At 45.2% G+C, this 144,179-nt stretch overlaps 3 protein-coding genes and 2 long non-coding RNA genes across 14 annotated transcripts in view; 2 read left to right on the top strand and 3 right to left on the bottom strand.

The window, feature by feature from the left end:
* Positions 1-26,261: 26,261 nt before the first annotated feature.
* On the bottom strand, positions 26,262-35,173 carry Rnf7 (ring finger protein 7). Of its 2 annotated transcripts, none has more exon segments than NM_001106848.1 (3): positions 26,262-27,253; positions 29,430-29,477; positions 34,956-35,173. In NM_001106848.1, coding segments are annotated over 3 exon segments (342 nt in total). In that variant the 5' UTR covers positions 35,131-35,173; the 3' UTR covers positions 26,262-27,134.
* A 1,229-nt stretch (positions 35,174-36,402) lies between these two features.
* Positions 36,403-85,036, bottom strand: Lrrc78 (leucine rich repeat containing 78). 7 transcript variants are annotated; one of them, XR_015626325.1, is made up of 12 exons: positions 84,727-84,921; positions 80,168-80,377; positions 78,094-78,246; positions 72,413-72,561; positions 67,119-67,259; positions 65,510-65,655; positions 61,132-61,227; positions 52,494-52,626; positions 51,753-51,859; positions 48,963-49,075; positions 41,409-42,795; positions 36,403-36,989 (listed from the first exon to the last, which is right to left on the bottom strand). XR_015626325.1 is itself a non-coding variant. In XM_087560064.1 (12 exons), exons 3-12 carry the CDS (start codon positions 80,345-80,347, stop codon positions 42,784-42,786), a joined length of 1,230 nt encoding a protein of 409 aa, XP_087416190.1. In that variant the 5' UTR covers positions 80,348-80,377; positions 84,607-84,652; positions 84,727-85,036; the 3' UTR covers positions 41,370-42,783.
* Positions 56,230-61,194, top strand: LOC120094236 (uncharacterized). 2 transcript variants are annotated; one of them, XR_015627956.1, is made up of 2 exons: positions 56,230-56,425; positions 59,918-61,194. It is a non-coding gene; the product is annotated as an uncharacterized LOC120094236 (long non-coding RNA). The 2 variants fall into 2 exon arrangements; XR_015627957.1 differs by lacking the exon at positions 56,230-56,425 and adding an exon at positions 57,811-59,056 and having other exon boundaries at positions 59,918-61,029.
* On the top strand, positions 83,914-87,615 carry LOC120094237 (uncharacterized). The gene is made up of 5 exons (XR_015627955.1): positions 83,914-84,003; positions 84,501-84,684; positions 84,841-84,949; positions 85,142-85,260; positions 86,536-87,615. It is a non-coding gene; the product is annotated as an uncharacterized LOC120094237 (long non-coding RNA).
* An 18,415-nt stretch (positions 87,616-106,030) lies between these two features.
* The window catches only part of Rasa2 (RAS p21 protein activator 2), a 119,031-nt gene continuing 80,882 nt past the window's right edge, over positions 106,031-144,179 (bottom strand). Inside the window, exons 16-24 of one of the 2 annotated variants that reach the window (XM_087560558.1) lie at positions 143,599-143,682; positions 140,122-140,199; positions 135,816-135,889; positions 134,999-135,105; positions 116,417-116,499; positions 115,774-115,982; positions 114,956-115,059; positions 114,332-114,518; positions 106,031-109,159 (exon numbers count right to left, since the gene is read on the bottom strand). In XM_087560558.1, the coding sequence (XP_087416684.1) occupies positions 109,129-109,159; positions 114,332-114,518; positions 114,956-115,059; positions 115,774-115,982; positions 116,417-116,499; positions 134,999-135,105; positions 135,816-135,889; positions 140,122-140,199; positions 143,599-143,682 (957 nt within the window). In that variant the 3' untranslated portion in view covers positions 106,031-109,128. 2 annotated transcript variants of the gene reach the window in all.

Here is a 144,179-nt window from a genome sequence, read left to right on the forward strand (position 1 = left end):
GTGGCCAAGCGGTCTTAGCTGGGGCCAGGCAAGGCGGACAGCGTTGCCATCAAGCGGCAGGTCGAGCCAGAAGCCGCCCGCGATACCTCTTCCCCCAGCTCTTCACAAAGCAGACCCAGTCTGCAGCGCAATCCAAACACCGGAGGGAATCAGTACGCACGGCTTTTGTTTGCCGTGGCAGGAGAACTGTTGAGCAGAGGAAAAAACAAGCTGAGCTTAGCGCTATCAGCTGCTTCCTGGGGCTCGCTCTTTCCTTCCTCCGAGGGGGGTCTGGCCGCTTTGTTCTCGTTCCCAGCTGCACTTCTGCGCCTTTAAGCAGTGGCCTCTGCAGACCTCGGAGGAATGCAGCCCTCGGACCCCAGGGGACTTGGCTCCGGGCTCCGCCCTATAACGGCCCCAGGCTCCCAACCCTGGTGCTCCTGCCCTTGCTAGGCATCAGTCTTTCTGCCAGCCACTTCCTGGCTTGTGGGGGAGGGGTAAGCCTCCCCAAAGGGGCTTCCTGTTTTCTTTGACAACCCTGGGAGGACTTGGTTTCATAGAATCCCACGAAGAGTCCACAAAAGGGTGTCCGTAGTAGTACTTCGATTGTCTGGGATAGAATGTGTCCCTCCTGGCATCCGTTTGCCCTGGTTCAGATACTAGCTCTAGCGGTTTCTAGCCAGTCACACCCCCGGCCAGCTGCTCAACGTCGCTAAGGCTGAATAGCGAACCTAGGGAAGATTAAAGCGCTAACAGAGATTTGGATGCCTTCCCAAATCTTGGCCCACAGGGGGCCCTCAACAGGTGTTAGCTAATTGTCACTATGCCTAGGTTTTGATTACTTCAGTGACGGAAGAAAACCAAACAGAACCCTTTAAGGCTTATCATTTTGAAGGAGAGGGTGTGGCAAAGAGCTAGGCAGCTGGGCTTTCACTGGAGAGCGTTCTTCAGAGTTTTCGTGATCTGTGGATCAACCCTCCTCCCTCCCTCTCTATTCCTCCACCCCACCCCCATACCACTAGGCTGTTACAGATTTCCGACTGTGCGTCTAATTCAGCTGAGCAAAACTGCAAGTGGGACCCCATGTGCTTGCATTTCCTGGCTGAGGGGAGGCAAGACAATGGGCAGGTGCCCGGGTTCAGCCAAAACATAAGGCAAACTGCTTCCACTCCGTTCAGGCATTGAGGACCTGGAAGTTCTCCGTCCCTCTCAGAGTTGCATCTGCAGAGACCACTGATCAGAAGAGCAGTGGGGACTGTGGCCAAGGGGCTGGCACTGACTGCTTCTTATTTTTGTTTGTTTGTTTTGAGACCTTGTTTCTGGTAGCCCAGAATTGCTTCAAATCTAAAAGTGTAGCCAAGGATGATCTTGAACTTCCGGTATTCCTGCCTCTTACTTCCCAAGAGCTGGGATCACGGCTGTGCCCTCCATACCCAGATCATCAAGTCTGGGATAGAATCCAAGGCCTTGTACATCCACTCTTCCAAAGAGCAATGCTTCCTTCCCCTTCCGGTTGAAACAGGAGCTCACTGAGTAGCCTAGGCTGGCCTGGAACTTGTAATTCTCCAACCTCAGCCTCCCAAATGCTAGGATTATACACTTAACACCTCACTTGGGCCCTCTTCCTTCATTCTTTTGTTGGTTTTGTTTTGTTTTGATGAGACAGGGTTTCTCTGTGTAGTCCTGGCTGTCCTAGAACTTGCTCTATAGACCTGGAACTCAGAGATCCACCTGACTCTGCCTCCTGAGTGCTGGGATTGAAGGTGTGTGTCACCATGCCTCGATACAGTCCTTGTTTCCTAATCATCTATCTCATCAGCCTGACTAGACAGATGGGCTTTATTGACCAGGCTTAGAGAAGATGTCTAAACTGCCCAGGGCCACTGCAGGGCTGTGATCATCCTGTGTGTCACATCTGTGCCAATAGGAAGACCCTCTGACGGGTCTTGACTGGGGAGACAGGCTGATGTCAGCCCATTCCCTGTCCCATAGCCTGGCATCCCCCCTCATGAGGAGTCAGCTTACCTACTCACATGCAGCAGCCAGGGGACAGGACCAGGATTCGCCCACCCAAGAAGGATCTACTCCTCCATCTTGCTCCTGGACCACATTTCACTTACCAGGCCTGATCAAAGAGAATGCAACCTGTGTCTTTATGAGATTAGAAGCCATCACCTAGACTGTTATGTCCCATGCCAGCTCTCTCCTGTCATTCTCTGCAAGCCTCTCCACTCAATCTACTACTACATCCTTGTCCATCCCGGTTGGTTCCCCAGACTTCAAAGTCTCTCTCTCCTTCTCTTCTTAGTCCCATCCCAACTGGCTCTTACTGATTCTCCCTTGAGGATGATTTTGTTACCTCTGGGCTTTTTCTTTTCTCCTCACTTCCTGGTTCAAAACTTTCTGGAAAAGAAAGTGACAGAGGCCAGACGCACGCGCGCGCGCGCGCACACACACACACACACACACACACACACACACACACAAACACGTGTTCCCTCCCTCTCCCCCCTCTACCTTTCCTGATAGTAGGTGATAGGATCGGACCCCATCCACAGAGGAGGGAACACTGGAGGAAGAACCTGCATAGACAGGCCTCATGGCTCTCCCATCCCTTCTGTCAGCATTAGATCACCGCTTTGTCCAATTAGATTCCCACTCATTGTCTATGCTTCGGTAAACTCTCTATAAAGCCCAGGGACAGAGTCCAGAGCTTCCTTCCAGCTAGCTGAATCCATGCAGGCTCATGGAGGTGGCAGGGCATGAGAAACGTGGGAGTTTCTCGGTGCCCTCATACCTCCTTCTTTGCCCCGGGCGGCTCTCAGTCTGTAGCTTTTATTCTGTCTTTCCTAATAACTAGTACGTATGCGTCCCAGCCTCTGAGGCCCTAGAGCACTTTAATCAACACCAACGAGGGGTGGTGGGAACTGAACTTTCAACAGGCATATCAGGAACACAGATAAAACAACTTGATGGGGTGGGGACAGTGGCCCAGCTTGCTCACTGTGCAAGTGAGAGGCTCTGAGTTCAAATCCTAGCAGTGTAATAAGTTGGGCATGGCTATGCGTATTTGTAACAGTGCCGTGGCGGTCCCTCTCTGGTCTCCCTGTGGAGGGTGCAAAGGATCACACGCATGCACACACTCACACACACAGAGTCACATGCAAACACTCAAATATACTAAGTGCACATACAACACCCACACTCACAACACATCAAAGAGGCAAACCAAGGCTTGTGATTGGCGTCCGAAAATGGGAGTAGGGAGGGAGAAGTCCTGGATGACTGTGCCCTCAGTCTGCGGGATCTGATGCTGTCTCCAGGAACAGAGTCAGAATGGGGTCAGGGGTTAAATAAGGGCCAGGTGTGGTGGAGCATGCCTGAAATACCAGCCCTCTGGAGGCTGAAGCAGGAGAATCGAGTTCAAGGTCATTCTCGATACAGGCAGAATTCAAGGCCGGCCTGAGCTAGATGAGACCCCCCCCCCCCCCCGCCTCAAAATGAGAGAGCACGTACCAAGGGAAACAGTTCTGAGTCCAGGCCTGGGGGTTGCTGGTTTCCCATTTCATTGCTTAGAAGCCTTCATTACTGCCTCTGCATCAGGCCAAACACTTCCGTCCAAGGGTCAGCCCTTTAAGGCCTGGCTCTCTGATTAAATCTCTGTCGCCCCTTCATACCTGGGACTCCACGTTCTAGGCAGGTGCAGAACTCTGTGTCCTGTGGCGGCGCTGCAGGCCTCACAGGCCAGCCCTTGTCCACTGTGGGCTGGCTTATTTGTGTCACTAGGGCTGGGCTGCTCTACCCACCCACCCCACCCCCATCCAGTAGATGCCGATCAGAGATTCCCAGGAATGCTGTCTCCAGACATTGCCCAACACCTTCTGGAGCTTTGGCCCTACCGCGGCAGCACATTGCTCACCTACGCCCTCTTTTGCTTGTCCAGCTACCTCGTGCCCTTCGCATTTCTATTTGGTTGCCACTCATTCTCTCCTGTAAGGCCCTCCAGATCACATGACCCCCGTGTCCCCGCGGGGGGTTGGGAGACTCCCCGTGTTCTCAACTCAGACATTTCTGTTCAGTAAACAGAAACGGAATGGTCACTGCCCTTTCCTGAGGCTTCATGAAACCACACAGACGTGCTCCCTGGTTCTCTCATGTATGCTCAGGGCCAGTGAGGCAGCCAGACAAGGGCAACAGACTGTCCTAGTACCCGCCTCTCCCTCAACCCCACAACCATCCAGTTAATCCCCAAAGGTACCCAGTGTGATCTGCTTACACAGTGGATTTCAAATGACACCCATCCCTAAGTCCCTCTAATCAGTTCTCCCTTCGCGGGGATAACCTTTGCGAGGCAAACTGCTAAGTGGATCCGCCCCTGGCTAAATCTTTTTAAAGGCTTTACATGAATGCGAGGCTGTAAGAGCAGACATCCTTTTCAGAGCTTTCGATGCCAGGCTCAGCGCAGCCCTCCACTCGCTGACTTCATTCAATCCAGATGCTTTCATGGACACCTTTCTCTGCCTTTCCTCATTTCCCAGGAGCAGAGGGACCTCCTCTGGCTGCTCCCATCACACAAGATCCCACTGTAATGGATGCTGGACCCACACAACCTTCACTCTGGATCCTTCCCCAAGTGGCTGGCCCAGAATGGCTTCTGTGGATCTAGTAGACTCTGAGCTAACCACATTCCTACACTGACGCTTCATGCTGCTTGCTGTGTGGCCGTTGTTGGCATCTGTAATAAGTTTTCTTTGAATTTATGGTGTTTTAAGTGAAATCCAGTGAGGTGTGAAGCAGAAGGCCGGGACTTGGAGCCTCAACACATATGGTTCTGTCCACTACCTTATCTTTGGCTCCCATTGGTACATTCTTGGCTATTTCCCTTTCTTCCTTCCTTAAATCAGTTTTGGCATTAGAGTAGTGTATGGTGAGTAGAGTTGGAGGCAGTGATCTGGGTGCCCATGAGAGTTTCTTTCATCTATTTGGTTGGGAATTCCAGCGCCTGAGGGGGTAAATCATTAAATAACAAATAAACCAAGCCTGGGATAAAGAATTATAATCCCAGGAATGGCGAGGCTGAAGCTGGAAGGTTCAGTGAAACCCTATCTTTAAGAGAGAGAGAGAGAGAGAGAGAGAGAGAGAGAGAGACTGACTATGGTGGGGTGGTAACTGGAGTTTGGATATTTTCTTGACATAGGGGTACCATATTTTCTTCTCGTACTGAGCCCTGTACGTTATGTTGAGGTGGCTAATTACCCATGGTTCACTTCTACACCTGTGCTATGAATGGCCTCTGTAGAGGGAAACTCCCTTTGTTAGGGTGTTGTCTTTAAGTTGATTACAAATGTTTTGCCTACATGTACACATGTGCACTAAGGGGGCCACTGTTGCTCACGAAGGTCAGAAGAGAGGCATCATATGGGAGTTACAGATGGTTCTGAGCCACCATGTGGGAACTGGGACTTGAACTCAGAACCTCTGGAAAGGCAGTCGGTGCTCTTAACCGCTGAGCCATCTCTCCAGCCCCCGTTTTGTCTCTTCCATCAGATGGAAACACCATAGGCATCCGTGGGTCGAGGTTTTTGTTTTAGCGTCCTGCTTAGCATTGTGCACAGTCCTGATGGTCAGGAGATGCTACAAGCTCGATGTGTGAGCGAATGAATCAATGGATGCCTCTTGAACGAAGGGGCATTGAGACCAGTCCTGGGGGCTGGGTTTAGCTTAAGGTAGCATGCTTACCCAGCAAGTTTAAGGCACTGGGTCTGAGCCCAGCAACTGCAACACTGTACTCGCAATAGTGGTAAATTCTTTGTTCTGTTTTTCTTGAACCAGATTCTCATGTAGCCCAGGCTGGCCTCCAACTTTCTATGTAACTAAGGATGACCCTGGATTCCTGATCCCCCATTCTTTAACACCCATACATCTGGATGGGAGTGGATGTTTCAAAGGGATCATTCGATATCTCTTACAAGCATTCATTCAGTAATACCTTCAGCACTGTGCCCTGTTTTTAACAGGACAAACAGAATGGCCAGCCTCTGGCTTCCATGGTCCCTCTGAACATAAGAAGCCAATTCTCTGCTTCAGGCAAGCTGCTAAGTTCCTGCTCCAACTTCACTCCCATTCCTGACAAAATATCAAGTTTTAATGACTCATGTTGCATAAAATCTGAAGGTCACCGTTCTCTAAATAGAATGCTGAGTTTGAAAAGTTCCAGTGTATACTCTCTGGTGTCCACTCCTCTGATTACATTTCTCCAGAGTCACTGAAGACTAGTATGTGCCAGTTTCACCGTGCGCATGCCCATGCCAGCCAGGCACAGGCAGTGGCACTGCAAAGATAGGAGGAATGAGTGTCATCTGGGCGTGGTGGCCCCTGCCTGTGGTCAGAGCACGGAGGAGAATCAGGAGGAGAATCACTGCCCAGCCTGAGCCACAGAGTAAGACCCTGTCTCAAACAAAACAAAACAAAACAAAACAGCACAGCATAAAGGAGAAACGAAGAGTGAGTGTCAGGAGGGCCATGGCCACGTTTAATTGTGTCTAGCCTGTGTATGGGAGGCTATCTCTGAGGCCTCATCACCATGATTCCCTGTGTGGTGCTGGTGGAGGGAAGGGCTCCACTGCTTGGAGGGTCAGTTAAGCTTTTGGTTGGTGTTTATATCAAACCAGACTGGCACAATATTCTAGTCTTATAATACACTTAACCTGAGTGTTGTTTGTTTGTTTTAAGATTTATTCATTTATTTTATGTACATGAGTACATTGTCACTGTCTTCAGAAACACCAGAAGAGGGCATCGGACCTCATTACAGATGGTTGTGAGCCACCATGTGGTTGCTGGGAATTGAACTCAGGACCTCTGGAAGAGCAGTCAGTGCTCTTAATCGCTGAGCCATCTATCTAGCCCTTGTGTGTTTGTTTTAATAATCTATTTTTATTTATGTGCATTGGTATTTTTGCCTGCATTCGTGTCTGTGTGAGGGCGTCAGATCCCCTGGAACTCCAGTTACAGTTGTGAGCTGCCATGTGGGGGTTGGGAGTTGAACCCAGATCCTCTGGAAGAGTGCTGTTAACTGCTGAACCATCTCTCCATCACTGAGGTTGTCCTGGAACTCTTGACCTGCCTCCTAAGTGCATTGCATGCATATGCCACTCTATCTTTCCTTTTTGCTAATTAAGGGAGTAGAAGCAGCCAAGGTAGAAGGATCTCAAATTCAAAATCATCCCGTACTACATAGTTAAGCATTATGGAGAGAGGGGGAGAGGAAGGGAGAGGGAACGAGATGACTTATATACACTGCATACTCAGCCAACCAGGGACAGAGAATTAAGAGAGAGAGGATAAGCCAGCTGGGAGTGTTTTGGTGAGAGCATGGTGGCTCGCTGGGACGTGGTCTCATCAGTCAGGTGGTAGGCCAAGTTCTAGGTCGAGCAAGAGGCCAGCTTTGCACAGAAGCACACAGCCCGAGGACTTGTGCCAATGTTCCCACCGCCTGCATTCCTGTCGCAGCTCCTCTGTGGGTGCACACACAAGCAAGTGACTTGGACCTCGGCCACCTCTTTTTCTCTTCTTGTGGTACAGCCCACACATGCCTGCCTCCTCCACTTGCCTTTCTTCTGGGCAGAGGGAGCCTTTTGAGTTTGTCTTGATTTGTGTGTGTGTGTGTGTGTGTGTGTGTGTGTGTGTGTGTGTGTGTGTGTGTGTCTGTGTATGTGTGTGTGTTAAGGGTGCTGAATATGTGCCCATCAGAGTACAGTTTGAAACCAGACTGGTCTACATCGAGAATTCTAGGATAACCACAATTACATTGAGGGACCCTGTCTCAAAAAACAAAGTAAAACAGAAGGCATCATGGTGAGTATGTTAGGGTTTCTACTGCTGTGATGAAACACCATGACCAAAGCAACTCGGGGAGGAAAGGGTTGATTTTGCTCACAGTTCCATATAAGAGTTCATCATCAAAAGCAGTGAGGGCAGGAACTCACACAGGGCAGGAGCCTGGAGGCAGGAGCTGATGCAGAGGCCATGGAGGGGCGCTGCTTTCTGTCTTGCTCTCCATGGCTTGCTCGGTCTGCTCAGGAGCGACACCACCCACACAGCGAGTGCTCTTGCTGGGGGTCCTGGGGTTGCCTACTTGTGAACCCCACCCAGAGTGATGCCTCCCCACACAGCAGTCCACACTGCCTGCCTACTGCTCAGGAGCCTTTCCTCTCCTCTGACTCCCTCCCAGAGGTCACGTGCTGGCTAGTTTTATGTCAGCTTGAGACAAGCTGAAGTCATCTGAGAGGAGGGAGCCTCAACTGAGAAAATACCCTCTATAAGATGAGGATTATAGGCAAACCTGTAGAACATTTTCTTATTTAATGACAGATTCAGGAGGGCCCAGCCTTATCGTGGGTGTTTCCGGAAGCAGGCAAACCAAACAGGGGTGGGGGTTGGGAAGGCAAGCCAGTAAGGAGCATTTCTCCATGGTTTCTGCATCAGCTCCTGCCTCCAGGTTCCAGCCCTGACTTCCTTTGATGAAGAACAGAGATATGGAATTGTGAGCTGAATAAACTCTTTCCTTCCCAACTTGCCATTTGGTCATAGCGTTTCAGCAATAGAAACCTACCTAAGGGCTTGCAGGACTGCAGAGATCTGTGCGGTTCCGCTAATTCCATGGCCCATGTCTTAGGGTTTCTACTGCTGCAATAAACGCCGTAGGCAGAAGCAACCTGGGAAGGAAAGAGTTTGTTGCAGTTCACAGCTCCATAGCCCATCATCAAAGGAATTCAGGGCAGGAACTTGGAGGCGGACACTGGAACGGGAGCCATGGAGAGGTGCTACTCACCAGCTTGCTCCCCACGGTTTGCTCAGCCTGCTTTCTTGTAATATCCAAGTTCACAAGCCCAGAGGTGGCCACACCCACACTGAGCTGGGCCCTCCCATATCCACCATAAATCAAGAAAATTCATTATAGGCTTACCCACAGGCCAGCTAGTGGAGGCATTTTCTCATTCAAGGAAATCAGCGTGTATGGCTACTCTTGTTCTAGCTTGTGCACTTTCAGGTCAGGGTACAGGACATCGAGGCCTTAGAAGTGCAGCTCACAACTCATGTCACTGAAGATGGGGAACTTCAGGTCTCTGTGTTCATCAGGGTCATGACCAGGCTGAGATGGGACTTGCTCTGAAAGGCAAAGGCCACTGTGATGATGAAGGCTGCTCACATCGCTAAGGCAGCCGTCTTCTCATTTTTCTTCTTCAGCCACTTCTTGTCCAGTTTCCCTTCCCTTCCTCCTTCTCTCTCATCCTTCCTGTTCCTTGTCTGTTTTTTAATGGTCATTTATCTTACCAGTATTTCTCACATAGACCCAAAGACCTAAAAGGAAAAAAAGAAATTGAGAGGAAGAAGTAAAACCAGGGGCTGGGGCTGGAGAGATGGCTCAGTGGTTAAGAGCACCGACTGCTCTTTCAGAGGTCCTGAGTTCAATTCCCAGCAACCACATGGTGGCTCACAACCATCTGTAATGGGATCTGATGTCCCCTTCTGGTGTGTCTGAAGACAGCAACAGTGTACTCACATACATGAAATAAATAAATCGTAAAAAAAGAAGTAAAAGTAGATGGCACAAGAGAGAAGAAGAGGAAGAGGAAGAAAAGTGCGGAAATCAGTTCAGAAAAACAACTGCTTGCTTGCCGTAGTTGGAAAAGAAAAGGAAAGCTCTGGGGTGGAGAGCTTGCCTTGATCTAGGTTGGATGGAGAGCACCGCATGCCCCGACCCAAAACAACTCAAAACGGAAAATGCCAACAGTTGGCAAAGACACGAAATGTTTGTGGAAACAGAAATGTGGAAGAGGGTTCATAGGTCCCTCAAAGGTTAAGAATTTCCATCTGACTCAAAGTTTCCCCACTCCCCCACTAAGCACATGCTTAAGAAAATGAAAGTAATTCTTGGAAAGGCACCTGCCGTGAATATTCATAGTACACCCCACAGCCCAGAGGGGGACAACCCAGTACCCACAGGTGAATGGATAAATGACACACAGCATACTCAGACATTCAGATGCAAACAGCCACACATTGGAGGAAAATCCACATTCTGATTTGGATCTGAACTGTTCCCTCCCTGATGGCTCGTGTGGTAAAGACATGGCTGCCAGCCGGTGGACTTTAAGGGAGAGACTGGATCATGAGGGCTCTAATATAATCAAGAGGTCAGTCCCTTGGCGACTTATAACTTAAAGGCTTTATTAGGAAGTGATGGGACTAGGAACTGGGCCAGCTCAGAGGAGTGAGAGGATGAAGGACGCTGCTGGTACTTAGCTACTGTCTTCTCCCCTTCCCCCTTCCATCTCCCTTCCCCCTTCTTCCAAGCCCCACCCCCACTCCTTTCCTCACTTCCTGTTCTCTTTGAGCAGCTCTGTGATGCTCTTGCCTCATGCAAGAGCAAGACTGCTCTTCAAGATTTTCTTAGAGAGGTGTCCTTCTCACATCACCCCTGAGACAATTAGCCAGAAAAGAGTTCCATCCCATTCTGTGACATCCCATGAAGTGTCAAGGACACGTGGCAAGAGTTTAGATAAAGTCCACATTTTGTCTCTTGTGCCATCCTTGGAAACAATAGTTATGTGAGCAGCTTTCTTTTGGGGCTTGGTGGTTTCTCCTCCAGTTACCTGTCCACAGCTACCTTTCCTCAGCGCACGGAATTGGGTGAGGTACTGTGTAACTCAGACCATGTCCAAAGAGTTTCCACTGCAGACCCTTGTCATGGAAGCGATTGGCCAAGAAGTCTTGGAACCATGGCGTGGACCTTGACCAGGCCATCAAGTCCTGCTCCTCTTCCTGGGGCTACCTGTCCACAGCCTGCGCAATGCAGCTCTAGGCTCTGCAGGCCAGCAGAGTGGAGGACAGCATGTCCAGGTTCTTGTGTCTCCCGTGACTGTGCACCAACTGGCCCACATGCTGCCTGAGTCTAACCAACATGCAGGGACTGACCATGGGGCAGCTGCTCTGTGGCTGAGACCGTCAAGGCAGACAAAGAGGTCCCCAGGAAGAGCCTGACTGTGGATAGATAGTCAGGCAGCGCTGCATCTCTACTACACAAGTTGCATCCCGGTAGCATGCAGACACCCTAAAGCTATCTACAGCTGGGTTGGGCCTGAGGACACAGTGACCTGGTACACCTTCCATTAAAATGAAACACAGAGGGTCATCCTGACCCTAAACATTAAGTGATGTAAACTGAGAAGGCTGAATTCCTTAAACCGATGGACGAGGGAGAGAGCTTGGAGTGTGGGCTCTGAATGACGCAGGAATTTTCCATGACTCCAAAGACAGGAAGCAGGCCACCCTAAGGCACGTGGTCTGGCTGTTCCAAGCACACAATCTAACAAATGGACTGTGGGTGCCAAGGAGTCTGTGGGACACCAGAGTGGTGACGTTCCAGGGGGCTGGTCCACAGAAGCAAGGCTGGAGGACAGGGATGACTCTCTCGCCTGAGCACACAGGGCTGGAGAACTCACAAAAGGCAGAAATTGTTTTAGATCAGGCTAAGCACCTCTGCTCCAAAAATAACATCTGTGTCCTGAGGCCAAGAGCATCCAAGCCTTTACATATCAAGGCTAAAGCATCTTAAAACAAAGCCATTCAGTGTGAAGGAACTTTGGAGGGAAAAAGAGTATTTTTTTCCCTAAACAAACAACCTCTCTCACACTGTCAAAACACTGTTGTGATTGCCTGTCAGCCCCTGACTGTTTCCCAGAGCAGAGATGGCTCGGAAAATTCTGTAATGAACTTGTGGCAACCCTTTGGCTTAACCCACTGAGCTTCAGACAATCACCTGTGTCACAGAGACGGATAGCTCAGCTCCCTGCCACCAGCTCTCATACCCACAGGAGGAATGGAAGTTGTTGTTTTCTTTCTTTTTAAAATAGGGTTCTAGCCGGGTGGTGGTGGCACATAGCTTTAATCCCAGCACTAGGGAGGCAGAGGCAGACAGATCCCTATGAGTTTAAGACAGCTTGGTCTACAGAGCGAGTTCAGAACAGCTAGTGCTACACAGAGAGATCTTGTCTTGAAAAACAAAAGTAAATAAATAAATAAATAATAAAATAGTGTTTTCAAAGAATATATGCGTGTGTGTGTGTGTGTGTGTATGTGTGTGTGTTTGTGTGTGTATGGGTGTGTAGATGTGTGTGTGTGTAAGTGCGTAGATGTGGGGGGTGCATAGATGTGTGTGTGTATGTGTGTGTGTGTAGATGTGTGGGTGGGGGAGGTGGTGAGTATGTAGATGTGCATGTGTGTGTATGTGTGTGTGTAGATGTGTGTGTGTAGGTGTGTAGGGGTGTATGCGTGTGTGTGTGTAGATGTGTGTGTATGTGTGTGTATAGATGTGTGTGTGTATATAGATGTGTGTGTGTGTAGGTGTGTATAGGTGTGTATATGTGTGTGTAGGTGTCACAGGGTACAGAAGAGGGATCCCATGGAGCTGGAGTTATGGGGTGCTGGGAAGTGAACCTGGGTCCTTTGGATGAGCAGCAAGTGCGCTTTTGACCACTTTCCAGCTCTCTTTTGTTATTACTGTATTATCCCAGATCCGTTATTTCTGAGTAGTGAAAAATCAGTTTGAGAATGTAATCCTCTGAGGAAATGCCCTATCCCATGATTCTTAGGAATGCAACAGCAACCCATAGGACAGAACTTTGAGAAAAAGTAGCTTCGTCAACACTCATGTATCAGTGGAAAAGTACCTCATTGATGGTGGTTTGTGCTGTGAGCTCCTCTGGATCCTTTTAAAATCTGAGTCATTTAATTCAGCACTGTCCTTTGATGGCATAATAGTTTTCTCTGATTAAAATCTTCTATCTTGGAGGGAAATTTAAGATAAAGGATATGTAAAGGGGAAGTAAACCAACAGGGAAGTATTTTAGGACAGGGTATTTACAAGGAAGTGAGAAGAAGAGATTAAAATACTCCATATTGCAGAGAGGAAGTTCATAAATGACTCAAAGTAGTTTCAGGAAGTCCCTGAGTCTGACCAGATTCACTTGGTCCCTCCCACCACAAAAGTACATAGGCAATAAAGACTTTGGTTCTTTTTTTTTTCCGGAGCTGGGGACCGAACCCAGGGCCTTGTGCTTCCTAGGCAAGCGCTCTACCACTGAGCTAAATCCCCAACCCTGGCAATAAAGACTTTGGTGAGTCACTCTCAGACAAGATGAGCTGCTTCTAGAGGCTCAGACTGAGAGCCTGGAAGAGGCCAAGCCAAGCCAACTGAAACCACTCGAATGGCCAGGAAGAGACGAAGACTAACCAAGTTGCCTAGAAGAGGCTCAGAGCAACTGAGCCGCTGGAAAGGGACACTCTCCAGCCCCTTGAGCTGCCTGCAGGCTGTGCAGTGGGCTCCAGGTTCCCAACTTCTGTGGGCCGTCACCCATGCTGGGGGCCTCTGGTGATGCAGCTGTCCTTGAGGAATGTGGGAGAGTGTGCACATGCCACAGAGAGTGTTTGGAGGTCAGAGGTCTGTCAGTTGTTTCTCTCTTTCCATTTTTGTACAGGTTCCAGGGATCAGACTCAGTTATTGGGCTTGCATGGTGAGTGCCTTTATACACTCAGACATTTCACCTGCTCTGGAATATCTTAAGATTTAAAAAAAAAAGTGTGTGTGTGTGTGTGTGTGTGTGTGTGTGTGTGTGTGTGCGCGCGCGCACGCGCGCGCGCGCATTTTCGTGAGAAATATTTATTTTCATGACATATTTTCTTTCTTTTTTAAAAAGATTTATTTATTTATTTATTTATTTATTTATTTATTTATTTATTTATTTATGTACACAGCATTCTGCCTCCATATATGCCTGAATGCCAGAAGAGGGCATCAGACTTTATTACAGAAGTTTGTGAGCCACCATGTGGTTTCTGGGAATTGAACTCAGGACCTCTGGAAGAGCAGTCAGTGCTATCAACCTCTGAGCCATCTCTCCAGCCCTCATGACACATTTTCACGTATCCCTCTCCCACCCCCATCCCCCCTGAAAACCAAATGCACTAAAATCTTAATGCCAAGTACTTGAGGATATGACCTTGTTTAGCAGTGGGGTCTCTGCAAATATAATAAAATCTAATTGATGTCATTCTGGTGTTGAGTAATTCTTAACTCCAAGAAATGGCGTTTCTATAACACAAAAGGGAGAACTGAAACAGACACAGAGGAAACAAGAAAAAAGCTGCACAAATGAGAGGCCAGCTTGAGGGCGATGCTTTGACAAGCCAGAGAACTTCCCAGTAGCTGGCAGCCCCCAGCGGTGGGGCAGGGCACGTGGAGACCTCCCTCAGGTTCCTCAGAAGGAGCCAGCCCTACAGCTGGGTTTTAGAGTGTTGACGCCAAACCATGTCAGATCAGTTTCTGTGGTTCTGTGTCACTCAGTCAGTGCTAATTCATCACAGCAACTACAAGAACACAGGCAGCTGGAGAAGCAGAAATATCATCGGAGGAGAGGCCGCATCTGCCAGAGACCTCCCTCATGAGGGATGGAGTCGGGCATCTGTCTCCAGTGGCAAATTCTGTTCAGCAGTTGGGGATGGGTAGAGTTGGGCTGGGAAATGGAGTTTCAAGATTGCATGAGGTAAGCCCTGTCAGAAAAATACCGGGAGTAAATAGGATTGTGGCCAGCACAAATTTCCAGGCCATTATCCATGGAGGGTTGATCTGTTGCCTGAGAACAACCAGAGGCCACTGGAGTTTAGCTCAGCACCTTATGTTTGTGTTTCAGTTGACCCTAGTGTTGGGAGAATGTGGGGTAAATATATTCATATTTAAGTGTGTGTGTATGTGTGTGTATGTGTGTGTGAATTCTCAAAAAAAAAAAAAATCCTGGCTAGTACAGTGTAGAGGGGCTACTATTCCAGCACCTAGAACTCAAGGCAGAAGAGTCATAAGTTCAAGACCAGCCTGGGCAGACAAACAGAAATCAAGATTCTTAAGTTACTCTGAAGACAAAATGGACAGGATCTGTCAGCATAAGGACAATGGCAATGAAGGGAGATTCCAGGGGTTTTGGCTTGGCTATGTCATTTGCCAAGACAGGAAAATCCTGGTAAAAGGTTTGGTTTGTGTTCAGGTTGGGGCTGCCTGTGAGGAACCCAGACGGGGTAGCCTAATAGGGAGTTGGCCAGGAGGGTCTAGAATTCTGAGGAGAGACTTGGGTGATAAACAGTATCCGGTCTCAGCCGTGTGACGTAACGCTGTAGGTAGTGAAGAATCCATCCAAGGAGAAACTCTGAGAGACACAAAGTCAGACAAGAGCTGAGCCTTGAAGATCATTCACATTTAGCAATCAGGGAGAGGGGGATCAGCCAGTAAAGGAATGGCCAGAGAGGCCAGGAAAACACCAGACTACAAAAGCTAGGGCGTGCTGGCCAGCCCCTGGAATACTCAGAGGTTGGAAAGCAAAGGATAGAGGAATTTCAGCAATGTGGTGGGATCCTGGAATACAACTCTTTTTCCCTCTTCTTTGATACAGTGTCTCACCATGTAGCCCTGGTTGTCTAGAACTTTCTATGCAGACCAGCTTGACATTGAACTCACAGAGATCTCCCTGCCTCAGTCTCTGAAGCGCTGGGATCAAAGGCCTGCACTACTATACCCAGCTTGGAAAGCAAGGCTTTCAGGGACAGGGACAGGAAGAGAGGAAAGCCGCAGGGTCAGTAGACACTTGCTGTTGGTGAAGGAGGCAGAGGAGATGTGGAGGAGAGGGAAAGCATGCGGTGGTTTCTAATGCAAGCAGAAGCCGGTATTGGATAAGGGGAACAAGGCTGAAATAGAAGGAAAAGGACTCAAGGATCCTGGGAAGGTGGTGGTGGGCCTTGGAAGCCCAGGAGGGCTCCTCTGAAGTCACATGGAGAGAAGAGGGGGAGTCTGCTTATAAAGGTTTGATGACTGGGAACTCAATTATGTAAAAACCATGATACAGTGCACTTAAACGCTATTATCCAACTGCAATGAGAGGGAGAGCAATTAACGCTCCAGTCTGCAGGGAATGTCAGTTTAAAGCCAAGCGTTTTCCCGTTAGCTGCAAGCATTGACTGACGATTCTCACGCTTGCTTGTTAAATGCCTCGTAACCCTGGCATGGAGGAAGTCTGAGTGATTTGTTACTTCATGTGACAAAAACTGACACCAGAAAAAAAAATTTTTTTTTTTTAGCGAGACTAGGAACTCAGCCTCTCACTTTTCAATCCAGGCTCATCTCGAGGTGCACCCTCCCTGGCAGAGAGGAGCTTGGGATAACCGAGTCCAGTCTGATATCACGAAAAGAGCTGCGCTGCGTTCACAAGTGATACAACGTGCGGCCATGGAAGCAGCAGAGCTTTCGTTGGTGGCCTCAGGGTACGATGGTACTGTGGTACAGAGCTGAGGCCCTGGCTCCTCCAGTGACAGTCTCTGTGCTTCTAAAGAAAAAGCCCTTTCTGCAGGAAGCCTGACCACAATTCATACAGGAACAGAGAATAAGAGACCGAGCTCTTTAAAAGCTCCTATGTGGGGTAGGAGAGATGGCTCAGCCATTAAGAGCACCGACTGCTCTTCCAGAGGTCCTGAGTTCAATTCTCAGTAAACCATATGGTGACCACAACCATGTGTAATGGGGCCCGATGCCCTCTTCTGGTGCATCTGAGGACAGCTATAGTGTACTCATACATAAAATAAATTTTTAAAAAAGCTCACATGTACTCCGAAGCAATAGTGAATCTGTAGCTCTGTTCAACGTTTCTTATTTCTACCATAAATTACATTTATAACTAAATGCTGACCTTTAGAATCTATAATCCATCATAACATTATCATTGTCCTTTCTGAATGAAGTTCTAATAATTTTAACTGTGACCATGCATTCCTCCATAACAAGGAGTGTGCTCGATGACGACGACGATGACGTTATTAATATTTTTTTTTGAGACAAGACCAGGCCGATCTTGAACTTACAGGGATCAGCCAGCCTAGTGCTGGGTATGAACGATAACGCCAGCCAGGCGTGTGATTCCTAACAAAACCCCACAAAAGCTGAGGGAAACTGGGCGTGGTGATGCACACCTTGATCTCGGGCACTTGGGAGGCAGAGGCAGTTGGACCTCTGTGAGTTCGAGGCCAGTTACAGCTACTACTGGAGGCCCTGTATAAAGAATTAAAAGTAAAAATAAAAGCTGAGCGAGCGATTGGCATGTTGGAAGGAGATGACACACGGACCCTGACGGAGAGCCATCTGAGGAGGAAGCCATGGGAAGTATGGAATCTAAAATGAGTCATGTATGTTCACAGAGCTGGGCTTCAGAGTTCTGTGGCAGCTCAGGAAAGGAAACGATTAGAAGAAACATTAAACACTGCCATGTTAGCAAATGACATCCAAAAAATACCATGGCTTCAGGGTTACTTTCCAAAAGGACCAAGGCAGGGGCTCTGCCTGTGTCCCAGGGTCTGCTAGGCTCTGGACCATCACAACTTTGGCATGTTCTCTTGGTGAGGACAAAACTATCTTAGAAATATAAGAGTAGCTTCAAAACATTGTAGCCACATTGCAGATAATAAGTCCTGAGAGGAAAAGGAAGCAAGGCAGGGAGATGCTGCGTTCGTTCATTCATTCATTCATTCATTCATTCATTCATTCATTCATTCATTCATTCATTCACCTATGTATTTAAGACAGTGTCTCACTGTGTGACTTAACAATGGGGTACGGTGGATTTGGGAGGACCCCAGCACTCCTGGGCCTTATCGGGATGACTGTGTACAATCCCATGACCTTCACTATGAATCCACAGAAACCCAGCACTATAGCCTCAGGGCCAGCAAGGGCTGTTAAGTACAAAATATAGGAAAGAAGGTGGAGACAGGGATTGTGCTATGGGTAATTTCCATCGCTAACCAGACTCGATATCTAGGACATACCTCCGAGAATCTCCGTGAAGGGGTTTGTAAGCAGCCCTAACTGAGGAGGGGAAACTCAAGCTGATGTGAGTGGCTCCATCCCACAGATTAGGGCTCCAAACTGAATAAAAAGAGAACTTGAGCTGGGTAGCAACAGTAGACATCTGATTCCTACTGGTGGAAGTGATGTGACCAGCTGTATCATGTGACCAGCTGCCTCATGCTCTCGTTTGCCACACCACCTTGTCATGCTTGTCACTGTGCCTTCAGGCTGTGAGCTCAAACCCACTCTTTTTCTTTTTTTGGGGGGGGGTAGAGGGTTGATTTTTTTTGGGGGGGGGAGACAGGTTTTCTCTGTGTAGCCCTGGCTGTGCCAGAACTCACTCTGCAGACCAGGTTGGCCTTGAATTCACAGAGATCCACCTGACTCTGCCTCCCTAGTGCTAAGATTAAAGGTGGGCACCATCACTGCCCCCGCCCCCCCCCACTTTTCCTTTCTTAAAACCAACCAACAAATACAAAGAGAACCTAAGGGTGGAGGCTATGGCTGAGTGCTAGAGAGCTTACCAACTTCCATGAGACTTTGGCTAGACTCCAGCACTCACTGGGGCGGGGGTGGGGGGTGGGGAGAGGAGGGAGGGAAGAAAGAGAGAGAGAGAGAGAGAGAGAGAGAGAGAGAGAGAGAGAGAGAGAGAGAGATTGAGCACTAGCTATGCATGTTGGCTCACACCTATAAGCCCAGCACTTGGGAGGCTGACAAGAGGACAAACAGCCTGAGACAGACTCCCTGAGAGTGAGACTCTGTCCAAATAAATAAATAAACCTAAAACCCAAAAGGTCAAAGGTGCTCTAAGCCTATTATTAGAGACACCAGAGTGCAGGGGGAAAACTTCAGGCCACACCAACACTTGTCTTGCCTAAGTCCCTGAGACACATTCCCAAAGTCATATGGCATGAATAAAATATTTTCCCCCAAGAAATACCTCTTCCATCTCTCCTTTCTTGTCCATTTTGATAAGTCTGTGCAAGCGCAGAGCGTCTAATGAGCCCCGTGGAGCTTTCTCAGATTGCCTCCACAGGGGACCAGAACAGGAACACAATTACTCGGATTCAAGTGCTTCCTTGAAGAGTTCAGCATTAAGGCAAATGGAACGCCATTAACAGTTTCCCACACTCGCCACTCAGCAAACTTAAAAGTGTGTTTGCTGATGACAGTCTTAAGTAAGCCACTTCTAAGTTTAAAAGCATTCTGGTTTATGACCCGCCCCCCCTGTTGTGAGGAATTGAACCTATGTGCTTGCTAGACAAGTGCTCTGTCGCCGACCTCCTCAAGTATATTTTCTCTAGAGAAAAAAAAATGCCTAGACTTTAAGTGTATGGGACACTGTGTTACTGTCTCTTGTTACATGACGGACGCTTCCCTTGTTCTGTTGTCTTTTGTGTTAGCTGTTGATCGCTCATTCCATCCCTAGATTTACCTATAGTTTATGCTGTTCTTTGTCTGTCATGTGTGCTGTTTCTAGTTTGAGGCTTGTTCTTGTTGACAGTCTGAACTAACTAGGGCTGGCCTGTTATTACTTTTATAAACATGAAGTGACGGCTTTGAGTGTCCACTTGAGAGCCTTTCTGTGGTTACACTTTTTCACTGCCTTCTGGCAGACGCCTGTGGATAGACTTGCTGGGTCACAGAGTATACACACGTACCGAATTACATGCATATGTGTCGGTTCCTGCCAAGGCACACATGTGAGGTTAGAGGACAGGTAATGAGAGCTGCCTCAATTCTCATTGTGTGGGTCCTGGGGATCGAACTCAGGAAGTCAGGTCTGGCAGCAAATGTCCTTTCCTGCCATGCTATCTCACCAATCCCTATGTCAACCTTTTCAAAAATATTGCCCCTCTGTTTTTAAAGTGACTACTACACATTCCTTGCATGTTTTCCAAGTCTCTTTCACTGATCAGAATTGGGAAGGAACCTAGAGATCATTTTTCTTGTTTATCCACTTGTGTGTGGATAGACAGGGGCAAATTGTGATTTTAAAGATTTATTTGTTTGATTTTATGACTTATTTTTAAGTGTTTGCCTGTATGTATGTATGTATGTATGAATGTATGTATGTATGTATGTATGTATGTATGTATGTATGTATATATGTATGTGCACCATGTGCATGCAGTGCCCATGGTGGCCAGAAGAGGGCATCCGATTCCTTCAGAACTGGAGTTACACCATGTAGCTTCAAGAACCTGAACGGGTTGCTCTGTGAGTGAGTACCTCAGTCATTGAGCCAAACCTTCATAGTTTCAGTTTGATCTTCTGATGAGAAATCTGTACACCTTTCCATGTCTCCTGTCCTTTTGTGGGGAGGGGGGTGGCAGGGGAGGGGGTAGATCTCAGTGTGTATCCCTGGAGATCTCAGTACATACACCAGGCTGGCCCTGGACTCTTATTCACCTGCCTCTGCTGGGATTAAAGGCCTGTGCCACAATGCCCAGTTACACGTTCCTTTCCTATGGAGTTGTTTTCAGGAGTGACATTTTATTCAAGGGTTATTATCCAAGTTCATATAGTAAAACACAGTCTAAAGGTCTACTAATGTTTTTTTCTTTTACAAGCCAGTATATTCAGAGCATAAAGATGCTATTGAAAAATGATCTCTAGGTTCCTTCCCGATTCTGATCAGTGAAAACAGTCCACAGGCAACACCAGCGAAGCATTAGTAATTGGTTTTGATTCTTGTCCTGTGTATTGGGAAGCTCACTCAGGGCTTCCATAGCCACCTGTCCAGTCCATAACCCACAGCTTAACTGTTAGTGCTAATTATGGTGGTTAAGCCAGTTGATTGATCCAGCATCCATTCCTCGTTGCTCTCCCTTTCTATCCCCACTTCACCCCCAACCCCTCTGTGGTTTCCCCTGTTGAGGGAACTGGAAAACCAAAACCAAACCAAAACAACGCCATCTCTGGAGCAGGAAGTAGTTGTGGACATCTATAATCTCAACATTTGGGAAGACAGGAGGATCCAGAGTTCAAGGTCATCATTGAGGACATAGTTCCAGGCCATCCTGGATTTCAAGAAACACAGTCTCAAACAAAACGTGCACCAAACACCACCACCACCACCACCACCACCACCACCAGAAACCCAAAAAGCACAGGGCTAAGGGCTCAGCAGATAGAAGCACTTCCACCAAAGCTCTGCCTGACAACCTAGAACCTGGGTCAGGTGGAGGCATCTAAAATCCTGGCACTCCTAGGGCGAGAGGACAGACAGGGACAAGGAGCAGCCTGGAGCAGCCAGCATGGCAGAAGCAAGAGTAATAAAATGGAAACTGAAAACCAGCTCCAGGAAGATGTCCTTGGGCCTGTGCGCGCTCTCTGTGGAACACTCATGTTCAATCTCACTCACACAAAACCAATAATTAGAAGACGTGTATATGCATATATAGTGTGGGTGTTTGTGTGTGTGCATGTGCACATAGCTATGTGTGTCTGGTACATGTGCCTGTAGAGGCCAGAAGGGTTAGATTCTCCCTGGAGCTAGGGCTGTGGGTGGTTGTGAACCACTTGATGTGTGGGTGCCTGGAATTGAACTCAGGTCCTCTAGAAGAGCAATAAATGATCTTAACTAGTGAAATACGTCTCCAGCTCTCCCCCCAAACTTATTATTATTATTACTATTATTTTGAGAGATGGTCTCTCTATGTAGTTCTGGCTGTCATGGAACTACATACATAGACCAGGCTGGCCTTGACCTCACAGAGATGCTCCTGCTTCTGCCCCACAAGTGATAGAATTAAAGGTGTACACCATCATCCCTGGCTAAAAATTGATATTAACAAAAGGGCTGGAGGGATGGCTCAGTGGTTAAGAGCACTGATTGCTCTTCCAGAGGTCCTGAGTTAAGTTCCCAGCAATCACATGGTGGCTCCCAACCATCTGTAATGGGATTTGATGCCCTCTTCTGGTGTGTCTGAAGACAGCGACAGTGTGCTCATATATAATAAATCTTTAAAAACAAAACAAAACAAAACAAAACAAAAACCTCCATTTCTGGCTCTCCTTTACATCCCAAAGCAGCAGTGTGACATTTTCTAGCCAAGCAGGTAGACTCGAGATGCTACAGGCTTCCATCTACCCCACCCAAGTCAAAGTCTGAGCAAGGAAAAACAGTCCTTGTGCCCCTCCCCACCCCACCTCACCCCCCCCCCCCCCCCCCCCGTTTTCCCCGAGACAGAGAACAAAGGACTGTTCAGGAACAGTATCACCTCAGGCCCGGAAAGAGGACCCCGAGAATAAGGCCTCATGTTGACCATGCCAGCCAGGAAACTGGGAGCCTGGTTCAGGATGACACTGCTGACCTGCTGGACCCACTCAGACTTCCCATGCCGGACTCCTCATTGTGCGGGACAATAAAGCCGAGTCTGTGGTGATGGAGGTCGTTTTCTGAGATTTGCTGCCAAGTGTGTGTCAGCTGATTACCTCGGGTTTGAATGATGCCACGAAGTCAGCTGCTTAGATCACACGCGGCCACCCTCGTTATTCAGCCCCTTTTATCAAGGACACACTGACTTTGAAGGAACTCTTGGGACGATCACACTTTAACACCGGCAGAGTGAAAGACCTTTCAGTGAGTTTGCTTCAGAACCAAATTAAAAAGAGTGAGGCTAGGATTACCTGATTTGTTAGTATTTTAGCATTTATGAAAATGTAGCAAATATTTTAGTGTAACTAATTAGCTGTGAGGCAGGGCCTTGTTATGTAACCTGACTGGCCTGGTATGTAGACGAAACTGGCCTTGAATTTCTGGCAATCCTCCTGCCTCAGTCCTGGCCCCTTAGTTCCCCGGGTCATGTTACTAGGAGGTACCACCTACCTTCAGGAGATAGGGCCTTCTGGAAGTTTCTTAGTGTACTAGAGACCTGGTTCCTTTTGGTCTTTTGATTACTGCCTCTGTGCCACTGCCATCTGGGGCCCTGACCAGAAATCCAAAGCTAAGTGATTGTCCACTCTTAGCACTGCGAGCTAAGTAACATCCCCCGGTGTGTATTTGAGATCAGATAGCAACCTGCAAGTCTGCTCTCCTGTCACTCTGTAGGAGGGTGGGGGGGTGGGCAGGGGAGACAAATGAACTCAGGCTATCAGCCGAGCCATCCTGCTGGCTTGCATTTTCCTCCTTTTACGTGAACCATCTCCTCTACTTTCTCACAACACAAAGCTGATTGGTACATCTGGCATTGAACACATGGAAGCTATGGGTAGCAGCTGCTGGAAAACATGATCGATAGCCCTAAGACTACACCCAGGAATGGAGTCTGTGGGGGTTGTTTGCTGTTTGGCTTCCTATGCTCCCTACATCTCAAGTTCCCGCTGCCTCAGCTTTACAGACTAAACCGAACTATCCTGAACAAACTTTGGTGGGGTTACTCTGAGGGAACACATTCAGTGTTCAGTGAAGGCCTCCGTGAGGCACTGCAGGCCAGTGGAGAGGTGCAAATGTCCTAAAGCCAGACTGCCTACACACACACACACACACACACACACACACACACACCCCTGCCCTCCACGGTCTGAGGTGAGGTTGGCCACCTTGGGCTGCTATGTTATAGCAAATGCCCAACAGGACGATTACCTTCTCACCGTTCTGGAGACAGGCAAGTCTGAAGTCAGTGTACGGCAGGAGGGTCTCTGGTGAGGAACTGCTCCATTGACCACAACAAGCTGCTTCTCAGCTACCTCAGGTGGCTTTCTGGCATGGGTACACAGGCAAAAATTTTCCCTCTTCTTGAGACTCTGATCTCTCCCAGTTCTTACCACCCTGGGTTAGAGCTCGTTGTGTGAATCCATCCATCCATATTCCAACTGTCTGAAACGGTCGGGCCTTCCTCTGTCATTGTTTAGTTCATTTTAGTTGTGTGTGGCTGGGACAAACATGGAGACCAGAGTACACCTGCAGGAGTCATGGCTCTCTCTTCTCCATGTGGGTCCCTGCCGGGGGCCAGCTCTGGTGAGGATCTTCTTGTTGGTTCTTAAGGCAGTGGAGGGGGAAGAGCATTGGCGGAAGGGAAGACTTTGTCTTGCAAGATATTTAGGGTTGCTGTATAATAAAAAGTTTACCTATCTAAGTTACTATGCCACGGCAGCTGACCTGCCTTCTGTGTTCCTCCGAAGCCAGAAACTGCAGCCTCTGGCACTTAGCACCTCACCCTAAAACAGCAGGAGGTTAAGTAAAGGATTAATTGCTATAGTCTTTTCCCTTTTGTTCAGATGCCTCTTGCTTGTGGGCTAAAGGGAAGCTTGGAGCAATAAACTCCTATTGAACCAAGAGAAGAGAATAATACCTGCAGAGGGAAAAACTTTTACATAGGGAAATATGCACAAACTCACTTAAGTTCATATACAGATTCACGCATGTGCATTTATGCATTTCTATCCAAACAGTGGGATTTAGCTTGCCTACATTCTCACAATTACACACACACACACACACACACACACACACACACACACACACACACACACGTTGTTAAGACTGTATATAAAGCAAATGTGGTATCTCAGTTCTCAGACTGGATCTCAGCAAACCTTACACTGTGTTTCAAAGTGAAACTCCATAACATACCCTGTGCCCTCTGAAGATAACTTTTTAATATTCTATTAGTATGGCACAGCCTTACATGTGGTATATGCAATAAATAACATATTACTATGAGTATAAGTGTAGAAAAGGCAGAGTTAATGTCAGCACAGGAAAATCACAGCAGATCCAAGATTCACCAAAAGAAGCTAAGTCTCGGGCCAATGAGATGCTCAGTGCACAAGTGTGCCTGTGACTCTCCCAGGGGACCTGAGTTTGGATCCCAGCACCCACACCCTTGGCATCTGACACCCTCTTGTGGCCTCTGCGGACACCTGCACTCAGGTGTACATATCCATCCAGAGACAAACATGGCTACACACACACACACACACACACACACACACACACACACACACACACACACGGTTTGCCTCAATAAATTTGCATAGCTGTAGACAGCTCTATGGACAGAGAAAGAGAGCACATTCTCCCTACTGCAACCAGCAGGAACTAAGCCATGTTAGAATTTGGTAAACAGCAAACTATTAATGTTAAACTAAGTTCCTTAAGATCTTACTGTCAACACCCCTCATGCTCATTTTCCTGTAGGCAGCCTGGATGGTAGGGCAGTTTGACTCTGTAAGGAGCTGATTCTGTTGCTGCACTGACTGGCCTTGAACAAAGGATTGGTAGTCAAGGACCAGCTGGTCTACCCGTTTGCCAGTGTGATGGCTGTTCTGGGTCAACTTGACTACATCTGGAATGAACTACAGTCAGCAAACCTTACACTGCGTTTCAAAGTGAAAACCTGCTCAGTGGTTTTGGAACCTACAACTAAACTGCCTCTGCATGTTTTTTCGGAACTCTGGGATGGCTGTGCAGATGAGGGGGGTTGTGCCAATGGGGAATGGGGTCAGAAGCTTTTGTCTCACCCCTTCATCCTCCTCTCGTGTGTAGCATAGTAGGGCTTTGTTAGCGTTTCGCTGGGTGGAGCACTGGCTCATTACTGCTATCCAGAATCCACTTATGAACTGTCAAAGCCACCTGATGTACATGACGGGAGACTTCCACCTTCACAGCAAAGCCAAGCACCTGTTTACTCTCTGACTACCTTTATATATAAAAAAGTCTATAGACTCATTCAAACATACTTTTAGTACCTAGAAAATTTAGAAACTATTTACCCATATTTTTAGTGGGTCTGACAGAAGCGAGTTTCAGAGAAACCAGACTAACAAGTAAGATCGTAGCTTATGAGGCTTGTGGTGTGAACGCCTGCAACAGTCGTGCTTGGGAGGCAGAGCCCGGGCCAGCTCCGTTCACTTTCAGTCCAGCGAGGGCTACAGTGCAACCCGGTCTCAAACCCTCCATAATTCTGAATTCATTGTGATTCTAAACACATTTAGAAAATCATTTTTAGAGCATCTAAGAGTGTTTGTCTGTATGTATGTGTGTGTACCTCCATGTTTACATGGGCACTGTGTACATGTAATACTCACAGAAGCCAAGAAGAGGATAATGGATTCCTTGGAACTGGAGTTACATAGCTAAGGGTCAACAAGGGTGCTAGAAATCAATCTGGGTCCTTTGCAAGAGAAGCAAGTGCTTTTAAATGACTAGGCCATCTTCCCTGTCCTTAAGGTTTTTCCATGAGTCCTTGGGACCGGAAGTCTGTTCCTCTGACTCACACAGCATTTCACACACTGAGACATATTTTCCTACTGGAACAGTTTGATAAAATGTTTGTTTGTGTGTTTCCAAGTAATTTTTACTACCAAATAAAGAGTATAAAGTATTTACTGAATTATTTTAATGAATTTAAGAGTAGAGATCAAACTTTAATAACTCAAAGCACAATATTTCATTTATTAAAGCATTGCATAATGAACTCCGGTGCCATACTGCTAAGCATTTTCCCACTAATATTTTGACTAAAACATACAATACAACCTTCCCAGAAACAGAAAATACTTCTTTAACCCTAAGCGGTTGAACAGTGAAACAGTAGTTTCCTTGACTTCTGGTTTCTTTTTTTTTTTTTTTTTTTTGGTTCTTTTTTTCGGAGCTGGGGACCGAACCCAGGGCCTTGCGCTTCCTAGGTAAGCGCTCTACCACTGAGCTAAATCCCCAGCCCGACTTCTGGTTTCTTAACAGTTACACTGTATTTACCCTCTTCACTCAGTACAAGTTAACCCTCATTTATAGAAAAGAAGATACCATGGGTTGCCTCACTCCCAACAACAAAGGGTATTAGGAGCAAAGGGTAGGAGTTGGCTTCTCAATGCATTTTATTTTTTAGTGTAACATTCTTTTATTTATTTTTTTAGCCACCAAGCATAAACACAAAATGTTCTTCTGTGAACGCAATGCTCTCCCAGCCCTTGTGTACTGACAGATAAACAACAAAGATCCTTCAATTGCTGGTGTTCAAAGCAGTACATATCACACACACCACAGAGGTAGGAAAGGCTATTTTAATAAATTATCTTAATTGTAGACAATTTCCCAAAATTAAACAGACAAAATGATAAACCATGCCTTGGATGAGTCCCAGAGGCCGCACACCATTCCCTCTATCTGAAGGTGAATCCCTGGAGTGTCAAGTCTGTCCAGTGACTTGGTGACAAGGTTGTCCAGGGTCACCCACCGCACCAGGAGAGCCTCTGCCGGCTCTCACTTGCCGATTCTTTGGACCACCCAGTCCTGCTGGCACAGAGGGCAGCGGTTGTTCTGCTTCACCCACAGGGACATGCAGCAGTTGTGGAAGGAGTGGTTACATTCTCCCCAGACCACTGCAGGAGAGAGAGAGAGCAGCTGCACTAGGCCACTTGCTACATCACAAGATCTGTATCAAGACCAGACAATGAAACAAATGGACAAACAAATCCGCTGATAGGACACAGGTCAACTTAAATAGCTAAGCTCAGGGGTACAGGAAGTTAGGAAGGGACACACAGAGGGGGACGTCAGGAGAGCGCTAGGGGCAAACAGGGGGTGGGTAAAATCAACATACATTATATGCTTATATAAAATTATCAAAACAAAAATTGTAAATATTCTAAAAATTTAAATTGCTAAGTTCAAAATTATAGTTTAAAAACCAAGAAAAGTCATGACTCATAATCCTAAAAAATGTTGAACAAGTGATCAAAACATGTTTTTTTCTATTTACAAAAATATTTACATTTAAGAAATGTGCCACTGTGTTTTTGGGGTGAAGCCACAACCCTAGCTCCTAAGTAGCTCCATTAGTTGTCTTAAGTTAGGACAGTGGGATTCCCCAGACCTCCTCAGTCACGGGGCAACCTTGGGGATCTTCTGTGGTTTGCTTTATTGAAAAAACATCCTTCTGGTTTTTATTTACCAAAATACAAATGTTTTACAGGCTCAACCTATAGCTGGCTGTTATAAACAGATGGTGGGCATGGAACATCAGCAGCTGTACACTGAGGCAGCTGTTTTTCTAAAGGGGTTAATTATGCTAAACCATCCAGCTGGGTGTGGTCACACCCTACAGTCCCAGAATTTGGAAGGCAGTGGGATCCCAGAGAATCATAAAAGACCACCTTGTCTACATAACAAGCTCCAAGTGAGACCAAAACCCAAAGTTAATTATACCAAAACTTACCATGACAGCAAGTGGTACAGCACTTCATCTGACAATTAGATAGGCAGAGTGGCTGAAGAGAGCCATCTCTCTGAGCAGAGTTCTTTGCTGAGACACAGCCTTGCTATAATATATAGCCCAGGCTCCCTAGAACTCACTACGTAGGCCACAGTAATTGCCCAGTCTGAGCCTTGCAGGGTACTTGGGTTACAGATGCAAGCCACCAAGCTCAGGTCTTGAAATGTTTCTTCTTTCCCTCCCTTCTGTCCTCCTACTTCCTCCTTTTCACTGTGTTTTTGAGACAGGGTCTCACTGCACAGCTGACTGGCTGGAATTTGCTGATAGACCAGGCCGGTGTCCAACTTGTAGTGGCTCCTACCTCTGCTGGGGGTACAGGTGTGTTTACCAGTCTTGGCTTAGCAGTTTTCTTTTCTTTTTTTTTTTTTTTGGTTCTTTTTTTCGGAGCTGGGGACCGAACCCAGGGCCTTGCGCTTCCTAGGTAAGCGCTCTACCACTGAGCTAAATCCCCAACCCCAGCAGTTTTCTTAATAGGAGATATTATTTCTTTCTGCTTAGCAAAACATTTATCATGACCATGAATAGAGTATATAACCAAGTCTTAAAAGAATTTGCAAATTTATTTTATTAAGGTCTTTTGAGAACTAAAACATTTTATTATTTATTAAAAAGATGTTTTACGGGGCTGGGGATTTAGCTCAGTGGTAGAGCGCTTACCTAGGAAGCGCAAGGCCCTGGGTTCGGTCCCCAGCTCCGAAAAAAAGAACCAAAAAAAAAAAAAAAAGATGTTTTACTATGAAGTCTTCTGTCAGAATTCTTTCCCTTTTAGTTTTAGTCCTAATTTTGCTTGTTTTAAAAACTATTTTTATCTATAATTGTGTGTATATGACGGGGTGGGGGTGCTCACCTCAGTTTCATGTGGAGGAGGTCAAAGACCTTTGGGGAGTCAGCCCTCTTTCTATCTTTAAAGGGGTTCCAGAGATCACGTTTAGCTCATTAGGTTTGAGATGCGAGTTCCTTTACCTACTGAGCCATCTCACCAGTCCCTAACTGCCCTAAGCATTTTATAGTCATAATTAATCACTGCTTTATGGTTTATTTTTATGTACTGACCAGGACATTTCTCTCTCTTTCAGGTTTTTTTTTGTTTGTTTGTTTTTTTTTTGAAAACAGGTCTCACTACATAGCAAAAGCTGGCCTCAACTGCTCTACTTCTGGATTTACAGGCCTGGGTAACCTCAGCCAGTTTAATAAAGTCAATTTTAATTGCAAATTCAAACATTCCCACAGAGACAGAAGAAAAACCTTTAATTGGAAAGGCAGGAGAAAGAATTACCACATACCAACACAGTCCTCTTGTTTGTTTTCAGCTTGACATCTAAGACAGGCATCTGAAAGTAAACAGAGCGAATCTCATCTGGAGTTCAGGAGGCAACACTGGAAACCCAGACCTTCAAAGTCAAACAAAAAAGCCCCAAGGATCAGAGATGAAGAGAAGTCTTATATTATTAATTTCTCTCCTAAAAACAACTATTAAAGAGAAATACAACATGTGGCATTCTGCTAACTCCCCAATGTGATTTTACAAGCTCGCATGACAAGACAGCTTGGTGACCACACTACAGGAAGTCACTCTAGATAGAAATGCCAAAAAGTTATTGTAGACCCCCAGGTTGCTCGTGCACATGGACCAACTTTAGAGGTATTTACTTCAAGACACCATTGTAAATAACCCATAGCCATGTATTGATTATTTGATTATATACACATAAGGATCTAGAAGGATACTAGGGAACTAATAAAGGTTTTGTTTTAGGAGTTCACGTAGCCCCAGCTATCCACTAACCTGAACTGCCACACCAAATCATCACCTTAAAATCCTGCCTCTACCTTCTACCTCCAAGTTTTGGAATCACAGGCACGTGCCCCCAGCTCTCCCAATAATGAAGTTTCCACATCTACTCCCTTACTTTTAAACTATGTGACTATACAACCTGCTTGAAAGTTAAAGGCTTTTTCTAATCGTTTCATAAGCAAAATTCCTTTCCTTTGTTTTTGAGACTGGGCTTCATGTTGCTCAAACTGACGTAGATGATTTGAACCCCTAATCCTCAATGCATTCACAGTATTGACAAAGTACTTGAATAAATTACTTAGGAGTAAATACTAAGAAGAGGAACCTAAGAAGTTCTAAATTTAGTCGTTTCTAAAATCCGATCAGTACTAGACTTGAGGAGCTAATAAAACGGAGTCATTCTTTAACTGTATTAGTAGTCCAAATTAGGTAAAAGAAAGCTCAAATCAACAGAAAAGTCTTTGTTTTTAATTATTTTATGGGTCTAAATGTGGAGATGTATGTATGTATGTGTGTATGTATGTATGTATGTATGTACATATGTATATGTGCATGCAGGTGCCCTTGAAGGTCAGAGGTGCTGGGTACTCCTGGAATTGGAGTCACAGATTGTGAGGTGCTCACCATTGGTGGAAGATTTTGATTACAGGTCCTCTGCAAGAGTAGTATGTTCCCTTAACCACAGAGCCATGTCTCCAGACCCAGAAAGAGAAAAAGAGGTCCAGAAAAAGAAAATATGAGTGTGGCGACTCATGCCTGTCATCAGCGAGCTAAGGAAGCTGAGGCAGTAGGACTTCGGTGATTCCAGACTAGCTCCCCCCTTTACATTCTTTATGTACATTGGTGTTCTGACTGCAAGTGAGTCTGTGTGAGGGTGTCAGAGTCCCTGGAACTAGAATTATAGAGTTGTGAGCTGCCATGTGGACGTTAGAAATTGAACTTGGGTCCTTTGGAACCCAAGGTCCTCTTAACCTCTGAGTTATCTCTCCAGCCCCAGAACTAGCGCCCCCTACCCCCCACCATGTTGCTAGCTAGAATGATTTGTCCAAAAGGAAAAATAGCATGAAGGGTGCTTCCTGCCTCTTCTTACTCTTGGCTCAAGTACAGGCATTTGCTTCTTTCACTGTTACCCTCAACAAACAGAAAATCCACAGCCATCCAGGCCTCTTCTATAGACTGCCTCCACAGGCTTTATCCATAGTTACTAAACATCTCATCTTCTGGGATTTATGCCCTGGAATGACAACCAAGGCTGTCCCTCATGGAGCTCACTAAGAAATGGAGGACTGAGGTGAGCAAACCACCAGGTATGCTGATCATTTGTGCCTGCTTAGCTCTGGTGGTCAAGCCAGCCACTTTTTTGGTAAGGTAGGACATCAAGGCTCCAAACAGCTGGTGAGAAATCTCTAAGTTATCACAATCAGGCACTCTACTCTGGCTGTATGGGGGAACAGATCTCCTCCTTACAGGGTCTAAGTGGGACCCAAGGGAGAGATTACCCATATTGCAACTGGGTGACAGGCCAACTTTCGAGTAAGAAGGCAAATAAATAACTTTAAGATTATTGAAAGCCAGGGCTAGAGACATGGCTCAGTGTAGAGCTCTCAAACAGAATGCAAGTTTAATGCCAATGCCCATCTCAGGGAGCTCACAATTGCCTGGAACTCCAGCTCCAGAGGGATCCAAAGGCACCTAAACACATATGTACACACCTCTATACATGTACATTAATCAAACATAATATGTAAAAATGTTGGGGGTGGGGTGGGTTGAGACAGGGTTTCTATGTAGAAACCTTAGAGCTCATTAAGTAGACCAGGATGGCCTTGAAACCAGAGATCTACCTGCTTCTGCCTTTCAAGTGCTGGGATTAAAAGGTGTGTGCCACCATGCCCAGAATAAAAAATAAGTGAAAAAAAGCCTTAAATATATATTTAAAAGCCAATCTCTGGCCAGCTAGACTGCTCAGGTTAGGGCACAGGCCTGAGTTCAAGCCTTAGGACCCACACGGCAGAAGGAAAGAACCAACTCCCCAGTACTGTTCTTCTAAGTCTCCACACGCTCTGCACACACATAATAAATACATTTTGCTGTTTTTATTCATGATAGGGTTTCTCTGTGTAGCCCTGGCTGTCCTGGAACTCACTCTGTAGATCAGGCTGGCCTGGAACTCGAGAGATCCACCTGCCTATGGCTCCCAAGTGCTGGGATTAAAGTATGACTCATTAACAACAGGGTAATAAATATAATTGTATAAATATGGAGAGACGGCTGCTCCTCCAGAGGTCCTGAGTTCAATTCCCAACAACAACATGGTATCTCACAAGTATCTACAGTGGAATCTGAGGCCCTCTTCTGTCATGCAGACACATGTGCAAATAGTATTCATATAAATAAACCTTCAAAAACCTGCCTCTCAAAACAATCTCCAAGTAAAATGTTTCTAAGTCTCTTTTTAAGTCTTTTCCCCCCTTTTGTTTTATCTTGCCTGGCCTGGATTTTCTACAGACAAGGCTGCTCTTGAATTAACATGCTGAGATGCTCTTGCCTCTGTCTCAAGTTAGAGATTTGCCACACTTTGATCAAAGAAATAGTTCTGTGAATGATGTTCCTAATCTGAGACAGTATTTCTACAGCATACAACAATAACCTTTCAAACAATGCCAGGGATTAGGACTACCAAGTCTTAATTTAATTCCCTGTGGTCACCTGACCACTGAGTGGCACTAAGCTCTCACAGCCCACGAACATGACCAGGAGTTATCTATAACCCAAACTTGGGCCTACGTTAAGCACCTGTCTGTGCTGTAACATTTCATTGGTTACTTTAGGATCTACATCTCTTACTATTTAGATTTGTGGAAAAAATAGCCCTTCCAAGGAAAAAAATCCTTTTAAAACTTCCCTTTGGGTGCTCGCTTCGGCAGCACATATACTAAAACTTCCCTTTGGAAAGATTCATCCTAAACTAAGAAAGAGCTAAAAGAAAGTCTCTCTTGGGCTGGAGAGATAGCTCAATGATCAAGAGCACTGACTGTTCTTCCAGAGGTCCGGAGTTCAATTCTCAGCAACCACATGGTGGCTCACAACCATCTGTAATGGGATCTGATGCGCTCTTTTGGTGTGTCTGAAGACAGCTACTGTGTACTTATAGATAATAAATCTTTCTTCTTCTTCTTTTTTTAAAAAAGTCTCTCTTTTTAAATTAAAGATATTTAAGGTTTATTCATTATTTATTTGTTTGTAAGATAGGGTCCCCCTACTTAGCCTCAGCTGTGTCGACCAGGCTGGCCTCTAACACAGAGATCTGCTTATCTTTGCCTGTCAAGTGCTGAGATGAAAGATACCATTACACCTGGTAGGAATAAAATTTCTAAGCAAAGCTTGTGTTGAAAAAGAACAAAAGTAATGCCCCTGCCTCAGCCTCCTGAGTGCCGGTATTTGCCGGTATTTCAGACATGAGTCACCACACTCAACTCTGAAATGGAAATTATGGCCCAGTTCCTAAGCAAGGGAGAAGGGTGGAACAGCTGTATTTTAGTGTTTTAGTCAAATCGGATATTTAGAAACTAGTGTTTACACAGTAAACAAGTAAAGTTTGGAACCGTGTTGAAAACTTCCTGAAAAGTGAGTACAAAGACTTCAGAATCTCTTGATTGCACATTTGCAAACTACAGAAATCTATTTCAATCAACACCCCCATCACCTTGTAAAGCATTCTCACAGTAATCTAAAATTACGTTTATGCTACCTGCATCTGTGTTTGCATACCAAATGTGCCTAATGCCCTCAAGGGTCATAACGGGGTGCTGGAGTTATTGGAACAGGAGTTAGAGGGTGATGAGCTGCCAGGTGGGTGTGGAACATCAAACTGTGGTTGTGGTGCTCCTAACTGTGGAAACATCTCTCCAGTTCCTCCCTGGCTTTGGTTTTGTTCGAGCCTGATCTCAAATGCACTGCTGTCCCTCCAGCTTCAGCCTTCAGAGTGTTGTTATTACAGGTACAACCAACACACTGGAAGACAGGCTGGTTATGCAGCTCAGTTGGTAGTGTACCGAGATGAAGCTCAAACCCCAGCATGCCTTAGGCCTGCTGGTTCATTTCTGTAAATTGTAGCACTTGGGAGGAGGACGCATCAGGAGACACCCTGGCTACACAAGATAGACCCTTTCTAAAAAAGAGGAAGAGTCTGGCAATGGTGGCACACACTTTTAAACCCAGCACTAAGGAGACAAAGGCAGGTGCATCCCAGCCTGGTCTACAGAGTTCCAGAATAGCCAGGGCTACACAAATAAACCCTGTCTGGAAAAAAAGACAGAGACAGGGTTCTTTTCAAGGTGGACTGAGCTCTTAACTGTGCAAAACTCAACTGGATTGTCTTGATACGTTTCATTTTGGTCTGATATTTTCGTTCAAAATACTAAAACAGACGACTATGAAAGGAAGTTCTTCGAAAAGGCACAAAATAGCAGGGTAGTGTTTTCTCTACGAAATGGTGTCTTAGGATGGGAAGGGTGCAAGATGAAGTTTCTGAATCAAGCAAACCTTGGCCCTCGCTTCAACACAGGAAAGTTCTGATCCGTCTTGTCAAAATAAAATTTAAAAGCCAGCCAAGTAGCACCACCGAATGCATCCGGAAGCAAACAGACTGAGCATCATTTCGGTTATGACAGAATCCAGATAGTGGCGTAGGCTCGCAATTTCCAGAATTTGGGAGGTGCAGGCAGGAGCCTCAAGGGTTCAAAGTCAACCTCGGATAAATAGGCAAGCTCTAATCCAGCCTGAGGAACGTGAGAGCATCTCAAAAACATTAAACATCCCAACCCTCAGATCCACGAGAGGGATCCGCTGTGGGATTTGCTGGCCGCTAGGCTGCCCAGGAAAACCCCGAGGTTCCTCTCCCGGAACCCGGTCACGCCCACTTCCTGCAGGAACTATCCGGTGTCTGGAGGCCCGGTCCAGCATTCGCCGGCCAGGCCCGCCCAGCGGTCCCGACTTCGCGTGCATCGCTTACCCATCACCTGGACCCTGCAGATGGCGCAGGTATCGCACTCAACGTCCCAGCTCCACATGGCTACCGCGTTCCACTTCTTGAGGGAGAACATCTTGTCGCCTCCCGACTTGGAGCCTGCGCTCCCAGAATGCGAGGAAAGGACGCAGGGTTCCTCGCCGTCCTCCACGTCGGCCATGGCGGCGGCGCAGAACGGCGACGCGGACGTTGGGCGCGGAGGCGGGGAGGTATGGTGGCTCAGCAGGGTCACAACACAAGCCACAGACCCTCATCAAGGAACAGTCGCTCAGCCGGAGCCAGGCGAGGCTGATTGGCTGGCGCGGGACAGTGACGTCATGAGGGGCTGGGCGAGGCCTGTACCAGCTCTTGTAGTGGACACAGGCCAGTTACTGCATGACAGGCAAGGAACAGTGAGCGAGCAGTCTGGAGTCCTATTGTATTAAACTCGGAGCTTTCAAAAAATCACCTTGTCCCTGCCTCCATTTGTCTCTTTTTTTCCCAAATGTGCACTATCTGAGTAGGGACAGAAATCTCTTTACTGTAACCTCTGTATCTTACAAAATGGCTGCTTGGTACAAAATGGTTGGCCTTGAATTCAGAGATTTTTTTTTTTTAATATTTTAACTTTATTTTATGTGCATTGCTGTGAGGTGTCAGATTCCTTGGAACTGGAATTACAGACAGTTGTAATCTGTTATGTGGGTGCTGGGAACTGAACCCTGATCTTTGAGAAAAACAGACTGTTCTCTTAACCACTGAGCGGTCTCTCCAGACATTACATCTTGGGTTTCTTTAAGCTTAAAATGTATTAGGACCTTAACCTTTTTTGTTGTTATTTTTCGTTTTGTTTTGTTTTTGGTTTGGTTTTTTGAGGCAGGATTTCCTTGTGGAACCTTGGCTGTTCTGAAATTAGCTCTGGTCTCAGCCTGGCCTACCCCATGCCCGTGCCTCCCCAGTGGCGAGATTAAAGGTATGCGCCACCACACTCTGCTTCTGGTTGTGGTTCTGAGACGGGTTCTCACTGTGTAGCCCCAACTGGCTTGGAACTCATTATGTAGACTAGGCTGGCTTTGGATCACAGAGGTCTGCCTGCCTCTGCTTCTGGAGTGCTCTGATTCAAGGTGTGCACCAACCTAGGCCTGGCTTTTAGGATCTGCGAAGGCTCAACTCTCGTCAACCGCCATTCTTCAGGTTGTTTTTATCACCTGGGAAAGGTGGTGGAAACCCTCTTGCAGCCACTCCTGCTGCTAAAATTCCCACTGAAGAAAGATTTACACGACGACTCCAGTTAAGCCAATTAGAAGTATGTGAGGCAGTGGGGCCATGGTGGTGTACACCTTACTCCCAGCACTTGGGAGACAGCGGCAGGTGGATCTTTGTCACGTTTCAGGCAACCAAAGCTACACAGAGAAGCCTTGTCTTCAAAACCAAAACCAAAACCAGCCAAACAAAAAATACATAAGTCCCTTTATTAGTGCATGACCAAGTTCCGGCTCATGCCTCAGAGTCGGAACTCTGTACAGTGTTTTTAAAGCAAAACCCACAAAGACCACAATTCACATCAAACTCAGATGACAGAGTAACCTTGAAATGGTCATTTCTGGCAGAACATAGTGATTTTTTTTTTCAGACATAACATGAAAGTTACTTTTGATTTTTGTCTTCTTCAGTTATTTTGGTTTCATTAATTATTTTGGTTTATGCCTCTGGACCATGGTCAAGGCCACAGAAGTCTCAAATGTATTGGGAGGGTAGATGCCACCATTGTGGGGATGGGGGTGGCTGGGTGGAGGACTGAGAAGTGCTTAAGCAAATGCAAAGGAAGTCAGGACAAGATGGTGTCTCTGTGGCCACTTCACTTGCTCAGCCGGAGTCTCTGTTCCTTTGTTCAGAACGCTGGAGAGATGCCTGGTCTTGTTTCAGAGACTTTCCTTTAACACAAACATGACTGAGCCTTTCAGGAAAGACCTTGTTCCCGTCACAAGTGAGTGTTTCCGCTGTTTATTTCTCTGCTCCTCCCTCCTTCCAGCCATTCATCTGTATGGAAACAAAATCTTTCCTGTGGCTGAAGAGGAAGAACTCTCCAGGGCTCCTTACATTCGGTCCTTGGCCAGCGGCTTGTGAATCACACAGCCAAGGTTAGTAAGAGAAAAGGGAGGCTTTGATTTGTAGAAGTAGGGGTCACAGAAGAAGACAAAAAGCATCCTGGGCTTGGAGTCTGTACACCACGTGAATAAGGGAAAGGGAGGTTTAAGAAATGGGGGGTGGGAGTGGCTCAGCTGTTAAAGGCTAGTCTCAACCAAAAATATAAGAAATGCAGGGGTTGGGGATTTAGCTCAGTGGTAGAGCGCTTGCCTAGCAGGCACAAGGCCCTGGGTTCGGTCCCCAGCTCCGAAAAAAAAAAAAAAAAGAAAAAAAAAGAAATGCAGCTGCGGGTTGGGGATTTAGCTCAGTGGTAGAGCAAGGAAAAAAAATAAAAAAAAATGCAGGTATGTGTGTGTGTGTGTGTGTGTGTGTGTGTGTGTGTTAGTTTGCTTTCTGTTTCTATGATAAAGGCCATGTTCAAAAGAAGCCCAAGGAGAACACTGTTTGGCTAATTTATCTAGATCACGGTCCCTCACTGAGGGAAGCTAAGGCAGGAATGAACTCAGGATGGTTCATTGGTGTTTTACCTGCAGGTATGTCTGTGTGAGGGTGTCAGAAGCCCTGAATTACAGTTATGAGCTGCCATGTGGGTGCTGGGCATTGAGCCAGTATCCTCTGGAAGAACAGCCAGTGTTCTTTTTTTTTTTTTTTTTTGGAGCTGGGGACCGAACCCAGGGCCTTGCGCTTCCTAGGTAAGCGCTCTACCACTGAGCTAAATCCCCAGCCCCACAGCCAGTGTTCTTAACCTCTGAGCCATCTCTCCAGCCACATCACTGATTTTTTTTTTTGCACTTGGCTCCCTGTGACTCAGGCTAGCCTAGACTCTGTCCTGGACTCAGTCTGAGTCAGTTATTTCACCATTGCTCTGTGATGAGCTGGCCTCCACCTAGCTGTGGAGGAGGTCGTGTACCCGCACCTTCCCCTCTTCTCAAAGCTGCATGATGGCCATGTTTGCTTGGAGGACACCAGTCTTTCTCCGTACCCCACTCTGTGTGGGCCTGGGTATCAGAGGCCTTCCACGGAGATCTCTGGCCAGGCCAGGTGGGAGGGTTCAAGTGAAGGGGAGAGAACTCGAGCAGGGAGGGGGAATTGTGTCTGCCACTTTCACTGATGCAGCTGCCTCCGCCCCGGCCTCTGCTGCTGCCATCACTGGTCACTTTTGTTGCTCCAAGATGCCACACTGGGGCATCTTGTACTAAGTCAGGCCAGGCCAAGCTGGTGGGAGGCTGACTAGCCAGGGGTGCAGGCAAGCTTGTGGTGGCGTTTTATGAGAGTAGTTCTCTGTCCTGGAGGCCGTGTTACAGCTCTTATGACAGAAGCTCTCGATGACAGAGTAACTCTCACACACCTTTACTCCTTCTGGATAGGATCCTTTTTTGGGGATGGGTTGTGGTCTGACAACAGGTGCTCCCTATTGGCTGGGTCTGAGAGCTTAGGGATGCCTCATCTATGTGTGGAAGGGCTTGGGGTGCTGCCTCTATGTGACTGATAGCCACAAACCTCTCTATGGGGGTGAGGGTGTGTGGGGGAGGGTGCTATGGCTATGTGACAGGGCCTGGTCCTGGGAGCAGGCAAATCTACTACCATGTCTTCAGGGTCTCCGGGGCTTCTAGCCTTAGCTCAGTCTTACCAGGCTTCCTCTCAAGGCCCACCACCCCACAACTGTGGCCTTAACTTGGCATTTATTGGTGTCATTACATTTCTTGCAAAATTCAGCTTCCCTTCCCAAGAGTTTCCCATCAATGTCATTGGAACCCACATTCACTTTGACCTTCCGCCCTTCCACCCTATTCAGAGGTAGTACTGTATTCATTCTTCCTTTGAAAGTTTCTAGAATCAGCTGAACTTCCCACTCTTTATCTCAGCCTTGTCTGCTGCCTGGGGTCCCATGTCCTGGCTTCAGGGCAGTCTCCCTAGCCACCACCCTGTCACAATGTGATTCGCACTCACCATAGCCTGCCTTACAATCTTCCCCTGGCTCCCCTAGGAGAAGGTATCCTGCTCAAGGTATCTTACCTCCACTGGAGTCCTGCCATCACAACAACCACCTACCTTCAATTGTCACCTGGCACCCCTGTTCAGGACCCTGTTCAGACTGTCTACACTGACATACCCTACTGACATACAAAGGTAATGAAAGTCCCTTACAGCTGATTTCCCCCTGTTATGGGGGAAAGGTTCTCACCATTGTGTCCTCAGTGACCAACCACTCCCAGGGCATGTGCACATAGATGAGAAGCCACAGCACTTCTTGTGTACCAACACACACACATACACACACACACACACACACACACACACACACACACACACACACACACCACTGTCACACAGCAGCCATCAATCATATTGCTGCTGGCCCTTAACAAGCTAGTCAGAATGAACAGAACAATTAAAAGCTTTTTCCTCCTAGCAACAGTTCATAAATGATTAAAAACCATTTAAAATAATAGTAGATATATAATGTAAAAAGAAGCACAAATGCTGTAAGATTGCCCGGCCATTATCAGCCAGCCCAGAAAGCATGCTTGCAGAGACAGCTTGTTTCCCAAGGTACTCTGTCTTGCTTGCAGCAGACAATTTTAAGATTCAGCAGACCTTCATGGAACACCCCACCCCCATGACTGCCACAGTTCCCAAGCCCCACACCCCATTCTTATACAGGGTCATAGCCTCAGCTTTCCCCTGGCAGAACCCCTCGTTTTCCCTCGGGAGAGAGGCTGCTCCTCACTGTTTTTGCTAATAAACACGGTCTTGTTTGTTGAAGGTCAGACTCTGGTCTCTTTCTGCCTTCTGTCTCTGTACTCTGCCTCAGAAATCTGACAGCCATTGGGGCACTTGCCTTTTATTTGTGTTTTGCAAATTGAGATACAATAAGATTATTAAATGGCGCACAATTGAAAATCAGCAGGTTGGAAAATTCTGGTTGCTCTAATGGCTGAATCTCATCAGCTGTACCCTACCGTGAAGACGTAGAAAATTCATTTAATCCTCGTTGCCATTCATAAACCATCAGTCATCCCTCTCCCATTTCTTACAAACTATCTGGCATTTTGAGGAGGCAGAACAATGATTCTACGTTTCCTCATTTGGAAAAGATCCTAATTCCTAGAGTGGTGTCTTTTAGGAAGTTGTACCAGTTACTTTTCTTGTAATTCTGACAAAATGACTCACAGAAGCAACTCAAGGAAGGAAAGGTGTGGGGCTGGGGATTTAGCTCAGTGGCAGAGCGCTTACCTAGGAAGCGCAAGGCCCTGGGTTCGGTCCCCAGCTCCGAAAAAAAGAACCAAAAAAAAAAAAAAGGAAGGAAAGGTGTGGGTGCATGGCAGGCAGGGCAGGAGGCCCCGTGGGCCACAGAGGTCCCCTGATGGGAGGAGAGAGAGAGAGAGAGAGAGGGGGGGGGGGGGGAAACGCTGTACCCAGCCTCTTTTCTCCTTTTTATTCAGCCTATTGGATGGTGTTGATCATATTTTGGCTGGGTCTTCCTGCTTCAGCTAAGTCTCATCGGGAACACCCACAAAGAAACATCCAGAGGTGTGTCTCCCTCGTAGTTCCAAATCCCAGCAAATAGACAACGGCAGAAAGAATAACAATGGCAGAAGTGGACACAGTCTCCAAACGGTTCTATTGGCCGTGTTTATAATCTTGTTTTTATGCGTTTAAAATAAGGGTTATGTCTGTTTAAAATAACCTTCTTCACATTGATGGTCATGCACAAGAGAAACCCAAGAAGAATTTATCTTCCCCCTCCTCCTCCCCCCTCCCCCCTTTCTCACCTTACTGAGATAGATATACTATAATGCCAAGTGTGGCCCCCAAGACCTAGAATCTACATGTAGACCCAATTACCCTGCCCCCAAATTATTTCTGATTGATGAATAAAGATGCCAATGGTTACTGCTGGGCAGAAGAGACCTAGGTGGGGTTTAGGTTTCCTGGGGTAGGGGGTTGGTTGGAGTGGAAAGAGAATCACAAAAAGAAGAAGGTGGAGGACAGGTAGAAGCCACCATGGGTTAGATGAGTCATGAAAATGTGGCCCTGAGGGCTGGCCAATTGGAGTTAAGAGCAGCCCAGGTGAAATATAGTAATAACTCAGGGTTATCGATAGGAAAGTAGATTCTAATAACACAGAGGGTCGATATCTGCCCAGCTCTTGGGTCATTTAAGGCTTATTGTAAATATAAAGGTTGTGTGTGTCAAAATTTTATCCAGGAACCAAATGGTTAAAGGTGGGGTAGGAACCCTAGACTGGGATTAAAAATCTCTACAACATTACATTTTCAAATGTATTTATTTGAGATAGGGTCTCACCATTTAGCTCTAGCTGGCCCGGAGCTCACTCTGCAGATGAGACTGGTCTCCAACTCACTGAGATCCTCCTGCCTCTGCCTCCTGAATGTTGCTGGCATTATGCTGGGTAAACGTATTTATGTAGAAACGAGTTATTTGTAACGTATTCACACTTTGTACCTGCACAGGGTTGTCGTGTGTTGCTGGGCACTTCGGCTGCCTCATTTTCCAAAAGAAAATCTGAAACAGAAACTGGTAAAGGAAAAAAAAAATGGGTTTCTTTATAGTTTGGCCGAGCAGGGGAGAGAACAATTGCTGGTTTCTCTCTGCCCATTCTGTACCAGTGCTACGGTTCTGAAGGCGCCCAGAAGCAGAAGTCAGGAAATGTGAAGAATGTGACTCGGGGTCCTGTAAAGGCTACCTGTGAGGCAATCTCCTCCACTAGCACCCAGCCTGGGCCTCCTAGGCCAGTTTTAATTCTGTTTTTCTTCTTGAGGGGCGGCAGGGGGCGGGGAGTTGTGGTTGAGAATATTGTCTCAGCACGCAGCCCTCGCTGGCCCACAACTCACAATAGAGCAGGCTGGCTTTGGATTTGCAGGAATCGTCCTGCTTCCGGTTCTCCGGTGTTGGGATTACAGGAGTGTGCTAGCGTGACCAGCTTGGTTTCTCTTTTGTCTTGTTTTGGGTGTTTTTAAACCAGAACATTCCTTGTCACCCATTTTACTTCTGTTGCTAAGACCACAGAGGTTCTGCATTGTTTTGTTTTGTTTTCTTTTCTTTTCCTTTTCAGACAGGGTCTCCTGTAGCCCCAGGATGGTGGTGAACTCCCTCGATAGCTGGGGTTGGCTTTAAACTTCCTCCATCTCCCAACAGCTGCGATTGCAGACCTGTATCACCACACTGGGTTTGATTTTAACTCTTTAGGGTCTATCGTTTTAGATCCTGTTTCAACAGTCCTTAGCCCCATGACACCATCACAACCAACCACTTTCTTCATTTTCCCACGCGTCGATCTTGCAGATGCCTTTTCCTTCTCTGCTTCTTGTTAGCCTTCAGTCAGGCTGGCGGCCAGCATAAGGAGCCCCTGGCACTCTGACACGCTTAGATTCATCACAGTTGGAAGTTCCTGAGAAAAATGGGCACAGTAACATCCCCATGCTAGGCCAGTGTGGATAAGGGGTCTCCAGCAGCAATGGCTTCCTGGGTCATGTGTTACCAGTGAAGCTTTGGCCTCCTCCTGGTCATTTAGTGGCAGCAGAGACAAAATGAAACCCACAGTTTAGAGACTGATTTGTGTGACAGAATAGACGCTAAGTCACCTTGATGAATTTTAGAACCCAAAAGGTATCTCCCCGTGGAAATAGGTGTAATCCATTCGGAAAAACAGCATCTGTATTCAGTTTTTTACCTGTGAAATAATGAACAGGAAGTCACGCATTAAGAAAGTAATAAAGGCTGGACATGGTGGCCCCTACCTTTAATTCTAGAACTTAGGAGGCAGAGGCAGGCAATTTCCGTGAGCTTGAGTGGAAGTCAGTCTGTTCTGTATAGTGAGTTCTGACTCAGGCAGCACTATATAGTGAGACCCTGTCTCAAAAACAAACAAATAATAAATAAATTTAAAAAACAATCAAGACTGAAGACACACTTTCTTCAATTGTGACAGGGTCGCATGTAGCCACGGTAGCCTTGGCTTTGAATTCCTGATTCTTCTGCCTCTGTATCCCAAAGGCTTCAATTACAGGTGTGCAACAACACATCAGATAAAACAATTATTTCTGTGTCTTTTCTTCCTGGTATGTGGAGAGTTTTATGGCTAACTTGCTAAACTTTTATGACTAAAAGTAACAGTCTACTGGACAGGTGGCAATAATATAGAGAAAATGTCTTGGATTACTTTTGGGGATTGTTTCTTAGACTTTAATAGTTGTCAACACCATTCTTTATCCTCCAGAAAACACTGTATCATAAGAGGACCAAGACCTTTGAGAGATGATCAAGGTAGCGATTCTGAATATGTCTGGTTTTATTTATTCATTCATTTATCTCTGGGTACATGTTCAAGTGGGTCCGGGTGTACTCGTGTATGCATATATGTGAAGGCCAGAGGTCAGCTTAGTTGTAATTCCCCAGGATCTATCTACCTTGATGATTTTTTTAAAGTTCTCTTGCTGTAAAATTAAAAAAAGAATTCTGTTTTTTAACCCATACTAGGTCCGGCACCGTAGTGCCCCAAGATATCTAGTAGATATCCTCATCTCAGTCAGCAAAGCCTCTCACCACTTTGCTCCATCCCATATCACACTGCCGATGGCTTCTCTCTGGGCCTGGTGACAATCTCTCTACCCATCTAGTTCCCAAGGCGGGCTGTCATCATGGCAGACATATACACGGCTCCAGCCACCACACACTCTCTTGAATTAAATTAAATCACCACATGAAAGAACACACAACACAATAACCTCTGATCCAATTGATAAGATATAATTGCCCACCTAGACATACAAAGCCCTGTACACATCCATCCCTTAAGAATAACAACCTGTAAATGTGCAGAGAGGAATCTTAACATCTACCCATGTTCTCCTGGCTGCCTCTCTCTTCCTTGTTCCAGTCTCCTCCTCTCTCTAAAACTTTTCTCCCACCCATCCTTCCTTCTCGTCCAATGACAGGCCTTGTTCTATCTTGTACCTGCCTTCACCTACATAATGACATCATCCTACAAAGTTCCTTTTTTTTTTTTTTCTTTTTTTCGGAGCTGGGGACTGAACCCAGGGCCTTGCGCTTGCTAGGCAAGTGCTCTACCACTGAGCTAAATCCCCAACCCCACAATTCCTTTTTTTTAAAAAAAATTTATTTATCTATTATATATACCGTATACACCGTAGCTGTCTTCAGACACACTAGAAGAGGGCATCAGATCTCATTACAGATGGTTGTGAGTCACCATGTGGTTGCTGGGATTTGAACTCAGGGCCTCTGGAAGAGCAGTCAGTGCTCTTAACCACTGAGCCATCTCTCCAGCCCTTCTTTAAAGTTCTTTGAGATTTCATCCAATACATCTTGATCCTATCCATTAATTCCTTCCCCCAACTCCTTTCAGATCCATTTTCCTTCTCTATTCACTTATGAAATCCCATTTCTGCTGCCTCTATACTCTTGGGTGTGGGGCCATCCACTGCAACATGGTCCACTTACCAGGAGCCACGCCCTTAAAGAAAATTGGCTTTCCCCCTCCCAGTGGGCATCAATAGCCAGAAGCTCTTTAGCTCGAATTTCCTGTCTACCTCCTTTCTCCATGCTAGGATTTTGTCTGGTTTGAGCTTGCACAGTCTTGGGTGTGCTGTCACAGCTATTGTAAGTTAATACGTGTGGCTTCCCTTCTGTACCTGGAAAACCGTTTCCTTGTAGTCATCCCCTGCCTCTGACTCCTGCAATTCTTCTGCCTCCTTTCCTACAATAATCCCCAAGCCTTTGGAAGGGATGGTGTGATACAGAGGTCCCAGTTAGAGGGGAGCATCCCACAGTCGAGAGATCCCACCCTTGGCCAGTGGTGGTGTCCCTGTGTTAATCATGATCCACTGCATTAAGATGCTTTTCAGATGAGATCTGAGAGGTAACTTACCTGCGGTACAACAAGTTATTGGGATTTAGTTTAGTACTACACTCCTTTAGCACAAAATAGTAGTAGGTCCCGCCCTAGGGCTTAAGACCCAGCTAGACACAGTTTCTTGGCCCCAGGAATGGTGGTATCAGGTACGGGTTTCATCTTGTTGGGTGGGCTTTAAATCCAATCAGAAAGTGGTTAGTCACTCCCAGATGCTCGAGTCACAGTTGCACGAGTGGGTAGGTCTCGCCATTATGGTAGCTGGAAAGGTTCACAGCTGAGGGACAGGGATGACTGCTTTGTCTGCCCATAGGGATGATGCCTCCAGGCCAGTACCAGTCCAAGTTCTAATGCCTGTGGTGTCCTTATAGGGGCATTGTTGGCCCATTATAGAGTTAGCCCATTTAAACTCTTTATATATGTGTATGAATATATTTTAGGAAACTTCTAGTAGGTTTTTTTTTTTAAAGATTTATTTTATTTATTATATATAAGTACACTGTAGCTGTCTTCAGATACACCAGAAGAGGGCATCAGATCTCTTTACAGATGGTTGTGAGCCACCATGTGGTTGCTGGGAATTGAACTCATGACCTCTGGAAGAGCAGTCGGGTGCTCTTAACCGCTGAGCCATCTCTCCAGCCCCTCTAGTAGGTTTTTTAATATGACTTTTCCAAAAGGCCTTTGTTGCATGTAGTTTTACACTTACAGCCTTTAGCTCTGGGAAGTGACAGAGTTACCAGCCCCAACTCAGCTTCCCTTGAATCCTGGGACAAAAGACACATACACAGTTGGTTCCTTTTCAACTTGGCCAAGGACAAGATTTCTGGGTGCTACAATCTCCTGCCTGGAAAAGTGTATCCTTACCAATTTCTTATCTCTGACTCTCCCACCTGTCCTAAACTTCAGTAGCTAGTCCAATCTAGCCCCTGCCAAACATCCCTGACCTCACATGGCTGCTGTTGTTCTCTCTCCAAAGCATGGCAGAAACTCTCCCTCTCCTTTCTTGCATCTGCCTATTCCTCCAGGGACCTGGAAGTCCCTCCTGTCCCTTCTGTCCAGCAATTCCACCCCCCAAAACCCTGCCCCTGCTATCTTCACTGACAGATCAAGAACCAATTGAGGAACAGGACCTTGGCATCAGAACCACTCCCTACAGGCCTTTGGTGTTAGTTATCCCTCCTTATATTTTCTCCTCTACCCTATCCTCCCATTCCCCAATCCCTCCCCACTTCTTGAGATGGAGAACCACACTGGCATCAGGCCAATCTCCATGCCCAGGGAACCCTAGGGAACTCTGGATTATAAGTGACACCACTTTCTCTGTGTAGTCCTGGGTGTTCTAGAACTTGCTCTTTAGACCAGGCTGACCTCAAACTCACAGAGATCCTTCTGCTTTTGCCTCCTGACTGCTGGGATTAAAGGTGTGCACCACCACCACCATCCCAGCTCTGTCTGGTTTTAAAACAATGAGCCTTTCTCAGTTATTTGGGCTTTTGAGGCGCAGTCTGGGGTTTCCTGTGTGGATGAGGGTTGTGTGGTTTTGTTACTTGAAGAAAGTGCCCCTGATAGTCTTAACGCTGTGGGAGGAAGGTCAGAATTGAGTGTCCTGGTGGTATATGAGAATATTCTTTAGTAACTCAGCAAAAAACAATTAAGAAAGAAAAGGACAGCTCAGAGTGAAATGCACAGCTGTAATCCTAGCACAAGGGAGACAAGGGAAGCAGGGGCAGGTGGATTTCTGTGAGACAGAGAGAGAGAGAGAGAAAGAGAGAGAGAGAGAGAAGTGATATTCATTTTAATGTGTTTAATTAGTGCTATTGATTTTTAAAAAATATTTATTTATTATATATAAGTACACTGTAGCTGTCTTCAGATACACCAGAAGAGGGCATCAGATCCCATTACAGATGGTTGTGAGCCACCATGTGGTTGCTGGGATTTGAACTCAGGCTCAGGACCTCTGGAAGAACAGTCAGTACTCTTAACCACTAAGCCATCTCTCCAGCCCAGTACTATTGATTTTAGTTGTGTTTAATTAGTGTTTTTTATTGGGGCGCTTCTATTACTGCAGAGTACGCAGAATCCTATTATCAATACTCTTAGCACTTGTCATGAGACATTATGGAACATACATTACCCCAAGTATCTTTATGAGGAATAACTACCTTTTCTAGATCTGGGCCAATGAAACAAAATACATATGGCGTATCTCTTTAAAATGATCAGAGGTCTGAAACACACAGCCATAAGTTGTTACAGCAAATGATTTCCAGCTTTGCATAGGATACAGCTACAAAATAATAATACTTTACGGCAATTCAAAACCAAAATTGTGAGCAACACTTTCCTACGCTGCCAGCTAATGTTGGTTTAGGCCCAATAGATTCGATTACTTAGAGGACATCAAATGCAGACAAGCAGCTGCATCTGTGACATTCATTCCTTCATGGGCTTGACCACTGACACCTGCCCTGCTTTTGGTTTTCCCACCTGACTGCTGGTACCTGGTTTGGCTTATTGGATTTCCACTCCTGGCATTTAGAGTCTCTGACTCTTTGCGCTCTCTCTCTCTCTCTCTCTCTCTCTCTCTCTCTCTCTCTCTCTCTCTCTCTCTCTCCAACTGTTGACTATTTTTGTTTTAGTTTTTGAGACAGTTTCACATTGAACACCAGATTGGCCTGAACTCACTAGATAGCCCAGACTGGCCTTGAACTTGTGGCAACTCTCTTGCCTCAGCTTTCTCAACTATTATTAGAATGATAGTATGAGCCACCATGTACAACCTGTTTGGGTCAGAAATAGTTGTGTTTTAAAAATACATAAAGAAGAAAACAAACAAAACAAAACAACAACAACATCATTGACAACAACAAAGGCATGGTAGCTCATGCCCGTAATCTCAAGGAGACAGAAGGATTGCCAGAGGTTCAGGCCCAGTCTGCCAGTCTGATATACAGAGTGAGACCCGGCCTCAAAACTAACTAAATAGTTCACACACATAAACCCCGTATAGGGGAGAATATTTACTCACTGGATGATAGTAACAGGGCCGATATTTTGGTGCACAGCAGTCTGGGATTTTATTTATTTTTTTTCTTTTCTTTTTTTCGGAGCTGGGGACTGAACCCAGGGCCTTGCGCTTGGTAGACAAGCGCTCTACCACTGAGCTAAATCCCCAACGCCCAGTCTGGGATTTTAAATGCATGTGTACACGTTTTAATTTTTGTATCAAAAGTCATCTTCTACCTATTACTTATAACTAGCTCATTTTGTAACTGTGCCATTAAATATTTGCCCCATTAAAAGGGAAAGTTCAGGGCTGGAGAGATGGCTCTGTGGTTAAGAGCACTGACTGCTCCTCCTAGAGGTCCTGAGTTTAATTCCCAGCAACCACATGGTGGCTCACAACCATCCTTTTTTTTTTTTTTTTTTTTTTTTTTTTGGTTCTTTTTTTCGGAGCTGGGGACCGAACCCAGGGCCTTGTGCTTCCTAGGTAAGCGCTCTACCACTGAGCTAAATCCCCAGCCCCGGCTCACAACCATCTTTAATTGGATCTGAGGCCCTCTTCTGGTGTCTGAAGACAGCTAGAGTGTACTCATATACATAAATAAATCTTTTTTTAAAAGTTCAATTTTATGCAGTGGAGAATGAGCATTTGTAAAACATCATCTCCCACGAGGCAGCACAGACACCTAAGAGCAGAGATGAGGTTCCTGGCCGATCCCAGCAGGGAAGATGAGTTGAAACTGGAGGTAGTTTTCACTAATCTTTGATAGATGATGTTGTCTTGCTGCTTGCCTTTTGAAATAGCCATCATCCATTTGACTATAGTTTGGGGGAGCGGGGAGATGGCCTAGACCCTAGACTTTGGGATCGAAGGCACCATCAATTTCCACTGAGGCCCATGCTTCATCTAGCGCCCCCTGATGGCTGCCACCCAACTGTGCAGATGTTGAAGAATTTACCTTTTTCTTCTTTTTACGGGTCGTATTGGATTTCTTGCTAAGTTTCCAAATAGATCTGAAGGTGTCAGAAGAGATCCGGGGAGTGACTGTAACTTTTAGGGGTGGCAGTTTACCTGAGCAGAGAGAACAAGCAAGAATGAGCAGAACGGTTAATACTGTATAGGGCGCGCTCAGTTTTAGGGGATCGGATGGCCCGAAGTCCGCCATTAGAGTTGGCTCCAGCCGAAGCCGTACTCATCTGCAATCCTTGGACTCCAGAGGCTGAGGCAGGATTGGTTACAGCCTTGGTTACATCCAAACATATATAACCAGCTAAAGGTCACCCTGATATACAGAGATCCTGTCTCAAAAAAACCAAAGCCACAACCAGAGGAAGAAGAGGAGAAGATGAGGGAGAGAGAAGGGCATAAGTGAACCAAACTCGTTTGTTACCCATGTAAGTAAGTCTGATTTCGTGAAAGGAAATTGTTGACTTGCGAATAAACGGTAGGAACGGAGAAAACACTGGAAGAACATTATTTTTTATAATTGGGGGATATTTCCATTGTTTTTTAAGGTTTAAAACGATGCCTTTAGGGCTAAAGGCCAAGTGAGTCATCCTGTGAAAGCTAAGCGGCTAACCCTTGTTTGAAGACTCTTCCCTGTGTTTGAACTAACAACCTAATTAAAGCGCTCCGTCAGAAACAGCCCATAATGGTTCCAGCTCATGACTTAAGTGCATTAAGGCTACTCACGATGCACCCTCGGACTAAGTCTCAAAAATGCTGATTTCCCGAGCCGTAGATTGCTTTTTAATGCTGTTTAAATGAGTACTTGCGTTTCCAGGTGGGCACATCATAATTAGCCTCTCATTTATGTAAATTGAGCCATTTACTAAGCACGTAAGACATTTTCCATTCCGGAGAGGTGCTGAGCGAAAATTCATTTCCCGTCAAGTCACCAGAGGCTGTCTGTCCTTACGCTCCCTGCAGTAATGCCGCAGAGATTCCCTGCAGCCCAATAATGGGTTGTTATTGCCAGGTAGAATGGCGGGGGTGGAGGGGGTGGGGGTGGGGTGGGGTGGGGTGGTGGCTATGGCACCAGGAAAATCAAAGTGTTCATTGCACTTAAAAGTTAGGTTTAACAGAATAGTCCTGCTGAACCCCGTCCCAGCTCTAATGGAACAAGAAGTGGGTGTTCTCTTCCTCTAAAAGGATAAAAAGGATAATTGAAAAAAAAATCGTCGAGTCATTTAATTGGTCGTTAAAGATGCATGGTTTTAGTTTGAAGTGTAGTAACACAGCAGACCACAGTCGCCCTGAGGTTCTCTTTTACAACACTGCCATGGAAGGAAAAATTCGACCTCTGACCGTTTTTTGAAGAAATGACGGAGACAGGATGCTGCTGCTGTGAATTCTCCCCCACTCAACCCGACCCAGAGCAGAGTCCTCCTCCCTCTCAACACTGTGTTTCATTTTTAAATCTGTACATGTCTTGCATCGAGCTGCACTGAAAATGACATTTCCTTGTTCTCCCCTGTAAAAGCAGCAAGATCAGCTGTCACCAGTTCTGGCCATGCATGCTAAAGGAGAGCTAGGCATGGTCACCATTAATTGACCTCACTTGTCTCCTTTTCAAAGGGTTACATGGCTACCAGACACTTGGGGTCGCCTTGCCAGCTAGAGCCAGACCTCTACTCTCCTCTCTTCAGTGACTTAGAAGTTACATTGTGATCCTTGTTCATGTTCTCCCTCCTCTTCCTCCTCCCCCTCCTCCTCCCCCTCCTCCTTTTCCCTCCTCCTTCTTCCTCTCCTCCTCCCTCTCCTCCTCTTCCCCCTCCTCCTCCCTCTCCTCCTCCTCTTCCCTCTCTCCCTCTCCCCCTCTCCCTCTCCCTCTCTTCCCTCTCCCTCTCTCCTCCCTCTCCCTCTCCTCTCCTCTCCCTCTCCTCTCTTCTCCCTCCCTTCCTCCCCTCCCCTCCTCTTCCCACTCCCTCTCTCTTTCTCTCCATTAGATAGCCCAGGATGACTTCGGACTTGAAAGACTCCAGCCTCCAGTGGTTAAGAGCACTGACTGCTCTTCCAGAGGTCCTGAGTTCAATTCCCAGCAACCACATGGCGGCTCACAACCATCTGTAGTGGGATCTGATGCCCTCTTCTGGTGTGTCTGAAGACAGCAACAGTGTATCAAATACATGAAATAAATAAATAAATCTTTAAAAAAAAAAAAAAAGAAAGAAAGACTCCAGCCTCAGCTCTCCAGTGCCAGGCTCAACTGTGGTCTTAGGATGCTTGCTACTTTTGTTTCACAGTTGATGTCTGTACTTTAGGTTGGGCTGAGAGGAGGCTAGAGAACAGGAGAAAACTTTCTTTGAGAATAAGAAAGCGGCTGGAGAGATGGCTCAGCCGTTAAAGGCTAGGCTCACAACCAAAAATATAAGAGAATAAGAAAGCAAATAAAAAAGCCCCAAAAGTAACAGAGAAAAAATTCATTAAAACAAAACAAAACAAAACAACAACAATAACAAAACAACAATAACAAAAACCCCAAAACCCTGCCAGGCCGGCGGGCGTGCTGTAAGCCCCGGCGACGTCAGAGGCTGAGAGTAGATTACCTAGACACTGCCTAGAACAATCATTACTCAGATGATCCAAGGGGACGCACAGCATTGCAAACGTTCTTGCATGATGGCACAAAGGTGGTTGGCCTGTGACAATTGCACAGATAAGACTTGTCATTTAAACACCAACAGACAAAGACACTGGGACACTTGTGACTAGCTCAGGGCCTGGGGACGAGGGGATGAAACGTCACCTGACTTCCTGGCCCTCAGTGCTTCCAGGATGCCCGCTGCAGCCGTTTCCCCCAGGACATTGTTTCCAAGGTCCAGTTCCCTTAAGTGAGTTGAGTATTTGATGAGGCTGCACAGAGAAAAGGACAAAACAAAATGGCTTTGAGCCCTGCACGGCTCCTGGTCCCTCAAAGGCAACCCAGTTTCAGACTATTACCTTGATTTCGGGGCTTTCCCACCCTAACCCCACCTTTCCCAAGTTGATGAACGACCTCACTTGGTCTGGTTAAACTGTGGGTTCAGTAGAGATGGAGAGGGGATGCCTGAGGTTATCAAAATGAACATGATAAGGAAACCCCATCTTCTAGAAGTTTCTGAGAATTATAGTTCCATGTTTCTGCCTTGGAGGCCAGGGTGGGTAGCTTTCTAACCAAACACGGGTGTGATCTGAGCCCTTCCTCCTCAGGTGGCATTGACCCAGTTATGAGGTAAATCCCAACTTTTGGGGTGCAAGGGGTAGGGGTGTGGTATTGTAACCCTTTCCTTCTGCGTTGCCTCAGCTGCCACCCTTTTCGTATGAGGCTCCTGGTGAGGTTTCCGTGGGGGCCCACGTGCCAAGATCAAGATTGGCAAGTGAGAGCTGAGGAGCCACCCAGAATTGCTAGAAGGCTGTGACCAGCCGCATGGGGTAACTCCAGCACTTCCGTTTCAGACAGCGAACGAACGAACGAACGAACGGATCCAAGGCTCTCGCCGCTCCCTACCATGTTAAAGTTCGAGTGAGCTCCAGCAATTGCTCTCCCTCCCTTCCTGTCCCATCTATGCTGTTATCTGCCAAATGCAGCATCACTATCCAAGGGCCAGCTTCTGTCAGGCGTTTAACTTTCTTCCTGATTCCTGCAAGAAAAAAAAATCAGAATACAGGTATTACTTTTAGATGATGAGCTAAACCGATATTTTAATAAAGTTTGCACGTGATGGGTTTGTGAATTGGTTGAGTTTGCAACAGGATCATGAGATCGAATATATTTGATTTTTGGAAGTCCTGGTTTTATGTTTGGTTCCCTTTTATCTGCTCTCCCCTCCCTTTCTTTCTTCACAACCGGAGACTCCAAATTACATGATGCACAGTTCCCTCTCAGAGTCAGATAGTCACCATTAATCTAACTGAGGAGGAACGTTGATGTCCCTAGACATTTCTTGGCGAATGAATGATCCACAGACCCTGAGGAGTCAATAGTTTTTATCGAAAAGGGATTTTGCTCTTTGTAAAAAGTTGTCTTAGTTTTTTGAGCTTCGGCCTCTACAAAACATCAGAAGGAGAAAGGATCCCCTGTCACACTGACTCACGGCTGTGTCGCTGAGGTCGGGAGTCTTGAATCTGGTTTCACCCTCATCAGTATGGTGAGAGTTTCCAAAGTTCATTGTCAGGGCCACGGAGTGGCATTGCTCACAGAGGTACAGAAAACAGCACCAGCATAAGTCAGGCTCACCCACTCGGCCAGGAGGAACATGGGATCTGAATCACTGGTCTCCAAGTCGCCCAGTGCTCCCTGAGGCTTCCACATGTTCCCAGTATGTGAGCTGCTTCTGACAGAGCTGCCCTGAAGGGGTAACGGCTTGAAGTAAAGCCAGGGAAGAAAGTGTGGAACCTGAGAGAACATGTCTGTCCATTGTGATGTAAAGGCAATCGGAAGGATCTTATTAAAAAATCTTTTATTTGATTTTATTTTGAATGCAACTGGGTATGTTGCTTGCATGCATGTCTATGCCTACAGAGGCCAGAAGAGGGTGTCAGGTCCATTGAAACTGGGGATTCAAACGGGTGTGAGCCTTCGTGTGGATACTGGGAATCAAACATAGGTCTTCTAGAAGGGCAGCCATCTCTCCAGCCCCATCATGTTAAGGGATCTTCAAGGGTGATTTAAGTAATTGGCTCTCCATGCTGGCCTGAGAGTTTTACCTCGGGGCTAGACAAGTTTCCCTCGTATCTGAACGAATCAACATTCAGCAGACATTTCTGAGTTCCTCTCATGCACCAACTCTGGCGTAGGTGCTGGGATGCTACAGGAAGGGATGCTAACACAGCATGGCGGCAGAGATGAGTAATATCCGGTATGTAAGTAAAATTGCTGGCACCCAAGCCTGAGCATGCAGCCCTGGGAGGAAAACTGAGGTTTTCAGGTAAGAGTGAGAAATTTGGGAATTTTAGGGTTGTTGTTGTTGTGGTGATGGTGGTGGTGGTGGTGATGATGGTGGTGGTGGTAGTGGTAATGATGATGATGGTGGTGGTGGTGGTGGTGGTGGTGGTGATGATGGTGGTGGTGGTAGTGGTAATGATGATGGTGGTGGTGGTGGTGGTGGTGGTATGCCACAAGAGGTAAAGACACCTGCCACCAAGCCTGATACTCAGAATCCACATGGTAGAAGGAGAGACCTAATTCCCATAACTTGTTCTTTGACCTTCACATGGATATAGGTCTCGTGTGTGTGTGTGTGTGTGTGTGTGTGTGTGTGTGTGTGTGTGTATGCATAAACACAAGAAATAATGTAAACAATTTTAAAAAAATTAACATTGGGTGTTTCTGGTTTGCTACCTGCAAAAAATGAAAGTTAGAAAGTATGCTTTTTAAAATAGGATTTGAGGGCTGGAGAGATGGCTCAGAGGTTAAGAGCACTGGCTGCTCTTCCAGAGGGCCTGAGTTCCAGAGGTTCTGAGTTCAATTCCCAGCAACCACATGGTGGCTCATAACCATCTATATTGAGATCTGGTGCCCTCTTCTGGCCTGCAGGCATGTAGGCAGAATGCTGTGTACATAATAAATCTCAAACAAAAAAGAATTTGGGGGTTCAAGAGATGGCTCAGTGGTTAGGAGCACTTGTTTTTGCTGAGGACACAGGTTCAATTCCCAGCACGTGGAGGATTCCAACCATTGGTTTTCCAGTTTCAGGAGATTGAATGCTATATTCTAGCCTACTTAGGCATGTATGTAGTATACATGCATATAGACGAGACACATAAAAACAAACAAATAAGTTTATTTAAGGTGGTGGTGCCTTACACCTTTAATCCCACTACTCGGGAAGTAAAGGCAGGTAGACCTCTGTAAATTTGAGGCCAACCTGATCCTACAAAGCTAGTTCCAGGACATCCAAGGCTACGCAAGAAATCCTGTCTGGAAAATCAAAAACCAACCAACCAACCAATCAACCATCCAAACAAACAAACAAACAAACAAACAAGCAAACCAAACAAAAGACAAAGCAGAATGTGAAGGGCTGGAGTGATGGAAGGGCTGGAGTGATGGAAAGGCCGGAGTGATGGAAGGGCTGGAGTGATGGCTCAATTTGCAGAGCTTTTGATGTGCAAGCAAGAAGACCCGAATTTGGTCCCTGTAGAAAGCTGGGCATGGTCCATGTGGCTGTAACCTCAAAGCTGTGAGTGGCAGAGCACAGGAGGATTCCTGGGGCTTGCTGGCTGTGGGCTTAGCTCCAGGTTCAGCGGGAGAACCTGTTGCAAGGGAAATAGGCAGAGAGCAGCAGAATGGGGCATCCAGTGTTCTACTCTGACCCCAGAGTCTCAGAATTCTTACATCCAGCATGTGCACTTGTGTGTACACTCAAGGTCTAATTGGTTTCGTTGGCTATAAATCAAATGTGCTGGATTGCTAGATGAAAGGGATTTTACTCGAGATTATAGATGAAAACTGGCCCGCCTGTTATTTTATTTATTTATTTATTTATTGGTTCTTTTTTTCGGAGCTGGGGACCGAACCCAGGGTCTTGCGCCCGCCTGTTATTTTTTATCTAAAATTTGCCATGACCCTGATGGCAGGTGCCGGTTGTCAAGAATAACAGCATCAGAATAGTAGAACATATGTAATGTGTATGTGGCATATGGTCAGTACATGATTGGTCATGAATGGATGAATGAATGAATGCCTCCCAGACTGTCAAATACAATCAAATCATTGAAACACTTGCCATTCACTGTTAGACTGCAATGTCTTGATCCCACTAATGAACGTGAATGGAACATGAATGGGATATGATTTTTCATTCATAAAATTTTTTTTCACAAACCTAAATGCCATTGAAAGTTGAGTCTCTGCCCTGACGATGTGGATACTGATCGGTGGCTCTCTCCTTTCACCCACTTTCTGCACACCAGAAAGTAGCACTGGGTAAAACCTGGGCCAACTGGGGTTGGGGATTTAGCGCTTGCCTAGCAACCACAAGGCCCTGGGTTCGGTCCCCAGCTCCGAAAAAAAGAAAAAAAGAAAAAAAAAACAAAAAAACAAAAAAACAAAAAAATCCCTGGGCCAACAGGACCAGGATGAGGGCAGATGGCCACATTCCTATACAGATGCTCAGCTTCACAAGGAGAGCCACTGTCAGCTCCTCAGCACCCCTGACTCATCAGCTTGGTGTCCTGTGTGCCTGTGGAGGGGGAGCCCTCTGGGCCAGCGATTGGCTGGGGACAGCTAGCGTACCCGTGGGAAAATTTTCTCAACTGCTCCAAAAGCAGCTTCCGGGAAGATAAGGAAAACATCATCTCTGCCCACAAGGAGTGGGGCAGATTGGAATGCAGACCGGAAGTCAGCTGCGCTCAGGTCAGCTCTCCTGCTCTGGGGCTTTAACCAAAGCAACGCGGAGTTCTTCTCTCGGGATGGAAAACAAATTCCTTGGAATACCGGTGAGGACGCGCTCAGCCCCTGGTTATACTCGACCTGCCCCGGCTGTTCTCACGCTAATCTATTTTTACTCAGACTTGTTTTTACTACTTTAAAACTAAGCAAGGTGCGTGGGGAGGAGATGGCTCAGCAGTTAAGCGCACGAGCTGTTCCTCCAGAGGACCTGGGTTTGGTTTTTCAGCACTCAGCCAGGACACAAATGTCTGTAATTCCAATTCCAGGGGATCCAATCTTCTTTTGTGGCTTCTGTGGACAGCAGGCATGCGAATAGGGCACAGACAAAATACTCATACACACACAAAAATAAAATAAATAATCGGGTTCATTATCAGTGACTGAATGTTCTTCTCTGTCACAGAAAATCTGACTCTGCCATAGCCGTGCCCTGTGATGTTCGAGAGGTGGGGTGGTCCAGGGAAATGAATGGAACCCCGGGTTTCAAACCCCTCTTTAAAATGTCCTGTGGCTCCCACGAAGTACCTTAGCACCCCCAAACTTCGTTGTAAAGAGAGGCCATGCTCCTGAGTCTCCCCGCATCACTGTTAGGTTGGCTGGGAGCCCTTTCAATGACCATCTGTCGAGGACCATAGTACATAGTGGTGCTCCAAACACTCAAAACCATCATGGCGTCGCGTCGCCGTCAGAATGTGAATTGCTCAGAGGCTCCTGTGTTTGAACCCATGGCTCACCATCTGGAGGTGCTGCTTGGGAGCTTATGGAAACTCTGGGGTGAAGAGCCTCGCTGGCAGGCAGATGTCACTAGAAGGCAGCCTTGAGAGCTATTCCCACTTCTACTTCCTGGCCTGGCTTCTGGGTGTGGAGCTCTGCCGCACATTCCTGCTGCTGTGTCCTTTCCATGGTGATGGCCTGTGACCTCTCTGACCTCCTGAGCCAAAAATACACCTTCCCTCTATTAACTGCTTCCACCAGGTGCTTGGTCATACCAGTGACACTGCCCAGCTTGACGGCCGCCAGTTCTGATGATTAGGTCGGTGGCCTCTTCAGCTCCACCCTCCCCCCCCACCTTGCCCCCCATGCCACGCTTCCTAGTGTCGACCGCATGGCTTGATCATCTCCTGAACTGTTTTTCATGGGGGCTGCTGCTTACAACGGCCTCTTTCTAGCTGCAACACCTCTCGTTCCTTCCCCGAGTGCTCTCAGTGGGCCAGATCCCAAAGGTCCAGTGTAAATGTTCACAGACCCAGCATCCATCCTCCCAGACAGCTTTTCCTCTCCCTCCCCATCTGGTCTCCTCTGGGCGCGGCAGGACAGGTGGTATCGCACATTGTGCAGTTATCTGTAGACCCCAGGGCCTTCTGGGAGCTATTCCTTTTGGTAGATTTTTTTTTTAAACGTTGTTTAAATGTAACCTGGTCCCAGTTACAATGAACACAGGCAATTTCCTGTGCGCCACCTGGGTTTTTTGAAAGTGAACAGAAACTCTATCGCCTTGGTGATGGGACTCCAGAAGGCACAGTGTGGTGAGAATTGGCCAATTTACACCCAGGGGTGTGCGCCCCCCCCCTAGAGGTTTCCATCCATGATCAGCTGTCCCCCCAGGATAGAGCCACGAGTGCAGCGATTTCAGGATTGTAACCGTCAACTTCCTGTTTTTGAACTCATGCAATTTTTGAAGATTACATCTTGACTCTTGAACTGGGCCCCTGCATTCCTTAATGCCTCTGTTCACTGGTGTGGCTATGATATAAACAGTAATGCTTTATTTGGAAAACTGAACCTGACACTTGGGACACTTGATGCGGCTGTAGTCCAGCTCTGGTCTTACTCAGGATCCTGGAAGGACCACTTTAGGATCGGGCGTTATCTCCCTTTTAAGTCGCAGACTGACGTTTCTCATCCCAAATCCTCCAGAATTAAAACGGCCCTGGGGATTGCTGCACTGTGTGACTTCAGCTGGGGAAAGATAGGCCCAGATAACAAAACACTCCTTGGTCTCCACTGGGTCTTTTGGGGATGGGGGGGTGGTGGTCTTGAGGTGATAAGGCAGGACCAGCACAGCTCGGGAGAACAACGTTATCAGCAGGTGGCTATTCCTGGTAGCCATTGGTGACCACTGTCTTTACCATTCTCTGCTGCTGTTTGTGGCGAGGCTGTGGCAAAGCCGGGTGTCACGTGCTTGAAGGCTGACGGACCCTGTCCTCTTGTGACCCGCAGAGCCTGGGTCTCAGAGCTGGATCCACTGACGCTGGCCGCGCCTGAGCAGTGCAGGGGAATGGGCCTGGCCCTCTTGTTCTGAGGTTCCCAGGCCACAGAAGAGGCACCGAGGAGCCCAGCTCTGCTCTCTTGTCTTCTTCACTGAGCAAAACAAGCCAAGGGAGGCAGTCAATGTTTTCAAGTCTAAAGAAGGGGTTCTCAGTGATTTCTCAGGACTAGCAGCCTCGGCTTTACTGGGGACCTCGACAGAAATGAAGACGACAGCATTTTCTCAGGATCCCGCGGGATGGCGCCCAAGCTCTCAGGGAGCCTTGGATGACCGGCAGGCGGACCGTGGAACAGCACTGTGGGTTCAGCGGCTGCGCCATTGCCGAGTGGCTGCGACAGGCCTGTCTACAACTGCAGGCAGCCACACGGAATCCTGTGCTCCTCCGTCAAGCTGTAGACGGCTGTCCAATGTCAGTCTGTCACATTTTTTGTGGTTAATGTTGGGCTAATGTTCTTAGGACTCCAAATGAGAGAAGCATGGGGGGAGGGGCTAGGCTTCTGAGAGGAGTTTGGCCTCAGAAGATGTTGTGGAGAGATGGCTTTCCAAGCAGCGGTCCAAAACCCTTCTGTCCACAAAGGGGTGCGCATGAAAATATTTTGGCTGTTTCCAATTAGGACCAGATGGAAACCATCTGGCCTCCTTGCCCAGGAGAGTGGCCCATGTAAGCTCATCTCAGCCCCTTACTTTGAAACAGTCCTACCAAAGGCCAGATTCTCTCCCCCAGCCTCCTATGACGGCGAAAGCAGTTGTTCAATGGGGTATGGTCACTATGTAGGCCTGGCTAGCATACCACTCAGTATGTAAACCAGACTGGCTTTGTACTTATATAGCCCTATCTGCCCCTGCCATCATGCCCTGCCTTTAGGAAGTTGTTTTAAAGTCTGTTTTGTTATCTCAGAAACTACAAACATATATATATATACACACACACATATATATGTATATATATGTGTGTGTATATATGTGTATGTATGTATATATACATATATGCATATATATGTGTGTATGCAATATATAATATATATAATATATATGTATATAATGAAAACTGTTTCCCTTGAGTTCAGGCTTGAGGGGACTAATGGCTTTAACTGTCTGTTGGGTCAAATCCAAGCCTTTGGCCTGGCTTGTCCCTTAATGTGGTCCACACCTCCAGGAGGGCCAGCCTCCCGCCTCCTCTTGTCTTTGCCAAGCTTGTGGGCTCCTGGTTGGTACTGGCTACTCCTACTTAAGTCCTTCCTCATCCAGGTCCTTTCTTCTTCCACCCCAGGTCAGCTTGCTCACCGGCAGCTGTCTCCAGTCTCACCTCCGGAGCAGAATGCCCTTCTGACGTTCCCAAGAACACACCAAAGGCCACTTCTGCAGACTTGGAAACACTGACTGCCTTCTACACTAGCACTACCCAATGGGAACCTGTGCCCAAGGCAGACAGACCCCACACCGAGGCCTGCTATGCCTTCTTGCTTTACGGTCTCCTCTTTTCCTCCTTCTCCGCCTCCTCTCCCAGGGTCCCATGTAGCTCAGGTTTGCCTCCAATTTTGCTTCGTGGGTAAGGATAACTTTGAACCCCTTATCTTCCTCCTGCTGTCTCCCATGCAGTTGGCTGAGGGGCATGCCCCCTGCACATTTTCATGCAGATTTTGGACCACAAGAGTTTGTAATTTTCTAATGTAGTTTTTGTGAGAGAAGATTCAAGGGCATTAAAAAAAAAAAAAGACCACACAAGAACAGATTAAAATTGAAGAAGAAAGAGCCCAAGGGGATTGGGTTCCACTCCAACAACTGGTTGTCTTCCTCACACACACAAAATTACAAACTAGGGAATGCTCAAAGCGCAGCACAGACTCAGGTTGTCCCGCGAGGAGCTTCCCAAAGGCTGTGTTCATGACGTATCCAGCAGAACTTCTGCACTGAGTGCTTAGAACTTGAGTGGGTTAGCGTTGGGAGAGGAGCATGTAAGGCCAGGCCTGCCCTTTGCAGAGTGGGACGCTGAGAGCCAGGCAGGGGTATGGCTGCCAGGAGCAGGATAGGGGATGCTCCGTAGTCCTTGGAAGGCTGCGGAGGTAGTCAAGCCTGCTCAGAGTTAACTCTCTCCCTCTCCCTCTCTCTCTCTCTCTCCTCCTCCTCCCCGTCTTTCTTTCTGCTCCTCCTCGTCTCTCTCCTGAGTTGGAATTTCTTAAAGCCCCTTCATGGTCACCCTGCTTCTAACTCTTAGTAACCCCAATTCTGAGGCCTCACTGGCAGCCACTGGAAGAATGGTTCCAAACCTCGCTTTTCTGGAATGTCAAAAGCGCCCATGATGCATCTCTCTGGCAGACACAGTGGAACTGTTCCTGGGTGGTTTGTGTAAGGTCACAAGATATTGAATCTTCCTTTTCTCCATTTGATTTTAAGCCTTTGTTTGGGATAATTATGCACTAGAGACACACAGGGAGTGAGTTGAGCGTGAAGGGGGAGGAATCGTAGACACCACAACCAAAATACCTCCTTTTCCACTTTTCTTCTGTGAGGTCTTTTTCGCTGTTAAAGTTTTGGAAGATTTCACAATCTGACTGGAAGTTGAGCTTGCTCCCTGGCACACTGGTTAAAAAAAAAAAGGGCGCAGGGTCAGAGTCAAGCAATGGGTTTTGGCACACTTTTGTATTGGTGATCAGTTCCCTTCATTTTATGAACACTTTGGGCAAGGGTATTTCCCTTGGGAGGGAATTAGCTGAACACTGACAGAATCTCCTCAGTTCTATGGTTTGTATTTCTCTGCTGTAAGACTAGAGGTTAACTTGCCACCAAGCAGGGCCAAGCAGGGCTCCCAGAGTCGTCCCGCAGCGGCTGTTGGCTCCCTTAGGCCACAGCTGCTTCCTCTAACCATGGCTCCACGTTCCTGGGGCTACCAAGAACAAGATGGAGGCACACAGTGAAACTCGGTAGGGAGTCTGGAAGTGGTGGTGGACGTCTTTCATCCCAGCACTTGGGAGGCAGAGGCAGGTGAATTTCTGAGTTCAAGGCCAGCCTGGTTTACAGAGTGAGTTCCAGGACAGCAACACAGAGAAACCCTGCCTCAAAAAATCAAAAAAGCCAACCAAACCAACCAAACAACCAAACAAAAAACTCCAACGCCCTCCAGAAACCAAAACCCAACCACAACCACCACTACCACCACCATCTATGGTGATATGGATGGTATCAATCTTGGGACTAGGGAGATGGCTCAGTCCGTGGAGTGCTTGCCTAGCATGCATGAGGCCTTGGTGAAATCCCCAGCACCATCTACACACAGAACCACTCTAGAGCCGTGCCAGGTCCTTCTCTATTCTCTGTACCCAGCATGCAATTGGAATGACACAATGCAGAATCCAACCCTCCTGCTCCATTCCCACTCGAACCCCAGTCCCACTTGGGAGCATGGCTCTTGCTTAGGATGACAGAATGTCTTTGCCCTTGCTTGCCTGCCACCCAGTCTTTGTCCCACTCTTCCCTGTTTGTTCTGAGCTCCAGGTGCCTTCACCTTCTGTCTCTGTGGTGCACACAGGGCCTGCTGCTCCTGGTACAAAGGCTCTAGGCCTCGGCCATTCTCTCTGCCTCTTTCCCCAAGAGGGCCTTTCTCCAGGAAGTGAGGCAGAGGAGGACAGAGGAAGAGACCTGAATGCCCTCCTCTGGTCACTACATGGGCAGACACAAGGATGCATAAGCACATACTCACATACTTGGAACACACGCCATGTACTTACCCCGACACTCAAAGGCAGCAGCAAGCCCTCAGTTCTCTGTTTAAAATCCTACCCCATCTTCCTTCTTAGAATCCACACTCCTTTTCCTGTTTTGCATCAATTATTTTAAAAAATTGTCTGTCTGTTTTTGTCTCTCTGTCTGTCTGTCTCTGTGTGTGTGTGTGTACACATGTGTGTGTGTGTGTGTGTGTGTAAGAATGGGTGTGCAGATGCACTGAGCTTTGTGTACACACATCAAGGCAGAAGTCAGTACTGGCTATCTTATTTCTTGAGAAAGGGCTTCTCACTGAACTTGTGTCTTGCAGTCTCAGCTAGACTGGCTGGCCAGAAAGCCCTGGGCTCCAAGCTGCCTCACCTCCACCACCGTGGGGTTATTATAACTGCGGGGTTATAGTGTACCGGCTTCTACATGAGTGTTAAACTCAGGTTCTTGTATTTACATTCAGAGCAAGGGCTTTACTCCCTGAGCCATGTCCCCTGCTCCTAGTTGTCTCTTTCTATCAAAATACAGAATGTTATATAGGAATATAGAATATATAGAATATATTTATTTCATCTTTTAGAAGTTGACACCGTCTATAGGCATGCATTAACTGTGGGCAAGCATATAGTGTTCCCAGACTCCCCCTTCAAGGGAAGAGTGCTTTGTTGTTTGTTTTTTATTTGTTTATTTATTACGTATCTATTATTTAGGTAGGTAGTGCATGTATGTGTACAGGTATGCACACATTAAAGCCAGAGGAAAACTTTTAGGAGGTGGTTCTCTCCTCCCACCATGTGGGTTCTGGGGATTGACCTGGGGTCATTAGACTTGGAAACAAATGCTTCTCCCCAACCCCCTTGGAAGAATTTAACTCATGCACCAATGCATCCGTAGCATCTAGGAGTCCTGTGGACATATTGGGGCTTGCACGGGCACATATGTGAACACGTGAAGGAGGAAAGGTGCATGGTTATTAAGATTGTGTTTACATGTTGTAACACCGAAGAGAACAGCTTGTCGATGGCTGAGTCTTCTGGAGACCAGCAACAGTCTCTGTGTTGGAGCCTGACAGGAAATAACCTCACTGGGGCCTGGGAGTAAGTAGCTCACAGAATGGCAGAGAGGACTAAGCGCTGAGGCCTCGTGGAGAAGTAATCTCTGAACAGTCTTGCTGGGCTGGGGAGCACTTGGTTAGCATGTTCCCAGCTCTGGGTTCCAGCCTCAGCATTCGCATGTGCATGTACACACACACACACACACACACACACACACACACACTCACTCACACTCACACACTCACACACACTCACACACTCACACACTCACACACACTCACACACACACCATACACACTCACACACACTCACACACACACTCACACACTCACACACTCACACACACCACACACCACACACTCACACACACTCAAACACACACTCACACACACTCACACACACCACACACACTCACACACACACTCAAACACACACACACTCACACACTCACACACACACCACACACCACACACACTCACACACACTCAAACACACACTCACACACACTCACACACACATTCACACACTCACACACACACACTCACACACACACTCACATTCGTGATTGCCTATGTGAATTCTGAAAGCTTATTACACTGTCAGGTACATTTTAAAGTTAATATTTTTAATTTTCGTTAGAATTTTAAGATTTTCCAAAGGTAGAAATTTCTTGTATATGGTAACTATTTGAGGAAAAAATGTTATCGGTTATTCCATTCCTTTCAGTGGATCAAGTCCAAACTCCAAACACCCACTCTGCTTCCCTGGATCGTTGATGCAACCCACTGCAAACACTAGCTGCCATCAAGCTCCTGTCACCAAGCTCTTGCTTTAATCCTCCTCTCCCACCTCCGTACTGAGATTAGAATCTAAGGTTTCACAGATGCTAGGCTAGCTCTAACTGACAAACACACACACACACACACACACACACACACACACACACACACACACGGTTTCACACTACGCAGGTTACACTCAAACTCTCTATGAATCCCTAACCCTCCTGTTTTCTCTCCTGAGTGCTGGGATGACAGGCATGCTCCACCTCACCCAGCTTATGTGGTGCTGAGGCCTGAACCCAGGATTGTGTGCATACTGGTGAGCAAGCACCCTGCTAGCTGAACTACATCCCCAGGCCTGGCTGACTTTAATCTTCTACCCTCTAGAACTGTGAGAAATTGTTTTTTTGTTCAGTCAGCAAGCCTTTGGTGTTTTGTTATGGCTGCCTGAGAAAACTAAGGCAGAAGAACAGGGTGGGGCTAAAAGAACGGGGAGGGACTAAAAGAACAGGGAGGGGCTAAAATGAACAGGGAGGGGCTAAAATGAACAGGTTGAGCTGGATAAGGAGCAAGGTTAAAGAGTTCCGGCCTTGGAGCAGGAGGGGAGCCTAGAAAGGCGCTCTAGTTTGTGCATGACTCTGTCTCACAAAACTGAAGGGTAGGGGTTGGGGATTTAGCTCAGTGGTAGAGCGTTTGCCTAGCAAGCGCAAGGCCCTGGGTTCGGTCCCGAGCTCCAAAAAATAGAAAAGAAAAAACAAAACAAAACTGAAGGGTATAGAGGCAACAGTGTGTGTTGGGGAGGAGGAGGATAACTGGAAGAGATACAAACTTGCTACTTTATTGTTGCCTGACTGCTTTGGAAGCCGGAAGTCTGAAATGGATTCTACAACTAACTGTCAAGACATCTTGAAGTTAGAGTCCTTTGAAGGTTCTGGGGAAATGTTTGTTTTATTTCGTTTGTTTTTGATTTTGTTTCCCAGAGACTAGAGGAACCTATATTACTTTTGTCTCTGTTGCCATTGTTGAGTTTCCCCCTCTTCCCCACCCTCTGCCTGCCCTTTCGAAAGGTCCTTGTGATTATCCATGACCCACCAGGCTAGTCTGGAAGAACATCTCCATCTCAGGTTCCTGACCTGACATCTATCATATGAGCATTTTCACAGGTTCTGAAGGTCACCTTTGGAGCCCATTATTCTACCTCCCACACACTCTGGAAGTAGGCTTCCATTGAGTGCCATGAAGGCCACCTAGTTACAAAGTACAGTCCTTCTTCAGGAACCCAACAGGGGCTGTCTGGAAGTGGTGCCCAGTGTTCACCTTGGGGAAGCTGAGGGGGGTTTCCAGCGTGTGGTGATGCCAAGGTAGGCTGGTCCTTCCTCTGTATCTCTGCGTATTCTGCTATTGGTCTGAGGAGAGCCAGTGTTCCAGAACACTGCAAGTAATTTCCATCCAGGTGCAGCTCACTGGGGAAGAGGGCAGAAAACATTGTTCATCGGCCATCAGGCCCACTACAATGTAATCTAAGATCTTTATTTGGCAGAACATAACCGGTCATAAGTGATATAACATAACACAGTCAATAGATGATGACAGTAAACACACGCTAGGCCATGTCATAAAATGTTAGCTGTGCATTTCAACAGACACCCTTGGTTCTCAAAGTTCACTAAAGGCTTTTCCTCTAAGGGTAAGAAAAACCAATCAGGGCATTAAGTAAAGTGCCCGTCAAGAAAGCATTAGGACCTATATTTAATCTCTAGAATCCATAGTAAAACACAGGGCACCGGGCTGTGGAGATGGTTGAGTAGATAAAATACTTGCTATAAAATCAAGAGGAACTGAGTTCAAATCCCCAGCACCATGTAAAAGCCAGGTGTGCCCACAAGTGTCTATGACCCCAGCATTGGGGGGCTGAACAGTGGGTCTCTGGAACTTGGTTAGCTGGTCTCCCTGAAATGGCAAGTTTCTTGTTCAATGAGAGATATTGTGTCAAAAAAAATAGTGATAGATGAATATATTTGATGTAGTCTTCTGACTTCCGAAGGTACATGGGCCATATATATACACACCATACAAACAAAATTTAAAAAAAAAGAGATGAATTTCTAATAAAATATAGAAAACAATAACAGCACAGGACAGCAGTGTGCTTTAAATCTCTGAGTTAGAAGGGGAGAGACAGGAGATGGGCATTCCTGGAGCTCTCTGGCATTCAGCATAGCCTATTTGGTGAACTTCAAGCCAGTGAGAGACTCTGAATCAAGGAAAAGGTAAGAACACGTGAGGAATGACATCTGATGGAGCTGACCTCTGACCTCCACATGCATGCATGCATGTGCACCTGTATGAACATATATACTCACCAAAAAGGAAGAGAAAGAAAAGAGAAAGGAAGGGAAGAAGGAAAGGGAAGGATGAAGAGAAAGGAGGGAGGGAAGGAGGGAGGAAAGGAGGGAAGAAGGGAAAAATAAAAAACAGCCAACAGGATGCATTGTGCAATGAGTCAAAACAGAGACATGATGAGTGGGGGGGACAGGCACGTGTGTGTGTGTGTGTGTGTGTGAGAGTGTGCGTGTATGTATGTGTGTATGTATGTGTATGTATGTGAGTGTGTATGTGTGTGTATGTGTGTGTGAGTGTGTGTGTGAGTGTGTGTATGTGTGTGTGAGTGTGTGTATGTGTGTGTGAGTGTGTGTATGTGTGTGAGTGTGTGTATGTATGTGTGTATGTGCGTATGTGTGTGAGTGTGTATGTGTGTGAGTGTATGTATGTGTGTGTGAGTGTGTGTATGTATGTGTATGTGTGTGTGAATGTTTGTGTATGTGTGTGTGTGAGTGTGTGTGTGTATGTGTGTGTGGGTGAATGCTTGTGTATGTGTATGTGTGAGTGTGTGTGTGTGTGTGTGTGTGTGTGTGTGTGAGCTCACCAAATGGCACTGTGGCTGATAACAGAGCCCAGCCTTGGCCCACTCCAGGGCCCTAGCCCACAGTAGCGCATACTGAGGCCCTGCAGCCTTTGGTTGCTCTCCAGGCCTGCGAAGATCCTCTCAAGTTCTTCATTTCCAAACCTGAAAAGAAACAATAGAACAAAGAACATGGCTTTTAAACTATACTGTAGGCTGAGGGGGCCCTGCGGGTGGTCATGGCAGGTAAAGGACCTGTGAAGACTAACTTTATCAACCTGGATCAGACATCAGGAAGCCTGATGTCGGGCAGTTCATTTCTAGCACATTTAAATGCAGGATAATTTGGAAAAAAGTTTTCTAGATAATACAATTCCCAGCACACAAGAGAGCATAGTACATCATAATTCAATTCAGGGTACATGTCATTTCTTCCAAGAAGATGGGTTCTAGAGACAGACTACTTGTGCCAGCTTAAGGGTATAGGGACAGCAAAGGTCATCTGGGCTATTAGCGACTGCTGGTCTGGTTATGAGAGCTTGGGGAAGTCTTCGGCTATAAGGACAATGTAAAGGTCATTAGAGTATTAGGTGCTGGTTGTGGGAGATCGGGGAGCCCCTGGCTGTAAAGGTCATTTAAATTACTAGCCACTCCTGGCTGGAGGAGCTTGCTATGGCCTGACCCAACAGATAACACAGATCACTAGGCTGTAAATCACCTCCAATTCCCAGATTCCTGGTTGATAGAGGAGGTTTTACATCTTTCCTCTTGGAAAGGCAATTCTGTGTGCTTAACGCTCCTGGTCTCTCTGAAGACCTGTGGGCACAAGGACCTTTGTGCTGTGCTCCCAACAATGGCTGCAAAGTCTTTCTCAGGCCACTAGAACTGTTTCTATTGACCCCAGTTTGAGTTTCTAGGGCCAAGGGTGACTAATGGATAGTGCAGGGTTGACCCTGAAGAGAAAGTGATTTTGTAAGGAGGGAAGGAGTTCTGAAGTCAAATTCCAGAGCAAAGGCAGCAAAAGATGGTTTCAAACATCCTTTCAATAGAGAACAGACTCAGGACAAGGAGGTAGAACAGAGACAGGCATGAGGAGCCGGGTGTGATGACGTAACTGGCCGTGGTGGGCGGAGTCTAGGAAATCCCGGCTGCCGTGGTACTTGGTAAGAAAGTTCTGCCTCGGGGCGGCAGGGGGCGGGGGGAGTAAAAAAAAAAAAAAAAAAAAAGAAAGTTCTGCCTCTCAACCCTCCTGCTATAACTGGGCTCCCTCATTGCATGACACTTAGTTTGCAAAATGACGCACAAGCACAGTCCGCAGTCCTTGGATAGGACCGGTTACATCTACCTGTCAGAGAACAGAAATTTAGGGAGCGAAGTTAGTGTCTGCAAGGAATCTGGAATGTTGGGGTTTGAACTTTGGGTTTGAACTCTGGGTTGACAGACTGATATTGTTTTGAGTCAGAATCTTGCTATTGAGTCAGGCTGGATTTGAACTGGAGGAACCCTTCCTGTTTCAACCTTCCGCATGCCAGGATGACAGGCATGTAACATCACACTGAAGATCATACATGAGGAAGACATAACTTCAACTTTTTTTTAAAGATTTATTTATTTATTTATTTATTTATTTATTTATTTTATGTATGTGAGTACCCTGCAGTTGTCTTCAGACACACCAGAAGAGGGCATCAGATCTCATTACAGATGGTTGTGAGCCACCTTGTGGTTGCTGGGAATTGAACTCAGCACCTCTGGAAGAGCAGTCTGTGCTCCTAACCACTGAGCCATCTCTCCAGCCCCCAACTTTTTTATGAGATCATTGACAGGCGATTGTTGGGCTGGGGCCGAGGCTGGACAGGAGAGTTGGCTGGCTAAGGTGTTCGTTTGTTTGTATGGTAGTTGGTGTGCTTGTTTGCCTTTTGTTTTGTCAGTGTGACACAAATTTGCATCATCCCATCCCGATTGAGAAAATGCCTCTATCCAATTGGCCTATAGGCAAGTCTGTGAGAGTATTTTCCTGACTAAGGCTGGGTTTGGGAGGGTCCATCTGACTGTAAGCAGTACTATCCATGGGCAAGTGGTTCTAGGTTGTATAGAAGTAAGCTGGGTGAGGAGGAGTGCTGTATTCTTTTAATCCCAGCACTCGGGAGGCAGAGGCAGAGGCAGGTGGATCTCTGAGTTTTGGACCTTCTGTTCTACTTATGAAGTTCCAGGTCAGCTGAGGGTAAACAGGGAGACCCTGTCTCAAACAAAACAAAACAAAACAACAAAACAAAACAAAACAACAAAACAAAACAAAACAAAACAACAACCTCAACTACAACCACAAGCGAGTTGAGCAAGCCAGGAGAACAAGCCAGCACCCAGGCGGGCCCTTCCACATCAGTCATTGGTCAAAAAAGTGCACCTGTGGGCCAATCCTAAGGAGAAGTTATCTCCAGATTCTTTCTGAAGGATTTCTAGTGTGGGTCAAGTTGACAAAGCCTACATAATACCTTTATTGGTGTCTCCTTGGCACCTAGGACTGTGTCGTGCATAAATTCACTGTACTGGCTGGTTTTATGTCACCTTGATACAAGTTAGAGTCAGAGAGAAGGAGCCTCAACTGAGAAAATTCTTCCATAGATGTGGCCGTAGGAGCTGGGCAGTGGGGTAGTGCATGGCTTTGATCCCAGCCCTCAGGAGGCAGAGGCAGGTGGATCTGAGTTTGAGGCCAGAGTGGTCTATAGAGCAAGTTCCAGGACAGCCAGGGATATATGGAGAAACCCTGTCTTAAAAAAATAAAAAAGAATAGGGTAGGGCATTTTCTTAATTAGTGATTGATTGGGGGTGTGTATGCGGGAACTGGGGAAGGGCTGCACTCACTGTGAGTGATTCCATCCCCGGGCTGGTGGTCCTGGGTTCTACAGGAAAACAGGCTTACTAGTCAATGTGAAGCAATCCAGCACGCAGCACTCCTCTGCACCAGCTCCTGCCTCTGGGTTCCTTCCCTGCCGAGTTCCTGTCCTGATTTCCTTTGGTGACATGGAACTATAAGCCAGCCATGATGCCGACGGTCTCTGCAGACCCTGGCACGTGGAGTTTTGCAGGGATAATGTTTTGTACACTATGTCAAGTTTACCCTGTGGTATTCCAACGCTGATTTCTCTGCCTTGTTTCAAACCAGGCAAGGCATTGTCATGCCAATACCAAGAATCTCCTGTCTCAAGTTTGTGTAACCAGTTCTTACCGTTTATTCTCTGCCTTGTCAATAAATGCTGATCACCCAACGCTGAGCAGAAGAGAGACTAGGGCAGGATGTCTGCCAGCAGAGGAAGGAGAGAAGGAGAGGGGGAGAGGCAGATCAACGGCAGGATGGAGGAATTGGAGCCATGAAGATAGGTTGTGAAGAGCTGAATCAACGATAATATCCAAGTATTATGGGATGGAGCTGGGAAGAAGCCAGGTCAGCATAGGAGGCAAAGGTAGATCATTTAACTGCTCAGCTATTGAGGTCCAGTTTTGAAGAAATCTTATTTCCTTGGAGTTATTCTTATATTAAGAATATATTATTAATATTAATATTCTTAATATATTAATTCTTATGTTAAGAATAACTCATTTACAATTTTTAAAATTTACCTTTTTAAAAATAAACTACCGCCCAGCTCCTACAGATGAATTTTAGGGAGGAATTTTCTCAATTGAGGCTCCTTCTCTCTAATGGCTCTAACTTGTATCAAGTTGACGTAAAGCCAGCCGGTACAGTGAATTTTTGCAAACACAGTGTTGTAGCACTAGAAACCCTAACTAAGACACTCACCTTCAACAAACATTTGTTGAAAGAACCAATGGGAGCACGAACACTGACTTGGGCACAGGAGGAAAGCTAGAGGGACAAAGAACCTGGGTGTGGTCCTCTGTTGGGGACAGCATACCATGACAGGGATTGCCAGCTGCAGGCTGGGATAGAGACATCTCAGAAGCAGCTGCTTCTTGTAAAAAAAAAAAAAGGGGGGGTGGCATCTGGGACCCTGAGAAGCAGGAGTCACATCCCTCCAGGGGACCTGCCATCTGAAATAAGGGACTGTCAGGATGGAGACATCTCAGTAGCCCATGGCAGCTCTTTGTAAAAAACAGTCGTTCCCACTTCTCCTAACCTTAGCCCTGGACAATGGCTGTATAGATTTCACTTGTGCGTGACTGCTTTTCAGTTGGCCGTGGTATGCATAATTATTCTATTATATCTGACTTTCCTACTTCTTTCTCCTTCTGCTCTGGTGAATTTTGTGAAACTAGATGTTCCTTGATGTACTGATTCTTAAACAATTGGAAGTTGAGGCACAGGGGCATAGCACAGGACAGCCCTAATGGCCCAGGTGCATGCTGTGTTCTCATCTTGGAAACAATGTAATAACTGCACAATAGTAGTTCCGGATGAATGCTTGACTTGCAAAGAATTAGAGCCAACATTGGGACCCCAAGGAAGGAAAAAGTTATTGAGGTTATGAAATAAGTTTTGCACAACATTTGAGAGTGGTTCCTGGATAAGGAAGTATAGAATGCATAAAATCTTACACTAGTAGAACTAAGTCAAAATACTCTGAGGAGAGTCATTGTGTGTAATGTAAAGGAACAGAAAGCTATTGGAGCTGCTGAGTCAAGGGTTAACGTGATTCTTTCTGGCCACTGCCTGGCAGCTTTGCCCATGTCGTTTATCATTAGAGCTTCACAGGAAAATGCAAGTAGCTGATCTTGGAGTTCTAAAGTACAATAAGTTAAAAGTTAAAGTTTAAATAATGATAAGTTTGCAATTATTATTATTTTGGACACAGGCCTGGGAAGGGGAAGCTTCAGACTTTGGGGAACAATTGTAATTCTTGATTCTTTGTGGGATGTGGTTATTCTTTTGAATTTGATTTGGCAATGATTATACAATGTCTTTTTTTCTCCCTGCTTTTGGATATTTTGCAAGAGAAAGGCTAGGGAGCAAGTGAGGGAGCAAATGAGGGAGCAAGTGTGAGCATGTGTGAGCATGTGTGAGCATGTAAAGAACAAATGCAAAGTGAGGTGTACATGAGTGTGTGTGTGTGTGTGTGTGTGTGAGAGAGAGAGAGAGAGAGAGAGAGAGAAACTTTAAGCCTTGAAAAATTGCCTGTCAGTTTGCACCCAAAAAGTAGTCTGTGTATACTTATTATGCGCCTTCCAGATATCCCTGCTTTCAGTTGAGAACCCCGATCCTGTGTCGAGGCTGAACCCCAACAGTCCTTCTCTCCCCCTCCCTCCTCTGGCTGTCACCATCTAGGACCCAGACTGCAGAGCTCCACTGTCAGCCTTACTTGCAGTAGTCGAGGACCAGGAAATGCAAACTGCTGAATTGCAGAGCTTTCCCAAGTCGTCCCAGAGACCACAGGTCCATCTTGCAATCAACAATTTCCAACGTTGTCATGGGGCAAGTGGTGTACCCCTTCTGCTCCAGAAACAAAGCCTGGAAGATTAAGAAACTCTTCCGTCAGGGCTACCAGTGTGCTCTGAGTTCTCATATATTTCCAAGTCAAGCCTATCAGTGACCTCAACATCTTGCTGCCAAGATGATTTTCTACAAGGAAACATAGAATGAAAATAAAGTTTTCCTTTTCTTTTCTTTTTTTTTCTTTTCTTTTTTTCAGAGCTGGGGACCAAACCCAGGGCCTTGTGCTTGCTAGGCAAGTGCTCTACCACTGAGCTAAATCCCAACCCCAAGTTTTCCTTTCCTTTTCTTTTCCTTTTTTTTTTTGACCCAATTGATAAGATATAATTGCCTACCTAAACATATGAAGCCCAATACACATCCATCCCTTAAAACCATTTGTAAAACCTGTAAATGTACAGTGTGGAATCTTAACGTTTCCCACCATATTTTCCTCAAGTTTTCCTTTTCTAAAACAATGTTTCATTGAAGAATCATGAGAACCATGAAGTTCTGTGATGATATATAGTGCAGGTGTTGTGTGCAGGTGCTGTGTGCAGGTGCTGTGTGCAGGTGCTGTGTGCAGGTGCTGTGTGCAGGTGCTGTGTACAGCAGGTGTTGTGTGCTGGTGTTGTGTACAGGTGCTGTGTACAGCAGGTGTTGTGGGCTGAATGGTGCTCCCCAACTCATATGTTGAGGTGCTAACCCCAGACATCTCAGAAGGCTCGGGCTATAGCTCCGAAGGCTGGATTATGGAGTCAGGTGCCTCTGTTGTGATGAGACCTTGGGATGAGACCCAACTTGATACAACTAGTGTCCTTACAAGCCAAGGACCCTGTGAAGACACAGGAAGAAAACATCAACCTTGCTGACATCTTGAGTTTAGGATTCAACCTCCAGGATAATCGGTTACTTCAGCTACACAGGCCATGATGCCAACAGCCTCTGCAGACTATGGCACATGTTGGGTTTTTTAAAAATGATAATTTTGTGAGGGAGGGAGGTGTGCCTGCTGAGGGGGTCAGAGGAGCTGATTCTCCCTTTTCATTTTTTACATAGGTTCTGGAGGCAGAACTCAGGCTTTGTATAGCAAGAGCCTTTACTCCACTGAGCCATCTTGCCAGCCCTGGATTTGTCCAAAAAAAAAAAAAAATTCTTTTAATTAGTGTGTGTGGTGGAGTTGGTTCACCACCAACCTTTCTCTCTCTCTCTCTCTCTCTCTCTCTCTCTCTCTCTCTCTCTCTTTCTCTCTCTCTCTCCCCATATCCCCTTTCATCCTTTCATTTTCAAGATAGGATTTCTCTAACAGTCCTGGTATTTATTCTATAGACCAGGGTAGCCTCAAACACACAGAGATCTGGCTTCTTTTGCCTCTTAAAGGCATGCATCATGCCCAGTTCCTGTTCTCCTTTATGTAGGTTTTAGGGAGTGAGTTCAGGCCATCAAGCTTAAGTAACAAACTTTTTACCTGCTGAACCAGCTCACTGGCCCTGAAATAGTGATTGCTACCTTTTTTAAAAAAATACTTTTTAAAATTGTATTTTTTTTACTTTATTTGCATTGGTGTTTTGCTTGTATATATGTCTGTGTGAGTGTGTCAGATATTGGAGTTACAGAGCGTTATGAGCCACCACGTAGTTGCTGGCATTTGAACTCAGGAAGAACAGGCATTTGTCCTTTGGAAGAACAGTCAGTGCTCTCAATCGCTGAGCTAGCTCTCCAGCTCCCAAGATAGTGATCTATTTTTTTTTTTTGGTTCTTTTTTTCGGAGCTGGGGACCGAACCCCGGGCCTTGTGCTTCCTAGGTAAGCGCTCTACCACTGAGCTAAATCCCCAGCCCATGATCTATTTTTTTTTTCAGACTTCATTCACTTTTTCTTGTGTAAAAACCCTTATGTGATGGCCATAGCTGGAGCCTGGGTCCTCTGAGCAGAGACTCTGGTGTGGGTTTTCAGAAGGTGGTTAGTGAATTACTGATGAGGAGACTGGGTGAACCCCAGAGGTCAGGGGTCAGGTCTTGGCGATAGCATCAAAGGTGGCCTTGGCAAAGTTGCCCAGGGTGGCAGTGCAGCCCCTGGCTAAGTGTAGCAGTCAGCTATACCAGCCATCATCAGTAGATCCTTGGGCACAGGAGCAGAGACAATGCCAGTGCCTCTGGGGCCAGGGATGAGACGCACCCACACAGAGCCACAGCGGCCTGTCACCTTGCATGGAACAGTGTAGGGCTTGCCAATCTTGTTCTCCCAGTAGCCTCTCCACAGGGATGATGGAAAGCTTGGCCAAGATGATGGCTCCTCTGGTCGAGGTGGCTACCTTCTTGAAGTACTTAACACCAAGTGCAACATGACTGACCACTGTAGTCCCCAATAGCAACAAAAGCCTTGAACTTGGTCCTCCAGCCAGCCCGAGTCTGCTTCTGCACTGGCATGATCTTTAGAACCTCATCCTTTAGGGATGAGCCCAGAGGGGGGAAAATCAACAATCTCAGATTCCTTAAAGGTCAGGGAGAACAGTAGATTTCCTCCAGGGACTTGATCTTTAGGTCCTTAACCAATCAGCTCAGCTTGATGTAGGGGATCCATTCCTTCTCTTTGGCTTTACCTCTACGAGCCTCCAGCTTCCATCACAGCCAGGGCCTGGGCCACAACCACAACCATGACTACAGGCCCTAAAACCTCTGCTGAATCCTCCGTGGAAGCTGCAGTGGCTTCTGGGTCCTCCAGGTCCTCCCACTGCATCATCTGCCATTTGGTGCTTTATGGGAGGAGAGGGGGGAGGAGGAAGAGGAAGAAGAGGAGAAGGAGGAGGAGGAGGGGGGAGAGGAAGAGGAGGAAGAAGAAGAGGAGGAGGAGGAGGAAGAAGAAGAGGAGGAGGAGGAAGAAGAAGAGGAGGAGGAGGAAGAGGAGGAGGAGGAGGAAGAGGAGGAAGAGGAGGAAGAGGAGGAAGAGGAGGAGGAAAAGGAGGAAGAGAAGGAGGAGGAGGAGGAGGAAGAAGAAGAGGAGGAGGAGGAAGAAGAGGAGGAGGAGGGGAAGCGTTCATCATTGAAGGGATTCAGGACAGGAACCTGGAGGTGCCGCTCTCTGGCTTACTTCTCCTGGCTTGCTCAGCTTGCTTTCTTATAGAATCCAGAACCACTAGCCTATGGATGGCACCACCCACAGTGGGCTGAACTCTCCCCATCAATCACTGTCTAAGAAAATGTTTTACAGGCCTGCCTACAGCCCAATCTCATGAAGGCATTTCCCTAGTCGAGGCTCTCCCCTTTCAGATGACTCTAGCCTGTGCCAAGTTGCCACAGAACTAGCCAGCATACCGTGATAGTGGCAGTGAGGAGGTAGCTAAGTGTTCCAGAGAGCCACCATGATCTAAGGTCCTGACACCCAAAGCTCAGAGCTATGCTCATAGCAGGTGTCTGTGAAACTTCAAAGAGCACCTCAGGGAAAGTAGACAAAGAGCTAAGACTACAAAAGGTGATCGTAGGGATGGTAGAGGAGCTAAGACTAGAAAGGAAGAGGCTGGAAGAAGCCAAGACAGAAGCAAGAGTCTGAGGGAGCTCAGGCTTGAAGAGTTCAGAGTCCAGATGTTGGAGTGTAGGGCTGTAACTGGTGATGTACTTTGAGCCCAGAACAAGAGTCATCACAGCTTACTAGAACAGTATTACTAGAACAGTAAACCCCTGGTTTGGAAAGTTGACGCCATAAAGCCCCTAGTTCTCAAGGCTTAGAGATATAAACCTCCATATTTGGAGGCCCTAGCCAGGTGCAGTGACTCACACCTTTAATACTAGCACTTGGGAGGCAGAGGGGTAGACCCTTTTGAGTTTGAGGCCAGCCTGGTCTACATAGTGAGTTCCGGGACAGATCTTATCTCAAAGAGAAGGACGGGGAGAGGGAGAAAAAGGAGAGGGAGAGGGAAAGAGAATGAACTTTGGAGTCAAGAGAAACTGCACTACAGTCTTCCAAAGTAGTTGTCGTGTGGACTCCTCCCACAGCGTGGGAAGCTCAGTTGCTTCATGTCCTTCTTGACATTCAGCAATGAGATTCTAGTTCACTGTTTCTGAAGCTATGCGATGGTAGCTGTTTGTGTTTTTCTTCTGCATTTCCTCCAGCTTCATGCCGCTGATACCTCTTCCTGGCCACCAGGTTTCTCCTCACTTCCTCCTCATTGCAGGGAAATGAACAATATCTTCTTTTCTAAAGGCTCTGTGTTGCATTAAATAATAAAAAAAGACGAATCACCCCACTATCCTCTCTCTGTCTCTCTGTCTCTGTCTCTGTCTCTGTCTCTGTCTCTCTCTCTCTCTTCTCTTTTTCTCTGTGTGTTTTGTTTTGTTGAGACAGGATCTCACCATGTAGCCCTAGGTGGCCTGGAACTTGCTGGAACTTGCTATGTAGACCAGTCCGACCTAGAACTCACAGAAATCCACCTGCCTCTGCCTCTCAAGTCCTAGGACTAAAGGCATGCAACTTAGTTTCTTAGCCATGTTTCTAAGTTTCTCAACTGCCTTCTATTTAATTAAATAATCCAGGGGCTGGAGAGATGGCTCAGTGGTTAAGAGCACTGACTGCTCTTCCAGAGGTTCTGAGTTCAAACCCCAGCAACCACATGGTGGCTCACAACCATCTGTAATGGGATCTGATGCCCTCTTCTGAGGTATCTGAAGTCAGCTACAGTGTACTCACATACATAAAATGACATAAAATAAAATAATTAAATAGTCTAGGGAGCCCCCCATCTCTGTTCTACCTCAGATCATGTGTGAATGCATGTGCATGCATGTGTACACGTATGTTTAGCTTACCTGGTTCTCAGTGAGAGAGTTGGTCTGAATTATCTGATTGTCTTTTTCAGAAGTGAAGTTTCTATTTCTAATAAGAGAAGTTTGATTTTAAAAAATGGTCAATCCGTAACTGGATATGTAATAGGATGACAGAATTGTTGAACATGGGCGGTTCTTGACAACATAATATGAATGTGTGACTTACATATGCAGACTACCTGCATGAGTATGTCTGAAGGCATTAGTGTATGCATGGTGGATACATGTCCACCTTAGGCAGGCACCACTTTTGGGCAGTGGGTGGGAAAAAAAGTGATTGACGCTGTGACTACTACACCGGTCAGCATATGCACATTCTATTCATTTTAAAGTGTATATTATGGGGCTGGAGAGATAGCAGAGTTTTGCTACTTTCGGCAGACGACCGGAGTTCAGTTCCCAGTACCCACAATCATCTGTAACTCCAGTTCCAGTTGATCCAACAGGGTTGCATGTGACGTACACACATGCCTGCACATGTGAAGCAGTCATACACATAGAGTTAAATAAGAAATTAAAAAACTAATTTAAAGGGGGGGGTAAATTACATTGTAGAAGTGGGTTTGTGGATATTGGTTTCACTATTTTCCCCATTTAAAAAGTACATTTGAGGTCTTTCATTAAATAGTGTTATTTCTTAAGAAAGAAAATCTTGCAGTGTATCATGACGTCAGCAACCAAACAAGCTACATCTGGAACACAGGGTGCCGTTTGTCATTTTAAGGTCTGAAGGAACATAAAACCACACTCACGAGCCTGGCGATCTCCGGGTTCGTCAGCTGAAGGCCCCAGATGCAGATCTCTTTGGCCAGAGCGTAGCTCTCATCTCGGATCGTCATAAGCAGAGGCTCCAAGGAGACAGGTAAAGTGCTTACTGCGGAATTTCCAGCTCTCACAAGCATAAACTGGAGTGGGGGAAAACTCTAGGTGACCATCATAGAGAGATACCCATGCATCCGAGGGACACAGGCATAGATGGCCGCATGGATGTTTGAGGTCGTCACTACCTGTGCATTGGTGTGGTGGTCCAACTGTGGGTCACAGTTACTACCGGACACTGCCCTCAGTTAGGTCACAGAATCACTTTAGTTGTGCCTAGCCAGTTTTTGTCTTTCTTTAAGGAAACAGAGAGGCAGGAAGAACATCAAATTGCATCTTACATAGCAAGGATAACACGAATTGTTTCATAAGGTTTTAAAAATGCCTCATCTGGGGCTGGAGAGATGACTCAGTGGTTAGGAACACTGACTTCTCTTCCAGAGGTCCTGAGTTCAAATCCCAGCAACCACATGGTGGCTCAAACTATCTGTAATTGGACTCGATGCCCTCTTCTGGTGTGTCTGAAGACAGCTACAGTGTACTTACATATAATAAATAAATCTCGTCTTAAAATGTCTCATCTGGGGACTGGGGATTTAGCTCAGTGGTAGTGCGCTTGCCTAGCAAGCACAAGGCCCTGGGTTCGATCCCCAGCTCCGAAAAAAAAAAAAGAAAAAAATGTCTCATCTGTTGTAATTGTATGTGTCTGAGTGTTCTGCCTATGTGCGGTTCTGCACTCCATGTGTGTAACGCTCTCAGAGGCCGGAAGAGAACATCAGCTCTCCTGGAACTGGAGTCGTAGAGGACAGTGGGCTCCCATGTGGGTGAGCCCCTCTGTGTGGGTACCAGGAACCAATCTTGGTATGCTCTGTTCAAGCAGCAAGCATTCCTAACCACCGACCTGTCCATCCCTCCATCCCCTCACAAGGTACTTCATGTTATTCATAATCAAAACAGAGAGCCCCCATCTAAGCATGCTACCAACTTATGGAGCCTCGTAGCTGTGTCTAAGCCCACAGATTCATCCTGGATGGGGAATGTTAATTATAATTCTGATGATGGTTGTAATAAAACGTTTGGTGGAGGCTAATTGTAAGAATTACAGTGAAAACAACCATTTAGTGGGCTTGAAAGATGACTCAGTGGTTAAGAGCATGTTGGCTAACAATGGCCTATAACTCCGGCTCCAGGAGATCCACCACGTTCTTCTGGCCTCCAAAAGGACCTGCACTCTATGCACAGTTTTCCCCTACATATAATTGAAAACTAAGATATTTTTAAATGTAATCAATAATTATTTTACCTGTCCCAATAATCATTTTACATCCCCAAAAGGCTGGTTGTGGGGCTGGAGCGATGGCTCGATAGTTTAAAGCGCTTGTTCCTCTTCCAGAGGACCAGGGTTTGGTTCTAGCACCCACGCCGGGTAACTCCAGTTCCAGGGTATCTGATGCCCTCTGCTGGCACCTGCACATGTATGGTGCACATACAGACAACCACACACACACACACACACACACACACACACACACACACACACACACACACTTGTTTTTTTTTAAAGGATAGCTGTGGGAAGCTCCTCTCTGAAGCAGGGAGATGTGCGTAGGAACATTTGGTGGTAATGAGAAAAAGAAGGGACTAGAAAACCTGGAGGCAGAGGAGGTGGGCAGAGCAGGATAGGTGGGAAAAGAGGAAGGAGGGGTGCATCTTGGAGAGGCTGGTGTCAGAGGAAAGAGGAGGGTTTCAAGAGATACTCGAGAAGGTGGTGCTGTGTGAGATTCCCTGGACTCAATCCCTGACCCCCAAAACACATTCTGGCAGCTTAGGAGGGCAGGTGCGTGGGTGCACGGAGTGCGGAAGATTGGATGGAGGAGATCCGTGGTGCCCCGCGCCAAGCTGTGAGTGTCACTCAGTCAGGCAGAGCTGTGAGGCAGACAGCTTTGGGGTGGAGGTATGTGTCCAGATCTATTTCAAGGAAGGACCCAATCCCTCCCCACCACTCACCTTCCTGAGGAACTGCTCTCTGTCAATGCTGCTCTTTAGGTCCCTTTGGATGGCTGGACACATGGAGGTCCGAGACTGTATGCAATGCTTCTGGTAGGTCTTCAGGAACTTCTGAAGAATGGGAACCACCGAAGGGGCAGCCCCCTTGGGTTTTTGTTTTCTTTCCTTTGCTCTCGGCATTGTTTTACCGTGTTTGATTCCACTTCCTTTCTGAAAACAGTAACTTAAGCTGAAATCCAGGACAGAATGTGCCTCACCCTCGAAATCCCAGAAAACACTGCTGTGTGCCCTTCTCTGAGAATCTTAAAGGCAGGCTGGAGAGATGGCTCAGCAGTTAAGAGCACCGGCTGTTCTTTTAATGGTCCAGAATTCAATTCCCAGCAACCACAAGGTGGCTCACAACCCTCTGTAATGGGATCTGATGCCCCCTTCTGGTGTGTCTGAAGACAGGTACAGTGTGCTCATTACATAAAATAAAGAAATCTTAAAAAAAAAAAATCTTAAAGGCGCCACTTTAGCCTAAATGGTTCTGGTGAGTTGAATTAAAGCCATTTTCGAGATGTTTAGTTGGTCCATATTTGTTGTTTGTCTCTTTAAAAATGAGGGCAGTACTCATGGATCCAGTTATGACGAGGAGAAATAATAGTAATCCAAGGTATTATTCAGTGTTTAATTCAAGTAATTCAGTGACAATGGTGATCACTTGTTTTATAGTGGTATAGTTCTCTTTACTGATTCAATTTTCACAAGACTGTACATGACGTGGTTAAGAATGTGGACTTTGGGGTTGGGGATTTAGCTCAGTGGTAGAGCGCTTGCCTAGGAAGTGCAAGGCCCTGGGTTCGGTCCCCAGCTCCGAAAAAAAGAAAAGAAAAGAAAAAAAAAGAATGTGGACTTTGATCTGGGAATAGAGTTTAGCTGACAAGTGCTTGCCTAGCATGCATTAGGCCCTGGATTCAACACTGAAAAAAAAAAAAAAAGCAGGCATTTATAATGTACAGTATATTGGTGCGTTGTCTTGTGCCATCTAAGTTCCCTGGGAAGGTGGGTCTGCGAGCCCTACTCCCTTCAGAGCTAAGCATAATTGTGTCCAAGACCTTGTCTGGGGTGAGCCAGACTCCTAACTTTGGGAACAGAAGGGAAGAGAACAGCGCAGGAGTTAAAATATATGACTTTGAGGACAGCTAGAAACACACCCTCACCAACAGCCATTAACTATTGTTTAGCTCACAATATAAAAATAAAATAAAAATAAAAATCTGCAGTGGGAAAGGGAAGGGTTCACCACAGAGGGCTCAGCCACAGGGAGCTCAGCCACAGGGAGTTCAGCCACGGAGGGCTCAGCCACGGAGGGCTCAGCCACGGAGGGCTCAGCCACAGAGGGCTCAGCCATAGGGAGAATGCTCGCTCAATCAGGAACTCTAGCTGCTGCCTCAATGTCCCCAGAGGGTTTCTTTTCTTCTTTTTATTTTTAATTTTTAAATTTTTTAAAAATTATTTTTGAGACAGAGTTTCTCTGTCCTAGAACTCATTCTGCAGACCAGGCTGGCCTTGAACTCACAGATCCTCCCGCCTCTGCCTCAGCCCCTACTCTGTGCTTTAAAGCAGCCAGTCTACACTTGGTGTTTTGCTACAGCGGTCCAGACTGATGTCAGGTAGAGAGCGAGCCTGCGGCACTGCTCACTCTGAACATTTCCCACCAGCTGCTTCCAAGTATTTCCTGGTGGACAAGCTAGGCATGCACAGACTGCAATGTTCTCCATTAAGGAAATTTGTGTTTTTTAAAATTACATTCTGTGTGTGTGTGTGTGTGTGTGTGTGTGTGTGTGTGCGTGCGCGCGCGTGCACGCGTGTCCAGAAGGTATGGAATTCTGGAATTCCTTTCTCAGGGACAAAACCAGACCAACATCTAAACATCTAGCTATATGACAGGAAAGCTGCGGGCATGAGGTAATGTCTAAGGAGGGATGTCCTCTGATGCAAACAAGACCACGGGGACAACAACGTGCAGACAAACTCTGACAAAGGGTCACAAAGACTGTTTGTTCCAGCTTTGCTAGCTAACTTCTATATAAACAGCAATGGAGGATAAACAAGAAAACAACTGTCAACCCAGAGTCCTGTGTCTCTGGCTGGCATTACCCTCCTTTTCAGCTCCCCCTGTTGCTCCGGGCTCTGTTAGCCATAGCGTGAGTGTGAGAATGCCACAGCGAGTGCTGTGGAGGTCAGAGGACAGTTTACAGTAGTCAGTTCTCTGTTTTTGCCATGTGGTTTTGAGAATTAAAAACAGGTTTCTTGGCTTGGTGGCAAGTACCTTCTACTGAGCCCAACAAGTAGGTTTTTGTTCTTAATTATTTTATTTAGGGGGCTGGAGCGATGGCTCAGCTGTTAAGAGCACTGACCGCTCTCTTAGAGGTCCTGAGTTCAATTCCCAGCAACCATATGCTGGCTCACAGCCGTCTGTAATGGGATGGGGCGCCCTCTTCTGGTGTGTCTGAGAGCAACGATGTACTCACATACATAAAATAAATAATTCTGTAATCATTTTCTTTAAATAACTGGCCTGACAAGGTAGTGCCCACTGGTGCAGCAGTGACACGAGGGTTTATGGGAGTTACCAACTACTTTCTGCCTTGATCTAATGTCCAGTCCTTGAGGTGGAACTTATGCCTGGCAGTGTTTCTAGGGTCAAGAACACATTGGGGCTGGGGATTTAGCTCAGTGGTAGAGCGCTTGCCTAGGAAGCACAAGGCCCTGGGTTCGGTCCCCAGCTCCGAAAACAAAGAACCACAAAAAAAAAAAAAAAAAAAAAAAAAAAAAAAAAAAAGAACACATGGCCCCCAGTGGTGAGTACCCAATACTCTGCTCCATTGACATAGCCTTAAAATGACTCCTAATGATTTCCTACTATACTCATAGATTTGATTCTGTGTCCCTGCCCCCCCTCTCCCCCCAGCTGAGGGCCAAACCCAGGGCTTTGCACTTGCTAGGCAAGCGCTCTACCACTGAGCTAAATCCCCAACCATAAATTTGACACCACCCTCTTCCCTCCACACCCTCCAGGAGCCTTCTGTGCTGCCCCACCTCCAGGGAGGCTGGGATTCCACCATGCTCCCTTGGGTAGAGCTGCTCTGACTCTTACCACCTCCCATTTCCAAGGTGACAGACACTCTACAGAGCGAGAATAACAGCATTAAGCCCGCCCTCCCCCCCAGGACCTATAACTTATTTAGCCATAAGTTTTCAGCTCCATCAACAGTGTCAGGCATGCTCTACCTCATCGAGAGGACGAGAGGACATTAGGTCCAATCAGAAAGAGGCGGGTAGCTCCTGTCACCTGTGTCACCTTTGCATTGTTCAGTCCTGCAGAGAAGCTTCTTCTTAAAGTAGAAGACAAGTAACACAGAGACCCAAAAAAAGACCACAGAGCGGTCAAAGCGTGGAGATTACAAGAAAATATAATGCCGGTCACTAAATGGGTTATACATATCATGCCCTTCCTCCCAAAGTCGGGGCAAACAGATCCTAAGAGCAAGAGGATGACTTCATGGAGACCTTGCTCTCCAGAGACAGCAGAGTGGGTGCACATATGAATTCACAGTGACTGTGACAATGTGCATAAGAGTTCTGTAAGCTCAACCCAGGCAAAATCACCGCATGAAAGCGGGGAACGGCACTAGAAAGTCCGTCCATAGCTGAGGAGTGTACACTGGCACTTCATAGTCGCTGGGAGACGGAGGTCTACCGCACTCCAAGGCAAGTCTCAATCCTGGAGCAGTTGGGCAACAGAAACTGGACTCGATGGGGAAAGGAAAAAGAAGAAAACTCAAAATCAGGTTGGGGGAGGTGAACGGGGAGAGGATTTGGCAGGGAGGAGTGGAGGGAGAGAAGGGTGGAGAGGATTTGGGGGAAGGGGAGGGAGGAGTGGGGGAGGTGAGGGTGGGGAGGAGTTGGGGGGAAGTGGAAGTGAGGGAGCTGAGGGCGGGGTCACCTTGGGGGGAAGTGAGGGTGGGAAGAGGAGAGGTGAGTGGAGGAGGAGTGGGGGGAGGGGAGGGTGGAGAGGAGTGGGGGTGAATATGATGAAAGAATATTGCATGAAATTCTTAAGGAATTAAAAAATTATTTAATGAGAGGAAAAAGGGGAAGGGAGGGAGAGGAGAGGGAGAGAGACAGACAGACAGGCAGGCAATGTGTGGAGATCAGACGGCAACCCATTGCATTCTCTGCATCTATGATTTGTTCTGGAGATCCACCTCACGTTGGTTGTTAGGCTGCCATGTCAGATGGTGCCGAGACATCTCGCTGGTTCAAGACAATCTGTATTTTGCCACAGCATTTTTTTGAGGTCCTTTCTGCAGGCATTTGGGGCCGGGTGCTCCAAAGTACCTCTCGATTAATCACGAGTGAACAGTCGCTGAGGTCTCAGGGGTGAGCCTTACCTGTGTGCCTAGGCTTTATCATCTCATCTGGAGACTGCCCCTCCCTCTGGAAACGGACCGAGGACACAGTCAGAGGAGGTGAGAGTCAGAGCTCAAGGGGACACAGAGAATCCCAGTTACCTTGGAGGCAGGGAAGCGCAGAGCAGGTCCTAGGGGTGTGGGTGGAGTGGTGAGGGAGGGCAGTGTCCTCGCACCGGACCTTTGAAACCCCGACTACCCCAGGCTACCCCACAGGTGCAGGTGCTGAGTACTGTCCAAGTTTTGCAGCCCTGCTTCCCGCGTCAGCTGTCGCCATAGAGACGGAAGCTTGAGCTTGCGACAGAGGCTGAATGTGAAGAAGGAAGTAAGAATCTCGCCGTAGGCAATGGCTTTGGCGTTAAGGCCTTCCAGGCAGTAGGAAAGGGGAAGGCCTGGAGGGATAGACGTTCCCACCCTGAGGCGTGTGGCAGGACACCTTATCTCGCAAAGACAACTTCGAGTGTGATGGGGGCGGGGGCAAACCTGAAGGGGATAATGCTCGCCTTCATCCTGGCAGGCCAGTCCGGATGGAGAGAACCTCTCAGTCAGTGGTCAGGGACAGAGATGAGACTGGAGGAGGACTCTGTGGAGCTGTTGGATTTAAAGAGGGAGGAAGGAGCGCTGGAGCCAGAAAATGTGAGTGGCTTCCAGAAGCTGGAAGAGTAGAAATGGATTCTCCTCAGAGTTCCATAAAAAACAAACAAAAACAAAAACAAAACCGCAGCCTCGTGGAACCTGCTTTGATTTTAGTTCAGTGAGACCCCGTGGGACTTCTTACCTCTATAGCTGTTATATAATGCACATCCTCCCTCTCTCCTTCCTTCCCTTCCTCCCTCCTTGCTTCCTTCTCTCCCTCTTCCTTTCCTTCTCTCTTCACGCCCCCCTCTCCCCCCTCTTATGCGCTCATACATGTACATACTCCTGTATGGGTGCTTATGGAGATCAGAGATCCACTTCCGGTGTCCTCAGTCACCTTCATGTTATTTGTTCATTTATTTATTTGGGACAAGGTCTCTCACTCAACCTGGAGCTCACCAGTTTGGCTAGAACAGCAGCACACGCCCCCCAGCCCGGCCTCATCCCACCCCCACCCCCTCAATCCTCCTGTATCTACTTCCCCAGTGCTGGGATTGCAGACCTCATGGCTTGGCATTGGGCTTTTTATGTGAGAGCCAGGTATCTCAATGCAGGGCCTTATATTTGCTCCTACGCCATGCCGAGGTGGGCTTTCAGGGAAGCGTCCGTGCTTCTGTAAGCAACCTTTCACTCACACTGGTAGAAGGAACCTTAGTAACTGCATTGGGTCACCAGACTAGACTTTGGTGGTGTTACCTTGGTCTGCTGCTGGTTCCCTATCTGGGCTGAGTAAATTGTGTCACATGACATTCCACACCTTGGCTCCTACTCCGGGAAGTAGTTGAAAAGTGTTAGCATCAGTAAGACATTTACTGCTTAGACGTTTGGTAGTGAGACACTCGGATGTTGTTTTGGTGTCTCAAGGTACAACGGCAGGATTTTTTTTCTTGCCCCACCCTGCCATCGTTAACAGGGGAGGGGGGTGAGCAGGGGGATCATTGTTTCCTCCTCTGATGTGGACTGGAGGGACCTTTGATGTGGGCTCTCTGATGAAAAGGAAAGTCAATCCAGGGAAGCTGCAGGGGAAACAAAAACAGTAGCTGAACAAAATCGCCCGTGTGTGTGTGTGTGTGTGTGTGTGTGTGTGTGTGTGTGTGTGTGTGTGTGTGGTGTTGGTGCTTGCATTTGAGTGCAGAGGCCCACTGGGACCAGATGCATCAGACCCCCCTCCCCTGGATCTGGAGTTATATAGAAGTTGCTGTGAGCTGGCTAGTGTGGGTGCTGGAACCCATGCTCTCTGCAAAAGCACTCTTCACTGTTGACCCATCCCTCTAGCCCCATTTCTTGACAGAGTCTGGAGCACAGCATCAAAGCTGGAAGAGCAGCAGATGGTGGCCCGCAGGGGTCACCAGAGCAGTCAGAGAGTCACTTTGGACAGCGTTTCCTGAGTGTTCCCATTTCTAGCCTTATTTGCATAACCACATTCAGCCACTCAGTGTCCAGCTGACACCCTGTAATTCAGATGCTCTGGGGCTATGGGATGTGATGAGAGCTGGGCCCAGGAGGAAGAGAAAGAAGACAGGGGACACAGACTCTCCCTGCACCCAAGCTCACTGGAGCCAGCCCCTGAGCCTCAATGTCACAGCTGCAGACAGGAAATGTTACGGCATATGCTTCTCACATTCTAGATCTGTCAGAGACAGGAGGCCTGCCAGCCCAATGGTCCTGTGGGTGACCTGCTTTCTGCAGACTTGCTCTGCAAGGACCTCTCTCTGTTGACACCCCAAGCCCCTCTGAGAGCTTCCTACAGCTGTGACACTTCTCAGAGTAGGAATGGTGGCTCTTGGCTAGCATCCCACTGCTACCAAGGGTTCAAATTGGACACATTCTGAAAGACCCCAGCTTAGCAGCAGTAACGCCATTTTGCAAGGCTGTACTTAAGATGACTGGTTCAGGGAAAGGTTAGAACACTGAGTACACAGCGGCTGCCAAGCAGGATGTGTTTGGTTGAAGGCCTGGCAACAGGACGACTTCGGTTGAGCACCTGACAATGAAAAAAAAGCCCCGGGAGAGGTCCCACACCCTGGTGGGGGGCCGAGTCAGTCGTTATGTTCCAAGAAGGTAGCTAAGAAACTTGCCCCCGGGCTGAACCCTTGGGGGGCCGAGTCAGTCCTTATGTTTCAGGAAGGTAGCTAGGAAACTTGCCCCCGGGCTAAACCCTTGCCATATTAGAATCCACCAATTATATCCCTGTAACCATGCATCTGCTTCTGTATGCTTGCTTCTGCTCCCCAAAATCCTATAAAAGCCCATCCTTGGTTCCGTGGGGCGCGCCAGTCCCCCGAGTGACTGAAGCGCCCGCAGGTGCCTGTGCCTGTGTATCCCAACAATAAACCAAATCCTCTTGCTGATTGCATCCTGTGGTGTCTCGGTCTGGTCTTTGGAGTTGGAGGGTCTCCATCCCGAGGGAAAGTTCTCCCTGAGAGCTTTTCAATTCAAACTGTCAGTTTCCACATGACAGTCCGTTTAAAGCTAATTAATTCCGAATGAGCTGCAAAGCACCCCTGCTTGAACGGTCTTCACTCTTCCCACTCCACTCTTAGAAGGATGCTGGGTGACAAGATCATGGCTGGAGACAATAGACAGCCTCCTGTCCACTGCTTTGCATACAATCAGCGCTGTAGGCCATGGTGTCTCGGTTTCAACAATGGCCAGTCAGAAAAGATTTTTTGCAAGAAATGCTACGCCTAAGTCTCAGGACCACAAGCCTTCTGTCTCACTGTGTAATGTAGGGATGGTTGTGTGCCCTGAGGTGCACTTCCCAAGGGATGCGAATTCCACAGTGGGGTAGGCATCGAGTCTGAGTCTCGTAGGGTGATTGACTTCCTGAATAATACTGAGGTATTGCAGAAGGGCAGAGGGAGGGCAAAGGGCTGGGAGTAAACAGCTAGCTGTGCCTGCCCCAGGGAGCCATGTTTTTCATACAAAGGTGTTTAATAGAGTGTTATTTGTACACATTAAAAACTGGAAACTATGCAGGTCAGAGATGACAGTACATTTATTTATTGAGAGAGTCACTGGAATTAAAATGAGTAGAATTGGCTTCCTACCAGGTCTGCCTGACTCCAGGCCCTTATTCTTACTGGCTAACCCTTCCCAGAGTTTAACAAAACAAACGACAATTGAGAGTAACAGAAAGCCTCCCAAAACATCAGAAAATACCCAGAGCACCATGGCGTTCTCTGGAGAGCTAGGACCAATGGAGAGACTCCTGTCATGCCCGCATTCCAGCGGTCCTCTCTCACCCGTGCTCCCGCTGGGAATGGAAACCAGGGCCTTGTGCATGCCAAGCATATGCTGTACCCTGGCCCTCAGCTGTTTCTTCTGAGAGGTCAGTGGACTATCCTGAGATCCTTTGCTTGACTCTTGCTGCTCGGGTAAAGCAGCTGAAAGTTTTAACACTAAAGCTGTCCCTGGGTTCTGCCAGCTTTACTGGGTCAACTGTCACAGTGTAGTTAGTCACATCCAGATGGCATGAGCCATCTCAAACCCTCAGCCAGGGGTAGGGTGTGTGAAAGGAAGATGAAAGAGAAGCAGTTCTTGGAGAGGTTCGATTGCAATGCTCTGACTTTCCAGCAATAATGGGCGGTAGTGTTGAAGTTAAGGATCTTTTGCTTCAGGTCATTGTCTGAAGCCGTCCACCCTGATGTCATCGTCCTATTGTATGGAGACTTGATGAGTTGTGCAGGTTGCAAACCGTGCTATCTGGTTACACTTCTCAGGTCACCTAACTTCTAGAAAAGTCTGCCCCACCCTCTCCCCTGATCTTCTGTTACACAGTATGTAGAGTCAAGGTAAAACTTGATTCCTAGTTAGTCTTTCTGTTGGTTAAGAAGCCCCCGGGGACTCACTATCCCTGAACTGAAGCAGTATTACAGAGCAATAGTGATAAAAACTGTATGGTATTGGTACAGAGACAGGCAGATAGACCAGTGGAATAGAATTGAAGACCCAGAAATGAACCCACATGCCTATGGTCACTTGATTTTTGACAAAGGAGCCAAAACCATCCAAAGGAAAAAAGATAGCATTTTCAGCAAATGGTGCTGGTTCAACTGGAGGTCTGCATGTAGAAGAATGCAGATCGATCCATGCTTATCACCCTGTACAAAGCTTAAGTCCAAGTGGATCAAGGACCTCCACACCAAACCAGATACACTGAAACTAATAGAAGAAAAAGTGGGGAAGAATCTCAAACACATGGGCACTGGAGAAAATTTCCTGAACAAAACACCAATGGCTTATGCTCTAAGATCAAGAATCAACAAATGGGACCTCATAAAGCTACAAAGCTTCTGTAAGGCAAAGGACACTGTTGTTAGGACAAAACAGCAACCAACAGATTGGGAAAAGATCTTTACCAATCCTACAACAGATAGAGGGCTTATATCCAAAATATACAAAGAACTCAAGAAGTTAGACCACAGGGAGACAAATAACCCTATTAAAAAATGGGGTTCAGAGCTAAACAAAGAATTCACAGCTGAGGAATGCCGAATGGCTGAGAAACACCTAAAGAAATGTTCAACATCTTTAGTCATAAGGGAAATGCAAATCAAAACAACCCTGAGATTTCACCTTACACCAGTTAGAACGGCTAAGATAAAAAACTCAGGTGACAGCAAATGCTGGAGAGAATGTGGAGAAAAAGGAACACTCTTCCATTGTTGGTGGGATTGCAGACTGGTATAACCATTCTGGAAATCAGTCTGGAGGTTCATCAGAAAATTGGACATTGAACTACCTGAGGACCCAGCTATACCTCTCTTGGGCATATACCCAAAAGATACCCCAACATATAACAAAGACACGTGCTCCACTATGTTCATCGCAGCCTTATTTATAATAGCCAGAAGCTGGAAAGAACCCAGATGCCCTTCAACAGAGGAATGGATACAGAAAATGTGGTACATCTACACAATGGAATATTACTCAGCTATCAAAAACATGACTTTATGAAATTCATAGGCAAATGAATGGAACTGGAAAATATCATCCTGAGTGAGGTAACCCAACCACAGAAAAACACACATGGTATGCACTCACTGATAAGTGGATATTAGCCCAAATGCTCGAATTACCCAAGAAGCACAGAACACATGAAACTCAAGGATGACCAAAATGCAAATGCTTCACTCCTTCTTTAAAAGGGGAACAAGAATACCCTTGGGAGGGAATAGGGAGGCAAAGTTTAGAACAGAGACAGAAGGAACACCCATTCAGAGCCTGCCCCACATGTGGCCCATACATGTACAGCCACCCAATTAGACAAGATGAATGAAGCAAAGAAGTGCAGGCTGACAGGAACCGGATGTGGATCTCTCCTGAGAGACACAGCCAGAATATGGCAAATACATAGGCGAATGCCAGCAGCAAACCACTGAACTGAGAACAGGACCCCTGTTGAAGGAATCAGAGAAAGAACTGGAAGAGTTTGAAGGGGCTTGAGACCCCTTATGAACAACAATGCCAAGCAACCAGAGCTTCCAGGGACTAAGCCACTACCTAAAGACTATACATGGACTGACCCTGGACTCCAACCTCATAGGTAGCAATGAATAGCCTAGTAAGAGCACCAGTGGAAGGGGAAGCCCTGGGTCCTGCCAAGACTGGACCCCCAGTGAACAGGATTGTTGAGGGGAGGGCGGTAATGGGGGAAGGATGGGGAGGAGAACACCCATATAGAAGGAGAGGGGAAGGGGTTAGGGGGATGTTGGGCTGGAAACCTGGAAAGGGAATAACATTTGAAATGTAAATAAGAAATACCCAATTTAATAAAAATGGGGAGAAAAGAGAAGCCCCCAGAGCCATGTCCCCCATTTACCCAGAATAACCACAGTGCTTTCTGCTCTAAAAGCCTTGACAGGCTTCCCTGTTTGCTCTGTAGGAAGGGTGCACAGGGACTAATCCTGTGGTGGCTGGGAGCGCTTCAGCTCATTCCGGATGGGTTACTCTGTACTGGTCATATCTCCCAGGTTGCTGCTGCTGCTGCTTTTCTGCTTCTGCTTCTGCTTTTCTGCTTTTCTGCTTCTGCTTGTGCTTTTCTGATTCTTCTTCCTTCTTCTCCTCCTCTCCCTCCTCCTCTTCCTCCTCCTCTTCCTCTTTCTTCCCCCCTTCTTCCCCTACCTCCTTGTTCACAACCTCGTTTATCACAGAGCTTGCAAGTACTGCTGGAGTGGCTTGAGTAAACAAACCCAATCACTTCAGCTTTCAGCAAGAAATAAAAATGTAGTCATTGGGGAAGTAGCTCAGGGGTAGACCACTTACTCAGCCTGCACAAGGCTCTGGGCTCCATCTCTAGCACTGCAAAATAATAATAATAATAATAATAATAATAATAATAATAATAATGTATTATTATTAATAAAAAGGACACAAATAAAAGTATGCTATAGTACATCTGAGAGGACTGAGTTGAATTCCTTATAGTGCTTTATGATCCCCTCTCTCACCCTGTAGATTTAGTCCTGATGGTCAAGAATGATTGTCCCTCACAGACAAAGGTTACTCTAGGCCCCTTTCGCTTCCACACTCATTTGATTTTTTGTTTGTTTGATGGTACTGACCTATGGCCCCAACCATTTCTTCCCACGAATCTCAAATCAGTTGTTCGAAACCCACAGAAAGTTCTGGCGGACGTTTGGTTGCAGGGCCAGGGAGGTGACTTAGTGAGTAGAAGTGCCAGCTGGCCACACAAGCCTGACAGACAGAGTTCCATCCCAACCCAAGTGAAAAGCCAGTCTTTGTGCACCTCTGCTTTAGCACTTCTACAGTGAGATGGGAGGCAGAGCCGGGAGCTGTAGCAGCTCAGGACAGCCTGGCAACAAGGCCTGGAGTCCGTCTGTCCGTCCATCTGAAGTGCTTCTTCTGGTCTGTTGGGGGTGGGGAGTAGATCTCAGATTCAGCAAATGCTGTGGCTGAGGCTGGAGGAGAGAGAGAGGCTGGGGGTGGGGCGTTGGCATCCTCAGAGCCTGCAGGCCTGGGGAGGGGCATGAGGAGCCAGGACACTGAATGGAGGGGCAGGGGAGGATCTAGAAGGAGGGAGTTCAAGAACCAAGGCTGCTAGTGGATCTGTAGGTGGCTTTCAGGACAAGTTGGCTGGCTGTCATCCTGACCTTACGGTAGCATTGGCGATCTATTTTGTATAAATGGCGGATAGTAAATGCTTTATGATATCTGTTGAAACCACTGATATCTGGTATTTAGTGCAAAAGCAGGGGCTTAGATGATATGCAAATGAAGGAATACCAGTGCGTTCCCAGACAATATTCGGAGAACACAGACTTTCAGATCCCAAGAAATGTTATTTTTCTTCTGATTTTTTTCAACAATTAAAATATAAAAGCAGTTCCTGAGAATAGTGGCTCACTGCTGTAACCCTAGCTCTTGCGAGGCAGAAGCAGGAAGATTGCTGCAGATGTGAAGCCAGCCCTGCCTTCACAGTTCTAAGCCAATCAAGGCTACATAGCAAAATTCTGTCTCAGAAAGAGAAAGAAAAATCATCAGAGGTGGGCACAATGGTCCACCTCTGTAACCCAGGAAGCTGAGGCCAGAACATCTCCAATGTGAGGGCAGCCTGGCCCACATAGCTTGACCCTGCCTCTACAAGAACAAAACAAAACCCCAGACAAACAAACACAAAGTTTGCACACCTTTAATCCCAGCACTACAGAGGCAAGTGGATAGTTGTGATATTGGTCCAGCCTGGTCTATGTGGAGAGTTCCAGGTTAACCAAAATGATATAGCGAGACCTTGTTTAAAAAAGACAAAAACAGGGGTTGGGGATTTAGCTCAGTGGTAGAGTGCTTGCCTAGGAAGCGCAAGGCCCTGGGTTCGATCCCCAGCTCCGAAAAAAAAGAACCAAAAAAAAAAAAAAAAAGACAAAAACAAAAACAAAAAAAACCAAAAAAACAAAAACAAAAACAAAAACAAAAAAACCCCACAGGGTGGGTGGAGGGGAGTGGGTGCTAGGTAGGCAAGATGGCTTGGAAAGGTTGAGTTCAATTGAGTCCAATCACTGAGCCTTACATGTAGGAAGGAAAGAACTTAATTTGGCAGGTTGTCTTCTACACCTGTGGCACACAAGTCCCTGTGCTTATACCCATGAATCAATAGCTGAAGAAGAGAACTTTATAAAGTATAGCATGGCTATTAGCAAATACAGAGGAAGAGAGAAGGAGAGGGAGGGCAAGGGGAGGGTGAGAGGGAGGGGAGAGGGGGACTGGAAAGGGGGAGGGGAGAGGGAGAGGGGACAGAGGGGAGAGAGAGAGAGAGAGAGCGAGCGAGAGAGAGTGTGCATAAAGGTTGGTTGCAAGGACGTGGAGAGGCCTTTGTTATCATACCTATAAACCACCACAGAAAGCAGTATGGCAGTTGCTGAAATAGTAAAAACTAGAATGTCCTTATGGGCTAGTAATTCCATTTCTGGGCATACAGCTCCAAGATTTTGAAAACAGGATTTGTTCCCGATGATCCTGGTGATCCCCAAAATCCAGGAAGGATAGAAAACCCAAATGTCAGTGACAGGCAAGTCACTAAACAAATATGACAGACATCCAGCTCTAAGCAGAAGGAAGTTCTGACACACACACAACATGAATGACCTGGAGGAATAAAGTGAAATAAGGCATTCCTAAGAGATGAGAACCATATTCTATAAAGTTCATTGCGGGTTGGAGAGTTGAGTCAGCAGTGAAGAGCACCGGCTGCTCTTCCAGAGGTCCTGAGTTCAATTCCCAGCAACCACATGGTGGCTCACAACCATCTGTAATGAGATCTGCTGCCCTCTTCTGGCTGTGTAGACAGAACATTGTATACATAATAAATAAATAAATCTTAAAAAAAAAAAAAAAAAAGCCTATTGCAGGGTCTGATACCTCAACCTGAGGATCTAAGTTCAAATCCCTGACACCCATGTAAAAAGCCCAGAGTGATCGCATCTGCCTGCAAGCCCAGTGCTGTGGGAAGATGGCAACAGGAACAGCCTTCAGACCTATCCCAGGCTCACTGAGAGATCCTGACAGGAATTCAACAGAGGTGATAAAGACAGCCCCTGACATCCTCCTCTGGCCTCTGTACTTGCTCAGGGATACCCATAGCTGTACACACACCAACACATACACACAAAGTTCTTATACCACACATGTTTACACACAAAAAATAAAATACTTTTAAAAGTTCATTGGACTAGCTGCAGAGAATGGTTCAGAAAATAACAACTGTTTGATTCAATTTACATAATTTATATAGAGTAGTCACATCCCTATAGACAGAAGGTAGATTGGTGACTACCAGGGCAGGAGGAGGTGAATAAGGATTACTTAATAGGATTAGAATTTCAGTGTATTTTTAAAAAGGTATTGTGTGTGTGTGTGTGTGTGTGTGTGTGTGTGTGTGTGTGAGAGACAGAGAGAGAGAGAGACAGAGAGAGAGAGAGACAGAGAGAGAGAGAGACAGAGAGAGAGAGAGACAGAGAGAGAGAGAGACAGAGAGAGAGAGAGACAGAGAGAGAGAGACAGAGAGAGAGAGAGACGGACAGACAAACAGATATAGGGACATATGTGTGTATACCATGGCCTGTGTGCCATTGTGAGTGTAGCATAGTGTCTTAGTTACTTTTCTATTGCTATTGCTACGGACAGACAGCATGACCAAGGCAATTTAAAAAAGAAAGCATCTCAGAAGGTGAGTTATGCAGACAGGCATGATGTTGGAGCAGCAGCTGAAAACTTATATCAAGCTGGACACACACACACACACACACACACACACACAGAGAGAGAGAGAGAGAGAGAGAGAGAGAGAGAGAGAGAGAACGCCTAGTATAGGCTTTTAAACCTCAAAGCCCATCTCTGTGACACACCTCCTCCAAGAAGGCCACCCCTCCCAATACTTCCCATACAATTCCATTAACTAAGGACCAAGCATTCAAACATATGAGCCTATGGAGTCCACGCTCACAAACCACACAAGGTTTGCACGTGGAGGCCAGAGGACAATGTTGTGGAGATGATTTTCTTCTTCCACCTTCACTGTTCATTCTTAGACTCAAAGCCAGGTCGTCAGGCAAATGGTTTATCCCTGAACCGTCCCAGCAGCCTGAGTTTCAGTTTTGCAAGAGAACATTCCAGAAAATGATCATATGACTATGTGTTCGTAACACTACTGCACTGTACACTTAAAAGTGGTCAAAGTGATAAACGGTGGTTCTCTGTGTATTTTACCACTTACAAACTTTTACCTTTTTTTTATTTTTATTTTTAATCAATTTACTATTTTACCAATTAGGAAAGCTGAGATGGCTGGCACTTGTGTTTGGCCTCACAACCATTCATTCCAGGGATTCTGACACCCTCTGCTGGCCTCCACAGGTACTGCATACAGGTGGAATACATACATGCAGGCTAAAATTTATTTTATGCATCCCAGGCACATAAAATAAAAATAAATAAAGTGTAAAAACTAAAACATCCACCAGAGTATTGAGTATACAAAAAACATGATTGGCCCTTGCGCCATAGTTGGCCACTCGTGTCATGGGAAATCGAGTCAGCTTCAGTCCTCACTAGCACACAGATGCTGCAAATCCCGTGTAGTGAGACAAGCAACCCACCAGGCCCCAGAAAAGAGGTTAGAGGAACAATGTTTGTTCCATAGCAAAGGAAAAGGCAGACATAAACTTGGATACAACGCATTCCCATTTTTCAGTGGGAGAGCTCCTGTGCACATGGCCCTTGTTCTTCCTTCCAATGACGAAGGAGTTAATTTCACCCGGCTCCATCCCCTCCCGCTCCTCCCCTGCCCCAGTCACGTGTCTTTGGAGTGAAACTCGTCAGGGCCTCTTCGCCCCAACTGCTGCTTTCTCTGCTACTTTTTTGGGAAGAACTTTCAGCTAACTGGTGCTCTTTTTGGCTCCTTGACAAATTGCATTGTTTTCTATAAAAAGCTCACTCATAAACTGTAGAAAAGGGAGCAGAGGACTATAAAATGTCAGCCGCGCATCAAGTGGGCCTTTAGAGAACTATCTGCGTGTGGAAAGTCATCCAGTGGGACCCTGGGAAATAGTCTTCAAATAGTTCGAAGAGGAAAAAGTAAATAGGACGTCAGCCAGTCTAGCCCTGAGCACATGTCACCGAGAACGGAAAGTGTCCTTAGGAATCAAGAGGTTGGGAGGCATTCGGCTGCCTGTGGATCTGAAGTCCCGAAAGGGATTGGACACTGGACTTGGAGCCCCAGAACTAACTCTGCCTGCCTTGTCATCTTTGATTCCTTTGGGTCTCACTTCTACCTCGTGGACCAGTGTGAGCACTGAAATCTCATCACACAGTGGTTATAATCACTTTAAGGCAAGGATATCTTTGGTTAATCATAGATACGTTTATTATAAAATTTTTCAGAAATAAGCATAAAAACATTCACTTGGAAACCCACCAGCTAGAAATGGTCCCAGTTTGAGATCTTAGAGGACAGCTCTAATGTCCTGTTATAAATTTCTCACAGTTTCTTGCTGACACTAGTTTCACCTAGTAAAATAGGTCCAATAATCCTATTTAGAAGACGTGTGAGAGTTAAAAAGACAGTTTGTACCCTGGCAGACCACAGATACTCAAGTTGTTGACTGCTCTGCAGTCCTGTCAAAGGAGAGGAGGTCTTCATTCTCTGCCTCTCCTACTCAGACAGGTGTGCACTTCACCCAGAATACACTCTCCCTCCCTCCTCCCTTCCTTCCCTCCTCTCCTCCTCTCTTCCTTCCCTCCTCCCTCCTTCCCTCCTCCCTCCTTCCCTCCTCTCCTCTCTTCCTTCCCTCTTCCCTCCTTCCTTCCTCCCTCCTTCCTTCCCTCATCCCTCCCTCTGTCCTTCCCTCCTCTCCTCCGTCCTTCCTTCCCTCCTTCCTTTCCTCCTCCCTCCTTCCTTCCCTCCTTCCTTCCCTCTTCTCTCCTTCCTTCCCTCCTCCCTCCTTCCTGCCCTCCCTCTCCATTTCTCTGTTCCTTAATGGCATACCACAAACGTTTATGTGGGTCCATGATCCATTCAGTCCAAGTCAGGAAGAAAGCGGTCACTAAAAGAAGTGACCGTTCTTCAAAGATGCAGATCATCGTGCAACACACACATGAATCTGCACACACAGACGCCACACACATGTGCTACTGATATACGGTAAATGGAATAAATTTGTCTGCATAATCTGATACTTATTGACATATGGACCGCTCATTAAACCAAAACATCCTCCTAGCTGGGGATGATGGTGAACATCTGTAAACCTAGTTCTTTAGAAGCTGAGGCAGGAGGATTACTGTGAGTCTGAGGCTAGTCTGGGGCTATACAGTGAATCTGAGGGTTACATAGCAAGACTGTCTTAAAACACAAAACAACAACAAAAATCCCAAAAAGAATAGAACATTTTTTTCACCTGTCCTGGATTTTATGGCCCAAGATTACTGAAACAAAAGGCTCAGAGCGCAGAAGCACACATGTCCTTAATACAAACTATGAAAGCAACATGGGAGACTCTACAAGGAAAAGAAGGCCGGAAGAATGAACACAGAGATGTGTGAACTTGCTGAAGTGTGAACACTGGCTGATTGATGTATGGAAGTCTGATCCACTGCTAAGGGCTGGGCACCTGCATCCTGGCCTGTCTGTGTTCTTTTCATTAAAAGAAATAATCGTGTGCCTGTGTGTGCGCGCTCCTGCATGCGTGCACGTGCGTGTATGCATGTCTGTACCCACAGAGATGCTGAGGTTACTGGTGGCTGTAAGTGTACCCCACATTGGTGCCGGGTACTGAGCTCTAGGCCTGTGACTGAGAAGCAAGCTTTAACCATGAATCTGGACCCTCGATTCTCTTCTGACCTGTCCCTCAGGGCTAGGGAAGGAGCGTCCACTTGAGGGCATCATCACCTGCTTCAAGGAGAAGGCAGACTGTGAGGATGGCTTTCCTGTTCCTGCCATCTGCTCAAATCCCTTCAACTTGAAGTGTTTCATCTGTCAATGTGCTGCATTTGCAGGATCTGAAGTGGGGCAAACACTGGGCCACATCTGCAGGCCTCACTGTACTCTTCCCTGGACTGTTTCACTTTTGGTGATGTCTCACAGGTCAAGGCAGCCAGCCCTTCTTGCCTGCATTAAACACCTACCATGGACATCAACAGACACTTTCAGGCAAGAAGTTTCTGGCAGTTATTTTGTGGCACCTGCAGTTAAGAATCCACAAAACCAGGTTGGCTTGAGGCAAGACTGGCAGTCTGGGTCCACAGCCACCTCTGGCTTCTCTCAGTTCCTCTTTATAACAGAGAAAGAACCAGAAGGAGGCACAGAAAAGGCACCGTGATTTGAGGCTATTGGGCCAGATACCCTCTGTTAAAACCAGCTTCTTTTTCCATTTGCTGACCTTACACCTTGTTGAGACACAAGATGGTTGTAGTCTTGACACTAAAACGTAAGGATTTATGCACTGGGGTCTCAAGTAGAAGGGAATGTCTACATTATTTACCAGTTAATGCTCATTCCTCCTCAGGGGCAGGGCTTTAGCCCCGGGGTTCTATAATCTTGTACAAAATATTTCCACCATTACCAAGCTCATTCAAAAATAAATAAATATCCACAGCCCCACAGATGTTTCCTTATTTGCCGAAGGTAAAAGAAGATAAACACACTTACTGTGATTCACAATATTTGTGTAAACGGCACCACACTAGAGCTGTCCTAAGTCCGCTCAACAATAATATTTGGGGAACTTTAATTTCTTATCTCGGATGGCTTCTCGCCACATGGATGCGGCTTCAGCTCTCTCTCCCAGGGTCCTGTCGACACCTCCAAAATCAGAAGAACCTGTGCTTCCAGGAATTGCCTTCCCCCAGCGAGACAATGAGGACAAGTCTGGGTTCCCTCCTCAGCGGGTATCAAGTAGAGGCTGGCCTCTCAAGGTCTGCCAACTATGCCCACCATTCCAGACCATGGCTCACGTGGGCACTCCAACTTGAGGAGCCTCTGAACCCCTGGAGGCCACATTATAGAGCCTCTTGCTGGGCTCTCTGTTGACACAGGGTGCCTGGGTTGGCTTGAAGGCCTGCTCCTCTAGTGCCCAGGTACTGCTGGGCCTCACTTGGGAACAGCTAGCTTAATACAGTTTTCTTTGCAGTGTTTCTAAAACTTTAACTCACGGCTGGGAAACAGGCTTGCGAAGATTTAGAGAAGAGACCTGTTTGCACTATTAGGTCATTCTAGGCCAGTGGTGCATGTCTTTTTGATCATGATACTCTGGAGACAGAGACAGGAGGATATTTTTGAGTTTGAGGCCAGTGTATACTACAGGATGAGTTCAAGGCTAGCCAAACCTATTTGGTGAGACCCTGTCCTGATAATAAAATAGACTTAAAAAAAAAAAAAAAGCCACCCTGGCTAGTTCCTAGGTGCTGGGTACAGTGCTGTACTCAGGGGATCAAGAGTCTGCCTGGCACCATACTTCTGGGGAGAGACTAAGATGCCCGAGGTGCTTAATTCTTCTGTGGCTGCCTGAACTTGCTAAGATTTGGGTATTTAAGCCTGGTGGCTGAGTCTGAGGTAGAGAAAGGAGGAGCCGGAGGAATACTCCGCTCAGGTGGTCTGGGAGGCTGGCGGATCCTCGGAGCTTGGAGGAAGGCCCTGTTGGCAGCAGATAGATTTTGGCTGCGGGCCTGGGGACAAGCACACATTAAGAAGGGAGCTGAGCAGAGTGCAGGGAAATGCATGTGTGGTCCACTTCCCATTTGCAGCCCAAGGCCAGGGGTGACAGCCCCATTGTGACATAGTGCCCTCTTCTGGAACTCACAGGCAGGGCTCACCTTAGTGATCTAGTGCCCCCCCGCCCCCCCACGAGCTGACATTTAATGTGTCTGTCACCTGACCCATATTCAGGTCACTGGTGACTGGTGTGGTTACCCTTCACACTTCCTATTGGGCCCACTCAAACCACAGAGGAATGTTTCTGGGTCCTGTAGTGTCAAATGGTGGCTTTGAGCTGGGCTGTAGGTCAGACCTCTTGCAAGGACTGACCCACGAACTGCTTTCCTTTAAACAGAGGCTTAAAGGGATGGACAGTGGGGCTGGAAGCGTCTCCCACTGAGGACAGAGGCACTCACCGGGTATCATGCAGTCCTGAAGCCTTGGGCTTCTGCTGCGAGTTGCACGGCATCGGACTTGCCTTGTCTCTAATGTTTTTGGCATCTTTGTTAAGAATCATACGGTTATAATTGCATGGGTTTATTTTTGAGCCCTTTATCCCATTGGTGTACATTTGTGCTTTTACCAGGCTCCATGCTGGTTTGGAGCTCCAGGCTCCGCCCTGCAGCTCAGGGGTAGAGTGTGAAATGGAGCAGTTTCTGCAGTGTGCTTCTCTTAGCTTCAAGTTGCTTTGGCTATGCGAGAACTTTTGTTTCTGTCTCGAAAGAATCTCATTGAGATTTTAACAGGGATTCTGCTGAATATGTAAGTTATTTTCAGTATCATGTTCATTTCTACAATAGCAATTCTGATCCACAACTATTGGGAGGTGGTTTTTTTTTTTTTGTTTGTTTGTTTTGTTTTTTTCTTTTTTAATTTTCTAATGTCCTTGCCTGACTTCACCTTTTACCTATTTATTTTCCCTTCTGTCCATCTTATTGCTCTGGCCGAGGTTTTAAGCACCATTTTTGAAGCAGGAGTAAAGAGCAGATATGTTTACCTCACCCGGTTTCCCCACTTAGTGCCTGGCTAACTATCCGTCTGTCGTACACAGCTTCTGTTATGTTCCTTTACTTGGTGTGAGAGCTTTACTATCAACATATGTGAAATTTTGCTAAGAGCTTTTCTGCTCTAACTGGTGTTTTATTTGGGCCTTGATTTATTATATTTGCTAATTTGTTATGTTAAGTTCTGGAGTGAGATCAACTCGATCATGGTGTATGATCTTTTTCACACACACACACACACACACACACACACACACACACACACACACACACACTAAATGTAGCTCCAGTTGGCTGTGAACTAAATTAGGCTGTGCCGCCAAGCCTAGCTGTTTGCATTTGCTTTCTGTTGAGGGTTATCATACTGGTTTGCCAGTTACTTTCTTCTCTGACTATAAAACCATGCTGTTGACTGTTTAATTCACACTTCTTTCCTCAGCTCCATTCCTGCTCGCAGACTCTGCTCTGCCTCTCTGGAGCCACAGACTCCATTAGGCATCCATGTAAAACGAGGGTTCCTTCTCCTCACAGGCAGTGTGGTTCAAGATAAGAGCTGAGAAGGGTGTATTCGATTTAGAAGACAAGGTTGTCTCTGCTCCCAAGAATTCTTCCTTTTGGAGTAAAATTTATACATCTAAGACTCTACTCCATCTCAAAGAAACAAGTCAGAAAAGAAAAGCAGAAAGGTTCAAATAATATGAAACAATAAAATTCTTTTTTTTTTGGTTCTTTTTTTCAGAGCTGGGGACCGAACCCAGGGCCTTGCGCTTGCTAGGCAAGCGCTCTACCACTGAGCTAAATCCCCAACCCCCTTAATAGAACTTTAAACAAGTTTCACCTTCTCAATGTCAGTTTGACATACAGGCCTCAGAGTACAGATGCTGTTCCTAAAATCACATGACACAGCATTTTAAGGCATGAGCTTTTTAGTCACTGTTAGCTCAAAGCTGCCCCTCAAAATGGCAGTGCTGAGGCCAATGTCCTACACAGGATTTTGGCTGGGTAAACAGAGGCTTAACGGTGTGTTTCTGCTAACCAGGAACCTCTCTTAATCTTGCCACCAAAGGTCAACTACCTGGGCAAGGGATTTGGTTCCCTGTCAACATGAACAGTCTGTATCAGCTCAAAGACTGCCACTCTGTTGACTGTCATATAAAAATCTCTTGCTTTTCCATCATTTTGCTCTTCTTTCTGCCCCTGCCACCTCCCAGACAGCCTTGGCAGTTTGATTCCCAATGAACCTTTCTTTCTAACTGGGCTGAAGTCTAGTTCAATGGTTTCCCTGCACCTTACATTCGGTGCTGAAACCTTGGAACTAAAACAGTCACCAAAGACGGGACTTCAGGTGAAGATGCATATGAAAAGCAACAGATACTGGTCAGTTTAAGAATATCAAATCATCCAAAAAAAACAAAAAAACAAAAAAACAAAAACCTGTGAAAAGCTTGCAGAGGACTGTAGCAGTAGGCACTTACATGGAGTAGAAAGCAATTATACTTGGTAGGCATTTTTCATTCTTGGAATCATGTAAGCTAGAGAGGGAAATTCAAACTATGGCTCCTGTCCTTTAAAGAACAGTATGTTTACTCAGGATATAGAGCTGGATATGTTGGTGCATGTTTTTTTTTTTTTTTTTTTTTTTTTTTTTGGTTCTTTTTTTCGGAGCTGGGGACCGAACCCAGGGCCTTGCGCTTCCTAGGCAAGCGCTCTACCACTGAGCTAAATCCCCAGTCCCTATGCATGTTTTTAATACAGCACTGGGAGGCAGGAGGATCAGGAGTTCAAGGCCAACCTTGACTATACAATTAAAAAAATGGAAACCAACCAACCAACCTCTGACCTGCTCGTGAACTGTCAGAAAGAACAGTGGTATTTGTTAAATACTGGCATTTATCACTGCTTTGAGTTTCTCACATGGCTAGCATGAAAGAGGTTCAGACCCCCACTCTTTGTTAATGGTAAACCCTTATGGGGTCACAGGGGCCGTTGTTTATGTAGGGGAGCTAAAGGCAGCTAAGGCACCCAGGGAAAGATCTGCTTCTGTGGGGGCCTCAGTTATCTCTAGCCTAGTCTTTGGTGCTGCCATATATATTCTCAAGATGTTAACACTGGAAGGGTGAGGTACTGAGGTTATACAAATGGGCAGCTACAGGTGTCTGCACGTCAGTGTGGGCTTTGAGTCTTTGGGACTTTAATGCTTGTTTGTTTTGCTTTTAAAGAGCAGAAGGGCCTTCTTTAAAGTCAACAGGCCCAGTTCTGTTTGCCTGGCCTGAGTGGAGTACATCCTTCCATGCCTGCCTTCCTCTGGGGAAGATGGGAGCTGACTGATGAAGACTGCAGGCCACAGAGAAGTTAGGGAATAAGCAACAATCATCGGGCGGCCTGCTCAAGTGCAGGCAAAGCCCAGGGCTTCTGAGGTGCTGCCGCTGGACTTTCCTCCAGTGACAGGCAAGGGCAGACGTTTGACGTTCAGTAAGTCTCACAGAGGACAGACAGGACGGCCTCACAGAGGACAGACAGGACGGCCTCACAGAGGACAGACAGGACGGCCTCACAGAGGACAGACAGGACGGCCTCACAGAGGACAGACAGGACGGCCTCACAGAGGACAGACAGGACGGTCTCATACAGGACAGACAGGACGGCCTCACAGAGGACAGACAGGACGGTCTCACAGAGGACAGACAGGACGGCCTCACAGAGGACAGACAGGACGTCCTCACAGAGGACAGACAGGACGGTCTCACAGAGGACAGACAGGACGGCCTCACAGAGGACAGACAGGACGGCCTCACAGAGGACAGACAGGACGGTCTCACAGAGGACAGACAGGACGGCCTCACAGAGGACAGACAGGACGGCCTCACAGAGGACAGACAGGATGATCTCACAGAGGACAGACAGGACGGTCTCACAGAGGACAGACAGGACGGCCTCACAGAGGACAGACAGGACGGTCTCATACAGGACAGACAGGACGGTCTCACAGGGAACAGACAGGACGGTCTCACAGAGGACAGACAGGACGTCCTCACAGAGGACAGACAGGACGGTCTCACAGAGGACAGACAGGACGGCCTCACAGAGGACAGACAGGACGGCCTCACAGAGGACAGACAGGACGATCTCACAGAGGACAGACAGGACGGTCTCACAGAGGACAGACAGGACGGTCTCACAGAGGACAGACAGGACGGCCTCACAGAGGACAGACAGGACGGTCTCACAGGGAACAGACAGGACGGTCTCACAAAGGACAGACAGGACGGTCTCACAGGGAACAGACAGGACGTCCTCACAGAGGACAGACAGGACGGCCTCACAGAGGACAGACAGGACAGTCTCACAGAGGACAGACAGGACGGTCTCACAGAGGACAGACAGGACGGCCTCACAGAGGACAGACAGGACGGTCTCACAGGGAACAGACAGGACGGTCTCACAAAGGACAGACAGGACGGTCTCACAGGGAACAGACAGGACGGTCTCACAGGGAACAGACAGGACGTCCTCACAGAGGACAGACAGGACGGCCTCACAGAGGACAGACAGGACAGTCTCACAGAGGACAGACAGGACGGCCTCACAGAGGACAGACAGGACGGCCTCACAGAGGACAGACAGGACAGCCTCACAGAGGACAGACAGGACGGCCTCACAGAGGACAGACAGGACGGCCTCACAGAGGACAGACAGGACGGCCTCACAGAGGACAGACAGGACGGCCTCACAGAGGACAGACAGGACGGCCTCACAGAGGACAGACAGGACGGTCTCATACAGGACAGACAGGACGGCCTCACAGAGGACAGACAGGACGGTCTCACAGAGGACAGACAGGACGGCCTCACAGAGGACAGACAGGACGTCCTCACAGAGGACAGACAGGACGGTCTCACAGAGGACAGACAGGACGGCCTCACAGAGGACAGACAGGACGGCCTCACAGAGGACAGACAGGATGATCTCACAGAGGACAGACAGGACGGTCTCACAGAGGACAGACAGGACAGCCTCACAGAGGACAGACAGGACGGTCTCATACAGGACAGACAGGACGGTCTCACAGGGAACAGACAGGACGGTCTCACAGAGGACAGACAGGACGTCCTCACAGAAGACAGACAGGACGGTCTCACAGAGGACAGACAGGACGGCCTCACAGAGGACAGACAGGACGGCCTCACAGAGGACAGACAGGACGGCCTCACAGAGGACAGACAGGACGATCTCACAGAGGACAGACAGGACGGTCTCACAGAGGACAGACAGGACGGCCTCACAGAGGACAGACAGGACGGTCTCACAGGGAACAGACAGGACGGTCTCACAAAGGACAGACAGGACGGTCTCACAGGGAACAGACAGGACGTCCTCACAGAGGACAGACAGGACGGCCTCACAGAGGACAGACAGGACAGTCTCACAGAGGACAGACAGGACGGCCTCACAGAGGACAGACAGGACGGTCTCTAAGAGGACAGACAGGATGATCTCACAGAAGACAGACAGGGCGGTCTCACAGAGGACAGACAGGACGGCCTCACAGAGGACAGACAGGACGGTCTCTAAGAGGACAGACAGGACAGCCTCACAGAGGACAGACAGGATGGCCTCACAGAGGACAGACAGGACGGCCTCACAGAGGACAGACAGGACGGTCTCACAGAGGACAGACAGGATGATCTCACAGAAGACAGACAGGACGGCCTCACAGAGGACAGACAGGACGGTCTCACAGAGGACAGACAGGATGATCTCACAGAAGACAGACAGGACGGCCTCACAGAGGACAGACAGGACGGTCTCACAGAGGACAGACAGGACGGTCTCACAGAGGACAGACAGGACGGTCTCACAGAGGACAGACAGGATGATCTCACAGAAGACAGACAGGACGGTCTCACAGAGGACAGACAGGACAGCCTCACAGAGGACAGACAGGACGGTCTCACAGAGGACAGACAGGACGGTCTCACAGAGGACAGACAGGACGGTCTCACAGAGGACAGACAGGAAGGTCTCACAGGGAACAGAATGGATGATCTCACAGAGAGCAGACAGGACTCTTCTACTTTATTTGAGTTATTTCAAATGACAGTTACAAAAGCTTTTAATTTTTATAATACTCTTCATAAGAAAATAAAATTTAAATAAAAATACATTCTCAACAATACAACATGGTTACACAAATTCACTATATTACGTTCTGATAACTTACATTTTCAAACGAAGACACTGTAAAAACCAGTATTAACTAGCAACATATTAATTCCCAAGTTAAAAATGGAAGCAGGTAACATCAACCATGATCAGTCATTTAACTCTAGAATGAGTCTTGCATTTGTCACAGATGTGAGGACACTGGAAAGCTCTGCTGAGACTATCTTTATAGGAGACTCCATAGACTCTAGAGCAGTTTAGAAGGTGCGCTCACTTAAAAGAAATCTGTTTTTTAAAACCTAGCTTGAATGAACTTTTCCAGTAAAAGAATGCAATCAGGCCTTGGAAACACAAACAAAACCCCAGCCATCAGTCACATGATGTTTTTTGTTGGGAAAATAAGAGCCCAGTTTTTATGCTTAGCTATTACCTGTGATATTAAAAACATAGTTCTTTGGTAAACAAAATAGTTTGATTTGATAAATTATATTCCTGGGAGTAAAGAAACCTTTGCAGTTGCCCAGTGTCTTATCCCATGACAATTTAAAACAAGCTAAACAAAGCACCCAGCAGATCAGTGCCGTCTCAATGGATAAACACGGCTCCACCTGGAGTCGGGGCAGGTGAGTATCCATGCTGAGTCTGCCCGTCATCTTCTGCCCTCTCTGTCCTTTCATAGATATATGCTTTTTCAATGCTCTTAGTAAAAGGCAGAGAAAGGAGCTCATGGAGTTAAGAGTCCAAGTACTAAAAGAGCAGAGCAGAGCAGATTAGAGCAGAGCAGAGCAGAAGGCCCCTAAAAGGGCTTTGATTGTCTTAGGGTCCTGTGGACGTAACCTCTGATTGGAAGACTTAGAAGGAAAATTAGTTTTATGTTTCTCTTTTTATACTGTGCCAAGCTGGCTAATTGATTCCAGTCAGGCTGGCTGCTTAAAGGGTCATGTGAATAAAAGAACTACAATATTGAGCTCTCAGAATTATACATGCATACAGCTTTGGCCCCTTCGATCCTATGATCATTAAAAATATTTGTAATTGGAGTTTGATATTAGAAATGTTAGGTGGGTTGGTTGTAGTGGTGTACACATTTAATCCCAGCATCCAGGATGCAGAGGCAGATGGATTTCTATGAGTTCTAGGCCAGCCAGGACTACATAGTGAGACTATGTCTCAAAAAAACAAGAAGAAATCATTAGGAAATCATCTTTTTGGGGGTTGGGGTGGGGGAGAAAGACTCTAAATAAAACAACCAACAGATTATTGGAAACCACTCAAGAGACCTGAACTCTTTAATGTCCCCAGCTCTCGCCCTTTTCAGGTAGACATTTTGGAGAATCTAAGTAGGTATTTTAATACGAGGTTCATGAGAGATTTATTAAATGGTTAATCTTTTTAAAAAACATCTATAACAGTATAATTAATTAGATCTATAAGTTTGTCAGATTTAAAGGAGTCTTTTAAACTTTAGTATACACAGAGAGTCACAATATAGCACAATGTAGGCCAGTACTGACTTAAAAGTCATTTTTTAAAAAATAAAAAAATCAGTCATGATTTTTTAATGGGACAATTCTGTGTTAATGATCTTTAGAAGAAATACCTAATAAGGAAGTAAAAATAATTACCCAGCAACAACATAATTGGTAAATATATTCTGAAATACAGCTTAAGTTCAATGAAACAGAAGATCACAGCTAGTTAAGACTTACACTAATAAGTCACAGTTTTCAACAGGAACATATGTAAATACCCCAAGGTTCAAAGTACCACATCAGAAAATGTTCTGAATTAAAATGACAAGTAAGTACCATGGTTTTAATACTGAGGAAGCCAAGTGTATCACTCCTCTTCAGGGTGCACTTGCTTCAACTGCTTATTTACAGTTAGGGTTTAGGACCAAGTAGAGTCAGGAAAAACAGGAATTCCAACAGTTGCTGCTCCTAACTCCCCTTGGCTAGCAGGCAATGAGGAAACAGCAATACAATATCAACATTTTCAGGAAAGCACTGTTTGATATTTAAACACTGATCATTCAACTGATCAAAAGATAGATACTACTGAGTATCCAAACTACAATCTGGAATGTGCCAGATTATTAAAGTGCGCCAAGTGACCGTTCTCGAGTTAGAGCAGGACCTAACACTACGGAGGGCATCCTTACACACCCTTACTATGATGTGGGGCAGAAGGCAACGGCAAGTGATCTCCTCACTATCACTGCTTCTCTGGTTGGGAAGAGATGCCCTCAGGAGGAGTGCTAAACTGAATTCTCTAATTAAGAAAATGAGTACCTGACAGTTAAACAACGGAGAGCACTTTAGTGGTCCATTGTCTCCTGCACCATCACTCATCCCAATGTAAACATGGTGCACACAGGAGCACACATTCCCTGACAGCTGAGCACGCTCACACCCAGGACCAGGAGAGACACCCACCAGCTTTCAATGGTTTGCTGGCGTTTTTGTGTCTTTCTCTAACCTGTAATGGCTAATACAACAGAGGAAAAAGGTTTTCTTTTCTTTTTTCTTTTCTTTTTGTAAAGATTGAAGGTCCAGATGAACTTAATGAAAAGTTCCGAACTGACAAGGAGCTGGAATTCTCTGGAAGCTCAATGTTGGCAGCACAGGGCAGGCACTGATGGTAGTGAGTGACACAGGAGTGCTCCAAGTAGAGATGGCTTCTTGCTAGCAAGTGCTCCCTTATTACAAAGCTTCTTGGGAACGTTCCTTAGAAAGATCCTTTCTGTTGAAAGGAAGTTGCAGAGACATGGATTTGGATGCATGGCTATGAAGGAAATCTTGGTTTTCAAATTCTTTAGTAATAAACACATCAGTATCAGGATCCCCAGTTAATTTCAATCATTAAATATTAAATACATTGCAAGAGCAGGTGTCTTCAAAGCCAATGTCTGCTCTTACACACTGGAACAAATGGGGTGAATTGAAAAACTTGATGATAAGAGTATTTTCCAGTTCTCCGTCAGTTGATCAAACACTATGATATTTTTCCCACAATTGGATTTTCCCTACAAAACAGTAAAAGGAAAATACTCTTTAAATACACAAATTAACAATGTGACAGATACAGAACCCTCTGAGCACTCTTCATTTTCCTTCACTGTTCATGCTGAGTTTTGTTTTATTAATTCAACAAGTCTTATTGATCACGTATTATGTTTCAAGCACTATTCTAGAATCTAATGGTACAGTACTGAACAAAACAGACACAGAATACATAGAGCTCACATGATAATATAGGAGAAGAAAATAAGCAAAATATTTATAGTCTAAAGGTCTGTTCACTGTGGTCCCACTCCCACCCTTCCCCAGTGCTGGGAACTGTATGTGAGGCAATCACACTAACGCCAAGCTATTTTCTTAGCCCAAGTCCTCCCCGAAATAAAGAAAGAAACAGTATGTATGAAGAACACTGCAAGGGGCAGTGGGCAAGAGTGCCATCACCAGCTGAGTTTTTTATTTTTTTATTTTTTTATTTTTTTATTTTTTTATTTTTTTTCTGTATATATATATTTATATTTATATAAAAAGACCAATAATAGCAGTGTGTTATGCATCAACAGCAGCAACAGCTTTTCCAGGTTCTGCAGTCATCTGAACAAAACTGTAGAGACATCCAGCATACTCCATTAAAAAAAAAAAAAGTAAAAAAACAAAACCCGAGAAAACAGCACAGTTCTGTTACTCTTGGGGTATCTGGCACCATTTTCTTTTTTTAAATTAGCTTCTCAATCATCATCTGGAAAGAAAACATTCTGAGCAACATCATTAAAAACAGCTCTGATAAAGCACGGTCACTACTACGTATCATAAAGCAGGTACAAGCTATTTTACATCCACAGAGGTATGATACAGTACTGTCCTACATCTATAATACTAGAGGATACAATTTAAAAGGCATTATTTGAGGCTTGATTCTACTTTTCCAGCAGAGGGCCCAAAGGATGGTGTGACACAGCTTTGTAAAGAAACATACTCTAGACAGGATTTCCTTTCACTAGTGGCACAGTTCTAAGGATTCATTCTCTCCATGAATGTCAGCTAAAACCGTTATTAAAAAAATGAAATATCCCTAGAACAAAACCGTATAACCACCGGATTCACAGGAAGATGACCTAGTGGAGACAAGCTGGACCTCACCTTACCAACAAGCTATCAAATCTGTTATGTTTAAACAGTGAGACCTCCAAGGAAGGAGATGCCAAGTAGTGCTTCAAAGCTTCGGACCACAATCAAACACAGCATCCTTTTCAACAGAAGCAGAAGCTCATCTGAATATGCTCAAGGATGCTGACATCAACATTTAATCATCTCCTCACTCATCCAGGAAGAGGGGGAGATCAGTTTCTACTGTACTTTATTGTGTTCAACCAAATCACCATGTTAGAAAAATAGCAAGCTGCCATAATAAAAAATAAGGCTCCTCTATCCAGCACCAGATAGCATCATTTTACTTTCAAGCCTAGAAATTGCACACTTGTATATAAACCAATTGAAGATGAGGATTGAGAGTTCATCTTGGTGGATTTTTCCTTTGATGAATATGAAGTGTCCTTCCTTATCTTTTTTGATGACTTTTAATTGAAAATTGATTTTATTTGATATTAGAATGGCTACTCCAGCTTGCTTCTTCTGACCATTTGCTTGGAAAGTTGTTTTCCAGCCTTTTACTCTGAGGTAGTGTCTGTCTTTGTCTCTGAGGTGTGTTTCCTGTAGGCAGCAGAATGCAGGGTCCTCATTGCATATCCAGTTTGTTAATCTATGTCTTTTTATTGGGGAGTTGAGGCCATTGATGTTGAGAGATATTAAGGAATAGTGATTATTGCTTCCTGTTATATTCATATTTGGATGTGAGGTTATGTTTATGTGCTTTCATTCTCTTTGTTTTGTTGCCAAGACGATTAGTTTCTTGCTTCTTCTAGGGTATAGCTTGCCTCCTTATGTTGGGCATTATCCTTTGTAGTGCTGGATTTGTAGAAAGATATTGTGTAAATTTGGTTTTGTCATGGAATATCTTGGTTTCTCCATCTATGTTAATTGAGAGTTTTGCAGGATACAGTAACCTGGGCTGGCATTTGTGTTCTCTTAGGGTCTGTATGACATCTGTCCAGGATCTTCTGGCCTTCATAGTTTCTGGCGAAAAGTCTGGTGTGATTCTGATAGGTCTGCCTTTATATGTTACTTGACCTTTTTCCCTTACTGCTTTTAATATTCTTTCTTTATTTTGTGCATTTGGTGTTTTGACAATTATGTGACGGGAGGTGTTTCTTTTCTGGTCCAATCTATTTGGAGTTCTGTAGGCTTCTTGTATGCCTATGGGTATCTCTTTTTTTAGGTTAGGGAAGTTTTCTTCTATGATTTTGTTGAAGATATTTACTGGTCCTTTGAGCTGGGAGTCTTCACTCTCTTCTATACCTATTATCCTTAGGTTTGATCTTCTCATTGAGTCCTGGATTTCCTGTATGTTTTGGACCAGTAGCTTTTTCCGCTTTACATTATCTTTGACAGTTGAGTCAATGATTTCTATGGAATCTTCTGCTCCCGAGATTCTCTCTTCCATCTCTTGTATTCTGTTGGTGAAGCTTGTATCTACAGCTCCTTGTCTTTTCTTTTGATTTTCTATGTCCAGGGTTGTTTCCATGTGTTCTTTCTTGATTGCTTCTATTTCCATTTTTAATTCCTTCAACTGTTTGATTGTGTTTTCCTGGAATTCTTTCAGGGATTTTTGCGATTCCTCTCTGTAGGCTTCTACTTGTTCTCTAAGGGAGTTCTTTATGTCTTTCTTGAAGTCCTCCAGCATCATGATCAAATATGATTTTGAAACTAGATCTTGCTTTTCTGGTGTGTTTGGATATTCCGTGTTTGCTTTGGTGGGAGAATTGGGCTCCGATGATGCCATGTAGTCTTGGTTTCTGTTGCTTGGGTTCCTGCGCTTGCCTCTCGCCATCAGATTATCTCTAGTGTTACTTTGTTCTGCTATTTCTGACAGTGGCTAGACTGTCCTATAAGCCTGTGTGTCAGGAGTGCTGTAGACCTGTTTTCCTGTTTTCTTTCAGCCAGTTATGGGGACAGAGTGTTCTGCTTTCGGGTGTGTAGTTTTTCCTCTCTACAGGTCTTCAGCTGTTCCTGTGGGCCTGTGTCTTGAGTTCACCAGGCAGGTTTCTTGCAGGGGAAAAGTTGGTCCTACCTGCGGTTCCAAGGCTCAAGTTTGCTTGTGGGGTACTGCCTAAGTCCTTTCCGCGGCGGCAGCAACCGGGAAGATCTGCGCCGTTCTTTCCGGGAGCCTCCGTGCACCAGGGTTCCAGATGACGTTTGGTGTTTTCCTCTGGCGTCTGGATGTGCACAGAGTGCAGTCTCTTCTGGTTTCCCAGGCGTGTCCGCCTCTCTGAAGGTTTAGCTCTCCCTCCCACGGGATTTGGGTGCAGAGAACTGTTTATCCGGTCTGTTTCCTTCAGGTTCCGGCGGTGTCTCGGGCGCAGGGGTCCTGCCGCTCCTGGGCCCTCCCCTACGGGAACCCAGAGGCCTTATACAGTTGCCTCTTGGGCCAGGGATGTGGGCAGGGGTGGGCAGTGTTGGTGGTCTCCTCCGCTCTGCAGCCTCAGGAGTGCCCACCTGATCAGGCGGTGAGGTCTCTCTCCCACGGGGTTTGGGAGCAGAGAGCTGCTGCGGGCCAGGATCCTCGGGTGTGGGACTTCCGGTAAACCCAGCTGAGTTTTTTTTAAAGATTTATTTTATGTGAGTACACTGTTGCTGTCTTCAGAGCATCAGGTCCCATTACAGATGGTTGTGAGCCACCATGTGGTTGCACAGGGTACAATTTAAGGATGGTCGAGTCTTGGCTAGGAACTTCGAAGGACTTCAAAATTAACTTTTGTTGAAAGATACTCAATTATAGTAATGAAGAAAATACAGAATTAGGATGTTTGCAACACAACCTTTGTAAAGCGTCAAGCTTTCTACCAAAGAAGAATGTATTTGTATCAATAAAGCTGATTTTTTCTTATTCAGAAATATAAAAGTACTAACCAATATAATTTTCAAAGACTATTTAAAATAGTGCAACAAGAATTTAGAGTCCTCCCACTAAGATCTTGGGCAATCATTTATCTTCCTTGCATCTCAATTTTCTACCTATAAAGTAGGATGAAAGCATGCTAGGCTGGTATGAGGATCAATGACAGAGGAGCAGACACTGTGGAAAATACTGTTATTTGCTGGTCCATGAACTTTTTTTTTTTTTTTTAAAGATTTATTTATTTATTATATATAAGTACACTGTAGCTGTCTTCAGACACACCAGAAGAGGGCATCGGATCTCTTTACAGATGGTTGTGAGCCACCATGTGGTTGCTGGGAATTGAACTCATGACCTCTGGAAGAGCAGTCGGGTGCTCTTAACCGCTGAGCCATCTCTCCAGCCCCCATGAACTTTTTAAAACCCTCCCCATCGACTGTATAACTAGCAGGTCCTTGATCACACTTTGAATGCTGTGTGCCAGGGAATGCTGGGGGGTTTACTGTAGACAAATTTCTTTTCTCAGACCAGGGAGGGAATAGTCTTTTATTTTTCTCCCTATGGATATTGTCTTAAAAAAGAAAATGGGGCTCAGACCCACTGTGGCTCCTCTGATGGTAGTTTAGAGTAAAGGTTCAGGATTATGTCAGTGGGGAAGTCCCAGTGACAGTGCTCAGTGGCTGCACTACATAAGGTTGGTCTTCACTGTTGAGACTGAAAACTTCCCTCAGGAGTTTGCTACTGCTGCTGGGAGCAGGCCAGCTGACAGGGTGGCTACTGTGGGGTGTGGGGTGTGGTGTCCTGAGAGGAACAAGTCCCTGTGCTGTCAGTGGTTGCTGTCTTTAGGCAGCCAGCTCATCCTTTTCATCTGAGCAGCAGCACCTGAAACCAACCTTCAAATGCTTCTATGCACTGCGACAGCTTGCTCTTTTGGTATTCATTATAAATATGCTGTATTGTGAGAATATAAAGGAGACAACAAAAAGAAAGAGCTACGAACTATTCAGAGTGAATTACAACTGACCACGCCATTCAAAGCAGTGATGAAGTCCAGCCCCAATGTAAAGACAGCTGGACTGAAGACGACCAAGGGAGGGGCAGGGAAGCATGCACACGGGAAGGCGAGGCCTGGCAGGTGAGGGGAGCGGAGCCTGAGGACACTTACTTGCTTCCGTATTTTGCACTACTCGATCTTTTCTTCCTGTATTTCTCATGAGGTTCATCTAGTTTCTCTATGGTGCTTTTTATTTGCTGAATTGTCTTAAAGGTTGCGACAGAATCCTCGATGGTGAACTTAGAATAACCAGGTTCTTTCTGTGGCCCCTGATATACAGCTATAGACCCACAAGCCTCTGTAAGGAACAGTGAATCTCCGATCAGAAAAGTAAGTTCCACAAATGTCATCTGTAGTACAATTTAAAAAATTTGAAGATTTAAAGGGAGTTTCTTTGACAAGAGCACAAGTGACTATATTATATCAATTTTACGACACAGAACAATCACATTTACATAAGAATAATTATAGGGGTTGGGGATTTAGCTCAGTGGTAGAGCGCTTGCCTAGCTAGTGCAAGGCCCTGGGTTCGGTCCCCAGCTCTGAAAAAAAAAAGAATAATTATTTAATTTCATGAATAGATAAGATAAACTCCTCCTTTGAGGGTTTGTAAACTTCATTATCAGTAACTTAGGAAATCTATAAATATTTTTAACTTTTTAAAAAGTCAAAGAAATAACCCCAGAAATTAGTAATGAAAAATAATGGTTTTATAAGTGTAGAGTGTGTGTTTACCTTCCATCTTCTGCAGTTTAAGTAAACTGAGGGTAAAAACGGAGTAAATTCTTTCTGTTTCTCTGTCTTCATCAATATCTATCTGGATGTCTGCAGGGATGCCTCTATAATAGAAAGAAAATTAAGGATATTGGAAAAATTATTTGTTAACATTAGAAAGATTTTTGATGAATTGAGTTTAAAACTAGAATTAGAATTTTGCAAAAGAGACTTCAGAAACTAATTTCTGAGATAGTTCAACAGGATCCCAAGGTCTGGTTGTTAAGAACTCAAGTCTCGAAGAGGATTTAAGTAAAATATTTTTAATGTGTATATGTATATCTGTGTGTGTGTGTGCATATGTACATACATGCACACGTAAGTCTGCAGAGGCTAGAAGAGGGTATTCAACCTGTGCCCTGGAGCTAGACTCCCATAGGTTTTGGAACAAAACTTGGGTCTTCTTTCTACAAGAGCAGCAGTGCTAATGCTCTCCAGTCCCAATAAAAACATTTTTATAACCTACAAAACAATGCATCAATAATAAAAGGCAACAGCCCATCTAGTCCCTGGCCACCACTAGTTTACACTTGTGTCTATAGTAATTTACTTTATATATTTTACTTTTGTGGTACTAGGGTTCAACCAAAGCCCTTGTGTCAGGGAGACGCTCTACCATGAGGCAACAGCCGAGCCTTCCTAGACACGGTTTACAGAAACGTTTCCACAGTGTGTGGCCTTTGTGTCCAGCTACTTTTCTTTAGCACTGTGCTCTCAGACCCGTCCACAGGCGGTCAGGGGCTGCGGATCACAATTTCTTTCACCACTGAGTTACTCACGCAGTGCATGGCTTGCAGCCTGGTGTGCCTTCACTGGTCTCCTGGCAGCAGAGCCAGTTTCCGTTGAGATATGCTGACGGGTGGAAGGAGCTGAGCCTGTTGTGGTTGCACCTGCTCACCCTGCACAGCATGTCGATCCACTCATTAGCTTCCACACAGTTATTCGCTTGGATGTACAGCGTTTTCTCCGTATGGATCACTTGGAACATCTTCATTGGCAGTTAAGATAAAAAGTTAGAGAAGCCTTAAAAACGACATATAATACACAAACTGAAAAAGCACTTAGAAGGAGACCTAGCTTGCTTGGCTAAGAAATGGCTGCTAATGTGTCTTAAAGAACTGTCACACTGAGCAGGTCCTACCAAAGACCATCTTAGTCAATGGTGCTAAAGTCCATGTGCAGAGGGCCACTATCTGAGTAAGAACAACAAAGGTGATTTTAGATTCAGGAGAAAGTGGGAGGACCTACAAGTCAGTGTGGGGTGGTAAGGAATAAAGAGCCATCCCGGGGACTGGAGGGTCCTGCACCAGCTGAGTGGCAACAGCTGACTTGAGTTGGGACATTACTGAGAGGCCTGAATGGTAAATACTGAAATGACTTACACATGATGATTTAAAATGCATCAATATTTATACAACTTACATTTTTCTTGTTGAAAGAGCTTTCTTCCAGTTTTTCCACAGCAAGAATGTTCTTTACTGGAATAGTGTAAATTGCATCTTTGCCTGAATAATGAGAGACGACAAAATTAAAAGAATTACTGTAATAACCGCGAAGGTGAGATGCCAATTCTGTAGGTTATTCCACTAGCTGACAGAAGCATGTCCTTCTTCTGTGTATCTGCATAGACTTCTGGACGGTTTGTGTATAACATGGATGAGCACTTTGATGGCTTTGTCCTTGCCTTTTACCATACAGCTGAAAACATTTTCAAGGAAAAGCATGTAAGTCTGGTCTCTATATAGACAATTATTTCCTATATGATTACAACTTCGCAACACTAAGTAAGTGGAGGCTGAAGGACCAACGCGTCTGGTGAGAGAGCCCCTGAGAGGCCCCGGCTGAAGAGCTCTGACCACTGAGAATAGACTATGATGTAGAGTCCTGTCTGTCTTGCCAACTAAATATTTATAGGATTAGCCCTCAAAACAACAACATTTAGTGTGTGCGTATGTGCAAGGAACCAAACCCAAAGCATGATGCATGTTAGACAAGAGCTCTAGCACTGATCTATCTCTACTCCTACGCATATGTGTGAGTGTACCACGTATGTGCCCAGTGCCCTCAAAAAAGTAAACAAACAACCCCAAAAAGCCAGAGGAGGGCTTTCAATCTCTTGGGACTGGAGTTACAAATGGTTGCTAGCCACCATGTTGGTGGTAGAAACTGAGCAAAAACAGGTGCTTTCAACCATTGAGATAACTATTTAGTCCTGAATTTTTAAGTTTTTCTCTATTTATTTATCTTGCTTTTTGAGAGAAGGTCTCTTTTGGCTGTCCTGGAACACAGTGCTGGAATTAAAAGTGTGTGCCACCATGGGCAGCCTTGTTTAAATTTTTAAAAAATTACATTTTATTTTGGTGTCTGTGTGTGTAGGTGCATGTACATGCACCACAGTTCATGTATGGGAAAACATGACATCAGTTTTCTTCTATCAGGTGGGGACAGTGAACTGCTTGCCAACCTTGGTGGCAAGGCCCTGCACCCTCTGACCCATGCTGCTAGCTCCAAAGCATGTTTTAAACTGCAGACTTTGTTACTACTACTAAGTACTACAGCTTACTTAGGAGCTGCTGGAGACAGGGTGAGAATTGATTTCAGATGGAATCCTTAACCCTTTACAGGTTTTAAGACGTAGGCAAGAGAACTGGAGTTTGTCAAAGGGCCTCCTCTGGGATGATGAATGTCAGTACAGCGTGGGTTATCTGTCCCTCATCCTGTTACAGACAAAGCTAGTGACAAATACAGTTCTGACTTCTGTCATTTTGTGATGGTGTTTTTATAGTATCAAGCTTTGTTTTTACTTCTTCCTCAACTTTTTTTAAGGACGTGCAGGTTGAAATATAAGAAGCTAAGAACATTCTATTTTACACTATTCGAGGAAGTAATGCTGCGACTTTTTTTGACAAAGAACAGTGTCTGGTTAACTGTGATTTTGTTTTTGCTGTAAATAAAAACATTAATACAAAATAGTTGTTCAGTAACTTTCCTGGTACAAAGCCTAAAATTTAAGTTGATTCAGACATGACATATAATTTTTTTAAAAGATATACACTGGATGTCTACTATATGCCAGGTACTGTCCTAATAATTTAAGACAGAACAATAAACAGAAAACAGGTTCCTAGTGAAATTTTTATTGCGTTCTAAAAAGACTGGTGGAGAAATATTAACTAGAGATGAACACTATGATGAAAATAAACTGAAGAGATGTAACAGAATGTAACTGGAAAGTTACTTGAAATTGGGAGGTTAGAGAGAACTTCCCCGTGGAAACAACATTCAACAAATACCAATCATCCCTGGGAACAAGTGAAAAGCTCTTCAGCATTCTCCTGGGAGCAGACAAGATAACACGATGGGGTAAAAGGTGGGGCAGGAAGGAAATGCTGATGGAAGCCACAGGGGAGGAGTCAGGAGAGCTGCAAACCAGTGTCAGTGGACACAGCAGGCTGAACTAACAGATGAGGGAGCTCCATCTGGAATAGCTAGGCTAAACATACACTACGCAGGCCAATGCAGCAGGGGGTTGCAGGGCAGTGCAATGTGGCAACTGCCCCTCCCTCCTGACCATTCAGTATGTTACTGAACCCCTTCAAGGTAGGTAAATGAATTGTAGAACACAAGATGAGCAAACTGTCACAGCGATTACCAAATAGATAAGGACATTAGCATTCTGAAGGACAGACACACATACAGGATAACATCTGAGGGATCAGAAGTGTAATGAGTTGGGGGACAAAGGAGACATTATATGTTGGGTACCAACTGTACAGGACATCAGAGCTCTAGCCAGAGAATTTAAAAATATTCTTTCTTTAAATTTGTTAGATAATTTACAACATACACATACTTGTTTTTATTCATTTTGCAATAGATTCTAATACTGCAAGTGTTAGATGCTCTAAGGAACATCTATCTGTTTTTACACTATGAAGGCTAATTTCTGTTAACCATGATAATGGAGTAAATTACAATGTAAGTTAGGAACAAATGATCTTTCCAAGAAATTCCCAAAAATACAGCACAGAATGACACAGAAACACAATGTACAAGCTTAGGCTCATAGGACTTAGAAGTGCTGACAAGTGACTAAATGCTCTTGAGAAAAAGATACGGAATCTTTAAATGGAAAGATCTACCAAGTGTTAAGCAGGAATAGAAGAAAAAAAAAAAAGAAAAATTTCTAAATTATATGTCATAAAATAGCAAAACTTACTAAAGAAACGTTACAAGAGTTTCCAGGGAGAAGGATCAAAAGTTTAATAATCAGATTGTTATAAAAATTTTCACTAGCAACAATGAAAGATAGTAAACAATGGAGTATTATAAATATATATACACATATGTATGATATATATGTATGTATGATATGTATATATCATATATATATTTAAGCTTACAGCACCTGTTATTCCTAGCTGGTTTTCCATCTAACTACTAACCAAGTTAGGGGCCTGCTTATTTTCTCAGGTAAGTCAAGAATAGAAAACTCAAGGTGGTACGGCCATAAGTCAGACAGAGTATTATAACTTTGAAGTCCTGAGGCTCATTAAACAATAAGGATAAAAATGTCATGGTACATGTAAAGACTTGAATAACAACAACAACAACAAAAACAGCATCAGCAAACCACTTATTTTGAAAATACAAGGAATTATTCCTGTAAAATTGTAACGAATCCAGGAAAAAGACAGGTTATATAAGAAGTTATGTTGGGTAAAGAAATCAAACCACAGAAAACCATTAAAAGATATGTAAAGGAGACAAAGTGTTCTACTGCATGGATTGAACATGCTCATCAGTGGATGGACAGACATTAGGTTGGTCCCAGTTTTTGCTACTACAAATAACGCTCACCTAAACACCCACTGATCAAGTCTCTTTGGGCATCTGCTTTCAAGTCTTTTGGGCAGATAATCAAGCACAGAACTGCTATCAAACAGTTTTATGATTTATGGTTAATCATTTTAATATCTTTTGTGTGTTTATTAGCCTTGTTAATGTTTACTGTCCTTTAAGTAAAAAAAAAATCCTGGATACAAATTTTATCAGGTAAATGTTTTGAAAGTATTTTCTTTGTAGTTTTATTTGTTGTGTGTGTGGGTATATGTGCCTGGTGCCCACAGAACTCAGAGCTCAGCAGAGGGCATCAGCAGAGCTCAGCAGAGGCCCCTATGAAACTGGGGTTATGGATGGGTGTGAGCAATCATGTGGGTGCTGGGAACTGAGCCTGAGTCCTCTGCAAAAGCAGCCAGTGCTCCTAACTGAGTCATCCTTATAGCCTCTTAAAGTATTTTGTTTTAGTTACTTGGTATTTTTCATTCTCTAAATGTGTGTGTGTGTGTGTGTGTGTGTGTGTGTGTGTGTGTAAATGTGTACGATTACAGAAAATGGAGATGCCTGAAGTTGACATAGTGTATCTTCTCAATAGTGCTCCCCTGTATTTACGAGGCAGGGCTCCTTACTGAGGGATCTCACCAGTTTCAGCTAGCCTGGTTAGATGACTTGCCCTGGGAATCTCCTGTTTTGATTAGTGATGGAGTTCAACTTACTAATATTTTGTTTCATGAACTATACCTTTGATATAGATATAAGAAATCTTTGCCTAACCCAGGGTCTTAAGGATGTTCTTTGCTGGGGGATGGAGTGATGAGTCAGTGGTTATGAGCACTGGCGTTCAATCCCTCCAGCACCTATGTGGAAGCTCACAAACACCCACAACTCTAATTCCTAAGGATCCGGCACCTCTTCTGGTGTCCTGGGATACCAGGCATCAGACATATATGTACACAAAACACATGGGTATACACATTAATTTTCAGTAAGCACTGCTTTAGCCATATTCTATAAACTTGGCTGAGTTTGTTATAGTTTTATTATCATTTATAGCTCAACAGTACTTCTCAATTTCTTTGCCCTGTAGGTTAACTTCCAAATACCTGGGGGAAGGCATTCCTACATATTATATTAATTGTAAGAGAACATTTAATACAATGTTAACTTCTGCTATATATTGAAACTTAATATTTGGTCTAATTTGGTAAATTCTCCAATCTGATTGAAAAGATGGTGTATTCTTTTTGGTGTAATGTTCTACACGTGAATCAGATCAATATAATTGAGTATGATGTTTCAAATTTCTATATTTTTGTTGATTTTTTTTGCCTATTTTGATAATTACTTAGAGAAAAGTATTTATATTCAATTATGAGTATGGATTTGTCTGTCTTGAGTCTGTCTTCCCCTGACACACATTACCAAGCTATTAACAGGTAATTTAAATGCTCAGCACTGTGAAGGCTCTGAGTCACCTGGACCCCGTCTACATCTACCTGAGAGCAGCTGTTCTGAGCTTTACTGTATAACTGTTTATCCTCACAACATCTTTTTTTCTACCCAATTACTTTCAACCTATCTGTGTTTTCATATTTAAGATGCATATGCTATAGAAAGGATTTCATAAGATCTTGTTTGTTAGAATATCTAGTCTGGCAGTTTCCATTAAAATAGTTTCCTTACACTTACTGTAATTACGGATATTGTTGAGTGTAAACCACTATCTTGCTCTCTGTTCTGATTTCTGATACTTTGTTGCTCTCCCTTGACATCTCTAGATACTTTCTGAGCTTAAGTTATAACATATAGTCCTGTTTCCAGACAGGGTCTCACTGTGTAGCTTTGGCTGCCTTGGAACTGGCTACGTAAACAAGGATGGCCCTGAACTTAAAGAGATCTGACAGTCTCTGCTTCCCAAGTGCTGGGATTAAAGATGTGTATCACCACACTTGGCATTATATAGCCTACTTAAAAATTATTCTTATGGGGCTGGGGATTTAGCTCAGTGGTAGAGCGCTTACCTAGGAAGCGCAAGGCCCTGGGTTCGGTCCCCAGCTCCGGAAAAAAAAAAAAAAAAGAAAAAAAATTATTCTTATGTTCTTTCCTAAGATACAAGAAATCCCCCATCCCCTTCTGTTAGGACACTCTTGTCTCATATTTCATATTTAGATATGCTGTAAAGCCACAGTTCAATGCTGTAAATCTTGTATTAAGCAGTCACATTTGAAGCAAACCATTCTATATTTATACAAGTGTCAACCACTTCCTGTGCTCTTCACCTTGGAAGGCGCTCCTTTAGAACTTTCTACAGTGAGGACTGTTACAGTCAATCCCATCTTTTATTTATTGAAAGGATATTTTGATATTTGATGAAAAATTTTTACTAGAATATTTCTAAGTTGAATTTTTTTCTTTGACAGTATTTTGAGATCACATTCCATTGTTTGTTTCTGCTTTTTTTTCTAGGAAAAGTAAATAGTCAAGCACACCGCTGTTCTTCTAGATTACAGTAATTTATCCTTTCTGTTTACAAAATTTTATCTTTGCTTATCATATACCTTGGTGTTCTTTCCTTGGCATTTATCACACTTCAAGTTCACTGCATTTCTTGGTTCTTTAAGATGATTTTTCCAAATGAAAATTTGAATTTATTTAGGCCATTATCCCTTTAAATCTCCCTTCTCTCTTTGTCTTTACTTGAGATACCCATCATGCTGGATATGGTTTCGTAAGTTACTATGGTTTTCTTCATCTTGCAAATGTCCCAAATCTTTTTTGTTTCTCTCACTGGTTAATTTCCACTGATCTGTGTTATTAAGATCAGTGAACTTTTCTTCTTGTACCTGTGGCTAATAAACCCAACCAGTCATTCTCTCATTTTAGGTGTTACATATTTCAATTCTACAGTTCTTTTTGAGATAGGGTCTCACTAAACATCCCTGACTGGCTTAGAACTCACTGTGGTCTAGAACTCAGAGACACACCTGTCTGTCTCCCAAAAGCTGGAATTAAAGGCATTTAGTATCTGTTAAGGTAATTGCTGCCTCTCTAACCAGTCATTTTGTGTGTTACTAGTGTTATAAAAAAACTTTCTCATGTGCTGTTACTAGAAAACTTTCTTATGCCCGAGTTGATTACATACTCTGTTAAATTCTGTGCTCTGGAGCTCTTGAAAAGTAATCACAATAGAAGTCAGAGCTGCTTTGCATAGTTAGCCACAACAAGCCTGAATCCAAGCCAACTGTCTGGCAGCAATTGCTGGACTTGGGAATGTGTATGAGCTTTTAATGTTTTTTTTGCCTTAATAAATTGTTCCTGGGATGGACCTCAACACAAAAGAGACACCTATACAATATAAGAAGCCATTTAGGGCGGCAGAGATGGCTCAGTGGTTAAGAGCACTGACTGCTCTTCCAGAGGTTCTGAGTTCAATTCCCAGCAACCACATGGTGGCTCAACCATCTGTCATGGGATCCAATGCCCTCTTCTGGTGTGTCTGAAGACAGTTATAGTGTGCTCACATAATAATGAATAAATCTTTTTTTAAAAAGCCATTTAGAATAAGACTTCCATTTTGAGTAGGTGTTAAGGATATACCCTATTGCTAAATCCTGACTGGTGAAGAACTTGGCCCAGATGTTTGTAGCTTTCAGAACTCTAGCTGAGGGATGCAGTTTAGTTCCGGCATCTGGACTATGTCCCTGATGGATCAGTCTTGGGGTGTGCACTGTACAAACCAGTCCTATGTGACGGAGATTGATGTCCGAGTGGTTGGTCAGGCAATTCTCAGACCCCAACACTTCCATACCTGGCAATGCCACTGTTTCTATTTTATTTCTTCCTATAATGAGTTTCTGCGGAGTTCCCTTTCTTTTACTCCTCATTACTAATATTTCCACTGAGTCCTCAAAGTAGCTTTAAACTGTGTCTGTTTCTTAGACGCAGATGACCTAGGGCACACTTCTATTCCATTCTCCCTCTTGACTATGCTCCCTATTTCAAGCTGTCAACATCTCACTGCATACTGAAACAAACTTAGCTACCATCCCTTAAGCATTTGTATTGATAACTCGCCCTTTGAGCTGTAATCTGCTCAAGCTACGTATACATTGCTTCTTTACATATTTCAGCTTTTGCTTTTTATTAGCCTCTCTGAATTTTTCTCCTTGCCTAAGCACCTAAAGTCAGTTAAAGATGTCAGGGAAGTTCACACGAAATCTGAAGGTTCCAGACTCTTGTTTCCTCAATTTCCAGTCTTTCTGGAATCCTTGAAACAATCTTTTGACACCTGAAGCCAAACAACTGTATGTTTTTGCATGAATTTAGTTACCTTAAATTACAGTACTTTTTTTTTTTAGATGATCATGAAAATAGAAATCTTAGCCATGAAAGAATGATTCTTAGAAAAAAGAATGATTCTTTTCTTTCCAGGGTCAAACTCTTCAGCATCATCTAATATATTTTGGTCTAAGTTTCTAATTATTATCTCGGAGGGTGTTAGATGAGTACCAAATTCTCTATTATTACCAGAACTCACTGTGTATCTATTTAAAAGATAAGCTCTCACAGAGTCTAGGCTAGCTTTCTCACTACATAGCTAAGGATTACCTTGAATTTCTGATTTTCTTGCTTCCCAAGTGCTGGGATTGCAGATGTGGGCTGCCATGCCCAGTATATGTCTTGCTGGGAATAAAACCAGGGCTTTGTGCACACTAGGTGAGCAATCTCCTAACTGAGCTTCACCCCAATTCTCACGTATCTATTTTTTTTTTTTTATTTAATGTCTGAGTGCTCTGCTGCACACACATCCACCTGCCAGAAGAGGGCACCAGATTCCCCCTATAGATGGTTGTGCTTGCTGGGAATGAACTCAGGACCTCTGGAAGAGCAGCCAGGGCTCTTAACTTCTGAGTCATCTCACCAGCCCTGTATCAAATTTCATCCCTTCAGTTAACTTTTGCCCAAAGCCTTGAAATGGTCCTGTACTCTTGTTTCCCTCTTTGTATCTAAAAGATTCTCCAAATACTACCTTTAAAACAGACCCAGAATGGTATCTGTTTTTACTATCCCTATTGCTATCAACTGGTCCAGGGCCTTGGATTATTGTAATTAAAAATAATCTTGGCCTGCCTGTCTGCCTGCCTGCCTGCCTGTCTGTCTATCGATCAGTACTGACAGAGTGAATAAGAGCCTGGCCTTTAGTATGTCTTCCCCACAACTGCTCTCACCTGCACTTCTGGCATATAGTAGGCACCAAGTAAAATCTGTTTAGCTGAAAACCTCTGCATAATTGAGTCAATGGCTTATTTGGTTCTTTAGCTATTAAGGAAAAACAACAAACAAAAATCTGGAGAGCTTCATGTCAGAAAACATGAGGAGGGGAAATCAAGTGGCCCAACTGCACTGTGAGGGTATGTCTGTGGAAGTTGTATAAGTTGTCTGCATGTACCTATGTAGAACAGGTCTCAAGAACACATAATAGCTAAGCAAACCTCACAAAAGTATTTCACAGATGGGCTTATTAACAGTTTTAAAAGTAAACTTGGTTAAAGCTTCCGAATCCAGAGCAGTGGTTACTAAAGGAATTCAGGCAACAGCATATCTGGAAGACCTGATGTTCTTTCAAGAGCATTTAAGTAAACGCTTTATACTAGTGACATGATTGTTACCACTGAGGATCTTAAAAGAGCAGGAGAAGAGAGACATGAAATGTAATAACCAGTATGCTATCTGTTCCTATTAATAGGCAGCTAGGGGGGTTGGGGATTTAGCTCAGTGGTAGAGCGCTTGCCTAACAAGCGCAAGGCCCTGGGTTCGGTCCCCAGCTCCAAAAAAAAAAGAAAAAAGAAAAAAAAATAGGCAGCTAGGCGGCTGGAGACTTAAAATGACTTCCAAGAAGAGTTGACACTTGATCTGAGGAAGTGTCAGAAGAAGGAAAAGATTCCTGAAAGAATCTGAAGAAGGAAAGATTCCTATAAAGAGTATATACAGAACATAACATAAGAATTGTACATTAAAGCAACTATAAGAGCTAGTCTGGTGCAGCCCTATATAGTGAATACAAGATGACGTGTATGAGACATGAAGAAGCTGCGACATCGGCAGGTCACTAGACTCCACCATCTAATGGGAGGCAACAATAATTTTAATTTAAAGTCAGTACCAAGCTCTATAAAACTGTCACAGAGGAGACACCGCCGGAACCTGAGGGAAACAGACCGGATAAACAGTTCTCTGCACCCAAATCCAGTGGGAGGGAGAGCTGAACCTTCAGAGAGGCAGACAAGCCTGGGAAACCAGAAGAGACTGCTCTCTGCACACACATCTCGGACGCCAGAGGAAAAAGCCAAAGACCATCTGGAACCCTGGTGCACTGAAGCTCCCGGAAACGGCGGCACAGGTCTTCCTGGTTGCTGCCGCTGCAGAGAGCCCGTGGGCAGCACCCCACGAGCGATCTTGAGCCCCGGGACCACAGGTAAGACCAACCTTTCTGCTGCAAGAAAGCTGCCTGGTGAGCTTTGGACACACGGAAGCAGAATTCCTCTAGGACCGGGCACGTTCTGTGTTTACCGGAAGTCCCACACCCGCGGATCCCGGCCCGCAGCAGCTCTCTGCCCCCAGACCCGGTGAGAGAGAGACCCAACCGCCTGGTCAGGTGGGCACTCCTGAGGCTGCAGAGCGGAAGAGACCACCAACACTGCTCACCCCTGCCCACATCCCTGGCCCAAGAGGAAACTGTATAAGGCCTCTGGGCTCCCGTGGGGGAGGGCCCAGGAGCGGCAGGACCCCTACCTGAGACACCGCCAGAACCTGAAGGAAACAGACCGGATAAACAGTTCTCTGCACCCAAATCCCGTGGGAGGGAGAGCTGAACCTTCAGAGAGGCAGACAAGCCTGGGAAACCAGAAGAGACTGCTCTCTGCATACACATCTCAGACGCCAGAGGAAAAAGCCAAAGACCATCTGGAACGCTGGTGCACTGAAGCTCCCGGAAACGGCGGCACAAGTCTTCCTGGTTGCTGCCGCTGCAGAGAGCCCGTGAGCAGCACCCCACGAGCGAACTTGAGCCTCGGGACCACAGGTAAGACCAACTTTTCTGCTGCAAGAAAGCTGCCTGGTGAACTCAAGACACAGGCCCACAGGAACAGCTGAAGACCTGTAGAGAGGAAAAACTACACGCCCGAAAGCAGAACACTCTGTCCCCATAACTGACTGAAAGAGAGGAAAACAGGTCTACAGCACTCCTGACACACAGGCTTATAGGACAGTCTAGCCACTGTCAGAAATAGCAGAACAAAGTAACACTAGAGATAATCTGATGGCGAGAGGCAAGCGCAGGAACCCAAGCAACAGAAACCAAGACTACATGGCACCATCGGAGCCCAATTCTCCCATCAAAACAAACATGGAATATCCAAACACACCAGAAAAGCAAGATCTAGTTTCAAAATCATTTTTGATCATGATGCTGGAGGACTTCAAGAAAGACGTGAAGAACTCCCTTAGAGAACAAGTAGAAGCCTACAGAGAGGAATCGCAAAAATGCCTGAAAGAATCGCAAAAATCCCTGAAAGAATTCCAGGAAAACATAAATAAACAAGTAGAAGCCCATAGAGAGGAGACACAAAAATCCCTGAAAGAATTCCAGGAAAACATAAATAAACAAGTAGAAGCCCATAGAGAGGAGACACAAAAATCCCTGAAAGAATTCCAGGAAAACATAAATAAACAAGTAGAAGCCCATAGAGAGGAGACACAAAAATCCCTGAAAGAATTCCAGGAAAACACAATCAAACAGTTGAAGGAATTAAAAATGGAAATAGAAGCAATCAAGAAAGAACACATGGAAACAACCCTGGATATAGAAAACCAAAAGAAGAGACAAGGAGCTGTAGATACAAGCTTCACCAACAGAATACAAGAGATGGAAGAGAGAATCTCAGGAGCAGAAGATTCCATAGAAATCATTGACTCAACTGTCAAAGATAATGTAAAGCGGAAAAAGCTACTGGTCCAAAACATACAGGAAATCCAGGACTCAATGAGAAGATCAAACCTAAGGATAATAGGTATAGAAGAGAGTGAAGACTCCCAGCTCAAAGGACCAGTAAATATCTTCAACAAAATCATAGAAGAAAACTTCCCTAACCTAAAAAAAGAGATACCCATAGACATACAAGAAGCCTACAGAACTCCAAATAGATTGGACCAGAAAAGAAACACCTCCCGTCACATAATTGTCAAAACACCAAATGCACAAAATAAAGAAAGAATATTAAAAGCAGTAAGGGAAAAAGGTCAAGTAACATATAAAGGGAGACCTATCAGAATCACACCAGACTTCTCGCCAGAAACTATGAAGGCCAGAAGATCCTGGACTGATGTCATACAGACCCTAAGAGAACACAAATGCCAGCCCAGGTTACTGTATCCAGCAAAACTCTCAATTAACATTGATGGAGAAACCAAGATATTCCATGACAAAACCAAATTTACACAATATCTTTCTACAAATCCAGCACTACAAAGGATAATAAATGGTAAAGCCCAACATAAGGAGGCAAGCTATACCCTAGAAGAAGCAAGAAACTAATCGTCTTGGCAACAAAACAAAGAGAATGAACGCACACAAACATAACCTCACATCCAAATATGAATATAACGGGAAGCAATAATCACTATTCCTTAATATCTCTCAATATCAATGGCCTCAACTCCCCAATAAAAAGACATAGATTAACAAACTGGATACGCAACGAGGACCCTGCATTCTGCTGCCTACAGGAAACACACCTCAGAGACAAAGACAGACACTACCTCAGAGTGAAAGGCTGGAAAACAACTTTCCAAGCAAATGGTCAGAAGAAGCAAGCTGGAGTAGCCATTCTAATATCAAATAAAATCAATTTCCAACTAAAAGTCATCAAAAAAGATAAGGAAGGACACTTCATATTCATCAAAGGAAAAATCAACCAAGATGAACTCTCAATCCTAAATATCTATGCCCCAAATACAAGGGCAACTACATACGTAAAAGAAACCTTACTAAAGCTCAAAACACACATTGCACCTCACACAATAATAGTGGGAGATTTCAACACCCCACTCTCATCAATGGACAGATCATGGAAACAGAAATTAAACAGTGATGTCGACAGACTAAGAGAAGTCATGAGCCAAATGGACTTAACGGATATTTATAGAACATTCTATCCTAAAGCAAAAGGATATACCTTCTTCTCAGCTCCTCATGGTACTTTCTCCAAAATTGACCATATAATTGGTCAAAAAACGGGCATCAACAGGTACAGAAAGATAGAAATAATCCCATGTGTGCTATTGGACCACCACGGCCTAAAACTGGTCTTCAATAACAATAAGGGAAGAATGCCCACATATACGTGGAAATTGAACAATGCTCTACTCAATGATAACCTGGTCAAGGAAGAAATAAAGAAAGAAATTAAAAACTTTTTAGAATTTAATGAAAATGAAGATACAACATACCCAAACTTATGGGACACAATGAAAGCTGTGCTAAGAGGAAAACTCATAGCGCTGAGTGCCTGCAGAAAGAAACAGGAAAGAGCATATGTCAGCAGCTTGACAGCACACCTAAAAGCTCTAGAACAAAAAGAAGCAAATACACCCAGGAGGAGTAGAAGGCAGGAAATAATCAAACTCAGAGCTGAAATCAACCAAGTAGAAACAAAAAGGACCATAGAAAGAATCAACAGAACCAAAAGTTGGTTCTTTGAGAAAATCAACAAGATAGATAAACCCTTAGCCAGACTAACGAGAGGACACAGAGAGTGCGTCCAAATTAACAAAATCAGAAATGAAAAGGGAGACATAACTACAGATTCAGAGGAAATTCAAAAAATGATCAGATCTTACTATAAACACCTATATTCAACAAAACTTGAAAATCTTCAGGAAATGGACAATTTCCTAGACAGATACCAGGTATCGAAGTTAAATCAGGAACAGATAAACCAGTTAAACAACCCCATAACTCCTAAGGAAATAGAAGCAGTCATTAAAGGTCTCCCAACCAAAAAGAGCCCAGGTCCAGACGGGTTTAGTGCAGAATTCTATCAAACCTTCATAGAAGACCTCATACCAATATTATCCAAACTATTCCACAAAATTGAAACAGATGGAGCACTACCGAATTCCTTCTACGAAGCCACAATCACTCTTATACCTAAACCACACAAAGACACAACAAAGAAAGAGAACTTCAGACCACTTTCCCTTATGAATATTGACGCAAAAATACTCAATAAAATTCTGGCAAACCGAATTCAAGAGCACATCAAAACAATTATCCACCATGATCAAGTAGGCTTCATCCCAGGCATGCAGGGATGGTTTAATATACGGAAAACCATCAACGTGATCCATTATATAAACAAACTGAAAGAACAGAACCACATGATCATTTCATTAGATGCTGAGAAAGCATTTGACAAAATTCAACACCCCTTCATGATAAAAGTCCTGGAAAGAATAGGAATTCAAGGCCCATACCTAAACATAGTAAAAGCCATATACAGCAAACCAGTTGCTAACATTAAACTAAATGGAGAGAAACTTGAAGCAATCCCACCAAAATCAGGGACTAGGCAAGGCTGCCCACTCTCTCCCTACTTATTCAATATAGTTCTTGAAGTTCTAGCCAGAACAATCAGACAACAAAAGGAGATCAAGGGGATACAGATCGGAAAAGAAGAGGTCAAAATATCACTATTTGCAGATGACATGATAGTATATTTAAGTGATCCCAAAAGTTCCACCTGAGAACTACTAAAGCTGATAAACAACTTCAGCAAAGTGGCTGGGTATAAAATTAACTCAAATAAATCAGTTGCCTTCCTCTATACAAAAGAGAAGCAAGCCGAGAAAGAAATTAGGGAAACGACACCCTTCATAATAGACCCAAATAATATAAAGTACCTCGGTGTGACTTTAACCAAGCAAGTAAAAGATCTGTACAATAAGAACTTCAAGACACTGAGGAAAGAAATTGAAGAAGACCTCAGAAGATGGAAAGATCTCCCATGCTCATGGATTGGCAGGATTAATTTAGTAAAAATGGCCATTTTACCAAAAGCAATCTACAGATTCAATGCAATCCCCATCAAAATACCAATCCAATTCTTCAAAGAGTTAGACAGAACAATTTGCAAATTCATCTGGAATAACAAAAATCCCAGGATAGCTAAAGCTATCCTCAACAATAAAAGGACTTCAGGGGGAATCACTATCCCTGAACTCAAGCAGTATTACAGAGCAATAGTGATAAAAACTGCATGGTATTGGTACAGAGACAGACAGATAGACCAATGGAATAGAATTGAAGACCCAGAAATGAACCCACACACCTATGGTCACTTGATTTTTGACAAAGGAGCCAAAACCATCCAATGGAAAAAAGATAGCATTTTCAGCAAATGGTGCTGGTTCAACTGGAGGGCAACATGTAGAAGAATGCAGATCGATACATCCTTATCACCCTGTACAAAGCTTAAGTCCAAGTGGATCAAGGACCTCCACATCAAACCAGACACACTCAAACTAATAGAAGAAAAACTAGGGAAGCATCTGGAACACATGGGCACTGGAAAAAATTTCCTGAACAAAACACCAATGGCTTATGCTCTAAGATCAAGAATCGACAAATGGGATCTCATAAAACTGCAAAGCTTCTGTAAGGCAAAGGACACTGTGGTTAGGACAAAACGGCAACCAACAGATTGGGAAAAGATCTTTACCAATCCTACAACAGATAGAGGCCTTGTATCCAAAATATACAAAGAACTCAAGAAGTTAGACCACAGGGAGACAAATAACCCTATTAAAAAATGGGGTTCAGAGCTAAACAAAGAATTCACAGCTGAGGAATGCCGAATGGCTGAGAAACACCTAAAGAAATGTTCAACATCTTTAGTCATAAGGGAAATGCAAATCAAAACAACCCTGAGATTTCACCTCACACCAGTGAGAATGGCTAAGATCAAAAACTCAGGTGACAGCAGATGCTGGCGAGGATGTGGAGAAAGAGGAACACTCCTCCATTGTTGGTGGGATTGCAGACTGGTAAAACCATTCTGGAAATCAGTCTGGAGGTTCCTCAGAAAATTGGACATTGAACTGCCTGAGGATCCAGCTATACCTCTCTTGGGCATATACCCAAAAGATGCCTCAACATATAAAAGAGACACGTGCTCCACTATGTTCATCGCAGCCTTATTTATAATAGCCAGAAGCTGGAAAGAACCCAGATGCCCTTCAACAGAGGAATGGATACAGAAAATGTGGTACATCTACACAATGGAATATTACTCAGCTATCAAAAACAACGAGTTTATGAAATTCATAGGCAAATGGTTGGAACTGGAAAATATCATCCTGAGTGAGCTAACCCAATCACAGAAAGACATACATGGTATGCACTCATTGATAAGTGGCTATTAGCCCAAATGCTTGAATTAACCTAGATCCCTAGAACAAACGAAACTCAAGACGGATGATCAAAATGTGAATGCTTCACTCCTTCTTTAAATGAGGAAAAAGAATACCCTTGGCAGGGAAGGGAGAGGCAAAGATTAAAACAGAGACTGAAGGAACACCCATTCAGAGCCTGCCCCACATGTGGCCCATACATATACAGCCACCCAATTAGACAAGATGGATGAAGCAAAGAAGTGCAGACCGACAGGAGCCGGATGTAGATCGCTCCTGAGAGACACAGCCAGAATACAGCAAATACAGAGGCAAATGCCAGCAGCAAACCACTGAACTGAGAATAGGTCCCCCGTTGAAGGAATCAGAGAAACAACTGGAAGAGCTTGAAGGGGCTCGAGACCCCAAAAGTACAACAATGTCAAGCAACCAGAGCTTCCAGGGACTAAGCCACTACCTAAATACTATACATGGACTGACCCTGGACTCTGACCCCATAGGTAGCAATGAATATCCTAGTAAGAGCACCAGTGGAAGGGGAAGCCCTGGGTCCTGCTAAGACTGAACCCCCAGTGAACTAGACTATGGGGGGAGGGCGGCAATGTGGGGAGGGTTGGGAGGGGAACACCCATAAGGAAGGGGAGGGGGGAGGGGGATGTTTGCCCGGAAACCGGGAAAGGGAATAACACTTGAAATGTATATAAGAAATATACAAAGTTAATAAAAAAAATGATTTACAGAAGGCTTCTAAGTATAACGATATGAATGAAAGCCTCACAGCGAAGATTGTCTCTTTGAAAAAAAAAAAAACTGTCACAGAAGCGACGAGTGCTCACTGAGCACCTGAGGGCACTCATTTGCCACATAACTGCTCGGTTGCTCACGGTCTATCGCCTATCAGCAGCCGCTAAGTGAGCACCAGTCTACTGAGAAAAGATGTTTAAAGTGGAGAAAACTCTACTCATTCTTCATACAGCAACTGGAAAGATACCCCATCACCGACTCAGAACACACCCACCTATGAGGAAGGCTAAGTGAGAGACAATGAGTACAACTATGCTACAGAAAATTCAGGAGGCATTCTTTTCAGATATCAAAATTTATTGTATAGAAAATTTAACACCGTAGCTGTAGCAACAGAAATAGTTACAGCTTAGGCCATCAAGAAAGCAGCTAGAAGACAGGAGTGAGCTACGCTGCTGAGGAACTAGCAAGTAGGAAGCTGCCACCTCATCACAAGCAAAGTCCTCCGTCTTCATACGAAGCCTCTGACCCTATGTGTAGCTTTGCGATTACACTATCTGCACCGTAACCCACACCATATTAGCAATATGGTATGAAGGCGGGCGACAGGGATGGGGGAGAGACATGTCACTGACAGCAAAGGAAACGTAGGGTGACAGCCTGACTAAAAGGTGAGAGAGAAACTGTACAAAGCAAACACGGACACAAAAGCACAGCTTCTGAGGTATTTAACTGGGGATAAAGGCTGTCAGCTGGGAAAACCAGCGGCATCTACCCTTTCTCACTCTAAAAATGAAGTAACATTACCAATGATCACTCCAAGAAATCAGAAAATGTCAACTTATGTTCAATGAATCCTTTTTAGACAGCAAGAAAGGATGTAATACAACTGGGAAAAAAATCCATTAAAATAGTTAAAACGGCAAGCACACGTGCTTGGAGCTGTAGGCATTGGAGAATAATCTCACAATCCCATGTTTCCTCCAACACAAAACCAATGCAGGTCCAATACACTCATTCTTATGGTTCTGCTGGCCTAATTCTGTGAAAGTCTATTCTATTCTAGCATCAGCGGGTAGAACAAAAGGCTAAATGTGACAACTGTAGGTGCACTTCAGGCCTAGGAGGTCCATGAAATTCCTATGCAAACTCCAGGTCTATGTGTACATAACTGTAGGATTCTCAGGAAATTCACCATGACTACCACCTAACTTAAAGAGCTTTTTAACAGCAGACGTTGGAATGTTGGCTTAGATTAGACAGTGTTTTAACTGAGGAACAAATAACTTGTTTATTCACAGAAGATGACTAATTTACTTTAAATTTTATTTAATTGCACTATTGTTGTTATTATTAGTTTTTTTTTTAAAGCAGTCTCTTTCTCTATGTAATCCAGGCTGTTCGAGAACTCACAATGTAGACCAGGCTGGCTTCGACCTCATGGAGATCTGTCTGTCTCTGTCCTATAACTCCCTCACCCTTAGAGCCTGAATTAAAGATATATACCACCAGGCCTGGCTTAAATTATGCTATTAAAATAAACATTATAAACAACAATTGTATCCATAGGTGAAAATATTTATATAAAATTCAATTTAAACTAGAATTCTGAAACATTCAAAGACAGCTTACAAAGGTAAACTTATTGATCTTTAGTTACACACACACACACACACACACACACGCACACACACTGTAACAAAATATGTGGATGCCTGAAATGCAACACACTATAAAAACTTTCTTACTAATATATTTGGATATATACATGCATATTCATTCATTCTGGTTAGACTGTGCATATGTGTGTATGTCTGCACGCATGTGATAAAATAAACACTTCAGTTTAGTTTTGTGTGTTACTGTGAGATCTCTGAACCACTCCCTATGCAAGGATCCACTGTATCACCAAGAACCAGCAGAGAGCCATGACGAAGCACAAACACACTTTACCTTGCTGTTTGTGGTAGGTGAGCTCTTTGCTTGTCAAGCAGAACCATCGTTTCTTGAAGTTCTTTTTTCCAATACGGGTTCTTCCTTGAGCTCTTTTATACATCTCACTGCCAATATAACAGACAGAAAACAAACACTGAATGCACAGTGGTTAAAGTATTTACCTGAAACAAAGAGCTGACCGTGACTGACTCTGACTGGGAGGCGCCACTGGCAGTTGTGCACAGCTATTAGTGTACAGCAGTGGCTTCCACTGACTACTCGGGAAATCGTCTTTATATTAATGTAGGGTTGTTTTAGTTTTACTTTTAGGTATGGTGTAGCCTGCATGACATCTGTGCAGTGTGCACTGCCTGTGGAAATAAGAAGAGGGCTTCAGATCCTCTGGAACTGGAGTTACAGATAGTGGTGAGCCACTCTATGGGTGCTGGGAATGGAGCATAGGCACTCCACAAGAGCAGTGCGACCTCTCTTAACCATGAGGCCTCTCTCCTGCCTCTAAGTAATATCATTTTAGAATTGTGCTATACAGAATAAAAAGTCAAGTAAGTTATTCCCATCTCATCACTCCTAGTAACAACCACTTTTCTTTAAGGAAACAGAGCCATTTCCAAACTGTAGAACAGCCTGGTCTCTGTGGTCAGTGAGTGCTGCCCTAGATGGAGCTGACAGGGTAGTGAGGGTGATTTACCTGACTGAAGCAGCTTAGGTAGCTCTGGAACAGAATGAAAACTCAGGTTTCTTCATTCTCAAAGCTATGTTCTTTGTACTTACTGTCTACAATGATTTAACTTTCATGTCTCATTTAATTAATTACCCTTCTTTCAGGTGCACAGGCTCACTCGTACCACTGGACTCCTTAGTTTCCGTAGACGAAATTTCATCCAAGAACTAAATGGGGAGACGCAGAAGTATTACAGTATGGAGTAAATAAGTACATTATAAAAAATAGATTTATCTGCCAGGTGGTGGCAGCACTGGCGCACACCTTTAATCCCAGCGCTTCAGATGCAGAGGAAGGCAGACCTCTGAGTTTGAGGCAGCCTGGTCTACACAGTGAGTTCCAGGATAGCCAAGGTTACACAAAGAAACTGTCTTGAAAAACAGACAGACAAAAGTTTTATCTTGCGTGTCACTGATTATAATAGGAAATTCCTCTCATTTATACAAAATGCTCAGGACCAAAGTGCTTTTGATTTAGGATTCTGAAACATTCGCTTATACAGAAAGATATCTTAGGGACTGGACTCATATTTAAACAGAATAATATATATATATATATATATGTATATGTGTGTGTGTGTGTGTGTGTGTGTATATATATATATATATATATATATCCCCTAAGGGAAACTTTATACAGTTATTTTACTACGCCTGCACTTTGTGACCTATTACGTGAGTTCAAGTGGGTAATTTTCCTTTGTCCACTCAAGTTTTAAATATTACAATGTTTCAGATCTTAGAGCATCTTGGATCAAAGAGGCTCATCCTACAGTAATCTGTAAAATAAAATACATTTGGTTATACAAAGTTCCCAATTTACAAATGAAAGGTATTCTAAAAGGCAGTTTCTTAATTTATTCACATTCTGAATGGATTTCCCTATAGAAATAACTTTATCTATAATCCTTAACTATAATTCGTTTTGAGACAATGTCTCACTATTTTTGGGGCTGGACTTAAACACACTGTAATCTTCCTGTTTCTGCCTCCTCAGAGCTAAGATGACAGGCATATACATCTAACCCTTACCCATATTTCTGATGCCCTGGCTGCCCTAGAACTCACTCTGTAGTCCAGACTGGCCTCAAACTCAAAGAAATCCACTCTCCTCTGCATCCCAAGTTCTGGGATCAAAGGCATGTGCTGCAACAACCTGGCTCAAAGCATTTGTTTTTAGCATTTAAAACTGTCACCTTTGATTTGCAGCAAACACTGGCACACAGCTCTCATGTATTACTTTACAATGTATTTTACATCATGGAAACACTAGTGTATAACTGCTGGGTGGAACCAAAGGGGCTATTTAATATAGCTTGTTCCCATTACTTTTTGAAATTGTGAAAATTTGAATTCTGAAAATTCTTGGGTCCAGAGATTTTTACATAGAGGACCATGAACGTTTCTGATAGGCTGGTAACACAAAACTATGGACTGAGCTAAATTTGACCTGCAGTCTGTTTTTATAAGAATCAGGGTTATGAGATAAAACCAAAAATGAAATATGGTCTTATGTAACCAATAAATCCTACCATTTGTTGGCTATGCACAGAAAATAGCTTGCTGATTTCTATTATATGTAGTTGATGATCTTGACAAATGAGATAACCTAAAATCAAATATAAGTATTTACAAACTTTCTATGCAGAACATAAGGATGTGGCTCAAGAAGATTTGTAACATCCACTGCTAGAAATAGGAGGTCACTCAGTGAAAAGCATTTAGCTTCATGACTAGTCAAGGGCTTCCCAGCATGTGGACATCTCTTTATGGGAAGGGAAAATTTAGCAGTTCAAAAGCAACTCTTGCTCTCAGAGAGGAATTACCCATGAGATATTATGATCCCAGTTCTCTGGCCTTCATTGCTTCCTTCCCTTTTGTTTCTAACTTTATTTTGTTTAGATTTTAGGATATAAACAACTCAAGCATATAGTTTTGTAAGAGAAACATCGAGGGTCTAATGCTTCCTCTAAAGGACTGAGGGCATAGCAACTTGGGTGAAGAATGGTGATTCGCCCTCCAGAGCAACCCACTCCAGAGGTTCCCAATGTGTTCCTTCTTTTGCTGGACTTGGATCTTGGTAAGTGCACAGACAAGAACAGAATCCTTTTTGTCCTGTGGACGACATTAACAAAGTATCCTGTCTCATCTGCAGTTCTAATAGATGACCATCCGCAGTGGAGGTTAACAGTTACTTGAACATCTCACTTCTTAGCATTATATGAAGAAGTATGAGATAAAAACGAATGTGTGACTGAAATGTAAGAAAACACCAAGATGAAGTAAAGTCACTGTGGGTAACTGGTTGGCTCAGGCTCACTCTACTTGAGCCATAATCATCTTCAACTCTTTACAGTGCTGTGGTTCTGTGACCAAGTTGTATAATCACTCTGTACGCAGAACTCTTCTGGTATAACCTTCCCTACACTGTGTGGGCAAGAGCTTCTGATTTAGTTACATGTCACTTAAAGTCACTAGTATAAATGCCAGTAATGAAGAGAAACTGTGTTACATGGACACCCGTAATTCCTTAATTACAGAGGCTGGAGACAGAGCTCAATCTTAGACAGAACAGTCTAGGTTATGTAAGGTCCTGGGTCCAATCTACAGACAGAAAGATACATGGACACACACAAAGAGATAATTAAGATTTTCGGGCAAACTATCTTATGCTACCTCAGGACTACAGACATACAGGAGACAGTAAATGTAGTAGGTTACAATCTATTTGTGAGTGTACAAAACTTGTAATTTTATTTTACAAACTAAAAGCATAGTTTTAAATTTTCTCAAAAGCTTTCAACAATTACTTTAAAAAGTTTAAGTTGAATTTCTATTATTCTAGATAAAAAGAAGAATCTAGGTTCAGCATAGTCATGCACACCTTTAATCCCAGCACTTAGGAGGTAGAGGCAGGTGGCCATCTCTGAGTTTGAGGCCAGCTTGGTCTCCATCCTAAGTACTAGGATAGCCAAGGCTATATACTGAGACTCTGTGAACCAAACCAAGCCAAACCCTATCTGATGGCAGTGTTTTCACTCATGGAGCCCCTGAGAAGGTCTGCTGTCAGTCTAAACATGCACTTCAGTAAGAATGCTTGGCCGTCAACGGCTAAATCACCTGCAGAAAGTCAACAGGCATTGGAGACCGGCCTTGCTTGACTTGGCTCACTTAGGATTGTGATAAGGAACACACAGTGCTTTCTTCAAGTTTAGTTTAGCTACATCCTAAGATAAATTTTTGTTCCAAGTTCTTCAGGTTTATAATACTGTATTTTATGTGGATGACTAACAAGTCAAGGACCAAAAAAATTAAAGACTTAAACTTCTCAGCTTCTAATCACACTCCTTTTTACATTTTGTAGGCCTTATAATAGCATTCTATATGCTGTAGGCATTTATATATAATTTTTATTTTTACTTATTTTCCTCTAGTTACAACCATATGTACTCAACATATTGAAAAGACTGTTTTACATTTTTATGATTTTTATGTGAATGTGTGTGGGAATGTGAGTGTCTCAGCATGCATATATGGAGGTTAGAGGACAACTTATGGGAGTTGGTTTCCTCCTTCCAATTATGTGACCCCAGCAATCAAACTCAGGTCATCAGGCTCTGTGAGAGGTGCCTTTACCTGCTGAGCCATCTTGCTGACCCATTTTGTTTATTATGGCAATTGAGAACCCACTCTATTACATAACATGCTCTACTGGGCTTTAGTCCTAGACCAAAGGTTCTTTTTTTTTTTTTTTCAGAGCTGGGGACCGAACCCAGGGCCTTGTGGTTGCTAGGCAAGTGCTCTACCGCTGAGCCAAATCCCCAACCCCTTAGACCAAAGGTTCTTAACAAAAGATAATTTCATCCTCCAGGGGACACTTCTGGTTGTCAAAATTGGGGGTATGCTATTGGCACTTAATTCATGGACACTGCCAAATATCCTACGATACAAAATCAGGAACTGCTGAGTTCCAAATGTCAATAGTGCTGCATGGGAATCTGTACTTGTATAGTTAGGACGATAGCCGGTAATGTTAAGACCTGCTTATCTCACAGCTTTATTTGATAGAATTGGAAGAAAAAGACTTTTTTTAAAAAAAAAAAGATTTATTTATTTATTGTATACACAGTGTTCTGCTGGCATATATGCCTGGGTGCCAGAAGAGGGCATTGGATCCCATTACAGATGGCTGTGAGCCACCATGTGGTTGTTGCAAATTGAACTCAGGACCTTTGGAAGAGCAGTCAGTGCTCTAAACCTCTAAATCATCTCTCCAACCCGAAAAAGGCTTCTTGATTGACAATTTCAACATGATTTGTTTTTTTAAAAGTAGAAACTGACTCTTTGGAAGAATATGAGATAATAATTTCTTTAAACTAAATGATAAGAAAGAACCATACCTTTTTCACGTCTGTAAAATACCTTTCTTCTTGAAACATTTTGAGAAATTCACACATGACTGACTTTTTGAACCGTGACTATGAGAAAACAAACACAGGATTTGTGTGTGTTAAATATGCACAGTTCTTAAACTCTTAGTTGTGACTCCACATGTAGTCATGAGAAATTTGTCAATAGTAAAGGTTTCTGAAGGCACAAACAACTAGTTCAAAACCAAACATGCTTACAGGTGTTTCTGGTGCATGCGTGCTGCCCTCTACCAATCCGACCACACCCATGCTGCATGGTACTGCGTCCGACCACACCCATGCTGCATGGTACTGCGTCCGACCACACCCATGCTGCATGGTACTGCGTCTGACCATACCCATGCTGCATGGTACTGCATCTGACCACACCCATGCTGCATGGTACTGCGTCTGACCACACCCATGCTGCACGGTACTGCGTCTGACCACACCCATGCTGCACGGTACTGCATCTGACCACACCCATGCTGCATGGTACTGCGTCTGACCACACCCATGCTGCACGGTACTGCATCTGACCACACCCATGCTGCATGGTACTGCGTCTGACCACACCCATGCTGCATGGTACTGCGTCTGACCACACCCATGCTGCATGGTACTCTGCATACCAATGCATCATGCATCAGCAGTTGCTGCTGCCCAGAAGACCTCAGTAAAGATCACTGGGCTACTGTATATTAGGAACTGGGTTAGTCTTACTAGATATGAAGGCTTTTGCTCTAACAAAAACATAATGGCTAAATTACAGAAACAAAAACATACAATATTCTCCCACATCATTAGTCAGCATGTATCAATCAGTAGTTTTGGATTTTATTAGAATGTTTGACTTTAATTGCTTACATTGGGGATGTAAGTTTCACTACAAACAAACAAACAAATCCCCAAACCAACCAAACAAAAACTAAAAAACACTAAGTAAAATCTATCTTGAGATTAGGACAAAATTTCCAACAATTTAAAAAATGGCCTTAAATATACTTCTATCACTTTGTACTGTGTGTTTATGCAAACTGAATGATTATAAAACCAAAATACAATCAACTCTGAAAAACAGTGAAGATGCTCTATATACTTGACTTAAAGACTCAGTATTTATTTATGTAAACATAAATAAGTATATTAACTCATTAGTATGCAAGTTTGTACTTTGTTTTTAATTTTCACTTTCAAGGGAAAGGAAGAAGGCAGGCAGAGAAAGATAAAGATCCTCAGACGTGAGGGACAGTGATAAAGGAAGGTGGATAATTAAGGGTAAGGCCTCCAGGTCACAGGGGCTGCTCCCACTAGCCAAATAGGAATGGGTCCAGCTTAGGAGTGTTCAAATGTTTCTCACAAATGAAAAATTGTGAACACCTTTCTTCATAAAATCTCCCTATATTACCTGGAACTTACAACATTCTAGTGTGGGGAGCAGATGAGGCACAGGGTGAATGTGAACTGATGACAAGAACGCAGCCATGTCAAGGACTCTAGCTGCCTCAACCCCTGTAAATGGCAAACCATTTACTGGGATCCAAGTACTAGTGTTTATCTAAAACCAGAAATGAGCAAATACAACTTCCTCCTCCAGGAGGTTTACTGCTAGAGACTGCTCCCTACAGCCCCCCCTTTTGTTATACTTAATAAAGACACCTAATTTATAGTTAGTTAGCAGTTAGTTAGTTAGTTAGTTAGTTAGGCAGGCCACCCAAGCCTAGTTTCCTTTGTGTTTGTTGGTTCTTCATGCCTGTGGTGTCCTAGTCAGGTTTCCAGGACCAAGCTGTACAAGTCAAAGACTTACTACAAGCTAAGGCTTCCAGTCTCCAACTTCCCTACCAACTCCCTTGTTTCCCCAGATGATCTCAACTCAGTCTCTTCAGAGTAGGGAAGTAGCTGGCTACTGTGCTGTTCTCCCCATGATAGAGCAACTCCTGGAAAGCATGGGACAATCCCTATGCATCTGGCTCCCCAAACCCCTAAGATCTGCAGATTTCACTCATGTCAGGTAGCAAGTATGGTGGTGCTTCTCCTCTTGGCTAATCAGTCTTAGTTACTCATGGCAGTTCATCAGTTGGGTGCCTTAAGGAGCCAGCTCTACAGCCAGTGTGGTAGTCAACTGTGTGGTAGGCCCAGATGTGATGGCACATAAGTAACTATAGAGGAGAGCAGACGATGGAGCTTCCTCAACTCTTCTCCTGGGGGGGGCGGCAGGCAGGCAGGCTGGGAAAGTCACATCCAGCTTCATGATCTTGTTCTAGAGCACTCCTACACTGTGTAAACCCAGAATGTTCCAGGATCATGGCTTTGCATACTCACTGTCTTCCCCACACAGCACAATGGTATGCCATGCTCAGCCTTTCCCTGAACATGATCAGGCTTGGTTCACATTGTTGATTCCAGCTTCTAATAACCAAAGATACCTCATGCTGGGCCAGATGCAGTGTGCCAGCAAAGCCTATTTTTTGTAGAGTCAGTGACCGTAGTTACTTTATTAGTCAGAGCCCGGCACTTATCCCTTTTTTGCTGAACATTCTTGGTGAGAGAGGGACTGAGGAGCAATGAAGGTCCCTCAGAACCTGGACACAGCTTTGAACTCTAGTCACTGTTTGACCATTTCCCTCCTAGATCTTAAATTAGGGGAAACCCCAAAACAGCAGTTGTAGAAGCAAATGGAAGAAAAATCTCAGCACTGGGGGCTGGGCATTTCAAAATGCTAAAATAATTATTGTCAGTAAATGTTTGATTTTTATACCTAAGGTTGCATAAAGTTTCTTGAGTAAAAAGACTTCACGAGTGGCGGAGTTCATGAGCTCTGAAGTAGAGCACTAAGAACATGATGGACGGGGTTGGGGATTTAGCTCAGTGGTAGAGCACTTGCCTAGCAAGCGCAAGGCCCTGGGTTCGGTCCCCAGCTCCGAAAAAAAGAAAAGAAAAAAAAAAAAAAGAACATGATGGACGGGTCTACATTTTGAAGCTAAGGAGAAAGCTAGCCCCATATTCCCATGAAGCATTCATCTTGGAACTGAAGACTTGTTTCAAGCTGTTAGGTGATTATGGACAGTCACATAATCCAACTGCGCCTGCGCCTTTTCTTCCTAGTTGTCCCCTACCATGGCCATGTCAGGTTTGAGTACCAATGTCACCATGGACATGTCAGGTTTGAGTACCAATGTCACCATGGACATGTCAGGTTTGAGTACCAATGTCACCATGGATATGTCAGATTTGAGTACCAATGTCACCATGGATATGTCAGGTTTGAGTACCAATGTCACCATGGACATGTCAGGTTTGAGTACCAATGTCTCCTTCAAAAGGTGACTACAGCAGAACACCCACTGAAAGGTAATTATTGCATGTGAGTATGTATTATCTTCGGTTTTATTTTTAATATGGACGGAAGTGAAGAAGAAACTTAGTGTATGATAAAGTTTGTTAGGAAGGAAACACTTATAAACTCACCTTTCTTCTGGATTGACATCCCCAGTTTCCAATAATCTGAATGGTTTTTGAGATGAGAGTTAAAGTCCTAACTGTCTGTGTATCCTAGAAAATGTAAGAATGACCAAAAGTCTTATTAATTTTTCAAGAAGTAGAGTTTATATAAAAAGTAGACTAGAGCAAATGGGCTATGGCTCTAAAACAATGGCTGAAAAATGTTCATTCAAGTCAAGCTAGTGAAGGGGCAGCTAAGCCTAGGACAACTTATAGAACTTGGGGTTAGGAGATGATGAAAGAAGTTGGTGGTGTAGGTCTATGATCTCAATGCCTTGGGAGGCTCAGACAGAAAGGCTCAAACTCAGGTCTGTTAAAGCTACAGAGAAAATCCAGTCCAGGCAACTTAATGAGATTGCCGGTCTCCCCTATAAAAAGTAAAAAGAGGGCTGGGGTATAGCTCAGTGGTGGGGTGCTTGCCTAGCATGCATTGAGACCTTAAATTCCATTCTCAGTGCCATTAAAAAAAAGACAGATTAAAGATTTAATGACTTGTTCCTTTGAAAGACATAAATAATCAACTGTATCTAATGGCGTTGTGTAGTCTA

This window comes from Rattus norvegicus, chromosome 8, assembly GCF_021556685.1.
Source record: "Rattus norvegicus strain SHRSP/BbbUtx chromosome 8, alternate assembly SHRSP_T2T, whole genome shotgun sequence".
In the NCBI taxonomy this organism is placed as follows: Eukaryota; Metazoa; Chordata; class Mammalia; order Rodentia; family Muridae; genus Rattus; species Rattus norvegicus.

Coding starts and splice junctions, on each gene's coding strand:
- Rnf7 (XM_087561296.1), bottom strand. CDS start 35,130: ATGGCCGACGTGGAGGACGGCGAGGAACCCTGCGTCCTTTCCTCGCAT. Junction 29,478..34,962: donor GCGCCATCTGCAGGGTCCAG/GTGATGGGTAAG, acceptor GTTTACTTTCAG/ATGCCTGTCTTAGATGTCAA. Junction 27,254..29,429: donor CAAACAAGAGGACTGTGTTG/GTATGTGGTAAT, acceptor TCTCTCCTGCAG/TGGTCTGGGGAGAATGTAAC.
- Lrrc78 (XM_087560062.1), bottom strand. CDS start 80,347: ATGCCGAGAGCAAAGGAAAGAAAACAAAAACCCAAGGGGGCTGCCCCT. Junction 67,260..72,412: donor CTGGTCCTCGACTACTGCAA/GTAAGGCTGACA, acceptor GTTTCTTTTCAG/GTTTGGAAATGAAGAACTTG. Junction 52,627..61,131: donor GAAGAAAAGTGGAAAAGGAG/GTATTTTGGTTG, acceptor TTTTTCTTGCAG/GAATCAGGAAGAAAGTTAAA.